The 144179-nt window shown below is 43.9% G+C and overlaps 1 protein-coding gene across 2 annotated transcripts; it reads right to left on the bottom strand.

The window, feature by feature from the left end:
* Positions 1–42370: 42370 nt before the first annotated feature.
* On the bottom strand, positions 42371–118895 carry LOC126295204 (ankyrin repeat domain-containing protein 65-like). 2 transcript variants are annotated; one of them, XM_049987519.1, is made up of 3 exons: positions 118818–118895; positions 60359–60788; positions 42371–43700 (listed from the first exon to the last, which is right to left on the bottom strand). In XM_049987519.1, exons 2-3 carry the CDS (start codon positions 60784–60786, stop codon positions 42527–42529), a joined length of 1602 nt encoding a protein of 533 aa, XP_049843476.1. In that variant the 5' UTR covers positions 60787–60788; positions 118818–118895; the 3' UTR covers positions 42371–42526. The 2 variants fall into 2 exon arrangements, with proteins under 2 accessions (XP_049843476.1, XP_049843477.1); XM_049987520.1 differs by having other exon boundaries at positions 60359–60688; positions 118818–118883.
* Positions 118896–144179: the final 25284 nt, after the last annotated feature.

Here is a 144179-nt window from a genome sequence, read left to right as displayed (position 1 = left end):
TGGAAAAAAGAACACATTGACACCGGTGTGTCAGACCCACCATACTTGCTCCGGACACTGCGAGAGGGCTGTACAAGCAATGATCACGCGCACGGCACAGCGGACACACCAGGAACAGCGGTGTTGGCCGTCGAATGGCGCTAGCTGCGCAGCATTTGTGCACCGCCGCCGTCAGTGTCAGCCAGTTTGCCGTGGCATACGGAGCTCCATCGCAGTCTTTAACACTGGTAGCATGCCGCGACAGCGTGGACGTGAACCGTATGTGCAGTTGACGGACTTTGAGCGAGGGCGTATAGTGGGCATGCGGGAGGCCGGGTGGACGTACCGCCGAATTGCTCAACACGTGAGGCGTGAGGTCTCCACAGTACATCGATGTTGTCGCCAGTGGTCGGCGGAAGGTGCACGTGCCCGTCGACCTGGGACCGGACCGCAGCGACGCACGGATGCACGCCAAGACCGTAGGATCCTACGCAGTGCCGCAGGGGACCGCACCGCCACTTCCCAGCAAATTAGGGTCACTGTTGCTCCTGGGGTATCGGCGAGGACCGTTCGCAACCGTCTCCATGAAGCTGGGCTACGGTCCCGCACACCGTTAGGCCGTTTTCCGCTCACGCCCCAACATCGTGCAGCCCGCCTGCAGTGGTGTCGCGACAGGCGTGAATGGAGGGACGAATGGAGATGTGTCGTCTTCAGCGATGAGAGTCGCTTCTGCCTTGGTGCCAATGATGGTCGTATGCGTGTTTGGCGCCGTGCAGGTGAGCGACACAATCAGGACTGCATACGACCGAGGCACACAGGGCCAACACCCGGCATCATGGTGTGGGGAGCGATCTCCTACACTGGCCGTACACCTCTGGTGATCCTCGAGGGGACACCGAATAGTGCACGGTACATCCAAACCGTCATCGAACCCATCGTTCTACCATTCCTAGACCGGCAAGGGAACTTGCTGTTCCAACAGGACAATGCACGTCCGCATGTATCCCGTGCCACCCAACGTGCTCTAGAAGGTGTAAGTCAACTACCCTGGCCAGCAAGATCTCCGGATCTGTCCCCCATTGAGCATGTTTGGGACTGGACGAGGCGTCGTCTCACGCGGTCTGCACGTTCAGCACGAACGCTGGTCCAACTGAGGCGCCAGGTGGAAATGGCATGGCAAGCCGTTCCACAGGACTGCATCCAGCATCTCCACGATCGTCTCCATGGGAGAATAGCAGCCTGCATTGCTTCGAAAGGTGGATATACACTGTACTAGTGCCGACATTGTGCATGCTCTGTTGCCTGTGTCTATGTGCCTGTGGTTCTGTCAGTGTGATCATGTGATGTATCTGACCCCAGGAATGTGTCAATAAAGTTTCCCCTTCCTGGGACAATGAATTCACGGTGTTCTTATTTCAATTTCCAGGAGTGTAGTTGCGGAGGTATGGCGGGGAGACACCTTCTTGTCTAGGGATCGCGGCTATCGCTGAAACAACCGGTTTTCGGTTATATCGTTTTCTTCTAGTGACTGTTAAAACCGCTCAAAATAACCAGTTTCTGAAATAATAGATGTTCAGTATCTCTTTTTAGTCTCACCTGCAAAACGTAGAAATCGAATAAATACTGAAAAAATTTGACTCTTATCGTTTGAAGGTACATGGACTCAAATTATTAAACAGACAAATTAAAGAAAACTTAGTCCGTCTGTCTTTTGCTGCTTTTCTCGAAAAGTGATAAGTGCTCATATACTACAAAAAAAACCGATTCCTCTACTGATTCTAATGTTTTGAAACTGTGCTCAAAATTATCTTTTAATACGGGATAATACCACTATTTGGACATTATGTATAGTAAACTATTGGCCATTAAAATTGCTACACCACGACGTGCTACAGACGCAAAACTTAACCGACAGGAAAAAGATGCTGGGATATGCAAATGATTAGCTTTTCAGAGCATTCAAACAAGGCTGGCGCCGCTGGCGACACCAACAACGTACTGACATGAGGAAAGCTTACAACTAAATTTCTCATACACAAACAGCAGTTAACCGGCGTTGCCTGGTGAAAAGTTGTTGTGATGCCTCGTGTAAGGAGGAGAAATGCGTAGCATCACGTTTCCGACTTTGAGAAAGGTCGTATTGTAGCCTATCGCGATTGCGTTTATCGTATCGCGACATTGCTCCTCGCGTTGGTCGAGATCCGATGACTGTTAGCAGAATACGCTATCAACGGGTTTAGGAGGGTAATACGAAACGCCGTGGTGGATCCCAACGGCCTCGTATCACTAGCAGTCAAGATATGGATCTTATCCGCATGGCTGTAAAGGATCGTGCGGCCACATCTCGATCCCTGAGTCAACAGATGGGGACGTTTGCAAGACAACAAAAATCTGCACGAACAGTTCGACGACGTTTGCAGCAGCATGGACTATCAAATCGGAGACCACGGCTGCGGTTACCCTTGACGCTGCATCACAGACAGGAGCGCCTGCGATGGTGTACTCAACGACGAACCTGGGTGCACAAATGGCAAAGCGTCATTTTTTCGGATGAATCCAGGTTCTGTTTGCAGCATCACGATGGTCGCATCCGTGTTTGGCGACATCGCGGTTAACGCACATTGGAAGCTTGTATTCGTCATCGCCATACTGGCGTATCACCCGGCGTGATGGTACGGGCTGCCATTGGTTACACGTCTCGGTCACCTCTTTATCGCATTGACGGCACTTTGAACAGTGGACGTTACGTTTCACATATGTTACGATCCGTGGCTCTACCCTTCATTCGATCCCTGCGAAACCCTACATTTCAGCAGGATAATGCACGACCGCATGTTGCAGGTCCTGTACGGGCTTTTCTGGATACAGAAAATGCTCGACTGCTGCCCTGTCCAACACATTCGCCAGATCTCTCACCAACTGAAAACGTCTGGTCAATGGTGGCCGAGCAACTGGCTCGGCACAATACACCAGTCACTACTCTTTTGATGAACTGTGGTATCGTGTTGAATTTTGCACGGGCAGGTGTACCTGTACACGACATCCAAGCTCTGTTTGACTCAATGCCCAGGCGTATGAAGGCCAGAGGTGGTTGTTCTGGGTACTGATTTCTCAGGATCTATGCACCCAAATTGCGTGAAAATGTAATCACATACCAGTTCTAGTATAATATATGTGTCCAATGAATACCCGTTTATCATCTGCACTTCTCCTTGGTGTAGCAATTTTAATGGCGAGTAGTGTATTTGGGCATTATGTATAGTCAGTGGTAAAGGGTCGCAACTGTGATTGATGATTATTTGTGCGATTTTAAGGGTTACCAGAAGATAAAGGCATGTTAAGTAGACACAGGCAGCAGATGAGCTCGGTTTTATTTTATTCATGTCAGGGTATGAAATGTTGTTAAGTTTCTGATATATTGGGCAACGGCCTTGCCACAGTTGATACACCGGTTGAGATCACCGAAGTTAAGCGCTGTCGGGCGTGGCTGGCACTTGGATGGGTCCCCATCCAGGCCGCCATGTGCTGTTGCCATTTTTCGGGGTGCACTCATAGTTGTGATGCCAATTGAGTGGAATCTATTAGTAAGATTGTTGATCAAAGCTTCTTCTACCACCCAGTCCACAGCTCTTCGTGGCTGTGATCGTATTGGCAACGTTCCAGTATCTATCACTCCTCACTTACCGCTGAATGTGGTCCAGGGACCTCACCCTGGAAACTGATGAGGAACTCCAGGCTAATTTGGAGCCTCATGGCGTTCATTTTGTTCGATGTGTGCAAAAGGGTCACAGACAACCACACCATACTGGCACCTTCATCCTGGCTTTTGAGGGGGTTACCCTCCCAGAGAAGGTCCAGGTTATGTGCTACAGATGTGACATGAAGCAGTAGATCCCTTCTCCTATGCGGTGATATTGGTGCTTGCGTTTTGGGCATATGTCTTCCTGCTGTATGGTGGACTCTTTGTGTGGTGACTTTGGCCACCCCATCCATGAGGGAAGCCCTTGTGTTCCACTGCCCGCATGTGTGTTAATTGTGCTGACCACCAATCTCCTCACTCACCATACTGCCCTGCTTACAAGAGAGAAAATAACATACAAGTCCCTGGATTGCCTGTCTTATACTTAGGCTTGCCAAAAGTACAAGAGACTCCATCTGGTGTCACTATCCTCAACTTTTGCTTCTGCTAGTTCCTTTCCTGTTCCTCCTCCCTCGTCCTTACCCCAGCCACACCCCTCTCTCCCCTCCACCTCCCCTGCTGGTCCCACGACGTCCCCTCATGGAGTCGCCTTCCACCCCAGCCTCCCCATCCGACGAAGTGTCCCCCTTCTTTGGCATCTGCTGGTCATTGGCCTCCCTCACGGGAACCCGCTCCCCAGCATCTCTCAGGCCAGAAGACTGTTACCACCACTCAGCCACAAGGTGCACCATCTGTGGGCACCAAAGTCGCCCACTCGGTGGTTTCCGATCTTGCGATGCCTGTACTCCCCTGTGTCTTGCCCTCCTCCACCTCAGAAGGAGAAAAAAGAAGAAGAAGAAGACATTTAAATCCCAAGACAAGGCGTCCCTAGTGCACCAGGAGGTGCCAACTCCCCTCTTGCAACATGAGTCTTTCTTATTTATGGATGTCATCCCATCCTTGTTGGTAACAACTACTGACAAAGTGACCTGACCTCCTCCTCAGCTCCTTCATGCCTACCTTGGACTCATGCCACATGATCATCCAGTGGAACTGAAATGGTTAGTATCGTCACCTACGAGAAAAGCAATGTCTTGTCTCCTGCTATTCTGCATTCTGTCTTTTTCTCCAAGAAATGCATTTCCGTGACGACCACTCTGACTTTATGTGGTTATCGGGCATTCTGTCAGAACCGTGCTGACACTGGGATAGCGTCTGGTGGGGTCTGCACTTTGGTTTGCTCCAATGTCCTTCGTGACTGGATACCTGTATGTACCACTTTGAAAGTGATAGTGGTTAGAGTGCAAGTGACTCTGACAATGGTTAGAGTGCAAGCGACTCTGACAATCACCATTTGCGATGTCTACCTCCCTCCAGGTAGGCCACTTGCTTATGTTGCAGTATTGACCTTAATTCAGCAACTCCCACCCCATTTCTAACACTTTGGGGATTTCAATACCCACCATCCACTGTGGAGGAGTGTCACGTCATTGGGTCGGGGTATCCTAAACGACCAACTTGTCATGGACTTCGATTTGTGTCTCCACAATGATGGATCTCCTACCCACTTCAGTGCCACTCGTGGCACCTTCTCTGCTATCGATCTCGCGATCTCCCCTTCTGGCTTCCCTACATTGGGCATCCCATGATGACCTTTGTGACAGTGACCACTTCACAGTGACACTATCGTTCCCCTGCTGCCACCAGGCAGACAGGCCCCCACATTGGACATTCCAGAAAGCCAATTGGCTGACCACTTTCACACCTCCCTCTCGAGTTCCATTGATGTAGTCGTTCAAGGCATCTCTGCCGGTCTTATTCATGCTGCTGGCACTGCTTCCCCCTATCCACAGGCCCCCTCGTCATCGGCTGGTACCATGGTGGACCAAGGACATCACAGTCGCTGTCCAGGACCGCCGCTGGGCGCTGCAGCAATTTAAGTGACACCTGTCCCAGACCAACCTCCTCACTTTTAACCATCTTCGTGCTAAGGCTCGTTACATTATTAAGCAGAATAAAAAGCAATGGTGGGAGCGCTATGTTTCCTCCCTGGGGACATATGCCTCTCTATTGCAGGTTTGGTAGAAGGTCTGTAGCGTTCTGGGCCGCCAGCACCAGTCAATTGTCCAGGGTCTGAACGTCCGAGTTCTGTGCACTGACCCATTGGTTCTCAGAGAATGCCACTTTGTGATGGCATCGTCATCCAGTTCCTACCCTCCTGCCTTTCTCCAGCAGAAATGCAGAGTTCAACAGACCCAACGTCTCTCGACAGATACCTTCCCATTAGCCTTACAAATGTGCTTTGTAAACTGCTTGAAACAATGGTCAACTGTAGATTATGTTGGGTACTCGAATCTTGGGGCCTTTTGTCACCATATCAGTGTGGATTACGGGCAGGGTGATCTCCAACTGACCATTTACTCTGATTGGCATCAACCATCCGACAGGCATTTACTCACCACTGGCACCTTGTCACAGTGTTCTTTGACCTACATAAGGCATAGGACATGGCTTGGCACCACCACATTTTAGTTACCCTCCATGACTGGGGCTTCCGTGGTGGCCCCTTCCGATTTTTATCTACAAGTTTTTATCTTTCCGGCTCTTCCAGGTTCAAGTTGGCACTTCACTCAGTGCCCTGCAGATTCAGGAGAATGGTGCCCTGCACGGTTCTGTGCTAAATATCACTTTCTTCCTCATTGCCATAAATGGGTTTGTGGCCTGTTGGGCCTCTGGTTGTCCCGACGTTTTACACTGACGATATCTGCATGTGGTGCAGCTCCCACTCGATGGCGTCTCCTGATCGCCAGTTCCAAGGCACCTACACATAGGCCACCACCCACGGCTTCCAGTTTTCCTCCTCCAAAATGCGGGTTATGCATATTTTTCATCGACCCACAATACACCCTTATCCCGAACATTATTTAGGCAACCAGCTCCTTGATGTAACACAATCCCGTTTCTTGGACCTTATTTTTGATAACAAGCTGACATGGCTGCCCCACATTCGCCACCTAGAGACTAAATACATGCGGAAGTCTAATTAATGCTCTCCACCTCCTAGCCCACACATCTTGGGGGTCAACTGTTCCATTCTTCTCCATCTTTACTGTTTTTGTCCAGACTCGATTATGTTAGGTTTTCCACTTTGAAACACCTTGACCGTGTCCATCATTGTGGGGTGCACCTGGCTATTGGTGCCTTTCGCACTAGTCCTGTTGATAGTCTCCTCACAGAGGCAGGGATTCCCCCACTACACATCCGATGGAGCCAACTCGTTGTCTCTTACACAGTCGCCATTCGTCAATTCCCTGACCATCCAGTATATCTCTCCCACCTAACACCCGCCCATGGATGGGATTGCCGGTTGGCATGCGTCTCACTACCCTCTGCCAGGATCTCCATGTGCACTCACTGGACTGCGCCCCCTGTCTTTCCTTTCATACCCCCACCCCCCTTGGATGGTGCCTAGGCGACGATTAGGACCACTCTCTTCCAGAGTCCTAAGGTCTCTGTTACTGCTATGGTTTACCAGCATCTGGTATGTGCCATCCTTGCAGAGGTCCAGGGTGCCGCTATCTTTTACACTGGTGGTTCTAAGACTACTGATAAGGTGGGAGACGGTTTCTTGTCTCCCACCAGCTTCGGGCACCATTTGTTGCCAGGATCATGTAGTGTATTTACAGCAGAGCTTGTGGCCATTTGCAGGGCCCTCCTTTCTGTTTCGCAGGCCTCCCTCCATAGTGTTTTAATTTGTTCTGACTCCATGTGTAGCCTTCAGGCTATCCATCGATGCTACTCTCGTCCCCCCTTGGTCTCTGTCATCCATGACCTCCTGCTCTTCAGTCGTCTTTCTCTGGGTCCCGAGTGGGAATCCCAGGCAATAAATTGGCGGACCGTTTGGCTACAGAAGCAAGCCCCCCTCCCCCTCTTCCTTTCACGATTCCATCTGCAGCTATGTGCATCTGCGTCAAGTCTCTCTTTGCCCAACAGTGGAATGCTATCTGGAGCACTACTGCTCACAGTAATAAACTCCACACAGTCAAGGAGTCTACTGCAGTTTGGGGCTCTTCTTTCCACCCTTCTTGGAAGGTGTCCACTATTTTATGTCATTTACACATTGGCCATACCTGGGTCACCCATTGTTTCCTCCTACGTAACGAACCACCCCACAATGTGGTTGTGGCGCCAGACTGGCGATATCTCACACATTGGTGGGATGTCCCCTTCTTTCGGCGCTTCGTGCTAAGTGTAGTCGCCCTGCTTCCTTAACTTCAGTATCAGCGGACGGTCCACGGATGGTTGACCTGGTCCTCGGTTTCCTCCGTGAAAGTGGTTTTTATTTCCAGATATACGGTTCTCCTTTACCCTTGGAGCAGGGGTGGGTTGGTGGCGATTGGGACTCCTTTTGCAGTCTTCAAGGTCTGTGACCCCATGACCGCTCCCGCCCTCCGTTTGCCAGTTTTTAGATTTGGTCTCACCTTTTACGCTTATGCTGTGTGTGTATCAGTCCACCTAATTTTCAACATTCGTCTATAGCACCACATCTCAAATGCTTCAATTCTCTTCAGTTCCGATTTTCCCACAGTCCATGCTTCACTACCATACAATGCTGTACTCCAGACGTACATCCTCAGAAATTTCTTCCTCAAATTAAGGCCGGTATTTGATATTAGTAGACTTCTCTTGGCCAGAAATGCCTTTTTTGCCATACCGAGTCTGCTTTTGATGTCCTCCTTGCTCCGTCCGTCATTGGTTATTTTAATGCCTAGGTAGAAGAATTCCTTAACTTCATTGACTTCGTAACAATCAAGTTTCTCGCTGTTCTCATTTCTACTACTTCTCATTACCTTCATCTTTCTCCTATTTACTCTCACACCATACTGTGTACTCATTAGACTGTTCATTCCGTTCAGCAGACCATTTAATTCTTCTTCACTTTCACTCAGGATAGCTATGTCATCAGCGAATCGTATCATTGATATCCTTTCACCTTGTATTTTAATTCCACTCCTGAACCTTTCTTTTATTTCCATCTTTGCTTCCTCGATGTACAGATTGAAGAGTAGGGGCGAAAGGCTACAGCTTTGTCTTACACCCTTCTTAATAAGAGCACTTCGTTCTTGATCGTCCACTCTTATTATTCCCTCTTGGTTGTTGTACATATTGTATATGACCCGTCTCTCCCTATAGCTTACCCCTACTTTTTTCAGAATCTTGAACAGCTTGCACCATTTTATATTGTCGAACGCTTTTTCCAGGTCGACAAATCCTATGAACGTGTCTTGATTTTTCTTTAGCCTTGTTTCCATTATTAGCTGTAACGTCAGAATTGCCTCTCTTGTGCCTTTACTTTTCCTAAAGCCGAACTGATCGTCACCTAGCGCATTCTCAATTTTCTTCTCCATTCTTCTGTATATTATTCTTGTAAGCAGCTTCGATGCATGAGCTGTTAAGCTGATTGTGCGATAATTCTCGCACTTGTCAGCTCTTGCCGCCTTCGAAATTGTGTGGATGATGCTTTTCCGAAAGTCAGATGGTACGTCGCCAGACTCATATATTCTACACAAGAACGTGAATAGTCGTTTTGTTGCCACTTCCCCTAATGATTTTAGAAATTCTGATGGAATGTTATCTATCCCTTCTGCCTTATTTGACCGTAAGTCCTCCAAAGCTCTTTTAAATTCCGATTCTAATACTGGATCCCCTATCTCTTCTAAATCGACTCCTGTTTCTTCTTCTATCACATCAGACAAATCTTCACCCTCACAGAGGCTTTCAATGTATTCTTTCCACCTATCTGCTCTCTCCTCTGCATCTAACAGTGGAATTCCCGTTGCACTCTTAATGTTACCACCGTTGCTTTTAATGTCACCAAAGGTTGTTTTGACTTTCCTGTATGCTGAGTCTGTCCTTCCGACAATCATATCTTTTTCGATGTCTTCACATTTTTCCTGCAGCCGTTTCGTCTTAGCTTCCCTGCACTTCATACTTATTTCATTCCTCAGAGACTTGTATTTTTCTAGAACTTAGAACTAGTTAAACCTAACTAACCTAAGGACATCCATGCCCGAGGCAGGTTTCGAACCTGGGACCGTAGCGGTCGCTCGGCTCCAGACAGCTCTTTCAATAGTTGAATGTGGAATGTTAGTGATTGTGTGGATTGCTACAAATAATAAACGTTTTATGGACGTCTCATTAATAATTGTCTACTTCTGCTCCATTTTCGTGTTTCTTTTATCGATGCATATAGGCAGTTTGGAGTTTCTTATGTTGAAGCAGTTATTGCAGGAGCTGTCTAAACTACCGAAATTTGTTACGTGAAAGTGTGATCGCAAATAATTTGTATACAATCACATTTTTGTGCGATGAGAGACAAATGACATATGTTGTGTAGGCGGCACTTCTTCCGTTTCTCCTATTACAGCACATTGCCGTTTCTGTTATTCGTGCATATAGTACTTTCTTCGGTGAAATATTATTAATTAACTGTGGGATGTGCAATGTGTAGTTGGTGGCGGACTGCTACGAGTAATTCACGTTTTATGGACGGCGCATTCATAATTGACTACTTCTGCTGCATTTTGGCGTTTGTATTATCGATGAATGTACGCCGTTTGCCGTTTTTTATGTAAACGTTATTACGACATAGTCTAAAGTACGGAAGTTTTAGTTTTTTGACTTTCTCACCGGAAGTAAATTGTATACAAATCTGCACTTGTGTTGCGATGAGAGATGAACTACATGCGTTGCATAGCTGACCCTTCCTTTAGTTTCTACTGTTACGGCATATTGGTGCTGAGCGATGTCTAGACTAGGTGAGAGTGTGACAGTCTGATTGTGGGTTGGCGAAACCAAGAAACGAGAAAGAGGGAGTCCTGCTGGTGGTGACGGGCAGAGCTGTAGCGTATCTGGAAGCCCTAGGGTAGGTTGGGGGGCAACAGTTTTGTTGTGATTTGCTGAAGCCATCGAATGTGAATTGCAGAAAAACTGATTGTGATGACTCACTGATTTGTAGCGTAGCTAGGAGACTAGGTTTCGTTGGAAGGAAAGAGTTTGGTTGTGAGTTGACGAAGCCAGCAAATGCGAAAGCAGAAAAATTGGTTACGTTGTCAGACTGATAGGCACTGTAGAGCAAGGACTATGTACAAGTGATGTCTCTCAGCCCGTAACATTATTGGCATTGATAAAGAGACACTAATGATTATTCCATTAATATTTTTTGTTAAGTTGCACAGATTCTTCTGATTGGACCACATCGAAATGGGGTAAGTGTGCATAATGCGTTTTTTTTATATATTTATTGATTTACTCGAATTGGCCAGTTAAGGACCGCGTTACAAATTCTATTTCATGTTCACTTTTTTCTTTCTCTTTTCTCGGGCTGGTCTTCTGCCTGCCGCCATTTTTGGTAGATTCCGAGCTGTTGGTTTCCTTTTGGTCTTCGGTTATGGATCCCCCAGAAAAACCTCGAATCCAGTTATTGCCTTTCTGTACTTGTCGCTGTTCATTGCGTCGGTTTCTGCAAGCCCAAGTTCACCGAGGTCTTTCTTTACTCCTTGCAAACTGAGAGTGGGTGTTTTCTTCGGTTGAATTATGTTACAGATTTTCTTCGTTAATCTGCCATCATCCATTATCACCAGATGATCAAAGAACATCGGCCTTCTCTTTCTCATTTACGTTGTGGTACATCTTCTCACTGCTTATGTTTACCCATTTTTCACCAGTTTTTTGAGTCCACCAAGAATCTTCCTCAGAATTACTCTTTCCTGCATCTCGAGCTCATCCTTTGTTCTTTTGGGAGAGCGTTTATGCTGCATATTGAACCTGTTCTCGTCACTGTATCGTAGTGTTATAGCTTCGTATTGCGAGACAGGAGTATGTTGTTGTACAGCTTCTGTGTTAAATTGTGCGCCCTCCTAACTTAGGCTACTGGAATTTAATTCACCCACATTTTAAAAAATTCACTAGCGTTTTTATTTCCAGTGATATTACCTTTTAATTTTCTTACCTATGGTTGTTTGCCTCAAATTACGTGAAGGCGGCGGCAGATGTAACTGTATGTTTGGCAAGAGCGCTTGCGCGAGCGTGTTCGCCCAAGCATGCTTCTGAGTGTGTAGGATAAACTTGTACTAGCATCAGGACAGAACAAGCAACTTCTTCTTGATAGAATTTAGATTGTGCATGCTTGCGCAAGCATTCAAGCGTGCGTACGCTTCAACGTGCTTGCCAATAATAGGGAGAGCTGTGCAAGCATTTGTCAGTTACCTGGTTTTGTTTCATTTTTATATGGTCCTGTTTACTTACATTCTGTACAAGGGTTGTGCTGTACTCTAGTTCAAGTCAAAGAACACAATATTACTTGGGGAAATAGAGAAGAAAAATCTACAGTATTGTGTGATAGTTTGCATAGGACGTCTACCACAAATAGTTAATACGGCAATGTTGTTTTCGTTAATTTTACTATTCCTTATTCGACATACCACGTTTTATATTTTACTTTTTTGCGCATCTCAAGCAAAAGTAATGGCAAAGCAAGCGCATCTGAGACGAACATTTTCCGGTAAACAAACTAATGCATCCAGAATGAGATTTTCACTCTGTAGCCAAGTGTGCGCTGATGTGAAACTTCCTGGCAGATTAAAACTGTGTGCCCGACCGAATCCCGAGTCTCGGTCCGGCATACAGTTTTAATCTGCCAGCAAGTTTCAAACTAATGCATGTATAAGCATGCTTGACCGTGTATAGGCGCGAGGAATTTGTGCTCGCTTGCTCAAGCACGGTTACACAAGCTTGTTTTGTCAGGCATGCAGTTACGTGTGTGGCAGCCTTTATGAGACAACCATAGATAATAATGCTGTATTTGGTGTTTTCTTGAGCAGCCTTTGAGAAATACCGAAAGAGATGGCCGCATCCTCTTCTGGGCGGACAGTCCGATTTGACTCCATTGCGTTTTCAAGCTATGGCCTCGGATCGCGTTCGCCACAAGGACCTTGTCCTTATGGAAGACGAAGGCAATCTAGTTAAGTGGTGTATGTCGAGCGCTTTTATAGCCAGCCGCAGAAAGTGTCCTAAGTGTGGTGGGGATCTGAGGCTTAGTAACGTAGCAAGTTATTACGAGAGGACATTCGTTGCAGCCGTTTGGTACGGCAGCTGCAGGATGGCTGTGTTATTTTTTTCGCATTGCTCCCAGCTTAGGTGACGCCGCTTGCCGAGAGAACTGCATGTCGTAACAGTCAGTCGATACGAAGATTCATATTATTATACGATTTTGTTTAAATTTGGTACACAGTCTTTTGTTATTAATGGAACGATGCTGCCAAAATTTCAGATTTTTATTTATTGTAGTTCCGGACGTAGAGAAAATTACCTAACAGTCCTAAAACCGACGCTTGTTTTTTTTAAAAAGAACCAAGTTAGGAATAAATGCAGATTGACTTTCATTACCATCTGAAGCCATTACATAGTTACCATTGCATAAAATCAATTAATTAGAATTTTCGTTTTTTTAGCACTTCGGTCACTGTACATTACGTAATACAGAAATCGGTCAAACTTATTATTTGATTATATTTAGTTGTGTTTGTGCGTGAGAATGATTGGGAGGGAGTATGTGGGACGTACGTTAAAACTTAATATATGTCACTTTTCATAAAACCTTGTACAAATAGACGGTGGGAAAATTATGGTGCAACCATGATTCAGGTGACGTATGGCGGAGTGAGCTTGCTTTTGTGCACAAGCAGCCAGAATGGAAGTTACAGACGGAATAATTTTATTTATCAATTTGCAAAATAATCCGTACTTCGCTTATTTCGATTAAACAGTATTCTAGAAATTGAGGTTTTAATGACGTTCATTACTACCAGATTATTCCAGAATGAGATTTTCACTCTGCAGTGGAGTGTGCGCTGATACGAAACTTCCTGGGAGATTAAAACTGTCTGCCCGATCGAGACTCGAACTCTGTCCGGCACACAGTTTTGATCTGCCAGGAAGTTTTGTATCAAATTATTGATTGGATAAGACAAGTTTTGCCGCGAGAATGATCTGGGAGGAACATTCTGATTGGTCGTTTAGATCAACAGCCAATCAGAATTAAGCTGTTCCCGCGAGTGGCTTGCTAACCTTCCTACGGATAACACCATGTTTGATAACTCCGTAAAAATACTCAGAAAAATGAAGGAATAGTGAGTTACGTCTGGTTCGAATACCTCGTGAATGAAGCGACTAGAGTCACAAACATTTTAATGAAAGTTTGGCGTTACTAAAATTAAATAGTTTCAGAGCTATGAGCGTGTGAACTTTCTGGTCGTAGTAAGAATTCCGCGCGGCATGTTTCGTGCTGTGTAGAGAATACGACCGCATGTTTTACTCGCGGACTGTTGCGGATCGCTACCTGGTAGAACGTGAAATTTAGTCTGGTCGGACTTGCAAAAATTCTGCTGCTATTCGAGTGAGGCTATGTAGTGCAGACTGTGAACTTTGAATGATAAAGCATTATCATATAAAATACGGACTTGATAGCCATTTCATGTGTTTCCATACGAATAAAAAAGAGATTCAATCTAATTTTAAATGCGTTCTGCTAGTAGACTGCATCCTCTATACGCCCGATTTTTTTGTAAATAGGAGCTTTCAGGAACTGACTTTCTACTCGAGTTACGCGGCCTGTGTGTGGTAGGTATTAGGTGTTGGTTTCATCGACGCTGCTTTACACTGCCTGGCACGTGTCTCCTACTACAGAGTGAAGGGACGTTGGAAAGAAGCATATCCAGGTAGGTGGACTTTCGATAAGTGAGAGAGAGAATGCAGCGCCGCAGCTTATTGGTTCAAATGGCTCTGAGCACTATGGGACTTAACATCTGTGGTCATCAGTCCCCTAGAACTTAGAACTACTTAAACCTAACTAAGCTAAGGACATCACACACATCCATGCCCGAGGCAGGATTCGAACCTGCGACCGTAGCGGTCGCAAGGTTCCGGACTGAGCGCGTAGAACCGCGAGACCACCGCGGCCGGCCCACAGCTTGTTTCCCATACAAAAGGTAGACGTGGGTGCGGTTGAGTTGCTAAAAAAGACTAATCACAGCATTATAAATAATCCGTTGCTTGAGGCACGCAAGTTAAGCATCGCAAAAATTCTGCAATTAACTGATCTCTGGGTCAAAAGGTGCAGAAACGTTTTTCATTACCGATGTTTTACAGCTATCCATGAACCATGGACCTTTCCGTTGGTGGGGAGGCTTGCGTGCCTCAACGATACAGATAGCCGTACCGTAGGTGCAACCAAGGAACATAGAATAAAAAAGGTATGCCAGATTGGCTTAGTGCGCTCTCATTGGTCGGCGACATGTTACGTCACCCGGCAGCCAGACGGCAGCAGTCTCCGTTTGTAGAATATGAGAGATTGCAAAATAACTGTTTTCACGTCTCTTCTCATATAACTTAAAGTTCGGCGCCCACAGGGTTGAACACACTTCATGTTAATATTATATACAAGGTTTCCGAAAGAAATGAGTTAAATATTAGTAGCAATGATGATATATCGCCACGCAAAACTAGTGGCCGATGTTCGCATCCGCATTCATGCTCGTGTTTTAGGCATCTGACTACGGTAAATGTTTTCCAGTTGGGTACTGCCTATTTTACACATGTTTTTGTAAATAAAAAGATAGTAATCTTCGAAGTTAGCTGACAAAGCTGATGCACAAGCTCTGTCGAAGATGCTGAAGGCGACGCTGACCAGAGCCGAACCTTCCTTGCCGAATTCCGTTTCATTGCATCAGTTTTAGCTCTTGTTTAAATATGTAATCCGTATAAAAGTTCTTGTTTTGACATATAACTGAACTATTTTGCTATTAAGTTCGGGAAATTTCGCACTTACATGATCTGCTAAGGTTGCCATCACTCTATTACAATGAGAAATATTTGATCCATGAAAAGCAGCAAATATAATTTCTAACTCACATATTTTAGGAAACCAGTCAGTAGAGGGAGAAATGAGGCCCCCTTTTGAAATAATAGTAATCCGGTCTTGCTTCAGACTTAATTCTGTATCAACAACACACTGCCCTGCTCTATTTCCCAAAGAACTGTCAACGTTTTTGCACTTGAATGCTATATATCCTGCTACATATTTTAAAGCATCATCATTCACGTCTTCACTGGTACACACTGAATCACTGAGCTCGAAATCTAAGAGCAAGTTTTCGTCATCTGTGGCGACGTCAAATGATTACCAGCTACTCTTATACATTATTCACTCGAGAGAAAACGTCCAAAATCTTCCTCAGTTTCATCATACTGGTGTCGGGTAGTTTTCAGAAGCAGAATTCTCATTTCTGTCCTCTGAAGTCGAAGCACCAGAAGACGAAGGTTTTTCACTTGCACTTTCAGTCGGTATCAATAAACGAATTCTGTTTTTGACCTCGAAAGGAGTGGGATTGTTGTAGAAGACACCAAGGCCACGTATTCTGGAAAGGAAGTTTTCCAGACAATCTTGAAGTCGGGCTGTCAATATATAAGTAGCAATATATAAGTAAAGTCCAAAAAGTGAATTTATTGATATATTGAATCCCTTCTTAAAACTCGCATATTAGAACACATTTCAAGAAATCTTTTTAGAGAGTTTTCCTGACTTCTGATATTATTTATTTATTTATTTATGCATTTATTTTACCTGGCCAGATCAGGGCCTTTAGGCCCTCTCTTACACCTAACCAGACATACTCAGCTTTAACGAGTTACAGTTTCTACAGAACATTAAGGACATATAACGTATTATACAGTATTGATGTTAAAGAAAAAAAATAGAGATTATAACAGTAGTACAATAATAATTATAACAATCAAAAAAATAATTATAACAATCAAGAATAATAATGATGATAATAATAATAATGACTATGTACATGAAAGTAAACATACTTTTCTTTTGTGAATGTCAGTCCTATTGTTAGTTGGGAATTTTCTCGTTATGTTCTTACAGCTTGTGAGTTATTCTCATTGAGCAGAGACATAGGACGATAGAATGGGGTGAAAGAGATATATAAGAGGTAGATAGGTTAGAGGAAGAGAAGTAGAATGGGTTAGAGGAAGAGAAATAGAATGGTAAAATTCGAAGCTGTGATGGAAAGGAGAAAGAAAGAGATGAGAGGGGCACAACAATGGTGGCTATACCATCCCTAATATGTAAGTTTTGAGTTCCCTCTTGAATGTTGAGTGGTTCTGGATAAGACGCAGATCACAGGGGAGTGCATTCCATAGTCGTATGGCTGAGATGGAGAATGACACGGAGAAAGATTTTGTGTTATGTAAAGGTACAGCCAAGATGCTAGACGTATCCGATCTGGTGTTGCGATTGTGGAATGATGATAGGTGTTTAATGTGAGAAGATAAGTATTGGTGGCACCAGTGGCTAAGAAATCGATGAAGTAAGCACATCGTGTGGAGATCGCGTGCTTTATGTGGGCGTATCCAACCTAGCTGGGAGTATGAAGGACTGATATGAGCATACAACCGAATATTGCACACGTATCTAACGCAAGCATTCATCACTAGCTCGAGGCATCTAGAATTTTCACTGTTTGTGCCGTGTTGAACTACATCGCAGTAGTAAAGATTTGGCAAGACTAGTGTTTGGACTAATTTTTGTTTAACATGGGTTGGAAATATTTTTCTAAATTTTTGAATTGCATGTAGGGAGGAGAGCGGTTTCCGGCAAGCTGTGACTGTTTGTTCTTCCCAGTTTAGGTGTTCATCCAAGATTATTCCAAGGTCTTTTACTGTTTTTTGGTATGGTAGTTGGGTACCATTGAGGAGTATTTTAGGGACCGTTTCGCGAAAGTACCGGCTGATTAACTTTGGATGAGATATAAGTATGACCTGGGATTTCTTGGGGTTTAGTCTCAGACCTAGGTTCTGTGCCCATCGAGAAACAGAGCAAAGATCTGCGTTCATACTCGCTACTGCGTCAGCAATGTTCTTGGGGCTTGTACTTAAGTACAGTTTGATGTCGTCGGCATATAGATGGTGGTTGCAGGAGTGAATCACTGAAGAAATATCATTAACGTACAGTGAGAAGAGTAAAGCCTTGGGAAACTCCAGAGCGCACGTTTTTCCATGACGACTTTTCCGACCCACAAATGACTTGTTGACTTCTGTTTTTGAGGTAGCTGTCGAACCAGTGTATTGCGCTGTTTGAGATATTCAGCTGTTTCATTTTAATTAGTAATATATCGAAGTCAACTGTGTCAAAAGCCTTGCTAAAGTCAAGCAGTGTTAGGATAGTAGCTTCACGTCTGGCCATAGCATGTTTAATGTCATCAGTTACTTTGACTAATGCAGTTGCTGTACTATGGTGCTGATATTCGTCATGGATGTTATGAGTTTTGAGGTAATCCGTCAGCTGTTCATGGACGATGTATTCTAGGGCTTTAGATATTGCAGGTAGTATGCTGATAGGCCTGTAGGCACCTGGCGACTTAGGGTTGTCAGTCTTGGCTATAGGCTGAATTAAACTTTGCTTCCACTAAGTGGGATATGTACTACTGACAAGAGATAGGCTGAAGATGTCTGTGATAATCATGCCAATGCTCACTCCATCATTTCCTACTGCCTTGGAAGAGATTCTCATAATTCCCTTGTGTACTGTGCCGGTAGTGACATGTTGTAGGAAAAACTTGTCTCTCGAGAGATTGATATCTTGGGGCTGGTAATTTGTAGCTGTGTGGCAGTTTACAGCTGTTGAGAAGAAATCGTTTAATTCTTCTGCAGACGCTTGATAAACAGCGTCAGATCTTCGCTTCCCTATACCGAAACTGCGCAGCTTTTTCCACAGTGCAGTAGGTTTTGATATGCCGCATACGACAGAGCGGGCATGTCTGATTTTGGCATTCCTCACGTTTTGCTTGGTTCTGTTTCGGAGTATCCTATAAGCTTCGTACGCCTCGGGAGTTGGGTTACGCTTGAAGGCCCTATGTGCAGCATCACGTTTAGTCATTCACTGGCGTAATGCAGTGGTGAGCCACGGAGCGGGAGCTCTCTTTACCTTGACAGTGCGTTGAGGAGCATGTTTATCATACAGTGCAATAATTTTGCGACATAATTGGCGAATTTTTCCGTCTAAATTCGGTTCATTGCTTATATCATGCCAAGGGATGTGTGAGCAATTCTTTTGAAGAGCGTCATGGTTAACATTTTTTAAGTTTCTGTAGGTTACCAGGTGAGTTTTTTCTTTGGTAGTATGCATTGAGTAATTTAAGAATATCACGTCATGAGCAGAGAGTCCCGGAGCGGATGTCAGATTGGCGCGGATTGTTTTATCTGGTCGCCTTGTTGCTATTATATCTATGAGTATGTGGCTGAGCGGCGTGTGATGAGTTAGGTTGAGCGGTGTTAAACTCATATCATTCGAGTGGAACAGTCGCCTTAGTTTTCTGCAGAGGGAGATTTTAACTGTAAGTCGATGTTTGTGTCGCCCATAATGATTATGTGTTCCTACTGCGTCACGAGTGAGGACAGGGCACACTGAAAGGAGGACATGGCACCGACGTTTGGGGGTTTATACACTCCTGGAAATGGAAAAAAGAACACATTGACACCGGTGTGTCAGACCCACCATACTTGCTCCGGACACTGCGAGAGGGCTGTACAAGCAATGATCACACGCACGGCACAGCGGACACACCAGGAACCGCGGTGTTGGCCGTCGAATGGCGCTAGCTGCGCAGCATTTGTGCACCGCCGCCGTCAGTGTCAGCCAGTTTGTTGTGGCATACGGAGCTCCATCGCAGTCTTTAACACTGGTAGCATGCCGCGACAGCGTGGACGTTAACCGTATGTGCAGTTGACGGACTTTGAGCGAGGGCGTATAGTGGGCATGCGGGAGGCCGGGTGGACGTACCGCCGAATTGCTCAACACGTGGGGCGTGAGGTCTCCACAGTACATCGATGTTGTCGCCAGTGGTCGGCGGAAGGTGCACGTGGCCGTCGACCTGGGACCGGACCGCAGCAACGCACGGATGCACGCCAAGACCGTAGGATCCTACGCAGTGCCGTAGGGGACCGCACCGCCACTTCCCAGCAAATTAGGGACACTGTTTGCTCCTGGGGTATCGGCGAGGACCATTCGCAACCGTCTCCATGAAGCTGGGCTACGGTCCCACACACCGTTAGGCCGTCTTCCGCTCACGCCCCAACATCGTGCAGCCCGCCTCCAGTGGTGTCGCGACAGGCTTGAATGGAGGGACGAATGGAGACGTGTCGTCTTCCGCGATGAGAGTCGCTTCTGCCTCGGTGCCAATGATGGTCGTATGCGTGTTTGGCGCCGTGCAGGTGAGCGCCACAATCAGGACTGCATACGACCGAGGCACACAGGGCCAACACCCGGCATCATGGTGTGGGGAGCGATGTCCTACACTGACCGTACACCTCTGGTGATCGTCGAGGGGACACTGAATAGTGCACGGTACATCCAAACCGTCATCGAACCCATCGTTCTACCATTCCTAGACCGGCAAGGTAACTTGCTGTTCCAACAGGACAATGCACGTCCGCATGTATCCCGTGCCACTCAACGTGCTCTAGAAGGTGTAAGTCAACTACCCTGGCCAGCATCTCCGGATCTGTCCCCCATTGAGCATGTTTGGGACTGGATGAAGCGTCGTCTCACGCGGTCTGCGCGTCCAGCACGAACGCTGGTCCAGCTGAGGCGCCAGGTGGAAATGGCATGGCAAGCCGTTCCACAGGACTACATCCAGCATCTCTACGATCGTCTCCATGGGAGAATAGCAGCCTGCATTGCTGCGAAAGGTGGATATACAATGTACTAGTGCCGACATTGTGCATGCTCTGTTGCCTGTGTCTATGTGCCTGTGGTTCTGTCAGTGTGATCATGTGATGTATCTGACCCCAGGAATGTGTCAATAAAGTTTCCCCTTCCTGGGACAATGAATTCACGGTGTTCTTATTTCAATTTCCTGGAGTGTAGATTACTCCAATTAGCAGCTTCTGATTTGATGTATTTATTTCGAAAAACAAGAACTCTGCTTTTTCTTCTCCCTTTGCATCCGATGTGCATAGCACAGTAGGTGTCAGATCAGAGGCAACATAGGCACCCACACTACCCCCGCGGTGTGTTACACGATCTGCCCTTAGGAGAGAGTAACCAGTGATCCGGGGAGCTTTCTCATCTTGAGGGTATCTCGAATTCAGCTCATCGAAACATCGTTCACGAACTCAATGAAGTTCCTTCGGGATCTTTATGCAGAATATATCTCACAGCTTGGGCAGAGCAAAATGTAAATATCTGTGCAGCCCTTCGGACATTCTGACGATCACGTCCACTAACGTTAAGATGAATCTCCGATATGTGGCGATTGATCGAAAGATCGCCTTGATGTCGAAGAAGATCTTCTATAACCATTTTTGTAATAACAGTACCACCAGGCAAAGTGATTCCGTCATCAAGAAAATGATTTCTTAATAACTTACGCAAATGTGGAACATCAAAAATAACCCAGACTTTTCTGCTATGATCGACAGGGTTTGAAAAGAATGTCTTGGATGTAGACACACCAAGGTGCTTCAACACATCCATATTTTTTGGTCCCATGTCACACGTAGCAGCTATGATACGGATTCCTGCTGTTTCAACTACTTTTATGACATTCTGCAACAAATCACTAGACATTGCAACATCAAAGTCATAAACCTACGTTTCTAGCATTTGTAGACTTAGAGAAAGCTTTTGACAATGTTGATTGGAATACTCTCTTTCAAATTCTGAAGGTGGCCGGGGTAAAATACAGGGAGCGAAAGTCTATTTACAATTTGTACCGAAACCAGATGGCAGTTACAAAAGTCGAGGGGTATGAAAGGGAAGCAGTGGTTGGGAAGGGAGTGAGACAGGGTTGTAGCCTCTCCCCGATGTTATTCAATCTGTATATTGAGCAAGCAGTAAAGGAAACAAAAGAAAAATTCGGAGTAGGTATTAAAATCCACGGAGAAGAAATAAAAATTTGAGGTTCACTGATGACATTGTTATTCTGTCAGAAACAGCAAAGGACTTGGAAGAGCAGTTGAACGGATTGGACAGTATCTTGAAAAGAGGGTATAAGATGTACATCAACAAAAGCGAAACGAGGATAATGGAATGTATTCCAATTAAGTCGGGTGAAGCTAAGGGAATTAGATTAGGAAATGAGACACTTAAAGTAGTAAAGGAGTTTTTCTATTTGGGGAGCAAAATAACTGATCGAAGTAGAGAGGATATAAAATGTAGGCTGGCAATGGCAAGGAAATCGTTTCTGAAGAAGAGAAATTTGTTAACATCGTGTATAGATTTAAGTGTCAGGAAGTCGTTTCTGAAAGTATTTGCATGGAGTGTAGCCACGTATGGAAGTGAAACATGGACGATAAATAGTTTGGACAAGAAGAGAATAGAACCCTTCGCAATGTGGTGTTACAGAAGAATGCTGAAGATTAGATGGGTAGATCACATAACTAATGATGAATAAAATTGGGGAGGGGTTTGTTGCACAACTTGACTAAAAGAAGGGACCGGTTAGTAGGACATGTTCTGACGCATCAAGGGATCACCAATTTAGTACTGGAGGGCAGCGTGGAGGGTAAAAATCGTAGAGGGAGACCAAGAGATGAATACACTAAGCAGATTCAGATGGATGTAGGGTGCAGTAGGTACTGGGAGATGAAGAAGCTTGCACAGGGTAGAGTAGCGTGGAGAGCTGCATCAAACCAGTCTCAGGACTGAAGACCACAACAACAACAAACAAGGACTATTTCTACGTCAAAGGTGAGAACTCTGATTAAATCAACGATGACGTAGAATTCAAAATGTAATTAATCGGAATGGTAAATTATATTACAGGCATATTTCACACAGCACTGAATTTGTCAGCTTTCAAGCCGGTCAATACAGTCCGTAAAAAAGGCCTTTCAAAAATTCTGAAGTTACAATTCCATGTCCGTAATTTTTCCTCTTTTCAAAAAATCTATAAATTTAATTTTTTTTATTTATTTCGCCACACTGGCGACCGCTTACAGGGACAGTGCTGGTGGAACGAAGATAAGTACTTGATTGTTGTACTACAAATGTACTTGTACTAATTACTATTTCTCAGTTACATGACGCACATGGAAAATGACGAATAAGGTGAAGCAATATTAACTGTATAAACGGAAGGCACAATAACCAGAAGGACAAGGATTTACAAAACTAACGTAATCGTGAGTGACGCAGCTCAGCCGGCATTAAGGTAGGAAAGCGAAAACGCATGCAGCGGCTGCACCTTGGCTTAGCTCCACTTAAAGCAGAACCTTTTCCTTTCCGTATTAAAATCCTGGTAGTGTTTGTGGCAACACACAATTACACTTTGATAATTGCGTTTTTATGTTCAACAATCGTAGAATTAGAAGACGTAGTGCGCCATCTTTTAAATTTCCGACGCGCAACAAATAACGATAGCGATATATTTTTATCAATTCAACTGCTAGAGAATTTAAAGATTTAGATTAACAGTAAAGTACAGATAAAAATTATATCTTCACAATGGAATCGGAGAATTTTAATTTGACAAATGTTCATGAACACGTCACCGATTCTGACAATAGCGACGTAAATGATGAAACAATTAGTTTTTCAGCACAACATAAAGTAGAAGTAAATACAATTCAATTGTACTCCACAGGGATTAACAATAACGGACCAATTGCAAATGAAACCTTGTACATAGTCGATGAAGCATCGATTACCAGATCTGATGAAAATATTTCGCGTGAAATCAGTGAACCTAGACCGGTTTTGATTCAGTCAGACCGTGGTAGAGAAACAATGGTTACAAATAATGGCATAAATACAAACACACAAGCTTCGTCAGTTACATTTGAGGCATTATACAGTCTGATGTCAAACGTGAGCGAACAATTATTTGATTTAAAGATCAGTCACAACACAACGAACACAAAGCTGGCGAATCTAGAAATCAGCCACAACACAACGAACACAAAACTGTCGAATCTAGAAATCAGCCACAACATGACAAACACAAAATTGTCAAACTTGGAAATTGGGTTCGAACACCAGTTTTCAAGTGTAAACACGCAATTTGAAAACATGCGCAAACATTTTGATCAACGCTTAAATAAACTCACCAATGAAATCGATCAAAAGATCGAAGACAAAGTCATCAGAACAGTCAATAATGTATACAATGTATTGGCAAATGATTTAGAAAAGAAATTGTCAGATCTTACAAACAAACAGGAACAGGAACTGTCAGAAATCGTAGAAACACACAATCAAACACAAACGGTACAAAAAGAAATACATGAAAACGTACAGGCTATTCAATTAAATTTAACCAGAGTACAGTCCGCATGTGAAGAAATACCTGACCAAGTTAATGAAGTTACCGAAGAAGTCTGTTTTCTGAAACAGGAGACTCGACGTATGAACGCGGACATCATCAAAATAAATGAAACTTTAGAAACCGGTAATGTAAATGAATCAATAACTGACCGGGAAGCAAAACTTGTTGAAAAATTAGGTAATGAAATCAAAGTAGCCGAAGACAGAATACGCAAGGATGTTGCTGGTAGACTGAGTGTTTCAAATGACTTGCCTACGTCAAGCAACAGGCAGCCTGACACTTACTCGCCCGTGCCAGATTACGACGTCAAAACGCAGAACATGACTCGCCCAGTCCGGTGCATGTGCACGCACCGGCGCAGGCAAGCCATGGCTATTCGCCAAACGCGGTGCTGCAGCAGGCAGTAGGCGCGTCGCCTTGCATCTCGACGGTTCTAGTCGATGAGAGCCTATTGAAACATAGACAGTTTCCAGTTTTCGCCACAGAATCCAGAAAAACTCGTCCAGTCGTATTCGTAAGAGCATTTAAAAGTGTCTTGCCAAGAAACTGGACTGAGGCACAGAAGATTCAATGACGTTTGATTTCATGGTTCGCACGCTGACACTTGTTGATGGCCCAGCACGGAAACGTGCTGCAATCTGTGGAAGGGCTGCACTTGTGTCACGTCGAACGTTTCTCTGCAGTCGTCGTTGGTCCAGTTCTTGCAGGATCTTTTTCCGGCCACAGCAATATCGAAGAATTGATATTTTACCAGATTCCTGATATTCACAGTACATTCATGGAGTGGTCGTACACGAAAATCCCCTCTTCATCGCTACCTTGGAGATGCTGCGTCCCATTCCTTGTGCACCCACTGTAAGACCAAACTCACATAAATCTCGATAATCTGTCATCGTAGCAGCAGTAACCGATCTAACAACTGCGTAACACACTTGTTGTCTTACAGGGTGTTTCAAAAATGACCGGTATATTTGAAACGGCAATACAAACTAAACGAGCAGAGATAGAAATACACCGTTTGTTGCAATATGCTTGGGACAACAGTACATTTTCAGGCAGACAAACTCTCGAAATTACAGTAGTTACAATTGTCAACAACAGATGGCGCTGCGGTCTGGGAAACTCTATAGTACGATATTTTCCACATATCCACCATGCTTAGCAATAATATGGCGTAGTCTCTGAATGAAATTACCCGAAACCTTTGACAACGTGTCTGGCGGAATGGCTTCACATGCAGATGAGATGTACTGCTTCAGTTGTTCAATTGCTTCTGAATTCTGGCGGTACACCTGGTCTTTCAAGTGTCCCCACAGAAAGAAGTCACAGGGGTTCATGTCTGGCGAATAGGGAGGCCAATCCACGCCGCCTCCTGTATGTTTCGGATAGCCCAAAGCAATCACACAATCATCGAAATATTCATTCAGGAAATTAAAGACGTCGGCCGTGCGATGTGGCCGGGCACCATCTTGCATAAACCACGAGGTGTTCGCAGTGTCGTCTAAGGCAGTTTGTACCGCCACAAATTCATGAAGAATGTCCAGATAGCGTGATGCAGTAATCGTTTCGGATCTGAAAAATGGGCCAATGATTCCTTTGGAAGAAATGGCGGCCCAGACCAGTACTTTTTGAGGATGCAGGGACGATGGGACTGCAACATGCGGCTTTTCGGTTCCCCATATGCGGCAGTTCTGTTTATTGACGAAGCCGTCCAGGTAAAAATAAGCTTCGTCAGTAAACCAAATGCTGCCCACATGCATATCGCCGACATCAATCCTGTGCACTATATCGTTAGCGAATGTCTCTCGTGCAGCAATGGTAGCGGCGCTGAGGGATTGCCGCGTTTGAATTTTGTATGGATAGAGGTGTAAACTCTGGCGCATGAGACGATACGTGGACGTTGGCGTCATTTGGACCGCAGCTGCAACACGGCGAACGGAAACCCGAGGCTGCTGTCGGATCACCTGCTGCACTAGCTGCGCGTTGCCCTCTGTGGTTGCCGTACGTGGTCGCCCTACCTTTCCAGCACGTTCATCCGTCACGTTCCCAGTCCTTTGAAATTTTTCAAACAGATCCTTTATTGTATCGCTTTTCGGTCCTTTGGTTACATTAAACCTCTGTTGAAAACTTCGTCTTGTTCCAACAACAATGTGTTCTAGGCGGTGGAATTCCTACACCAGAAAAATCCTCTGTTCTAAGGAATAAACCATGTTGTCCACAGCACACTTGCACGTTGTGAACAGCACACACTTACAGCAGAAAGACGACGTACAGAATGGCGGACCCACAGACTGCGTTGTCTTCTATATCTTTCACATCACTTGCAGCGCCATCTGTTGTTGAAAATTGTAAATACTGTAATTTCGAAAGTTTGTCCGCCTGAAAATGTACTGTTGTCCCAAGCATATTGCAATAAATGGTGTGTTTCTATCGCTGCTCGTTTAGTTTTTATTGCCGTTTCAAATATACCGCTCATTTTTGAAACACCCTGTATGTAGTAGGCTTCACACAAGGCGACGCACTTTTGTGGGCCACAGACATGGCTGAACAGTGCGTCACCTACGAACAATTTGAACGGGCTTTCTTGGAAAAATATTGGTCTACTGGGGCCCAAGAAAGACTGCGATGTGAGGTATTCAACCCACAACCGTTCAACCTAAAAAACGGCGGGTTGAGAAAGTATTTCGAAAAGTATTTGAATAAGACGCGCTATTGGAACAATCCAATACCGCACGTAGATGTTCTCAAAATTCTGAAAAACAGACTACCCGCGAACTTACGCGAAAAATTAGTAACCATACCGGAGAACGACCTTAAATACTTTCTTTCCGTGCTTCACTCAATTGATGTAACATATGAAGTAGAGCCGAGCACAAGTAATCGGAATGAACACTCCGTAACCAATAAACACAACGGTACCGGGAATGATTTTAATGGCAATGCACAAAAACAACACAGTTGGCATCCGTATGCCACAAGGCCAAATAATGGAAACTGGAATTACTGAAATCGGAGGAATTCGGCGCCACAGAGACGTAAAGACCGAAGATATAGCACAGATTACGGTCCACGCCGGTGTGGAAATGATAGAAATCACGTGAATGATTGTTCAGGTCCGCGTTATGAAGGGCGGCACACAAATGAAAATTACAATAGGAATAGGAATAGTAATAGGAGTGACCGACCAAGGAGAAACAGCGACGACCGGCCGAAGGAAATGTTGCACGCAGCGATCCGTAAACTAATTGGCGACAGAATAACCACTCAGTGCACTTCGTAGAAATGGTTCAAATGGCTCTGAGCACTATGGGACTCAACTGCTGTGGTCATTAGTCCCCTAGAACTTAGAACTACTTAAACCTAACTAACCTAAGGACATCACACACATCCATGCCCGAGGCAGGATTCGAACCTGCGACCGTAGCAGTCGCACGGTTCCGGACTGCGCGCCTAGAACCGCGAGACCACCGCGGCCGGCGCACTTCGTAGAGGCAACGGACAGTAATGAAGCAACGCCGTTGTCTCCCCCGGTAAACAACAATCTGTCGCAATGACCCCCCACCGGCCAACCGATTTGACAACACGGGGCACAAACTAACACACATTACATCTTAAACAATTATTTTTAAGATATCATCAGGATGCTACCGTAGAAGAAGATCTATGTGAAGAAGAGATGAAAGCGCTGAACAAGGTAAGTGACCTCGTGCAGGCTGTAGTAATAGCAAAGTTAGGAACTATAATTACCAACGTAATTTTAGATACAGGCGCATCTACGAATATTATTTCTAACAGTTTATTTAAAGAAGTTTCGAAAGCATTAAAAGTACCAGTGTTGCCAACAGAAAATTGTAAAATCTTGACAGCTGTAGGTAACAAGTCAAAAAGTATTAAGTGGCAGACTCGAATACCTGTTACCATTAGCGATGTCACGATAAACTGTACATTGTTAATCGTTGACAAATTAATCGTCAATTGTATTTGAGGTATGGACGTTTTCCGGCAGTATAAAGTAAATATCGACGTAGGCAGTGGATTTCGCTATTTCCGAGTGGGCAGTCGGAGTGTCAAGGTGAATCTTATAAAGTCAACAATAGAGCGTGATGGCCAACCACAGACGCAAGCTGAAGTAAAATTAGTTCACCCAAAAGTGCTATTGATAGATACTCCTTTCCCCGAACAGTTAGACACGGAAATAATTAACGAACAGGCCGCCCACGAGAAGGTAAGAAAATCCACTTGTCTTTCAGAAACTCAACAAAATAAACTAGCAGATCTTATTTATGAATACCGAGACATTTTCAGAAAACAGCCGACAATAATCAAAAATTATGAATACAAAATGGAAGTCTACCCCCATGAAACGTACTGCCATAAATCATATGCGATACCATGGGCAAAGAAGGAAGCGGTTCGCAAAGAAATAGATAGAATGGTTCTGTGGAAGGTGACGGAACCTTCGCATTCACCGTACTGCAGTCCCATCCTGTCAGCAAACCTGACGGGTCAGTCACATTAGTACTTGATGCGCGGGAAATTAATAAGATCATCGTACCAATACGCACTAGGCCGGAGAACTTAGATGAGCAATTGCTTAAATTTCATGGAGTAAAGTATTTAACATTCGTTGACATGAAGGCTTCGTATTGGCAAATAGCCCTACATAGTGATAACAGAAAATATACTGCGTTCATTCATGCTGGCAGAAGCTGTTCCAAGTACTGCCATTTGCACTCAACGTGAGTGCTGGGGTGTTTATAGAGGCTTTAGACAGAGTATTGGGTCCAGAACTGACGTTGTATGTAGACGATCTCTTGATAGCCACGGAGACCTGGCAAGAGCATGTAGAATTGGTACACAAGGTGTTCCAAAAATTACGAGAATATGACGTCACAGCAAATTTGATGAAGTCCGAATTCGGAAGGGATCGAATAAAATTTTTAGGCCACATTATTTCAGCAGGCGGAATTTTACCAGATCCAAAAAAGCGTGATGCCATAAAATATTTCCCCTCACCACAAACACGTAAACAATTGAAAGCTTTTCTGGGGCTCACGTCATTTTTTCGAAAATTCGTGCCCAAACAGTTATTGATTAGTGAATCCCTACTCAATCTTTTAAGGAAAAACCACACACGGTTGTGGACAGAAAAATGTGAGGAAGATTTCGTAAAAATCAAACAGGCACTCATAAACGCACACATTTTGAAGCATCCTAGCATGAACCACAACTTTTGTTTGAGCACGGACGCGTCATGTCAGGGATTAGGCTCTTGTCTGTTCCAATTAGTAAATGATAATGGAGAACAGAAAGTAAACATAATTAGTTTTGCCAGTAGAACGTTAACGGAATGTGAAAGAGCCTATTCGGCAACTGAACTTGAAGCGTTAGCTGTAGTGTTGGCTTTCCGCAAGTTCCAATACTATCTCTGAGGAAGGCATACAGTAGTGTTTTGTGACCATCAAGCATTATCGTTTTTACTCACATGTAAATTGTTGCACAAACGGATTGCACGTTGGTGTTTATTCCTCCAGGAATTTGATTTCGAGATAGTTTATATCAAGGGTGAACAGAATGTAATTGCTGACGCATTATCGCGTTTGCCAAAAGGCTTGAGCGAGTTCAATGAATTGATCGAACAGACCCGATTTTAGAGTTTTTCTGATGCATGATGGCACATTTCAACCATATTACAGAAAGATGTGTAAAGACATGAGCAAACTACAAAAGGAAGACAATAGATGGAGACAAGTTATGCAAAAACTGCAGGCAGATGACATTGAAACAATATTACACAATGTCAAACTATGTTCTTTTCTACAGGCGCAATCCACAATCCCAACACCTGGTGTGTCTGCATCCCGGAAGAATACATAGACAATTTGATAATACACACACATAGACTATGGGGACACTATGGGGTATCAAAATGTACAGCGAAAATATCAACGTATTGTTACTTCCCGAATCTCAGACGCAGGATTGAACAAATAGTAAAAAAGTGTACAATACGTCAGGCGGTTAAACATCTTAATAGATGAAACTTCCTGGTAGATTAAAACTGTGTGCCCGACCGAGACTCGAACTCGGGACCTTTGCCTTTCGCGGGCAAGTGCTCTCCCATCTGAGCTACCGAAGCACGACTCACGCCCGGTACTCACAGCTTTACTTCTGCCAGTATCCGTCTCCTACCTTCCAAACTTTACAGAAGCTCTCCTGCGAACAGAGCACACAGTTTTAATCTGCCAGGAAGTTTCATATCAGCGCACACTCCGCTGCAGAGTGAAAATCTCATTCTGGAATCTTAATAGATCTTGTTCGGACGTATTACACCGTATCATTCCAACTAGACCAAGAGAACTATTGCCGTGGACGCAGCAGGACCATATCCACGAGCTAGGGGAGGAGTTAGATATGAGATCGCATTTTTACGATGTCTTCACAAAGTACTTAGAAATGTATGCTATAAAAGTGCTGTCGGGATCAATAATCAAACGCATGATAAAAGACTACATACCACTAGTGGGAAAACCGAAAATTATATTAACTGATATGCAACAAACTTCACTAGTAATAAATGGAAAACATTTCTCGAATCTCAAAACATATATTGGTATCCAAATTTCATCCAGAATCGAGCCCAATTGAGAGAAATTTCAAAGAATTTAATCGCTTTATAAGAACTTATATACCAAATAAGCAGACAAAATGGGTAGAATACATAGCCCCATTTCTGCATATTGTAAATAATTTAATTCATACTTCAACAGGCTTTACACCTACAGAGTTAATGTTTCAAGGCACAGAACTTGACGGATAGGCTAAACCTTTACCTAAATTAGCCACAAAGGAAATAACACTAGACGAAAAGGTACGTCAAGCATTACTACAGATGGAAGAACAAGCAGAAATAAGGAGAAAACAGTTCAACAAAAAGATAAGAAAGGTTACAGAATTTAACATTGGACAGCAAGTACTATTACGTACCCACCCAAAATCCTCTAAAATTAAGGCATTAAACAAAAAGCGGCAGTTGTTGTATGATGGCCCTTTCGTTACAATAGACAAACCTCACCCAGGATGTTATCTGTTAGGTAACACACGAACGGGCAAGGTGAAAGGGTTACACCCCCACAAGGATATCAAGGAATTTTTTCATTAAAGGTTATATGTTATTTTAGCAAAATTGAAATTATACAACCTTGGATCACATGGTAAAATTGCTGTGATTAACCTAAGAAACTTGCGAATACGAAAACAAAAGACAGTCAGTTAGTGAAAAATATGCATTAAACTAGAAAACATAACTGAAATTTCTGTTAAACATCGAAACTAGTAATCAACTGGGGACATATGCCAGCTAAAAAAAAAAAAAAAAACAACGCATAGTTAACCACACCTAACGAAACATGTGTTACTGTTGAGTCTTAACACTATAAAATAAACCATACGGTACTTTAGTAGTCTAACTCGGTTATTTAAGAGAGACAAATTAGCGCGAAGGTCAGAGTTAGTTCGTTTGAGACGAGCAACAAAGCACGCGTCAAAGTTGCAATACAGCGCTCAGCTGGCGAGCACGCGACAGCGGGATGGCAAGACGAGGCCATTGGCCGCGCTGGAGGCAGCCAGCCGGGGAGAAACCTTCCCCCCTTCGCTGTCCGATCAGCTGAGTGTATACAAAGCGCGAGTCCAGACGACACGTGACTCGGCGGCTGTCAATGTTCACCAACTATGCAGTTTTCTCCGCGCATGGAGTCCAGTCATGGTACATAAGTGCGCATGCGCGCAACGTTCGAAAGTTTTGAGACCACGCTTACTATGAGACACAGTGACGAGAGCCATTCAGAAACAAGAAAGAAAGGGGTACACACGTCTTGTAAATAGTAGCTTAGAAAATTTAATTATAACCTGGTATTACGTAATAAAAGTGAACATACAAGTACATACTGGTCATGGACGGTATTGTCATATTTTATTATATTGAGTAACATCTTAGCTTGTACGGAAGGAGAAAGAAAATAGCACAATAGAAAATAAATAAATAATGCAGATATATAACCTGAAGAAAGGCTATGTACACGAGAACAACACACAATTACATATAGGGAAAAAGCAGCAAAGAGGAAAGCAAAGAGATAACGCATACATTCACGTTACACAGTAGCTAGCGATTTTCAGAACGAACAACAAGGTAAACGCGTAAATTTTTGTGACTACGGAAAAGAATGACACAAGCTATAAAATAGGAAAATAATAAACAGATCTATGCAGCGTGAGTAATGAACTGAATCGCTCTCAAAACAAATACCTAGGATTTATAGAGAGAGAAACACATTAACGTTAGGAAACGCGTAAAGCACTCAGCAAACAACTTTATAGAATATATAAGCTATACACGAGGTTACATGTACGAAAGCTAAAGTGTAAAGGAGGAAAATATGGAATGATTGCGCATTAATGCGCCTTAAGGCAGTTATGTATGTAAGAAGAAATATTTAGTTGTAAGTGTTGTTAGTATGAGGGGATGATGCTCAGCACACCCTGAATTATTTTGGAATATTGAGGGAATGGTGCAGGGTACCGAAAAGGGGCCGCACCAGCAAAGTGTATGTTATAGTGGTAGGTGTTTTTTGTGTGTATAAACGTATGTATGAATGTGTGGAAAGCGAAAGAAGTTCTGTACATGTACGGAACCTAAACGACATAGAAGTGCATAAGGAAAATCAAACTCTAACACAACCTCGTATAAACATGTATACCTAACGTCAAGAAATAACTCAACGAGTTTACGAGAAAATACGAAAAACCTGATACAAAGTGCTACATTAGCGATGCTTCACTCATGTATGCAGAAGGAAGGTATAAATTACTTTACACTCTTGAAACACGAAACGATAAATCATGTCAAAATTATATCTTTCATAGATATAACGGTTTACAGTCACAAAGGATGAAAATGGTATCGCCGCTATACGAGAAACAGCTGTGATGGCCGACCTGTAAGCAAAGGAACCGTCTATAAAGTGAATTATCAACAAAAACGTCGTACAGAATTTTATGCTGCACTGAAGCTATGAAAGAGGGATTATTCGTGTACATAGATTTTCATGACAACCGATGCATTAAATGTCTGTACTTTTCCTCCCGTGATAACACGAAGGCGCCTATAAGCGCACTTTAATTGAAGACGATTCACGCACACAAGGGCGTGCCGCTCTTATCAAACACAGTACATAGTAATAGTAGTCACACAATGAACTTCAAAATTTTATGTTTATATGTCCATGTTAATGTAGGAATTTTTATTAGAGGTAATGATTTACAAGCACACCAGAACGTGCTTAAGCACAAAACACTGTACATATTAGGGTTATGCTGCATATAAATAATTATTTCGTGCATTTTCAGATATTATACGTAAAAACCGTAGCACACACGTAGTCGTTGCTACTACCCTAAGTAGAAGGTAGAAAATTCCCTTCCCAAGCTGCAGTGGAGCGGCTACAGGTGTGTTCTCTGCATGCTGATGCATGTCGTTGCGTATGAAGAACACGTAACGGAGGCAAACCTTAACTTGAGTTCAAGAAGGAAAACAAAGGACTTGTTCCTTCAAACAGAATAATGGAAAAATGTGGCGTGTGTCAGTAAAACCCAAGACGAAGAAGCCACTATGAGTGGTCAAAAATTTTTCAATTTTTTTCGGTAGTTTTTTCCTGTAATTAATGTAACCAATGTATTGTATGTGTTATATGTTATTCCATTGTATGTGATGTATTTTGTATTTCATGCCAAGTCCCGTGACATACAAACTTATGAATACTTATGTACATTGAGCAGAAGTACTGAGGGGAATGAATCTAGGTACAATAGGTAAAAGGGGTTAATGCGAAGAATAAAGTGTAGTCATGAAGGAAGTTTCGATCGCAGCACTCCCAGTTAAAGAGGTGTGTGTAGAAATTAAAATTGTGCAAAGTAGTGCTACGTTGCAAGTGTCAGCGAGCCTAAACAAGTGACATCGAAAATTGAAGCTTGTACCCATGGCGTCGCAATAGGGAAGGACAATGCCAAACAAGTTTGACATGGTACGCTTCTTACCTGGAGCTGCAACGACGGGATCGTCCACCGCCTCGCTCATAGTGTGGTGTGTTCTTCGGGGCACATATTCCAATGTACCTCGTCGTGTCCAGTCTAAGTACTGGAAGGAACTACAAAAAGCACACGCTTACTGAGTGTCGGAAGTCTCGACGGTACCCGCACGCCTGTCTATATTAAGTGCACTCGCTCGTCGCCCGAGAGTAAATACAGAAAGCAATACAAGGACTTAATTTTCACCTCTGATGAGGAAGGAAACATTCGTAAATAACGTTGTATTCATTGCATATTTTATTGTACAAACTTGACTACATGATGTCGTTTTCTCGGTATTAACCAGAACTTTGTATATTAGGATTAAGGTTTGTAAATATTAGCATAAGTATAAAAAAAACTGACGCACACTCAGTAATACCAAGGAATTCACAGTGCCTTGAAAATGAGACAATAAGAATGAAGTTTGTGAATAAAAGACCCAAACCTATCAATTGCAAGGTCGACTACTGTATCCTGTCAACCAAATAAAATTTTGTAGTGACTGTATACAGTAGGGGGACAGCAGCAGTGACACATTCCGACGCAGAGACATACAATACCTTAAGGGCTGCGCCAAAGATTAAACTGAGAGGCATGCAGATTATAGTCTTTGTAATGTTCACGTTGGATTCTCTTTTGATTCATACTCCAAGAAGGACCTAAGAGACACTTTCGATTGTTGCCTCGTGGAGGATGGACGTAATTTTTGGTGTGTGCGGAAAGGTAGCCACACTGTTAGTAATTATGGTTTGTGCGACTAGCAGAGCAAGTCTTATTGCCTTGTGAATAAAAAATAGTGAGAAGTACCGAAGTGTTACGAAAATTATTTAAAGAGCCGTAGCATTGTATTCCTTGGTTTCCACCGTCTTAGGAAGATACACACGGTCCGACTTAGGAAGATACACACGGTCAACAAGGAGAAGAACATCGATGGCGACTAATGAATTAATATTGTGGCAGAAGGGCTAATTCTGAGGCATCAAGTCATCACCAGTTTAATACTGGAGGGCGGCGTGGAGGGTAAAAATCGTAGAGGGAGACCAAGAGATGAATACACTAAGCAGATTCAGATGGACGTGGGTTGCAGTAGGCACTGAGAGATGAAGATGCTTGCACACAAGAGAGTGGCATGGAGAGCTGCGTCAAACCAGTCTCAGGACTGAAGACCACAACAACAACAAACAAGGACTAATTCTACGTCAAAGGTAAGAAATCTGATTAAATCAACAATGACGTAGAATTCAAAATGTAATTAATCGGAATGGTAAATTATATTACAGGCATATTTCACACAGCACTGAATTTGTCAGCTTTCAAGCCGGTCAATACAGTCCGTAAAAAAGGCCTTTCAAAAATTCTGAAGTTACAATTCCATGTCCATAATTTTTCCTCTTTTCAAAAAACCCAACAAATTTAATTTTTTTATTTATTTCGCCACACACTGAAGACATTTGTTGTTGTTGTGGTCTTCAGTCCTCAGACTGGTTTGATGCAGCTCTCCATGCTTCCCTATCCTGTGCAAGCTTCTTCATCTCCCAGTACTTACTGCAACCCACATCCTTCTGAATCTGCTTAGTGGATTCATCTCCTGGTCTCCCTCTACTATTTTTACCCTCCACATTGCCCTCCAATACTAAACTGGTGATCCCTTGATGCCTCAGGACATGTCCCACCAACCGATCCCTTCTTCTAGTCAAGTTGTGCCACAAACTTCTCTTCTCCCCAATACTATTCAATACTTCCTCATTAGTTACGTGATCTACCCATCTAATCTTCAGCATTCTTCTGTAGCACCATATTTCGAAAGCTTCTATTCTCTCCTTGTCCAAACTATTTATCGTCCGTGTTTCACTTCCATACATGGCTACACTCCATACAAATACTTTCAGAAACGACTTCCTGAAACTTAAATCTATACTCGATGTTAACAAATTTCTCTTCTTCAGAAACGCTTTCCTTGCCACTGCCAGTCTACATTTTATAACCTCTCTACTTCGATCAATTATTTTGCTCCCCAAATAGAAAAACTCCTTTACTACTTTAAGTGTCTCATTTCCTAATCTAATTCCCTCAGCATCACCTGACTTAATTGGAATACATTCCATTATTCTCGTTTCGCTTTTGTTGATGTTCATCTTATACCCTCCTTTCAAGATACTGTCCATTCCGTTCAACTGCTCTTCCAAATCCTTTGCTGTCTCTGACAGAATTACAATGTCATCAGTGAACCTAAAAGTTTTTATTTCTTCTCCCTGGATTTTAATACCTACTCCGAATTTTTCTTTTGTTTCCTTTACTGCTTGCGCAATATACAGATGGAATAACATCGGGGAGAGGCTACAACCCTGTCTCACTCCCTTCCCAACAACTGCTTCCCTTTCATGTCCCTCGACTCTTATGACTGCCATCTGGTTTCTGTACAAATTGTAAATAGCCTTTAGCTCCCTGTATTTTACCCCTGCTATCTTAAGAATTTGAAAGAGATTATTTCAGTCAACATTGTCAAAAGCTTTTTCCAAGTCTACAAATGCTAGAAACGTAGGTTTGCCTTTTCTTAATCTAGCTTCTAAGATAAGTCGTAAGGTCAGTATTGCCTCACGTGCTCCAATATTTCTACGGAATCGAAACTGATCTTCCACGAGGTCGGTTTCTACTAGTTTTTCCATTCATCTGTAAAGAATTTGCGTTAGTATTTTGCAGCTGTGACTTATTAAACTGATAGTTCGGTAATTTTCACATCTGTCAACACCTGCTTTCTTTGGGATTGGAATTATTACATTCTTCTTGAAGTCTGAGGGTATTTCGCCTGTCTAATACATCTTGCTCACCAGATGGTAGAGTTTTGTCAGGACTGGCTCTCCCAAGGCCATCAGTAGTTCCAATGGAATGTTGTCTACTCCAGGGGCATTGTTTCGACTCAGGTCTTTCAGTGCTCTGTCAAACTCTTCATGCAGTATCGTACCTCCCATTTCGTCTTAATCTACATCCTCTTCTATTTCCATAACATTGTCCTCAAGTACATCGCCCTTGTATGGACCCTCTATATACTCCTTCCACCTTTCTGCTTTCCCTTCTTTGCTTAGAACTGTGTTTCCATCTGAGCTCTTGATATTCATACAAGTGCTTCTCTTTTCTCCAAAGGTCTCTTTAATTTTCCTATAGGCAGTATCTATCTTACCCCTAGTGAGATAAGCCTCTACATCCTTACATTGTCCTCTAGCCATCCCTGCTTAGCCTTATTGCACTTCCTGTGGATCTCATTTTTGAGACGTCTGTATTCCTTTTTGCCTGCTTGATTTACTGCATTTTTATATTTTCTCCTTTTGTCAATTAAGTTCAATATTTCTTGTGTTACCCAAGGGGTTCCGCTAGCCCCCGTCTTTTTACCTACTTGATCCTCTGCTGCCTTCACTAGTTCATCCCTCAGAGCTACCCATTCTTCTTGTACTGCACCTTTTTCTCCCATTCCTGTCAATTGTTCCCTTATGCTCTCCTTGAAACTCTGTACAACCTCTGGTTCTTTCAGTTTATCCAGGTCCGATCTCGTCAGATTCCCACCTTTTTTAAGTTTTTTCAGTTTTAATCTACAGGTCATAAGCAATATATTGTGGTCAGTCCACATCTGGCCCTGGAAATGTTTTACAATTTAAAACCTGGTTATTAAATCTCTGTCTTACCATTATATAATCTATCTGATAGCTTCTAGACATAGGGCAAATTTAAATTGCATCATTTGACTAGATCTATATTAAGAGCCAGAGACACTGATACACCTGCCTAATATCGTGTAGGGCCCCCGTGGGCGCCTCACCTACCGCAACGCGACGTCGCGTGGACTCGACTGATGTGTGAGGCAGTGCTGGAGGGAAAGTGACTCCACGAATCCTGCAGCGCTGTCCGTAAATCCGTAACACTAGGGCGGGGTGGAGATTTCTTCTGAACAGCATGTCGCAAGGTGTGCCAGACATGTTCAATAATAGTTCGTATCTATGGAGCTTGATGGTCAGCCGAAGTGTTTAAACTCAGAAGAGTGTTCCTGGAGCCCCTCTGCCTCAATTCTGGATGTGTGTCGTGTCGTATTGCCCAGCTTGAAATGCCAAAGTCCGGCGGAATGCACAATGGACATGAATGCATGCAGGTTATCAGACAGGATGCTTATGTACAGGTGTCTAGATGTATCAGAGGTCCCATTCATCAAACTGCACATGGCCCACACCATTACAAAACCTTCACTAGCGTACCGGCCGCTACGGTCGCAGGTTCGAATCCTGTCTCGGGCATGGATGTGTGTGATGTCCTTACGTTAGTTAGGTTTAAGTAGTTTAAGTTCTAGGGGACTGATGACCTCAGATGTTAAGTCCCATAGTGCTCAGAGCCTTCACTAGCTTGGACAGTGAATGGATTACCTGTACACATCCATCCGCTCGATACAATGTGAAACGAGACTCGCCCGACCAGGTGACACGTTTCGTCACCAGCAGTTGAACGTCGGTGGTAACGGGTCCAGGTGAGGCATAAAGCTCACTGTCGTGCACTCATCAAGGCTACACGAGTGGGTCTTCACTTCCTAAGGCCAGTACCGGTGCTGAATCATTGGACGGTTCGCAAGCTGACATTTGCTGATGGCTCAACATTGAAATCTGCAGCAGTTTGCGGAAGGGCTGCACTTGTCACGTTGAACGGTTCTCTTCAATCATCGTTGGTCCTGTTCTTGCAGTATATTTTTCCGGCCGCAGCGATGTCGGAGATTTGATGTTTTACCAGACTCCTGATATTGACAGTATACTCGTGAAGTGGTCGTATGTACCTCGCAGATGATGTGTCCCATCCCTCATGCGCCCACTATACCACCTCGTTCTAACTCAAACTTGATAACCAGCCATTGTAGCAGCAGTAACTAAATTATCAACTGCGCCAGACACTTGGTGTCTTATACAGGGTGTTACCAACCGCAGCGCCGTATTCTGCCTGTATGCATATTTCTGTATTTGAATACACTTCCCTGCACCAGTTTCTTTGGCACTTGTGTGTGTGTGTGTGTGTGTGTGTGTGTGTGTGCGCGTGTGTGTGTGCGTGTGTGTGTGTGTGGGTGTGGGTGTGTGTGTGTGTGTGTGTGTGTGTGTGTGTGTGTGTGTGTGTGTGTGTGTGTGCGGGCGCGCGCGCGCGTGCGTGCGTGTATACACGCACACACACACACACACAAACACACACACACACACACACACACACACACACACACACACACACACACACACAAACACACACTGAAGTGCCAAAGAAACTGGTGTATGCATGTCTATTCAAATACAGAAATATGTATACAGGCAGAATACGGCGCTGCAGTCCGCAACAGATATGTAGAGTCAAATGAAAAGCAATTTTCGATGTTTCTACATCTACATACATACTCCGGAATCCACCATACGGTGCGTGGCTGAGGATACCCTATACCACTACTAATCATTTCCTTACCTGTTCCACTCACCAACAGAGTGAGGGAAAAACGCCTGCCTATATGCCGCCGTACCAGCCGTGATTTCTTTCGAACACATCATCTTAGGTACAAAAATCATATTATGAGTGGGTTACATGACCACAGAGCAGGGTTACCGGGCAATGTTCAAAGAGACTGCTGAAGTTAATGGAACAACATTCCTATATAGAGCAGTGTTGTTCTATTAACTTCAGCACTCTGTTTAAACATTACCTGATAACCTTGCTCCATGACCACGCAACTGACTTTTAAAGAGCTAATCACAGAGGTCACTGAAATGCTGAGAGCTGCTCCCGCATTGTGGAGCTGTGAATGCTGGGATAGAAACGTGAAAACTGATGAAGCATGGAAAATTGCTTTGCAGTTGACAACAAATGTTGATGATATAACCAGGAATATTAAGTTCATAAAAACGTAACGTGGCAGGGAATGTAACAAAACGCAGGAGACATGTAAAACTGAAGACGAAATTTCCGAATTCAGTTTGTGGTCTGGATACACTTCTATGATCTTCCTCGTAGAAAACTGTCTCTCAGATGGAAGTCGCAGCACTATTACGGCACATGTTTGTTTCTGTACGTTTTTGGCTTGGGTTTTAAAAATAAGTAATATCACAACAGAGTAGACGACCACTGAAAACCGTAATCCCTTGGATGGCTACTTTCATTTATAATGTAAAATATAATAACGTAAAGGAAAGCATACTTATGCAAATTTATTTGCCACGGTAATTCCCTTTCTTCTGAAATAAAAATCAGGCTGCTGTTGTTGTGATCTCTCTTACGTCCTGAGAAGCATTGCTGGGGATGCGGTAATTCCAGTAAACCTCTCTGACCTCCTGACCTCCAACAACCAGGCGTCACTGTACCAGTGTCCAAATGTTCATTGTCTGCTTTTGAAACTGTTCTGTTGGACTTGTCCATTTGTGACATTTACTATCTGGACTTCTGTCTACCTTGTAACGGACTGTGAAAATCTTTGAGTCAGTCCGTTATGCAGTTCAGGCATTTATTACAGGTTTACGCATTAGATCAACATGATAGAAAATACTGGCAAAAAAAAAGAGAAAGTAAACTATAATTTTAAAACATAGATAATCTCAGAATAACATTGATCACACAAAAAGTCCAATTACATAACAGCTGCCTTCACGAAAGGTCTGGTTCATTGACGTTGTCAGAAACTCCTTCCTAATCCACATGCTCACTCTTTTCTGCTTTCAGTTCATGTTCACAAGTTGTTAGTACAGCAGGGTTTACCATGTGACTCCTTTCTTCTTTCTTTGTAATTATGTCCTCAAGTCTTACATGATTTGTTTAAAATTCATCGTCCCTTGTCCTTCTGATGAAAGAGATCTTACAGTTTGCAATTCTGAAGGAATGTCGTGAGTCTTACTTTCAGCTTTCCAGTCATATGCTATGCAGTCATGCCGCATGATCTTCACAGTTCCATGGCTGGAGAACACATTACGATACTCAGCTGGCTGATGTCCGGTGTCTGTTCTCTTCAGCTCCTTCTGTAATTGTGCAAAAACTCTGTCGGGAGACAGAAATTAATGGCCAGTTATTGGAAAGTAAATCTCGTAAGAGGAGCACAGCAAACAACATTGGCAGTGGGGTTCCGTCAGCGAAAGTCTTATTAAATTTGTGCCTTGCAGATCTCGCATTTGGAGCACATTGTAAACAGCAGATATCACCTTATTGCAAGTCTTAGTGCATTGATTCTACATCTACATCTACATACATACTCCGCAATTCACCATACGGTGCGTGGCGGAGGGTACCTCGTACGGCAACTACCATCTTCTCTCCCCGTTCCACTCCCAAACAGAACGAGGGAAAAATGACTGCCTAAGTGCCTCTGTACGTGCCCTAATCTCTCTTATCTTCGTGGTCTCTCCGCGAAATGTAAGTTGGCGGCAGTAAAATTGTACTGCAGTCAGCCTTAAATGCTGGTTCTGTAAATTTCCTCAGTAGCGATTCACGAAAAGAACGCCTCCTTTCCTCTAGAGACTCACACCCTAGTTCCTGTCTCTCTCTGTCCAAGTGTACAAGTATGGAGAAGTATAGAGACGTATTGAGAAGTATCGAGAAACCCAGCCTCTAGAACGCATCTGCAAACAACATCATTGAGGGGATGAGTGTGGCTTTTGTGAAGGTTTGATACACACCATGCCCCACATCTGATCTAGATAAAATATTGTTTCTGCTTGTTCCTGAGAAGAGTGGTATAACTTTACTTTTTCAAAATATGGATATCTTTGGCACACCGGTAAGGTAGCTAATGTGGACAGTAGCTGGAGAGGAGATGGCGACTTTTTTGACTACTGATGACTACACTGACAGGTCCTGTATCCCTACTAGCCTTACGATACGTAGCACTGGGAAGTCTGCTGGGTATGAGTACACTCTTGACACTATTCTTGCTCTCAATCACCAGCATTCTTTGGTTCGACAGGTACTCAGTACGTCAGGTTCATAGTAAGCCAGTAATGTGGTTTCAGTAATTCCTCTGGTGTCACATATCGGTGCTTATGGAGAACAGTATTTAGTATTCACTAAGAACTAAAGACTAAAGATGTCTGCCATATCATTTCTACATGTAGATTCAAAGCACCATGTAAGCTGGGGGGGGGGGGGGGACGGGGTTCTATGATAAAATATTGTAGAGGTTTCTTTTGCTAATCATGTATTTGGGAATGTTACACAGTTTTGCAAAGTGTGTATGAGAAATGTAATCACATTATTTTCTCAAAACAAATTTTATGTGCTGCAGTTTACATTAGTTAGCGTGTATCTCCCTTTGATTTATCTTTCCTGCACCATTAGTAGATCAGTTACATGCACCACAGATTTATCTTAGCAATTCCACCAACTCTAGGCGAACCCACCGTTTAGCGATGTCCAGGGGCGTATTCCCGTAGTCAGTCCTGAGCGACTTGTCTGCCCCTGCCTCGAGCAGCACAGCCGCCACCTCCGCATAGCCTTTTCTTGCTGCCCAGTGCAGTGGCGTCGCGCCCTGCCACCCCACCATGTTGGGCTGAGAGGCGGACGCCAGCAGCCGCTTCAGTACGCCGACCTTGCCGTTCTGTGCAGCCAAGTGCAGAGGTGTGTACCCTCTGTTATCCCTGAGCTCACTGTCTGCCCCTGCCTCGAGCAGCACGGCCGCCACCTTTGAGCGACCATTTTCCGCCGCCCAGTGCAGTGGCGTCCACCCGCGCTGCCCCCTCACGTTGGGGTGGGATGAGGACGCCAAGAGCAGCTGCACGACCGCCACGTGGCCCTTCCGCGCAGCCCAGTGCAGGGGTACAGTCTTCCACCTGTCCGTGGCGTCCAACCGCGCCCCACCTCCTAGCAGACACCTCACCACTCTGAGGTGTCCCCTGCCTGCTGCCCAGTGCATTGCAGTCCTCTTATGGTCGTCCTTCACTTTTACATTTGCTCCCGCCTGCAGCAGCACAGTCGCGACCTGTGCACAGCCATTTGCTGCCGCACAGTGCAGTGGCGTCCACCCGCGCTGCCCCCTCACGTTGGGGTGGGGTGAGGACGCCAAGAGCAGCTGCACGACAGCCACGTGGCCCTTCCGCGCAGCGCAGTGCAGGGGCATGTCCCCATCGTCATCCCTGAGTTCCATGTCTGCCCCTGCCTCGAGCAGCACGGCCGCCACCCTGCTGCAACCATTTTCCGCCGCCCAGTGCAGTGGCGTCCACCCGTCCTCGCCTCTCACATTGGGCTGAGGTGAGGACGCCAGCAGAAGCCGCACAACAGATGCGTGGCTCTGCTGCGCAGCCCAGTGCAGAGCCACGTTTTTCCACCTGTCTGTGGCGTCCGGCTGTGCCCCACCGTCCAGCAGACATTTCACCATCTTGAGGTGACCCCTGCCTGCTGCCCAGTGCAAAGCAGTCCTCTTCTGCCTGTCCGTCACACTCAGGTCCGCACCCGCTGCGAGTAGTGTTCGTAGTTGATCCAGTTGTCCCTTCTGAGCTGCCTCTATCAGCGCACAGCCCTTTTCGTATGCAGACCAGCTCCTGCACAGAACAACGAAATTCTGACATGGTACTGAAAACACAAACATCTCATAGAAAAGAAAACCGTTCTAGAAGTGAAACTGAGAGTAGTTACACTATGTGATCAAAAGTATCTGGACACCTGACTGAAAATTCCACTCCGGCAGGCATACGTTCAATCAGGTGCAAGAAGGTGGGAAAAGGCAGCACATTCTTCACAGAGTGGTATCGATGTCAGCCAGTGAGGTGTTCTATAGGACTCAGGTCAGAACTCTGTGCAGGCCAGTCCATTACACGGATGTTATTGTCGTGTAACCACACTGCCAGACGCTGTGTATTACGAACAGGTGCTCATTCGTGTTGAAAGATGCAAACACCATCCTCGAATTGCTGTTCAAGAGTGGGAAGCAAGAACGTGCTCAAAACATCAATGTAGGCTTGTGCTGTGATAGTGCCACGCAAAACAAGGGGTGCTAGCCCCCTCAAAGAAAACACGACCACGCCATAACACCACCGCCTCCGCATTTTACTGTCACCACTACACACGCTGGCAGATGACGTTCACCAGGCATTCGCCATATGGCACCCTGCCATCCACACAATTGTTTTCCACCGTTCAATCGTCCAATGTTTATGCTCCTTACACCGAGCGAGGCGTCGTTTGGTATTTACCAACATGGTGTGTGGCTTATGAGCAGCGACTCGACCATCAAATCTAAGTTTTCTGACCTTCCACCTGTCATAGTACTTGCACTGGATCTGGATGCAGTCTGGAATTCCTTTGTGGTGGTCGGGATAGATGTCTCCCTCTTACACGTTACGATTCTCTTCAACAGCCGGCGGTCTCTGTCGGCCAGCAGACGAGGTCGGCCTACACGCTTTTGTGCTGTACGTGTCCCTTCACGTTTCCACATGACTATCACATCGGAAACAGTGGACCTAAGGATGTTTACGAGTGTGGAAATGTCGCGTACACACGTATGACACAAGTGACACCTAGTCACCTGACCACATACGAAGTATGTGAGTTCCGCAGAGCGCTCCATTCTGCTCTCTCACGATGTCTGATGACTACTGAGGTCGCTGATATGGAGTACCTGGCAGTAGGTGGCAGCACGATGCACCTAATATGAAAAAGGTCTGTTTTGTGGGATGTTCGAATACTTTTGATAACATAGTGTATAAAATCATAGATCTGCGAATATTGTGCTCTGTTACTGAATGGTCTGTGGGTACAGAGCATACAATCAATAGTGACCCAAATGTCTCCAATTTCTTTCATATAAGGAAAATATGGCGGTTAAGACAACAAAGTCAGTTTATTATCATTCTCCTAGTAGTGAAGTGTCATTCTGGCCATGATAAATGGAGAGTTATCCTACTACAGAATGGCATGACTGTCAGGGAAGATGCAGAGCAAGAGTGTATGCAAACAGTCTGCCATTATGTTCACATATGCCACAACTGCCACTGTAACTTCAATTGCTACCATAGGTCAGAAGGAAGCCCAGGTGAATGTCTGCCGCAACACAACACTACCTCATCAGCCAGAATCCGCAGTTTGGTGCATGTTTTGATCAGATCTTTGCCTGGATGATGGCATATCCAGACACCATCGACCTACTGTAACGATAAATGGGTAGCCATGCTCTGATATTGATGATCCCATGCCTATTGCATTTATAACCAAGTACATCACTGAATCACCTCCCCCTGTGAAACAAGGACCTTGCTGTTGGTGTGGAGGTTTGGGTGCTTCAGCAATACAGATAGCTGTAGAAGTTGAACTGTATGTTTAAGAGATGATGTCATCCTCTTTGGTAAAATGCTCCAAAGGTAAAATAGTCCCCCACTTGAATCTCTGGTTGGAGACTACTCTAGAGGATGTAGTTATCAGCAGAAACAAAACTGGATCAGAAGGGGGAATGAACTTCCCTTCAAAATTGGGCAGGTAATTTAAAAAAATTAAAAAGGGGAACCGACTGGTTAAAGATAGAGTGGCAAACAGTGAAATTCAGTGGCGGGAGGAACAGGACTTTTGATTAGGTGAATACAGGGTAATAAATACAAAATTAAATATGGGTAGTGAAGGAGTAGATTTAATAATGGCCAAGGAAACAGCAATGTGGGTAAGCTACTATTAACAGCATAGTGGATGTCAAGATAGACACAAAGGACATATTCACTACAGTAGTAAAGCTTAAATGCCAACAAGCTCCGCAGATGATGAAGAGGTTGAAGAAATGAGATAACAGAAAGTATTTAGATATTAAGGCAGACAAAACCATAAATGTAAGAGGAGACTGGTAACAATGAGAGCAGGAAACAATGTAGGTAATATGGACTGGGGGAAAGGAACGAAAGAGGAAAAATGCCTGGCAGAATTTGAACCAGCCCACAATTTCATCATCGTTAACACTTTTAATAATGATGAAAAAAATGTTGTAAGCATGGCAGATACCTAGCGTCACCACAAGATTTCAGAGTGATTACATAAAACTGAGACAGAGCCTTGAGAAGCAGATTTCAAACTGTTTCCAGGGGCAAATGTGAACTCTGATCACTATTTACTTGGTGTAAACTGTAGATTAAAACTGATGAAACTGCAAAATAGAAGAAAGCTACAACTTATCCAGATACGTTTGCGTTGGATAATACAGAAGATATTTAATTTAATTGACAAAAAAAGAAAATAAACAACTGCAAGTAATGAAGTGTGTGAAAAGGAATGCAATGCTTAAAAATGAGATTGACAGGAAGTATAAAATGGCTAAGCAGGAATGACCAGAGGACGAAAGTAAGGACTTAGAAGTATGTTTAACTGGGGGAAAGATGGTCATGATCTACAGGAAAATTAAGCAGATCTTTGGATAAAAGAGAAGCAGATGTACACTCCTGAAAACTGAAATAAGAACACCGTGAATTCATTGTCCCAGGAAGGGGAAACTTTATTGACACATTCCTGGGGACAGATACATCACATGATCACACTGACAAATTCACAGGCACGTAGACACAGGCAACAGAGCATGCACAATGTCGGCACTAGTACAGTGTATATCCACCTTTCGCAGCAATGCAGGCTGCTATTCTCCCATGGAGACGATCGTAGAGATGCTGGATGTAGTCCTGTGGAACGGCTTGCCATGCCATTTCCACCTGGCGCCTCAGCTGGACCAGCGTTCGTGCTGGACGTGCAGACCGCGTGAGACGCCGCTTCATCCAGTCCCAAACATGCTCAATGGGGGACAGATCCGGAGATCTTGCTGGCCAGGGTAGTTGACTTACACCTTCTAGAGCATGTTGGGTGGCACGGGATACATGCGGACGTGCATTGTCCTGTTGGAACAGCAAGTTCCCTTGCCGGTCTAGGAATGGTAGAACGATGGGTTTGATGACGGTTTGGATGTACCGTGCACTATTCAGTGTCCCCTCGAAGATCACCAGAGGTGTACGGCCAGTGTAGGAGATCACTCCCCACACCATGATGCCGGGTGTTGGCCCTGTGTGCCTCGATCGTATGCAGTCCTGATTGTGGCGCTCACTTGCACGGCGCCAAACACGCATACGACCATCATTGGCACCAAGGCAGAAGCGACTCTCATCGCTGAAGACGACACGTCTCCATTCGTCCCTCCATTCACGCCTGTCGCGACACCACTGGAGGCGGGCTGCACGATGTTGGGGCGTGAGCGGAAGACGGCCTAACAGTGTGCGGGACCGTAGCGCAGCTTCATGGAGACGGTTGCGAATGGTCCTCGCCGATACCCCAGGAGCAACAGTGTCCGTAATTTGCTGGGAAGTGGCGGTGCGGTCCCCTACGGCACTGCGTAGGATCCTACGGTCTTGGCGTGCATCCGTGCGTCGCTGCGGTCCGGTCCCAGGTCGACGGGCACGTGCACCTTCCGCCGACCACTGGCGACAACATCGATGTACTGTGGAGACCTCACGCCCCACGTGTTGAGCAATTCGGCGGTACGTCCACCCGGCCTCCTGCATGCCCACTATACGCCCTCGCTCAAAGTCCGTCAACTGCACATACGGTTCACGTCCACGCTGTCGCGGCGTGCTACCAGTGTTAAAGACTGCGATGGAGCTCCGTATGCCACGGCAAACTGGCTGACACTGACGGCGGCGGTGCACAAATGCTGCGCAGCTAGCGCCATTCGACGGCCAACACCGCGGTTCCTGGTGTGTCCGCTGTGCCGTGCGTGTGATCATTGCTGGTACAGCCCTCTCGCAGTGTCAGGAGCAAGTATGGTGGGTCTGACACACCGGTGTCAATGTGTTCTTTTTTCCATTTCCAGGAGTGTATGAGTATCAAGAGCTAGGATGGAAAACTAGTCCTAAGGAAAGAAGAAAAAGGTGAAAGGTCGAAGGAGTGTATTGAGGGTCTATACAATGGCGATATAGATGAAGGTGGCAGTATTATACAAACGTAAAAGGAAGTAGTTGAAGATGAGGTCGGAGATGTGATAGGAAATATGATACTGCGACAAGAATTTGACAGAACACTGTAAGACGTACGTCAAAATAAGGCCCAGAGAGCAGACCACATTCTGTCAGAACTACTGATTGTATTTGGTGTGCAAGATGTATGAGAGATGCGAAATACCCCCAGACTTTAAGGCGGATATAATAATTCCAATTCCAAGGAAAGCAGATGCTGACATGTGTGAATATTAGCAAACTATCACTTTAATAGGTCATGACTGCAACATACAAACACACATTCTTTATAGAAGAATGAGAAAATTTGTAGAAACCGACCTCAGGGGTGATCAGTTTGGATTCTGGAGAAATGTAGGAACATGCAAGGCAATACTGACCTTACGACTTCTCTTAGAAGACAGTTATGGAAAAGCAAACATATGTTTATAGTGTTTGGATACATAGAGATATCTTCTCACAACGGTAACTGGAATACTCTCTTTGAAATTGTTCAGGTGGCAGTGGTGAAATACGTGGAGGGAACGGCTCTTCACAACTTGAACAGAAAGTAGATGGCTGTGGCAAGAGTTGAGAGTACAGGCGCGTGAGCGGCAGACTGTTAGCCCACCGTAGTCTGCTAGGGGTGTGCTGTCTGCTTGCAGACTACCAGCCCGCCTCACATGGAGAGATCCACAGGGACGCAACTGAGTTTTTGAAACTATCTATACAATGGTGTAAGTTAAGACCCCAGGTATCACACATTGCAGCCATTCACCATGGTGGGCCCTCATTTCCAGGTAACTGCCAAGAAAAAAATGTGTATTTTTGTGTTATACTCAATAAGCTTAAAAAGTTATATTATTTAGTATAGTTGTGTGCTGCAATGGGTAGGATAACAACTTTACACGAGGAGGTCCTGTGTTCCAATTTTTTCAGGAGCAGTAACTTTTTCTGTTTTTAAATCTTTATCAAAATGACTATGATCATCATTTTTATTCAATTAATTGACGTAAATGTAATTTTTTAATTTCATTACTTTGTCACATAATTTTAATCATAATACCAACTTCTTGATTTGCTCTCATTTTTCTCACTATCATTCTTTCCCCACTTGAAATCTTTGTTCCTGTGTTTTTATTTCATGTCTTAATTTTTATTTAATTTCTTGTGTTTATCACTGTTTTTGCATCCACATTATTACATTATATATATATATATATATATATATATTTCTCATTTTGCTTGAAATTCTTTTTGCTTGTAAACCCGTCTTTCATTTAAATTTTTATCTATGGTATTTTGTCCACAGTGCAGTAGGTATTTAGGTTATAATTCAAACTTTTTTTGTTTTATCACCTTGTTTTTTCGTCAACATTATTGCATTACTTATGTCTATTTCTCATTTTGCTTGAATTTCTTTTTGCTTGTAAACCCATCTTTCATTTAAATTTTCATCTGTGTTATTTTGTTCGTAGTGTAATAGGTATTTAGTTTATGTTCTACATGTTTGTATGGTGGTTACCATGAAAAAATTCCAGTTCTGCTAACAAAAATAAATTTTTCACAATATTGCACAGATATAAATGGATTATGTCATGTCACCTTTTTTAACTGATAGATCGGAATTTTCAAATAATTGAATATTATAACAGATAAATAAAATTAAATTTATGTACACGAAAATTCCGACTGGGAAAGAACACCTAACGAGGGTCTAACCCACAATCTGCTGTGTGCGTGGGGCTGATATGTTATCCACTAAGTAAAATTACATTTTAACCAATTAATGGAGTAAAAATTATGCTAAAAGTAACTTCGATTAAGATTTAAAAATAGAAAAAAAATTGTGTACCTGATGATATTCGAACCCGCAGTCTCCTGCGTGAGGGACTGTTATCATATCCATTATACGACGCAACCAATCTGTATAAAGTACCTTTTTTAATGCTATTGCGTGTCATACAGAATTCGGAATTTTCAAATAACTTCCGGGAATTAAGCCAGGTAATACTTCCAGCGAACGCCGATATTTCGGCGGGAGAACACCCCGCCATTTTCTAGGCAACTGCATCGGACAGGCGGCGTACATGCAAATTTAAAACCTCGGTTCTCGGGCTGAAGCAGGAAAGATAACACACACACTGAACACTGGTGCCACCAAAGATGACCAAAGTCAGAGCTATCCATAGTGAGACTATGAATTCGCAGGTGAGGTAGCACTGACCCTGTCCCTCTGTTTCTTGACAAGGGAGAGAGCCGGATTCCAAACAGAGTTTAAACAGAAACCTCCATCCCTGTTAACGAGGTTGCTTGCTAATTTAATCTCAACTGCCTCCCTAATAACGCTGTCCCAATAGCTGGACGTGCATGCCAATATCTCGGTGTTGTCACGTAACATGGGGTGACCAGAGTCCAAGCACTGTTGGGCAGTAGCAGATCTACTTGGTCGCTGTGATCGTGTGTGCCGTTCATGCTCAGTACGTCGGCCCTCCACGGTCCTGATAGTTTGAGCAATATATGCCATGCCGCAGCTGCAAGGAATGCGATATTCACCCGCCTTACGCAGACCAAGATCATCCTTAACAGGAGTCTTTGACTTTAGATGGAGATCGGAAAACACATTTCACACGTATTTCCGTAAAATTCGACCGATCTTGTTGGAAGTGTTTCCTACGTAAGGCAAAAACGCAGTAGACTTAGTTGTCGACTCAGAATTATCATCAATCACTCGATGTACAGTTGGTCGAGAGGGCAACGCAGGTTCAATCTGTCTGTCTCTATAACCATTTTGACGAAATGTAACTTCAAGATGGCACTGCTCAGCTGGAAAAGTCTCAGCGTCAGAAACGGCATGTGCCCTGTGTACCAAGGTACGAAGTACCCCTTCCCGCTGAGCTGGATGGTAACAACTATTAGCTGTAAGTACAAGTCGGTGTGAGTACGTTTCCTGTAGACTGCATGTCCCAATGATCCATCATCCTTCCTCCTAAACAAAACATCAAGAAAGGGAAGGCAACCATCCTCTTCCACGTCCGTTGTAAAACGTTCGGGTGCATCGAGTTCAGATGTTCTAGAAAGGCATTCAAACTCTCCCTACCATGAGGCCAAACAACGGAGGTATCGTCAACGTATCTAAAGAAACAGGCGGGTTTCAAAGGCGCCGACTCCAATGCACGTTCCTCGAAGTCTGCCATAAACAAATTTGCGATCGCAGGAGACAACGGACCAGCCATCGCAATTCCATCTGTCTGCTCGTAATACTGGCCATTGGATAAAAAGTAATTGGATGTCAACACATGCCGAGAGAGATTAGTTAATTCAGCACCAAACCTGGCCTCAATTAACCGCAACGAATCAGACAGAGGAACACGAGTGAAGAGAGGCCACATTGAAGCTCACTAAAATATGAGACATTCAACCGCAGTCCATCCAAACGACGTAAAAAATCAACTGAGCTCCTCATACGATGTTCACACCGTCCTACTTGTGGACTCAACAGAGAAGCAAGATGCTTGGCTACACGATATGTCGGAGCGCCGATGTTACTCACTATACGACGGAAAGGAACCCCTTCCTTGTCAACCTTCAGAAGGTCCTATAACCTAGGGGATACAGTACTATAGTTGTTAAGACTCTTGATGGTGCCCTGCGACAAACCGCTTTTCTTCAGCAGGCTGTTGGTCTTTCTCTCAACACTTTTTGTGGGGTCAACATCGATTCTGCGATACGCTGAATCAGATAGTAAACGTTGCATATTTTGTACATAATTCTGTTTATTTAAAACAACGGCGGCATTGCCCTTGTCCGCAGATAAAATAGCAGTATCAGGATCAACTTTGAGAGAGCGTGAAGCAGCCCTCTCCGCTGCTGTTACATTACTCTTGGGTGGACGAGCCCTAGTCAACACACGGCACCTCTCCTTCCTAAACTCCTCTGCAGCGTCAGGGGGTAGTTTGCAAACTGCCTGTTCAATTGAACTAATAAAATCAACTACTGGCAAACTCTTCGAAGTGGGTGCAAAATTTAAACCCTTACCAAGCACGGATAAGGTATAGTCGTCAAAAGATTTCTCTGTGAGATTTATGACAGAACGTCGAGAAATAACATCAGATTCCGCGCATTGAAACGTCCAAACTTTGCCAAATGACAGGCAGTAACGGAATTGTATTTCCAGTCAGCTTCAGTCCATGCGGCAACATCCAACCAATCCCAAGTGAAATCAGACATTTCCGATGCAACCATTAAATGAAAACTAAACAATTCTTAGGAAACAGTTTCCAAACGTCGACGAGTAAAAGGAATTCTTTCACGAACAAGAGCCAAGCCAGCACGTTGCTTGATGCTACTGGTGGCAGGAGAATTAATATGGTGCACAACCTTGGCAAAAGTTGGGACATCATTTTCATCACGACACCTCAATAAAAACGACAAAGCATATTGCAGTCTAACTCGACAGCTACAAACTTTATCCAACTTACATAAACACTGATACATTTCCTCCCTGTAGAGGTAAACAAAGTAGGACCTGAGTTTCTCCAGGAATTCAGCGACGTAACACTTTCAGCGACCGCCGCTTTGTCGATTTTATTGAGGTGTCGTGATGAAAATCATGTCCCAACATGACGAGCATTGGGAGAAGGGGGACACAGCCCCAAAGTACCATCATCCAAGATGGCGGCCGTGACATCACACGTTAGATCTGTGATATCACAGAGACACCCTCAAGATGGTGGCGATGACGTCATTCAAGATGGCGGCGTGAAGACGTGGCAACAGCATATGACGTCATCCACGATGGCGGCTGTGACGTCACTTATCACTTATGATGCAAGTGCCACACCCCGTGCCGCCACCCCCCCCCCCCCCCTCCGCGGCGTGAAGTTTGAATTTTGGCGTGAAAATAGGTCAATTGGGCTACTAACCTAACCCCCCTCCCCCAGAAGAATGGTGGGAAGTTCAAATTCCAACAGGATAATGCTCACACCTAAGAAAATGGTGGGAAAGTAAGGGCAATTGGGCTGCCTGCACTAACCCAAGTCACCTGACTGCCCTCTCTTACTATGAAATGGCACCAAGTTTGAATTTTGGTGGCGAAGAGAGGTCAATTCACGTATCTCTACTAAGCTAAGAAAATGGCGCGAAAGACAGGACATTTGGACTAGATCCACTAACCTAAATCACCTGTCCATCACCACGTGGTGACAAAAGGACTCAGTCTGCACTGGGCTAGTGCAGAGAGGATGTAGTGTACTTCATTTATTTTGGAGCAAATTATTTATGGATGGAGAATATTATTACTCTGATACAAAACACAGGCTCTGACAAGCTTGGCGTCATGCCACACAGACTACAGACATGTGAACCACTAAAATACTCTCCAAAGATGTTTGCTAATAATCAATTGACAAAATCATGCACCAGTCTAATCATCAATTGTCAAAATCATGCACCAGTCTTTACTTAAACTATTTGAGCCACTACTGCCACCCGTTGAGTTTGCCACGAGGACCAAAGCCCAACTGCCTTAGTACTCAGTACCACCACCAGAGAAAACTATCATACAGTTGTTCGACCGCTTTCAATCTCTTGCAATTCCAATGGGACACGTCTGACGTGCCTAGCCTGAACGCAGATAGTGACGTCACATCCTATAGTTGCACGAGCACATGGACGTAGCATCTCTATCTAAATAAGCACCAAGTCGTCCTCTGGGCATCGCATGTGTGTGTTCACCACCGCTGACGTAATTCCCATCCCTCTCTGCATTCCTACGAAGAGCGACTCGCCCTCGCAGACGCTATAGAAAAACTGTTCTACCGCTCACCACGTGCGTGTGTGATGCGCACGCTGACATTGCAGAGTATGGTATAGAAATCTGCTCGCGATTGTAACGGTACTTGTGTGATATGTGTAGCCAGTGCCAACATACACTCCAGGAAATGGAAAAAAGAACACATTGACACCGGTGTGTCAGACACACCATACTTGCTCCGGACACTGCGAGAGGGCTGTACAAGCAATGATAACACGCACGGCACAGCGGACACACCAGGAACCGTGGTGTTGGCCGTCGAATGGCGCTAGCTGCGCAGCATTTGTGCACCGCCGCCGTCAGTGTCAGCCAGTATGCCATGGCACACGGAGCTCCATCGCAGTCTTTAACACTGGTAGTATGCCGCGACAGCGTGGACGTGAACCGTATGTGCAGTTGACGGACTTTGAGCGAGGGCGTATAGTGGGCATGCGGGAGGCCGGGTGGACGTACCGCCGAATTGCTCAACACGTGAGGCGTGAGGTCTCCACAGTACATCGATGTTGTCGCCAGTGGTCGGCGGAAGGTGCACGTGCCCGTCGACCTGGGACCGGACCGCAGCGACGCACGGATGCACGCCAAGACCGTAGGATCCTACGCAGTGCCGTAGGGGACCGCACCGCCACTTCCCAGCAAATTAGGGACACTGTTGCTCCTGGTGTATCGGCGAGGATCATTCGCAACCGTCTCCATGAAGCTGCGCTACGGTCCCGCACACCGTTAGGCCGTCTTCCGCTCACGCCCCAACATCGTGCAGCCCACCTCCAGTGGTGTCGCGACAGGCGTGAATGGAGGGACGAATGGAGACGTGTCGTCTTCAGCGATGAGAGTCGCTTCTGCCTTGGTGCCAATGATGGTCGTATTCGTGTTTGGCGCCGTGCAGGTGAGCGCCACAATCAGGACTGCATACGACCGAGACACACAGGGCCAACACCCGGCATCATGGTGTGGGGAGCGATCTCCTACACTGACCGTACACCTCTGGTGATCGTCGAGGGGACACTGAATAGTGCACGGTACATCCAAACCGTCATCGAACCCATCGTTCTACCATTCCTAGACCGGCAAGGGAACTTGCTGTTCCAACAAGACAATGCACGTCCGCATGTATCCCGTGCACCCAACGTGCTCTAGAAGGTGTAAGTCAACTACCCTGGCCAGCAAGATCTCCGGATCTGTCCCCCATTGAGGATGTTTGGGACTGGATGAAACGTCGTCTCACGCGGTCTGCACGTCCAGCACGAACGCTGGTCCAACTGAGGCGCCAGGTGGAAATGGCATGGCAAGCCGTTCCACAGGACTACATCCAGCATCTCTACGGTCGTCTCCATGGGAGAATAGCAGCCCGCATTGCTGCGAAAGGTGGGTATACACTGTACTAGTGCCGACATTGTGCATGCTCTGTTGCCTGTGTCTATGTGCCTGTGGTTCTGTCAGTGTGGTCATGTGATGTATCTGACCCCAGGAATGTGTCAATAAAGTTTCCCCTTCCTGGGACAATGAATTCACGGTGTTCTTATTTCAGTTTCCAGGAGTGGAGTTGCAGCATATAGCCCGCATGTGTATACAGATGTGGCAGATCGTGCACTAGAAATCTGGCCACTATTCAAGTGGAACAGGTGTGCACTGCTGCCCCTGGCCCCGACGCCATCGTGGCCGTGGCCGCCAGAGGCATGCATGCACACAGACATACAGAAAACAGCAAACGCTCTCCGAATGTGGAGAACAGTGCTATATTACACCTTCCAGTCAGTGCATCTGGGCTGGGTGCTGGCAGCTGTGCTACATTCAAAAGCAATTTTAGAACACAAAACGAGAAATTATGTCATGATCGCATGGATAGATCTGACATAAAATTGATAGAACTGCGAAAAATGACGAGGGAACAGGCATAAATTGACCGAACAGTAATGCAAGGAAATTAGCAAGTACTTGTGTATCTTCTAGTCCGCGCCGAACAATTTCTACATGGGAACAACTATGCCGCAACAAGACGAATCCGAGAAAACGTCGACATCGAAACGGATCGAATCAGGGAGGCAGTCAATTTTTTTCTGTCGAGGCAGTATTATACTGCATGTCTATTGAGGTACCAGTGTTACACTCGAGTTGACTACTGTATTTGTTGCCTTTTTGGAGGACAGAGAACCATTCACTTCTGAACTTACTCGCATCTGCGTTAAAGGTTAACAGAGAGCGGATGGGGTGATAGATTGAGATAGAGTTGTAACTAGATGCGATTTAATGGATGACTGATTCATTCTAGAGTAGGAGAAGTTGCTGCAGGTCAATTTTTTCCCGTTGTTCTGTCCGGATGCATCAGTCACGTGAGACAGCTTGTGTTCTACTCGTATACAGCTACGTGTTCTGTATGTGCTTTAAATGACTGTCTACTTGCGATCGTTAACGGCAAACCTGCCAGTCATCTTGACACTTCCATCTCATGTGTGAAGAAACCTGACACACTCCTCTAAACTAACTTTGATTTATGCGATTCCCACCCTGTCACATACTGGGCGTAAAATAGAAACTTCAGCCGTGTAGTATTTAAATGCTATTAAGGGACTGGCCCACTCTGATAGGAACTTTACTGTTAGTTGTAAGCTATGTTTTCTAGTTCTTTCTGAACTATTTTTACGTCATTTTATGGTTATACTTGTTTTGTTTCTATAAGAACTTATACTACGTAACTGCTGCTGGTAGTGAAAATTGTGGGGAATGATCTAGGAGGCTTATGTTAATAAATTAAGTATGTGTAAATCAAACCATGATTCGCAATCCCATTTCCAATCCTGATAATACTTGTGGTATGGATTGTACAAGGTTGTATTAAAGGGGCCACGTACCAAGTTTGATTCCATCAAATATGACAATTTTCTTGCCTCAATGAAAGGAGGCATATTAATAATTTACTCTGTTTTTCCTGGTGTTTTAATGAAACTATTTTTGTAGGGCAAATATAATAGTCACTCAACCTTTCTGTAATACCATTTTATCTTGTACCATTAATAACCTTGGTGTGTTACTGACTGGTTTTAATGTGGCAATGCTGGCGAGTCTGACTGTATGAAGGACAATAATCGGTTTGGGCGTTGTATGTTTAGCCACCATTGTGGCTGTCCCACTGAGATCTCTCTGGAGTGTAGTAGTTATTTATGACCTGTTTGTTATTCAATTTAAAATGTGCGATTTGCTAGTGAGAACAAAGTTCGTGCACTTGACATATTCGAATCTGACATGGTTTCGAAAATAAGAAAGCATGCCAGTTATTGCAAATATTTCCTGAAAACTGAGATTTTCTATATATCGTCAATTTAACTCTCCAGAAGAGTTATGCAACTGTCTGTAGTTGTAAGAGCTTTGTTGTTTGTGTTTGTATGATTAATGTTGTTGCAATGATTGCCACCAGGATGCTGGTTATAATCTGTGAGTCTAAAAGGCATTTATGTTGCCACATATTGTCATTGTTAACATGTATTTGTTGGAATTTTCTATATCAATTAGCAGCTCTTTCAGTCCTATGGATACAGCCACCTTTTCCATTCCTACAGATACTGTGGGCTTCTGATCTACTGTTTTATCTTTGCTTTACATCTACACTCGCCTCTGTAGCCGAGATCGCTAATGCTCGCTTGTGTACTTGCGTCCAACTCTGATCTAGCCAGTTCAAATCCTGGTTGTGAAGGAAATTTTCGCCACCGGCGGAAGTCTTCCGGCATAAGTTCAAGTATACGTGCCAACGGCCTTGACAAAGAGGGTGGAGGGGCAGACAGATGTTCAGGGCACTCTCTTGTCCGTGGGTCAGTAGACTGCTCCTAAAGCCAGAAGAATCAGCAATGATCAACTGCGTGAGGACGCAGAAGGCAATGGAAACCACTGCATGAAAGTCATGTAACGTGTACCCACAGGACATGTGGCGTGTAATTGGAAAAGTCTCATGATAATCTCTCCATTAACAAAATATTCCAGAATAGTCCCCCATCTGGATCTCCAGAAAGGAAGTGCCAAGGGAGAGGTGACCATGAGATTGAGTAATCAATGGAAGGATAACATTCTACAAATCAGGGCGTGGAATGTCAGAATGTTGAGAACGTGGTAGGAAAGTCAGAAAATCTGAAAAGGGAAATGTAAAGGCTCAATCTAGATGTAGTATGGATCAGCGAAGTGAAATAGGAATGAGACAAGGATTTCAGGTCAGATGAGTCTGGGGTAATATCAACAGCATCAGAAAATGGTGTAACAGGAGGAGGATTCGTTATGAGTGTGTTAATGTGAGCAGTTCAGTGATAGGGTTGTTCTTATCATAACGTACAGGAAACCAACAGCAACAACGATAGTTCAGATATACATGCCGAGGTCGGAAGCTGAAGATGAAGAGATAGAGAAAATATATGAGGATATTCAAAGGGTAATACATTACATAAAGGATTACAAAAATCTAATGGTTGTGGTGGACTGGAATGCAGTTATAGGGGAAAGAGTAGAAGAAAAGATTAGATCAGAATGTGGGCTTGGGACAAGGAATGGTAACTAATTGAGTTCTGTAACAAATTTCAGCTCTTAAGAGCAAATACGCTGTTCAAGAATTACAAGGGCAGGAGGTATACTAGGAAAAAAGCTGGCTGATATGGGAAGATTTCAGTTAGATTATTCACAGACAGAGGTCCCGAAATCAGATACTGGAATGTAAGGCGTAAGGAGGAGCAGATATAGACTCAGTACTAATAGTGATGAAGACTAGGCAGAAGTTTAAGAGGTTAATCAGGAAGAATCAATACTCAAAGAAGTGGAGCATGGAAATACTAAGGAATGATGAGATACACGTGAAGTTCTCTAGGGCTATAGATACAACAATAAGGAATAGGTCATTAGACAGTACATATGAAAAGGAATAGATATATCTAAAAAGGGTAATCACAGAAGTTGGAAAGAAAAACATAAGTACAAAGAAGGTAACTGTGAAGAAACCATGGGCAACTGAAGAAACACTTCAGTTGATAGATGAAAGAAGGAGCTACAAAAATGGTCAAAGAAATTCCTGAATCAAACATTCAAGTCGCTGAGGAACGAAATAAAAAGGAAGTGTGAGGAAGCTAAAACGAAATGGCTGCATGAAAAATGAGAAGAAATTGTAAAAGAACTGATTGTCAGAAGGACAGGCTATCAATGATACGATTTGCCAATGACATTGCTATCCAGAGTCAAAGTGAAGAAGAATTACATGATCTGTTGGATGGAATGAACAATCTAATGAGTATATGGATTGAGAGTAAATCGAAGAAAGACGAAAGTAATGAGAAGTAGGAGAAATAGGAACAGCGAGAAACTTGACACCAGGATTGATGGTCACAAAGCAGATGCAGTTAAGAATTTCTACTACATAGGTAACAAAATAATCATTGATGGACAGAGGAAGAAGGACATCAAAAGGAGACTAGCACTGGCCAAAAGGGCATTAATGGCCAAGGGAAGACTACCAGTATCAAATGTAGGTCTTAATTTGAGGAAGAAATTTCTTATAATGTACTTTTTGAGCACAGAATTGTAGTGAAACATGAAATGTGGGAAAACCGGAACAGAAGAGAAACGAAGCATTTGAGATGTGGTGCTACAAATGAATGTTGAAAATTAGGTGCACTAATGAGGTAAGGAGTGAAGAGGCTGCACACCAAATCAGAGAGGAATGAAACATGTGAAAAACAATGACAAACAGAAGGGACAGGATGATAGGATATCTGTTAACACATCAGGGAATTACTTCCATGATATTGGAGGGAGCTGTAGAGAGCAAAACTGTAGAGGAAAACAGAGATTGGAATACATGAAGCAAATAATTGGGGAAGTAGGTTACAAGTGCTACTCTGAGAAGAAGAGATTGGCAAAGGGGAGTAATTCGTGGTGGGCCACATAAACCAGTCATGGCTGATGACTCAAAAAAAAAGGGAGAAGCGATAGTAGTGAAAGTTCCTGATAACCAAACTTTGCACCAGTGATCTGGACTGAATTGCAAACTTCTTCACAATGTTTTATGGACTGATAGAACATGGCAGTGGTCTGTTTGATGGACAAATACTCGCATCTACCTCCAGAAGGGTACAGTGGGATTCTCGCGTCTGAATCCAATATTAAGTTCCAGAGTGTGGGACTGTCTGACTTTTGACGTTTTCGCCATTCATATGTGCCCTGGTGAGCTTCCCTGGTTTTTGTATTTTAAAGAAGTTGGGAACTTGGTGTTGTAAATATATTGTTGAAGCAGGCAAACACTTAACCTACAGAGGTGGGCTGTGATTTTGTGTTGTAGTTGTGACATCACTGGGACTGGCAGCGATGCCTCCCTATGAGGATGAGCTCCCACACTGAGCAGCCCAGTGGAATGTCTTGTAATGGTACGTGTCATGCTATGGGTCTAGAAAATCTGACTCTGTAGTAAACTCACTGGATGCTGGAGATGGCGGCGTCATCATATGGGGCAGTTTGGCGAAATGCCATGGGTGGCGCTGCTGTGGAGTGAGTCCTGTCATGATCCTTGCGGCGCCAAGAGCCGAAGGTTATGTTGCTGTTTGTGGAGGGTGTCATCCCTTGGCCCCTGTGGCGCCAAGAACCGGAGGTTATGTTGCCGTCTGCAGAGGAGGTCGTACCGTGGTCCCTGTGGTGCCAGAACCCAGAGGATATCTTGCTGTCTGTGGATGGAGTCATGCCATGTTCCCTGCGGCGCCAGGAGCCAGATGTTGCGTTGCTGTCTGTGGAGGGAGCCGTGCCACGGTCCCTGTAGCGCCAGGAGCCAGAAGTTATCTTACTGTCTGCAGAGGGAGTCATGCCCTGGTCCCTGCGGCGGCAGGAGCCAGAGGTTATCTTGCTCTCCATACCTGCCAAAAATAAAAAAATAAAAGAAAATGGGTTGAGTCACACCTATGACTTATCTCAATGAAACTGTTGGTGCAGTGCAAAGTACAGAAAAAATGTCGGTACGAAAGTGAATATTAGTATTTAGCAAATGATCCTTTGACGATATTAACTTTTCCACAGCCTCAGTCTGCAGATGGGTAAGTCAAACTGCACTAAAACAGCGAAGGAAACAGACAACGTTCTATTTTAGTGTCAGGTCACTGGCACTTAACCAGAGTTGCAAGTTGGATCTTTGAAGTACCAATGACTTGTGAGGCATGATCAGCACAATATTGCCATAATGCAGGAAGCAGTTGTTTGATTGGATCAACTAGTGTGGAGCTTAACATTAAACCCAGAGAAACACAGATTGCTACATGCTTATATCTTACACACGTTTCCAACCTTTGGAGAGAGGAGACAAGCACTGGTGTAGAGGTGGGAAACAATGCCTGCACTGGACTGCTTTCCCAGCTGTCTTACCTGCTGAGTTAGAGTTGGCCTGCCATCAGCTGCATGTGGCTCTGAACCAAAGGCTCGGTGCAGAAACGGGAAAAGGCTCGAGCCATTAACAGAAGGGAGGGGAGGTTATCACGAAGCAGGAGGAGGACTTCGCCTTCATCACTTGATGAAGAAGATGCCAGCTGCTACAGCTGCCCCAGTGAGAGTGGTACTAACGCTGGTCAACGTCGTACAAAAGCAGCAGAGAGAGGTGGACATGATCTGGCACACTGAAGAGTCACCCAAGGTGCCATCTTGCAGGGAGGCTGAAACACCACTCGGCTGCCACTAGGGAAGGAGGATGAGCACAGCTCGCAATGCAGCCCAGAGAGACAATGAAGAAAGAAGGAACTCCAGCTTACATGGGGCCACTGCTACATTACTGATGGTCTGTGGCAGTACAGAGCAGTGGGGGGGGGGGGGGGGCCTTCACAACAGCACATTCAGCTGCCATGTTCATTTGAACTGACATAGTTTGACAAAGTGATGGCAGTGACGCTGGTGTCAAGCTTCATGGTACACACCACTAACATGTCCTCACTGGGATGACCTCTCACATCCATCAAACCACTCCACCACTACTTGTCCTGACTGTCATGGAGGTTTTTTACCCATAACACCTGCCAGGGCATTTTCCCCTCTTCTTTTAATCTACTATTTTTTCATGCGTTTCTGTCCACTACCATCTCCAGATGGACCTGTAATAATAGGGAACCTTACCCAAATATACAGACAACATCACAGTCTTGCATCCTCTTATTTCTTCAATTTGAAAAATTAACCAGTGCAGAGGTGACACTAGAATTTTTCCTGGCGGTCACTGTGCTAATATTGGTGGGGAGAGTCTCCCTTCATTGTATTCTTTGGAGACCACATTTTGCTGTTAGTCCCTGTACTATTGGCTGAGCAAATCAGGTCAGAGGTCGTAGGAGGACAAAGGAAAGCACACTGTTTTGAGCAATACACTCCTTTACTAGGCATGGTACGACTGGATGCAATCTTTGTGTCGATGGCAGTATTGTAGTAATAACTGTTTTATGTGAGTCCACTAAGAAAGTGTCACACATCTGTCAGTGGAACGCAAAATTCTGGAATCTGTCAGTGGGTTTAGGCAAAAGGGAGCTGTTTCATTTATGACACAAGCTTATAACAAGACTCCTAGGTGCATGCTATATTATGACAACCCATCTCTCTCTCTCTCTCTCTCTCTCTCTTTCACTTCCATAGGTTAAGAGACAGCTATGAAATGAAATGCCGTGTGGCCAGGGCCTCACATCGGGTAGACCATTCGCCTGGTGCAGGTCTTTCAAGTTGACGCCACTTCAGAGACCTGCGCGTCGACGGGGATGAAATGATGAAGAATAGGACAACACAATACCCAGTCCCTGAGCAGAGAAAATGTCCGACCCAGCCGGGAATCGAACCCGGGACCTTAGGATTGACATTCCGTCATGCTAACCACTCAGCTACCGGGGGCCCGACAAGAGATAGCTATGATCCCATAACTGATAACTTTGGGATAAGGATAATGATGGGTACAATGAGAAACAATGTTTGTAGGGAAAACAGGGACAGCATGATTTATTGTCAAAAGCATGACTGATAGCAAACACTTGATTAATTGTGCATACTACAAAGATTCGGCATGCCAGTATAGGATACCGATCTTTTCACTCTGAGACCAGCAAATGGCATAGTGTCCCACAAATAATCATATACAAAACAGATTATTTGCTTCAACCAAATAGTGCCTGTCCACTCATATTCTCAAGCGAACTGCATGGTTCCTAGGGCACAGCTATACCTGCTGACTGCAGCCAACAAAATGCTCCTATGCATTTGCACCCAGCAAGATTAATCAGTCTTTATTTCAAGACATTCTCACTAGACAGCTGTTGGTTTAAAATACCATGTAGGCAAAGTCAGACGTACCCACAACATAGAGACTCCAATTAAGTAATTCAATAAACTGACTCTCAAATTTTATAAATAATAGCAGATATCTCTATATGTGCCGATAAATGCCTCTCACATATAGATGTATCCCACTAACTAAATTTTACATGGATATTTATGGCGACAAAGTTTCAGTGAGAAATTAATCACTCAAGAAGAGAGGGAGAATACAGCGCAAACTTTGAAGTACTCATTCATGACTGGTATAGTCACACAACAATATATTTAAAGTTATAGTGATTGTCACATTACCCACTAATTCTTTATATTATGACCATGAAAATTTTTGTACAGGAAGAAAGAAAATAAAGCTATTCACCATAAGTGTCTTTGACCAACAACAGTAAATGTCAGACAATGAACAGGCACATCTGTAGTGCATACATCCCTATGTTTTCATTCAAACAACCAGTGTCTGGCGCAGTTGTTATATCGATTACTGCTGCTACAATGGGAGGTTATCAAGATTTAAGTAAGTTTGAACATGGTGTTATATTCGTCACACGAGTGATGGAACACATCATCTTTGAGGTAGTGATGAAGTGAGGATTTTCCTGTTTGACCATTTCACCATGAAAATCACTGTCTGATATTGCTGCAGCCAGAAAAAGATCCTGGAACAATGGAACCAATGCCAAATGAAGAGACTCATTCAGCATGACAAAAATGCAACCCTTCCTTAAATTGAAACTTCCTGGCAGAATAAAACTGCGTGCCCGACCGAGACTCGAACTCGGGACCTTTGCCTTTCGTGGGCAAGTGCTCTACCATCTGAGCTACAGAAGTACGACTCACGCCCGGTACTCACAGCTTTACTTCTGTCAGTACCTCGTCTCCTACCTTCCAAACTTTACAGAAGCTCTGCTGCGTACCTTGCAGAACTAGCACTCCTGAAAGAAAGGATATTGCGGAGACATGGCTTAGCCACAGCCTGGGGGATGTTTCCACAATGAGTTTTCACTCTGCAGCGGAGTGTGCGCTGATATGAAACTTCCTGGCAGATTAAAACTGTGTGCCCGACCGAGACTCGAACTCGGGACCTTTGCCTTTCGTGGGCAAGTGCTCTACCATCCCCCCATGTCTCCGCAATATGCTGCATCCACTCATGTCCATTCTGCATTCTGGCGGACTTGGGCAATTCCAGCAGCAGAGTGAGACAGACACCCTACACGTCCAGAATTGTTACAGAGTGGCGGCGGAAGCACCCTTCTGAGCTTAAACACTTCTGCTGGCCACCAGACTTCTCAGACATGAACATTATTGAGCATATCTGGGATACCTTGCAACATGCTGTTCAGAAGAGATCTCGGCCACCTAGTACTCTTATGGAGTTATGGTCTGCCCTGCAGGATTTACGGTATCAGTTCCCTCCAGCAGTACTTAAGACATTAGTCAAGTCCGTGCCATATCATGTTGCGGAACTTCTGCATGCTCACGAGGGCCCTACACTATATTAGGCAGATGTGCCAGTTTCTTTGGCACTTCATTGTATGTTAGACAAGCAGTTATCATACAAGTAACATATGATGTTGATTAATAACATTTTAACTAACAGCAACTAAAAGTATTGTCTCAGAATAACCTATTAGGACATTTCACTCTATTTTGTTCATTATTTTTAAAGGAAACTCCGTAAAGATTAACAAACTTTATCTCAGCTGGAATAAATCTTGACACCTGTGACCCCATGTTATGCGAATATGCTAACATAACGAAAGTGATAGTATAGGTAAGAAAATGAATATACAGGATGTTATAAAAAGGTATGGCCAAACTTTCAGGGAACATTCCTCACACAAAAACAAAGAAAAGATGTTACGTGGACATCTGTCCGGAAACGCTTAATTTCCATGTTAGAGATCATTTTAGTTTCGTCCGTATGTACTGTACTTCCTCGATTCACCGCCAGTTGGCCCAATTGAAGGAAGGTAATGTTGGCATTGGTGCTTGTGTTGACATGCGACTCATTGCTCTACAGTACTAGCATCAAGCTCTTGCACATTTCAGTCGAAGTTTTCGTACGCTTCTTAACAGCAGATTTGGTGACCGATGGATTGGTAGAGGCGGACCAATTCCATGGCCTCCACGCCCTCCTGACCTCAATCCTCTTGACTTTCATTTATAGGTGCATTTGAAAGCTCTTGCCTACGCAACCCCGGTACCAAATGTAGAGACTCTTCGTGCTCGCATTGTGGACGGCTGTGATACAATACGCCACTCTCCAGGGCTGCATCAGCGCATCAGGGATTCCTTGCAACGGAGGGTGGATGCATGCTTCCTGGAAGTTTGGCTGTACCTTTTTGTAACACCCTGTATGCGCAAAAAAATCACATTTCAAATTAAATAGACAGAAGTTAATAATTAACAAGGCAAGAGATGGAAAAAAGGGAAAAGAGGAGAACGTAACTGTACATAACTGGCATGCAGTGCACAGATCCAGATACATAGCATCGCATCTGATATTAGACAGACCAAAAAAACCACGTTTTACATTGTACCTCTTTTATCGCACTGTGTCATTGCGCTTGTGGCTACTCTGCTTTTTGTAATCCTAACTGGCACTATAAACATGTCGCACGCACTTGAAGATTCACGTTGCTGCTGTGTCACAGGATATGAAAACGCCCACCAGGCCGCCTGCTGTGAGGGTGGGTGCAGAGAGAGGGGGGCGGAGGATTGGGGGAAGACGCAACAGGTTCGAGCGGTGCAGTCAGGCCGATCGCCGCTGCGTGCTGAATGACTCAACACAGTGCCGAGCTCCACAGAGAGAGAGCTCGAGAACTGATGTGCTGATCTCGCCTCTCAGAAGCCGCCACCTCCTTCCACGGTCTGGCGCAACAATGCCTTACCGTTGCTGGTGTACACAGCCCAAAAACGAAAAGTAAAGATGTGGCACAATCATTCTAACACAAAATTCGCACTGCTCAACATTCACACGTAAAACAATGTAGTGATGTAACTTTAAATACAGACGCTATCGAAAACGTTAATATATTCCTTTATAGACTAAAGAGCTAAAGAAAGTGGTACCCCTGCCTAACATCATGTAGCCCCCCACACCCGCAGAAGTCAGAAGTGCCACAAACACGACTAATGTCTGAAGTAGTGCTGTACGGAATAGAAATCGTGAATTCTGCAAGGCTGACCATAAATGTGTAAGAGTACGACACAGGGGACTGAACAGAACGTTGCAAGGCTTCGCAGATACGCTCAATAATGTTCATATGTGGGGAGTTTGGTGGTTAGCGGAAGTGTTTAAACTGAGAAGAGTCTTTCTGGAGCCACTCTGTAGCAATACTGGATGTGACGGGTGTCGCATTGTCCTGCTGGAATTGCCCAAGTCTGCCGGAATTCAGAATGGTCATCAATGGATGCAACATAACAGACAGAATGCTTAGATACATGTCACTTGCCAGAGTCTTATCTAGTATCGGGAGTCCCGTATCACTCCAGCTGCACACACCAAACACCATTACAGAGCCTCCACCATCTCGAGCAGTCCCCTGTTAACATCCAGGGTCCATGGATTCATGAGGTTATCTCCATACTCGTACACGTTAATCTGCTCGATAAATTGGAAACGAGAGTAGTCCGACCAGGTAACATGACTTCAGTCAGCAACAGTCCAATGTCGGTGTTGATGGGCCCAGGTCAGGTGTAAAGCTTTGCGTAGTGCAATCATCAAGGCTACATGAGTGGGCCTTCAGCTCAGACCGTTGAATGGTTCGCACACTGACATTCGTTGATGGCCCAGCAATCAGTTCCATTGAAATCTGCGGAATGGTTGAGCTTGTGTGACATTGAACGATTCTCGTCAGTCGTCGTTAGTCCCGTTCTTTCAGGATCTTTTTCCAGCCGTAGCAATGTGGGAGGTTTGATGTTTCACCAGATTTCTGATATTCACAGTGCACTCGTTAAATGCTTATATGGGAAAATCCTCACTTATATGCTACTTCGGAGATGCTCTGTTCCATCGCTTGTGCGCTGACTATCACACCACGGCCAAACTCACTTAAATCTTGATAACTTGCCATTGTGGCAGCACTAACTGTTCTAACAACTGCGCCAGACACGTGTTGTCTTACATCGGCATTGCCGACCGCAGCGCCGTATTCTGATTGTTTATATATCTCTGTACTTGAATATGCATGCCTGTGCCAATTTCTTTGGCGCTTCAATGTGGTTCAAGTTTTGAAAATCATCACTAGTTATTATTACACGAAAGTAAACGAAAAATTTCATCTTCCCTATCGAGTCATGTTTCTTATTTTCGATTCGAAGACAGTGTGCAAGTCTCTTGTCTTTCTTGTTCTTACAGTGTTTTCGAGCCATCATTCACTTGAAATTCTTCTTCACATCTGTAGTAAAGTTCGGACGGCGAGTCTTTACATACTCGCCATTGTCTAGTAAATTACATATTGTTTAGCGCCTATCCTTGGACAAATATTCATTTGAAAATGCTGTTTTGAACTGTGTAAATGCCTTAACATCTTCCACCCGCAACTCTCCCACTATTTAGTCTCGAATATATATTTGCTGTGCACAAAAACCAATATTACTTGCATCATTCGGATTTCGTGAACGTAACAACTCATACCCTCTCTTAGTATAAAGGTGACCATTGATTATGTTCAATTAACAGTCCATATTGTAACTTCCTTGCACCAATTAATCAGTATCATCTCGTGTGTCGAATTGCGATTACTGTCAGCACTGTAATTATGTTCGGTGTTGTTAAATTGATCCAGTTAATTAGCATTTTCTAAAAATTTGGAGAAAATGCTCACACATTAAAATTAACCTCGCTTTTACATTAATTTCGTCACATGAGCGTTGCATGACAACAGTATCGTTCTCGACTGCACTGGGTTCAATAAACTGATGAATTCCTTCTTGCTGTGAGATTAATTGAGATTGAGTTTCAGCCATTTCAGGTTCTTTATCGTTGCATTGTTTACTGTCCAGAACGTCATCAGAATGTTCGATTTTCTTCGGTCCTACAATCCCTTTTTCCACATCTATTCTGAGTTCATCATCATAACCTTTCTCAGTTTTCTATAATGATTATCTATTATTTTCTTCATAACCATACTGGGTTTTTGATTGAAATCATGAAGCTTTTTGATCAAACTCTGACAATCATCATCAAGTGTTTTGAATAAGTCTTTTTCCACCTTTTGTAAAAACTGCATTGTCAGTTCGTCCTTCCACACATTGTCAACCTGAATGTTATCTGCCACTGCCTCTGGCAATTCAGTGTCTGTGACAAAATTTGAACTTTCGTTTTCTCCTGCACCTACATTTTGATTTCTGGTAATTAGTTCAAACTCGTTTGTAAGATTCCTAGCAAAACTGTTCTGATTAACATTGTATGCTCTGTTAATTACGATACCATTCTCATTCCGAGTACAACGGATCTTTCACGTTGGGCGCCATCCATAACTGCTCCACTGTAGCTTCGATGGATTTTTTAAGTTTGTTTTATTTGCCCGACTTCTAATTTCACCCCACAAGTCTCCAGGGTTGACGACACGCAGTACAGTTTGTTAAAGCGGAGTTCGCCGTTATTTATTATGGTTTTAGATTTAATTTTATTACTAGTACAGAGACTCAACGTTCCTTTGTTTAACAGCGCGACTTCAAAATAAGTATGAAATGCTAATGTCTTTGCAATACATAATGTCGACTATTGAGTTAAAGTTCGTACCTATTTTGCCATTTTAGAGAAGAGAAATCTTAAGCACTTCTGCTTCTATAGTTTCAGTATCAAATGTTCACTAATTTCAATTTACTTCCTATCTCAGTTCAGTATTTAACACAAATTATATATCAATGTCATTTCAGAGATATTACGTCGGTTCCACACTAACGGGATAACACGTAATTGTCATTTAACATCACTTTTATTAATAATCCTTTTTCTTATGACGTAAATGTTAATGAATGATCACTATCTAGGAAGAGAGAGGGATGGATCCTAATCATGACATAATAGATTTTAATGAGCCCGCAATCGTTAATTAAAAGAAAAGTCACGTTCAAGGATGATATGCGAACAACTTTCGTTACGTCCGTTTTCACGTATCTGTCAAAACTAATCCTGTCGCCCACAATTCAGATTAACACTGACGTCAACCGCTGTTGTCGGAACATCGAATCGTAACTTTTATGTGAAAGTTTATTCTAGTCCTCGAATTAATTCCTTTCACATACGCGCACGACCGCCCAGCAGAACGGGACACAAACGACTTGTTTTAACAACCGAACAACGCAATGACGATACATTACGACAATGTCCGCCCAATGAACATCTCTTTGACTTTATCTTCTCTACTCGGCTTAATTAAATCATTCCTAATTACAATTTATTCAGATATTTAACGGAAACATCTAACAAAAAATAAAATAAATTTATACCAACGTAAAAGATCCGTTATAGTACCCATTGTTATTCAAATGTATACAGCACAAACTTTCGAGGAATTAGACATGAGCAAACTGAAACATAACTGTTTCGAAACAAATGAGACAGTACAGTATAATGTTTCGAAGCGCTGTTTCGAAACAGTGAAACAGTTCGTGTTTCGTAATTGTATAGACCCACACATTATACCATATTGAGTGTCTACTGTAAAAATATTGCCATATAAACACAAATAAGGTGTGAGATCGCCAATAATATCGCTGAATGTATGAAAATTTCACTTAGGTGTCTTGGCAGTCTCTAATTTCCTACAGCAAATGTGCTGTTTTCGTGTCATGTGACTTACATATTTTCAATTGTATGTTTGACATAACAGATTTTGCCAAACTCGTTTCGCTGTATTCTAGTGCCTAATTTTGGTAGGTTTCATCAGTGATGATCTATATGTGCTCTTCAAAAGGCATATCATACGATATAATTCATTGAGATAGCATTCTGGGAAGCGAGGCACTGAATTAACATTTGAGGCTGCCACTCACGATTTCATTACTCACATTTAAATTTTCCATTGTTTGCGGTATGTTGCCTTGAAGTATAAAATCCAGTCTAAAATTTAACACAATTCATATAGTGTAATGCCTTTGTGAGACCTACATCAATGGCAGATTTACACCACTTAACGATTCTTGTTAAGGAAGTTTGTTTGAAGTACAAGTACGTGGAGTTCCCTCAAGTACTCGGAACAAGCAGATATATTATCATTTTATTACAAACTTCCCCAGAAAATCAGAGATAAAGTTAAGTTGCTGTCGAAATGCAATTTTTATCACAGCATGTGAAAGCCAAAAACAAAAGTATCAAAGTACTGTTGTTGGTTTGCCTGAGAATTACCTATGACACACAAGTATTAAAATGCCTATATTGTAAAATAACCAAACATAGCACATTTACAACCGACAAACATATACACACATAAATCAGATAATTATTCTCGAACACATAAATAAATAAATGTACTAAAAAAATTAAACTCACTGAATGGTGAGCAAATACGGAAGTGTCTTCTGCGTACAACAAATCTGAGAAAAATGTTCTTTTAAGGTAGCTACATCTAAGATTTTGTGGACTAAACAAAATCCAGTCAAACACAAATTCAGTGCGTATTTTCCAGAGAAGAACAAAATCATCTTAAATTTTACTGTTTCATTTCTGTGTAGATCTACTGTACCTATTCTAAGTTGTAGTTTAGAAATATCATTTTTTACACTTTCTAGCTTGAAAGACGGGATCATATGTCTCTTATTGTTTGTCCCTGCTTTGAAAATACGCACTCACATGGAACAGAGGTGGCTATAACACAAAGGCGTCGTTTCATTATTTCAAACATCGTAGGGAACAACACGCAATTTTCTTTCCACCACAGCAATGGATCTTGTTATTCGTGTATCAGTGGCGTCTTCATACATTTATCAAGCTCGACTGTAGTTGCAGCACGTGTACGTTATAAGAAATGTGTAATTTAACCGAATGTTTTTCACACTTTTATTATTTTGAAAGCGAATAATGTGCGTTATTTTATTGTTTGTTGTGGTTTATAAAGCAGATACTACGCCACTTCGGAGTAGGGCAGTCAATTAGAAATGAAGCTTTATTTTCGGAAACGTTAAGCTTTGTGCTGTCGTTTGTCAAAAAGATTCGACACACTTGAAAATATTTCATGAAGTGACATGTTCAATGTGTTTCATTATCTGTACCGTTCTCGAATCTCGTCCGAGAGAAGAGTAGAATGAAATGAAACGTCACTGTTTCGACACAATTAGTCTCTTCCAAGCACAAGTGGACTGAAACAGCGTTATTTTGAAACAGCGATACAGTTTCCGTGTCTGGCTCGAGATCGAAACTGGTCCCGGTGTACGAGACCGAGTGCTATCAAACACCGCTGTTTCGAATCAGAGAAACATAGCCGTTTCGAAACATTGAGACAGTTCCACGTATCGATACACTGTATCGGAACATAGAACCGTGGCCAAGTCTACAAGGAATGTTACTGTTGACTCTCTGTATTTCTTTTCCTGTCCAACGTTTCTTGGAAATCGAGATGACGCTACAAAAATCTCTAGTTCATACGACGACGCTAGCAGCTGAGCTACGGATGGTATGAGGCGACCGCCAGGTGGTTGCTACATCACTACGATCCTGCCGCCTCTCCAAACTCCAGTAATTAAGAGACAGCTACATCCCATTGATTGATAACTGAAGGAATCGGATAATGTTGGGTGCCATGAAGCAGAGTAGGGGCGAGGCGTACTAGTAACTGCTGCAATCGCCCATTACAGTTACAGATAAGACACATTTTGTTCTACATTTAAACTTGCTTGGTATACATTTTTCTACAATTTCACTTCCAAGCTTACTTCATATTTGTAAACCGCACTATTACCCTGGGGGCATTTAACACACACTACAAGTGGGTAAACTTTTAGATGGCAGACCTCTCCCTAGTCCTGAATCGGCAGAACTCGGTAAACGTCGGGAGGCTTCGGTAGGCACGCAATTTCGACTGCTGCCAACATTACGTAGCTGACTGTGTTTTACAAGGTAGCCATTGTCGTGTGCTTCGTTATTGTTTTGCGCTGTACTGTTCTGCGTGTTTTTATAGCGCAGTTGTGCTAAATATTATCAACATGAGTGAAGAGGCAGTTGCTGGCCCATATCGGGAGTCGCCAAAAACCCCTACCGGTAGGCGGTGGTGGTTAGTGTTTAACGTCCCGTCGAAAACGAGGTCATTAGAGACGGAGCGCAAGCTCGGGTTAGAGAAGGATTGGGAAGGAAAGCGGCCGTGCCCTTTCAAAGGAACCATACCGGCATTTGCCTGAAACGATTTAGGGAAATCACGGAAAACCTAAATGAGGATGGCCGGAGACGAGATTGAACCGTCGTCCTCCCAAACGCGAGTCCAGTGTGTAACCACTGCGCCACCTCACTCGGTACCGGTAGGCCTACGGTTAGAAGGGAACCAGTATTACGTAACGATGCTCGCAAAATTATATTTCGTGTTATTAAATGCTGCGAAAGGGAAAGGGAGCAGAAAAAATTGCTTCAACCCATTTGCAATTCTTCAATGAGAGTTGCTAAGTATACAGGACAAAGATTGCGTAGCATTGGAATATTCGAACAGTTTTCCAAGAATCATCCTGGGGTATCACCACAAACGCCTGGCAAGAAAAGGTAAGTTTCCATTTCAGATATTTTGTTTGCGATCACTTTGAAGGAATCACCAAAATTTCATCGCAATCGGATGAATGGTTTGGGAATGCACAGAGGGCAGACATACACACATTCAATTTTTACATATATAGAGATTGACAGTTACGTTATACTATATGACCTGTTTAAGTATATTTAAATTTTATAATTTATAGTTTAACATTGTGGGGAATGAAATAAAATGAAAGAAAAAATTGCGAGTAGTGGGAATCGAACGCGGATCCACTGCATGACAAGCCTTTATCTAATCAATGACGGAACGCACAGAACAGTCAGATAACTGTTGAAACATTATCAATTACTGTTTTCGGGCGTTCGGCGAACAACTCACCAAAGTTTCATTGCAATCGGATGAATGGTTTGTGAGTGCATAGTAGACAAACATACATATATATATATTAATGTACATGACTATTTCAGTTTCGTTTACGAACAACATTTAAAGCAAATTTTACTTCCAAGCTTTCGTGTGAGCATGACGAGCAATTTGTAGTGCCAGCACTGCAACTGGCAGGCGTGCCTTGTCCCCCCCCCCCCCCCCCCACGGCTCCTCTCCCCTCCCCTCGCCAGCCAATGCTTCCTTCCTCCTCTCACAACTCTGCTGACTTACAGTTAACACACTGTACCGGCAGTCAGTGTGGCAGGCGGCAAGCTTTAGTGTGAGCATGACGAGCAATTTGTAGTGCCAGCACTGCAACTGGCAGGCGTGCCTCGTCCCCCCCCCCCCCACGGCTCCTCTCCCCTCCCCTCGCCAGCCAATGCTTCCTTTCTCCTCTCACAACTCTGCTGACTTACAGTTAACACACTGTACCGGCAGTCAGTGTGGCAGGCGGCAAGCTTTCGTGTGAGCATGACGAGCAATTTGTAGTGCCAGCACTGCAACTGGCAGGCGTGCCTCGTCCCCCCCCCCCCCCCCCACGGCTCCTCTCCCCTCCCCTCGCCAGCCAATGCTTCCTTTCTCCTCTCACAACTCTGCTGACTTACAGTTAACACACTGTACCGGCAGTCAGTGTGGCAGGCGGCAATTTGGAAAACCACAGGGGCTGGTCAGATACACACTACACTCCAGCAACATTCCAGCAACAGCGATTAACGGTGCATGCGCATCCCTCTCCAAGGTCAATCCTCTCTCTCCCTCTCTCGCTTCTGCTAGACAAAGAGGAAGTGTGTTTGTGTGGGGGGGAGAGGGGGGCTGTGAAGCTGTTATACTCTGAAGCGCCAAAGAACCTGGATGAGGCATACGAATTCAGATACAGATATGTAAAATGGCAGAATACGGCGTTGTGGTCGGCAACGCCTATATAAAACAAGTGTCTGGTGCAGTTGTTAGATCAGTTGCTGGCGCTACAACGGCAGGTTATCAAGATTAAAGTGAGTTTGAACGTGGGAAGCAAAGAAGTGGGGATTCACCCATATGACCATTTCATGAGTCTACCATGAATACCAGGAATCCAGTAAAACATCAAATCTCCGACATCGCTGCAGCCGGACAAATATCCTGCAAGAACAGGACCAATAACGACTGAAGAGAATCGTTCAACATTACAGAAGTGCAACTCTTCTGCAAATTGCTGCAGAGTTCAATGCTAGCTATCAACAAGTGTCAATGTGCGAACCATTCAACAAAACACCATCAACATTAGCTTTCGGAGCTGAAGGACCACTCCTGTACCCTTGATGAGTGCACGACACATCCATGGGCCCATCAGCTGTGACATTTGATTGCTGGTGATTGGAAACATGTTGCCTGGTCGGACGAGTCTCATTCAAAATTGTATTGAGCAGATGGACATGTAATGGTATGGAGGCAACCTCACGAATCCATGGACCCTCCATGTCAGCAGGGGACTGTTCGAGTTTGTGGAGGCTCTGTAATGGTGTGGGGCGTGTGCAGTTGGAGTCATATAGGACCCCTGATACGTCTAGACACCTCTCTGATAGGTGATAGGTGTTTAAGTGTTGTGTACATAGTTCTGCGTAGTCAGCGCGTACACAACTTCCCCACTAGAGCGCGCCCCGCTAAGCACAACAACGCAGGCGCAGCGCTCGTCTCTCTTCGCACTACGAGATGGCGCTGTCTTAGAGACGGACCAAATTCTGCTTCCGCCGATCCGCGTATTAATATGTAACACAGCCAATGAGATTGCTGCTAACGTAGAACCTTTTCTCCTCGCGGACACACTCGCGCAGTGATACCTGAACGCTCGAGGTATTATAACGAGTGTACAGACCTTCGATTATTCAGTCTGCATTTGTCTATAGTCAAGTTTCAGTCTGCGCCTAGTAAGATTATCATATTCCTGTACATAGCCATGAAGATAAATGTATAGACACTTTTGTCAAGTATCAGAGATATATGTGAGAATAAGATTAACGTACCAATACCAAAGGAACTTCAGATTGTCAATTTAAATAGTATCCAGAAACAAGTTAAGTTATTTTTATGCTTGTTATTATTTTAATAAATGTGTGTGAAAATTAATCAAGTTCTGTTTAAAGTTGGTCACCGTCAATCTGCTACTCTAAGCGTGCAAGTGGCATTTGTATCGTCTGACCTAATGGCAGGAGATAAATACGCCACGATAAGACCACGCGACATATTGCTGACACCCGCCTACTTCGTTAGAGCGACAAGTCAAATAATCTGATGGTGTGTGTACCAAAGGTCTTACAGTATGCACACCACAGTAAGCATCCTGCCTGATCACCTGCATCCATTCGTATCCATTGTAAATTCCGACGAACCTGGGAAATTCCAGCAGGACAGTCCAACATCCCATACGTCCGGAATTGCTACAGAGTGGCTCCAGAAACATTCTTTACAGTTTAAACCCTTCTGCTGGCCACCAAACTCCGCAGACATGAAAATTATTGAACATATCCGGGATGCCTCGCAACGTGCTGTGCAGAAAATACCTCCACCCCCTCGTGCTCTTGCGGATTTGTTGACAGCCCTTCAGGATTCATGGTAGTCAGTTCTCCCCAGTACCACATCAGACGTCAGTCGAGTCCATGCCTCGTCATGTTGCGCCACTCCTGCGTGCTCGGCGGGGCCCTGCACGATATTAGGCAGCTGTACCAGTTTCTTTGGCCCTTTACTGTGTTATTTAGTCACTATAATTTCAGTGAACAGGTTTTTTTTACGGATTTTAAATTAATTTCTGTGTGAATGGAAAGCTGGGTTGCTGAAGCAATATGGACAAAGTAGCGGGGTCCTCAAAAAATGTAAACATGTCAGATACAGATGTGCGTTCGAAAGGCTATAAAAAGTCCATTTCGAGGACTTTTGTTGATACTGTGTAGCGTCGGTTAACTGTCAGATATACTGACTCGGATAATTTGCAGTTTCTTTTACTTACGAGTTATGAAAGGTATAGTCAACTTACACATAACTTACCTGAGACTGGACGTTTTGATACTTCTCGACTAAGGATAGAACTATGTGATATATTCTTCATACGAATTCCGAAACCAGCCAGTATTTCGACAAAAGTCAGTATCTCACATCCTGTGATCTCAGTGAAGTAGTACGGAGGCATCAGAACAAATGAAATTAATTACAACAACTCCTGCACTCATTCTTTCGGCAAAAGACCATTTTCGGCGTTGAAGACACTCAAAAGTTACCTTCGAAATACAAAGTCGGAGACCAGAGCGTCCCACCTAGCTTTATTGTCCATTGAATAACTATTGCTCAAGTCTGTCAAGGAAGAAGTGACAATCGACAACTCTATGACTGAAGTTTTCGACAAGAAGTATGGCAGAATTTATCTTAAATACCCTCCTGGAAATGGAAAAAAGAACACATTGACACCGGTGTGTCAGACCCACCATACTTGCTCTGGACACTGCGAGAGGGCTGTACAAGCAATGATCACACGCACGGCACAGCGGACACACCAGGAACCGCGGTGTTGGCCGTCGAATGGCGCTAGCTGCGCAGCATTTGTGCACCGCCGCCGTCAGTGTCAGCCAGTTTGCTGTGGCATACGGAGCTCCATCGCAGTCTTTAACACTGGTAGTATGCCGCGACAGCGTGGACGTGAACCGTATGTGCAGTTGACGGACTTTGAGCGAGGGCGTATAGTGGGCATGCGGGAGGCCGGGTGGACGTACCGCCGAATTGCTCAACACGTGGGGCGTGAGGTCTCCACAGTACATCGATGTTGTCGCCAGTGGTCGGCGGAAGGTGCACGTGCCCGTCGACCTGGGACCGGACCGCAGCGACGCACGGATGCACGCCAAGACCGTAGGATCCTACGCAGTGCCGTAGGGGACCGCACCGCCACTTCCCAGCAAATTAGGGACACTGTTGCTCCTGGGGTATCGGCGAGGACCATTCGCAACCGTCTCCATGAAGCTGGGCTACGGTCCCGCACACCGTTAGGCCGTCTTCCGCTCACGCCCCAACATCGTGCAGCCCGCCTCCAGTGGTGTCGCGACAACCGTGAATGGAGGGACGAATGGAGACGTGTCGTCTTCAGCGACGAGAGTCGCTTCTGCCTTGGTGCCAATGATGGTCGTATGCGTGTTTGGCGCCGTGCAGGTAAGCGCCACAATCAGGACTGCATACGACCGAGGCACACAGGGCCAACACCCGGCATCATGGTGTGGGGAGCGATCTCCTACACTGGCCGTACACCTCTGGTGATCATCGAGGGGACATTGAATAGTGCACAGTACATCCAAACCGTCATCGAACCCATCGTTCTACCATTCCTAGACCGGCAAGGGAACTTGCTGTTCCAACAGGACAATGCACGTCCGCATGTTTCCCGTGCCACCCAACGTGCTCTAGAAGGTGTAAGTCAACTACCCTGGCCAGCAAGATCTCCGGATCTGTCCCCCATTGAGCATGTTTGGGACTGGATGAAGCGTCGTCTCACGCGGTCTGCACGTCCAGCACGAACGCTGGTCCAACTGAGGCGCCAGGTGGAAATGGCATGGCAAGCCGTTCCACAGGACTACATCCAGCATCTCTACGATCGTCTCCATGGGAGAATAGCAGCCTGCATTGTTGCGAAAGGTAGATATACACTGTACTAGTGCCGACATTGTGCATGCTCTGTTGTCTGTGTCTATGTGCCTGTGGTTCTGTCAGTGTGATCATGTGATGTATCTGATCCAAGGAATGTGTCAATGAAGTTTCCCCTTCCTGGGACAATGAATTCACGGTGTTCTTATTTCAATTTCCAGGAGTGTATATATGAAACTATGATTGAAACTTCCTGGCAGATTAAAACTGTGTGCCGGACCGAGACTCGAACTCTGGACCTTTGCCTTGCAGAGACACGGCTAAGCCCATGTCTCCGCAATATCCTTTCTTTCAGGAGTGCTATTTCTACAAGGTTAACAGGAGAACTTCTGTGAAGTTTGGAAGATAGGAGGAGAGGTACTGGCGGAAGTAAAGCTGTGAGGACGGGGCGTGGGTCGTGCGTGGGTAGCTCAGATGGTAGAGCACTTGCCCGCGAAAGGCAAAGGTCCCGAGTTCAAGTCTCGGTCCGGCACACAGTTTTAATCTGCCAGGAAGTTTCATATCAGCGCACACTCCGCTGCGGAGTAAAAATCTCATTCTGGAAACTATGATTAATAGAACTTATAATAACATCCTTGTTCATGCAGATACAATAACAGGTAGGGTCTTGGTATCCAATATAGCTCAGTTGGTCTAATCTTTAGACGTTGGGCTTTGTACACTACTGACAATTAAAATTGCTACACCACGAAGATGACGTGCTACAGACGCCATATTTAACCAACAGGACGAAGATGCTCTGATATGCAAATGAGTAGCTTTTCAGAGCATTCACACAAGGTTGGCGCCGGTGGCGACACCTACAACGTGCTGACATGAGGAAAGTTTCCAACCGATTTCTCATACACAAACAGCAGTTGTCCGGCGTTGCCTGGTGAAACGTTGTTGTGATGCCTCGTGTAAGGAGGAGAAATGCGTACCATCACGTTTCCGACTTTGATAAAGGTCGGATTGTAGCCTATCGCGATTGCGGTTTATCGCATCGACACATTGCTGCTAGCGTTGGTCAAGATCCAATGACTTTGCAGAACATGGAATCAGTGGGTTCAGGAGGGTAATACGGAACGCCGTGCTGGATCCCAACGGCCTCGTCGAGATGACAGGTATCTTATTTGCATCGCTGTAACGGATCGTGCAGCCATTTCTCGATCCCTGGGTCAACAGATGGGGACGTTTGCAAGAACAACGATCTGCACGAGCAGTTCGACGACGTTTGCAGCAACATGGACTATCAACTTGGAGACGGTGGCTGCGGCTACCCTTGACGCTGCATCACAGACAGGAGCGCCTGCTATGGTGAACCTGGGTGCACGAATGGCAAAACGGAATTTTTTCGGATGAATCCAGGTTCTGTCTACAGCATCGTGATGGTCGCATCCGTATTTGGCGACATTGCGGTGAACGCACATTGTAAGCTTGTATTCGTCATCGCCATATTGGCGTATCACCCGGCGTGATGGTATGGGGTTCCATTGGTTACACGTCTCGGTCACATCTTGTTCGCATTGACGACACTTTGAACAGTGGACGTAACATTTCAGATGTGTTACGACCCGTGGCTGTAGCCTTAATTCGATCCCTGCGAAACGCTACATTTCAGCAGGATAATGCACGATCGCATGTTGCAGGTCCTGTAGGGGCCTTTCTGGATACAGAAAATGTTCGTCTGCTGCCCTGGCCAGCACATTCTCCATATACCTCACCAATTGGAAACGTCCGGTCAATGGTGGCCGAGTAACTGGCTCGCCACAATATGCCAGTCACTTCTCTTGATGAACTGTGGTATCGTGTTGAATCTGCAAGGGCAGCTGTACCTGTACACGCCATCCAAGCTCTTTTTGACAATGCCCAGGCGTATCAAGGCCGCTATTACGGCCACAGTTGGTGGTTCTGGGTACTGATTTCTCAGAGTGTATGCACCCAAATTGCGTGAAAATGTGATCACATGTCAGTTCTAGTATAATATATTTGTCCAATGAATACCGTTTATCATCTGCATCTCTTCTTTGTGTAGCAATTTTAATGACCAGTAGTGTACATAAATTGTCCAGCCTTGCAGCAAACAATAGAAAAAGGCAATTAAAATTCTATGGTCACGGCTCTTGGCTTCCCAAAACAAGACTTACGCAGAAGATTGTTAAGTACATAGAATTACTTAAAGCTATACCATGGATACAAGAGGTCAAAAAGGATCTACAAAATGCTGAGATGAATAATTCACATATTTCGGACAGAAAGATACTTAAGCAGAAAGTTGGCAGATGGGAAGCTAAGTCAGAAAACGAAGCTCCCAAGAAAGCAGGACAAAATGGTCAGAGGAAAGGAAGAGCGCCCATACAGAAAAAAAATGCGAGTATTGTGGGGGGAAAAAGGAAAAAGAATCAAGAAGCTTTGCGTGAATGAGCAGGGTCTAATCGCCCATTGTAATATAATAATAACAATAATAATAATAATAATGGCAATGACAATAATAATTACAACGAAAATACTGTTACTTGGATAATCGTAAACAATTAGATAACAGTAACAATGACAAGGTTAAGATTAGTTACAAAGACACTGTTATCATAAAAAAAATTTTAAAAAGTGATTACATTTACAAATACCTCACGCCACGCCACCAAAGAAGAGTATTGTTAAGCAAAATAGTGCTATTTATCGTCGAAATCATGACTTACAGTAAACACTTTGAAACACATACAGTTACTTAATATTCCATGTGCTACTATACACCACTGACCACAGACCACTGACCCTGAAACTCTCAAATCAAATAACTTGCCTCGAATAATCATACACCAAACAGGTTAGCATCAGACTTTATTTCAAAGTACTGCCAACGGGCAGCGATTACCACAAAATTCTGCCTCGGCGAATGACTATCAAAAGTTGTGAACAGCAGCAAATATCTCTATGTGTTCCGCGCTACACTATTTGATCAAAAGTATCCGGACACCCCCAAAAACGTACGTCTTTCATATTATGTGCATTGTGCTGCCACCTACTACAAGGTACTCCATATAAGCGACCTCGGTAGTCATCAGACATCGTGAGAGAGGAGAATGGGGCGCTCTACAGAACTCAAGAACTTCGAACGTGGTCAGGTGATTGGGGGCCACTTGTGTCATACGTCTGTACGCGAGATTTCCACACTCCTAAGCATCCCTAGGTTCACTGTTTCCAATGTGTGAAGTGGAAACGTGAAGGGACACGTACAGCTCAAAGGCGTTCACGCCGACCTCGTCTGTTGACTGCCAGAGACCGCTGACAGTTGAAGAATGTCGTAATGTGTAATAGGCAGACGTCTATCCAGACCATCGCACAGGAATTCCATTCTGCATCAGGGTCCACTGCAAGTACTGTGACAGTTAGGCGGGAGGTGAGGAAACTTGGATTTCATGGTCGAGCAGCAGCTTATAAGCCACACATCACATCAGTATATGCCAAACGACGCCTCGCTTCGTGTAAGGAGCGTAAACATTGGACGATTGAACAGTGGAAAAACGTTGTGTGGAGTGACGAATGACGGTACACATGTGGCTATCCGATGGGAGGGTGTGGGTATGGTGAATGCCCAGTGAACGTAATCTACCAGCGGGTGTAGTGCCAACAGTAAAATTCAGAGGCAGTGCTGTTATGGTGTGGTCGTGTTTTCCATGGAGGGGGCTTGTTTCGCGTGGCACTATCACAGCACAGGCCTACATCGATGTTTTAATCACCTTCTTTCTGCCCACTGTGGAAGAGGAATTCGGGGATGGCGACTGCATCTTTCAACACGATCGAGCACCTGTTCCTAATGCACGGCCTGTAGCGGAGTGGTTACACGGCAGTAACATCCGTGTAATGGACTGGCCTGCACAGAGTCCTGATCTGAATCCTGCAGAACACGTTTGGGATGTTTTGGACATCATGCCAGGTCTCACCGAACGGCATCGATACCTCTCCTCAGTGCAGCACTCCATGAAGAATGGGCTCCCATTCCCCAAGAAAGAGTCCAGCACCTGACTGAACGTATGCCTGCGAGAGTGGAATTCGTCATCAAGGGTGAGGGTGGGCCAACACGTATTCAATTCCAGAATTACCGGTGGAGGGCGCCACGAATTTGTAAGTCATTTTCAGCCAGGTGTTCGGATACTTTTGATCATGAAGTGTAGGATCTTCACAAGGTATTACACTGTTTAGTTGCGTTGTGTGTCTCTTGAAAATATTGGATGTACATAATGATCTTGCTTTACTGATGATATGTGTGATTGATATTTATTATAAATTTCTGTAACTTATCGAGCAATTTAGGTTTGGAAATGGTGAATGTAATCAATTTGCTGTTTTTTTGCAGAATTTATAAACTACTTCTCCATCAACATATGTAAGATTATTCAGCGTGGTGTCTGTTCTTTTGGGCATGTCCAGAAGTAGAGAAATTGTGCTGGCAGAAGATGTCGGTAGGACTCCGATCGGCAAAGAGACTGCAAGAAGGTAGATAGTAGAACCAGCGCAAGTGAGCCTGTCGCAGAGAGGCCAAAGACAAACTCTGTAGAAAAGCGCCGTCAACGTTCTCTCGGCGCACAACACCACCTGGACTATCTTAAGTAGCTCTCTGTTTCTGTTAATAAATAACCCTGTTAATATCTGCACACAGCTGTGTTATAGAAAGAGGGAGCCTACAGTTACAGTGAGACGACACAAAAGAAACCACACGGAATCCAAAGCTGTGACACATATTAAGTAAATCGAAGGACGAGGGAGGAGAAAGGAAAGGAAGGGGAACGAATCGAAAGCTGCAGTACACATTAAGTAAGTTGAAGGAGGAGGGAGGAGGAAGGAAAGGACGTGGAGCGAATTACTGATACCAGCTGCAGCGAGACGGGTGAAAACGTGTGCCGGTCCAGGGCTGGATCCCGAGGTCAGCCGCCTACCAGGGGGCCGCGCTGACCTCTGCGCCACCCACGCACTGTGCTTATCGCAGCTGCGCGGACTGCCTCCGCACTCCTCCCGGCTGACCCGCACTCCCGTCCAGGGCCACCTAGCGGCAGTTCGTGTCCTCCACACTCACTGCTTTGACTTTCCCACTCAGTGGGAGTGTGGTTTAGGCGGGAGGTGTGCCAAGATAGCCCGGACAGTTGCGGTAAGTCCCTCGCGCAGATGGTGCAGTGCTTAACGCGACTGCCTGCTAAGCAGGGGACCTCGGGTCGAGTCCTAGTTCCGCACACATTTTCACCTGTCGCTGCTGGTCCTGCATCAAGTACTGATGCAGCAAACATTAATAATTTGTTTCCTTCTCCTTTCTTTTCGAACGCCATGTGCTCTGCCTTGCCTTCCGTATCCGCTTTCCTTCCCCCACACGGCTCCTGTATGAACTAATCCCCTTCCCCCACCTCCTCCTGTTGCTCCAAAATCTCCGCATCCTTTACATTGTCCGCGGGCTTGATCCCCCCCCCCACCCTCAGGTTTCCTCCTTCCTCTCCACACCCCCGCCCATTGCAGCGCCTCTATTGCTGCATCCCTCCCACTGTCCACCTCCACACCCACCATCTCCTTCATCAGGGCAATTTCCAGCGCCTCCCCCTGCAGTATGCTGAACTTCGCCGTGACATCTACCCTTCATTCCAACTATAACTTGGCCTTGTTCCCCTCCTCCCCAGGGCCCCCCTTTTCCTCTCCCCTCCTTTTCCCAGAGCGGATTTTCCACCCCACCCTCCCTGAGACCCTGCACCCCATCCTTGCCTCCTTCCTTCCTACATCCCTCCCTACCTGGCCCTCTTCAACGCGCCCCCCACCCATCTCCCCCCTCTCTTCCCCTCCCCCCTCCCTCCCTTCTTTCGGTCTCCCTCATCTCCTTGCACCTGGCAGATTCTCCATTTTGATTATCCTCAGTGTGCCACATCAGTGTTGTATTTAGTGCTGCTTCTCCTGTGCATCAAGAGGTGTGGTTTTAATTGTGTACTGCCTTGAGGTTTGCTGCCAGTGTTTGTTACGTGCTATGCCATCTGTCATACTTTTATACTCCGCTCATACTGTGCCTTGTGTTCTTTTAATTGTGGAAGTGTGTGGCTTTTTGCGTGCGCTACTTTTTTACAGTTCTTTATCTCCATTTTACAGCCGCCCCTTTTTTTTGTCTATTGCCTTCCATGATGTACCCTCTTTTCTATCCTTCGTATATTTTTCACTGTCCTCTATTGTTTGTTCTATGTCTTTCGGCTGAAGAGCAGCGCATATGCTGCTGCCACCCCTCTCCGTTGGGTAATTGAAATACAATAAAGAAAAAAAAATCCTTTCTTTTCGCCTCCCTCCAATCTCAGTCTATACAATATGTATCACAGCTGCGATCCTGCTTGTTGTGTGAAAGAACAAGCTGCGCGGGATTAGCCGAGCGGTCGGAGGCGCTGCAGTCATGGACTGTGCGGCTGGTACCGGCGGAGGTTAGAGTCCTCTCTCGGGCATGGGTGTGTGTGTTTGTCCTTAGGTTAATTTAGGTTAAGTAGTGTGTAAGCTTAGGGACTGATGACCTTAGCTGTTAAATCCCATAAGATTTCACACACATCTGAACATTTGAACTCTGAAAGAACAAACACAACACTTAAATGTAACTAATTCACCTCGATGGGCCATTAATCCACCGCCTTCAGTGTGGATGCAGAATTTCGACCTCATGTGAGAATCTCGAAGTAGCGAGCATGCAGGACATCGGCAGACTTAAAAAAGCAGACAATTTCACGCTAAGCCTCTCATATTGTCGTGGACAACCAACATTAAAGAAAATACATAATGCGACACCAATGTCAAAATTCGCAGGCTCCTGAACAGGCATCGACATAGGTTCGAAAACTCACTCCGCATTGTTGCCCGAAATAACGTATCTAAAACAAAAACACCCCTACTAAATGGGAAGAGCTAGCGCAGAATATAGTCCCATACATCACTATTTTCGTGTTATACAGTCATTCATGGCAGAAACTGTCCTAATAATAAATATAGAAGCATTCAGTTTTTGAACAAGATCCTGTACATGAGCTTTTTATGACACCTTATCATCTATCTCAGAAGCTAGGAATTTGTATTGTTCCGCTTCACCAACCATATGGCGGTTCTGTGTAATCTAAATGTCAGTTTTATTTCGACTGTTTGTTACAAACTGTAACAACTGAGCCTCACTGAAAATTAACGTAACACAATTTCCAAAAATTCAACTTTCATTTTGATACCCAGTCTACAATATATTTGACAGCCTCCACTACCAAGCTAGTGTCATCAGAGAACAGAAATACTTTTGCAATCATCTGTCATAATAGAATATAAACTGAAGAGCCAAAGAAATTGGTACACCTGTCTAATTTATGGTGCAGGGCCCCCGCTAGAACGCGTAAGTGCCAAGACAGGATGTGCCATGGACTCGAATATTATCTGAAGTAGCGCTGGAGGGAACTGACACCATGAAACCTGCAGGCCTTTCCATAAATGCGTAAGAGTACAAGGGGGTGAAGATCTCATCTGAACAGCGCGTTGCAAGGCATCCCAGATATGCTCAATAATGTTCATGTCTCGGGAGGATGGTGGCCAGTGGAAGTGTTTAAATTCAGAACAGTGACCTTGGAGCCACTTTATAGCAATTCTGGACGTGTTAGGTGTCGCATTGTCCTGATGGAATCGCCCTACTCAGCCGGAATGCACAGTGGACATTGATGGATGTAGGAGATCAGACAGGATGCTTACGTATGTGCCACCTGTCATAGTCATGTGTAGACATATCAAGAGTCCCAAGTTTCATATCAGCGCACAATCCGCTGCAGAGTGAAAATCTCAATCTGGAAACATCCCCCAGGCTGTGTGGCTAAGCCATGTCTCCGCAATATCCTTACTTTCAGGAGTGCTAGTTCTGCAAGGTTCGCAGGAGAGCTTCTGTAAAGTTTGGAAGGTAGGAGACGAGATACTGGCAAAAGTAAAGCTGCGAAGACCGGGCGTGAGTCGTGCTTCGGTTGCTCAGATGGTACAGCACTTGGCAGCGAAAGGTAAAGGTCCCGAGTTCGAGTCTCGGTCGGGCACACAGTTTTCATCTGTCAGGAAGTTTCATATCAGCGCACACTCCGCTGCAGAGTGAAAATCTCATTCTAGTCCCATATCACTTCAACTGCAAACGCCCCACACCACTCACCAAGCGAGGTGGTGCAATGGCTAGCACACTGGACTCGGATTCTCGATGATGACGGTTCAATCCTGTGACCGGCTATCCTGGTTAAGCTTTTCCGTGGTTTTCCTAAATTGCACCAGACAAATGCCAGGATGGTTCCTTCGAAAGCGCACGGCCGTCTTCCTTCCCTACTCCAATGAGACTTGTGACCTTGCTGTCTGGTCTCGTCCCCCAAAACAACCCAAGCAACCCACACCATTACAGAGTTTCTACCAGCTTGAACAGTCCCCTACTGAAATGCAAGGTCCGTGGATTTATGTGCCTGTCTTCATACCTCCACAAGTGCATCTCCCCGATACAATTTCAAACGCGAGTCGTCCTACCAGGCAACATGTTTCCAGTCATCAACAGTCTAATGACGGTGTCGTGTAGTCAACGAGGGTACAAGAGTGGACCTACGGCTCCAAAAGCCCATATCAATGACGTTTTTATTTCATGGTTCGCACGCTGACACTTGTTGATGGCCCAGCATGGAAACGTGCAGCAATCTGTGGAAGGACTGCACTTGTGTCACATCGAACGTTTCTCTGCAGTCGTCGTTGGTCCCGTTCTTGCAGGATCTTTTTCTGGCCACAGCAATATCGAAGAATTGATATTTTACCAGATTCCTGATATTCACAGTACATTCATGGAGTGGTCGTACACGAAAATCCCCTCTTCATCGCTACCTTGGAGATGCTGCGTCCCATTCCTTGTGCACCCACTGTAAGACCAAACTCACATAAATCTCGATAATCTGTCACCGCAGCAGTAACCGATCTAACAACTGCGTAACACACTTGTTGTCTTACAGGGTGTTTCAAAAATGACCGGTATATTTGGAACGGCAATACAAACTAAACGAGCAGAGATAGAAATACACCGTTTGTTGCAATATGCTTGGGACAACAGTACATTTTCACGCAGAAAAACTTTCGAAATTACAGTAGTTACAATTGTCAACAACAGATGGCGCTGCGGTCTGGGAAACACTATAGTACGATATTTTCCACATATCCACCATGCGTAGCAATAATATGGCGTAGTCTCTGAATGAAATTACCCGAAACCTTTGACAACGTGTCTGGCGGAATGGCTTCACATGCAGATGAGATGTACTGCTTCAGTTGTTCAATTGCTTCTGGATTCTGGTGGTACACCTGGTCTTTCAAGTGTCCCCACAGAAAGAAGTCACAGGGGTTCATGTCTGGCGAATAGGGAGGCCAATCCACGCCGCCTCCTGTATGTTGCGGATAGCCCAAAGCAATCACACGATCATCGAAATATTCATTCAGGAAATTAAAGACGTCGGCCGTGCGATGTGGCCGGGCACCATCTTGCATAAACCACGAGGTGTTCGCAGTGTCGTCTAAGGCAGTTTGTACCGCCACAAATTCATGAAGAATGTCCAGATAGCGTGATGCAGTAATCGTTTCGGATCTGAAAAATGGGCCAATGATTCCTTTGGAAGAAATGGCGGCCCAGACCAGTACTTTTTGAGGATGCAGGGACGATGGGACTGCAACATGGGGCTTTTCGGTTCCCCATATGCGCCAGTTCTGTTTATTGACGAAGCCGTCCAGGTAAAAATAAGCTTCGTCAGTAAACCAAATGCTGCCCACATGCATATCGCCGTCATCAATCCTGTGCACTATATCGTTAGCAAATGTCTCTTGTGCAGCAATGGTAGCAGCGCTGAGGGGTTGCCGCGTTTGAATTTTGTATGGATAGAGGTGTAAACTCTGGCGCATGAGACGATACGTGGACGTTGGCGTCATTTGGACCGCAGCTGCCACATGGCGAACTGAAACCCGAGGCCGCTGTCGGATCACCTGCTGCACTAGCTGCACATTGCCCTCTGTGGTTGCCGTACGCGGTCGCCCTACCTTTCCAGCACGTTCATCCGTCACGTTCTCAGTCCGTTGAAATTTTTCAAACAGATCCTTTAATGTATCGCTTTTCGGTCCTTTGGTTACATTAAACCTCTGTTGAAAACTTCGTCTTGTTGCAACAACACTGTGTTCTAGGCGGTGGAATTCCAACACCAGAAAAATCCTCTGTTCTAAGGAATAAACCATGTTGTCCACAGCACACTTGCACGTTGTGAACAGCACACGCTTACAGCAGAAAGACGACGTACAGAATGGCGCACCCACAGACTGCGTTGTCTTCTATATCTTTCACATCACTTGCAGCGCCATCTGTTATTGAAAATTGTAACCACTGCAATTTCGAAAGTTTGTCCGCCTGAAAATGTACTGTTGTCCCAAGCATATTGCAACAAACGGTGTATTTCTATCGCTGTTCGTTTAGTTTTTATTGCCGGTCATTTTTGAAACACCCTGTATATCGGCGTTGCCGATGCAGCACTATATACTGCCTGCTTGCATATCTCTGTATTTGAATACGCATGGCTATACCAGTTTCTTTGGCCCTTCAATGTAGAAATGGTTGTGGTTCCGTGACCGGCCGCTGGCAGAACCCATCCCACTTGACTGTGCCGCCTCGACAGTGAGAGGAACCCGTTGTGAGGTACACCTATTTTGCATAATGAGAACTCTTTTCTAATTAACACAAGGAAATGTTTTAGCTAAATCAACGTAGTTGCAAAAGTTAAAGTAGCATTTCCTTTGTTACAATACTTCGAAAACCAAATTATATGCAGCCTTACCAACATGTTTGCCAACAATGATAGCATAGCAATAGGTCTAAAGTTGTTAACATTATCCTTTTCTGATTTTTTTATAAAGCGTTTTCACTATTGAGCGCTTTAATCGTTCTGGAAACAGACCATTTCTGAAAGAAAAATTACAGTTGTGGACAGGTACACCGCTAACATATGCAGCACAGTGATTTAGTATCCTGTTAGATGCCCCATCATATTCAGTGAGAGTCATTGCTCTTCAGTTATTTAATTACTGACACAGCTTCCTCTTTTTCAGCACAGTATTATGGTTATGTAGCTCAGATACCAGTCTCTAAGAGCATTATACTATTCTCTGTAGGTACCAACCTTTTATTTACTTCATCTGCTACGTAAAGAAAGATTCTAAGCATCTACACGACCTACCAGTAACAGAAAGATTCTTAGCGTGCATCGAGATTATATCGTCAGCTTTATGCCGCTGGCCAGGCACTTCCTTCACGACCCACCATATCGTTTCAGTGTTATCCTGGCAATTAGCTACTCTGTTGCATGCCACATCCTTTTTGCTTTCCTTATGACATTTGGAACACCTTACAGTACTGTTTGTAATAGGCTACAGCAGTTCGAGTGTGATCATTCAGAACGTTTTGATACAATTCTCATTTTGTTCTGCAGATATTCTTATAACATTTCTTAGTTTCCTACGCCACCTGTTAGTGCTAGTTTCGTGTTTTAAATGTTTTAATACAAACTAACTTTCAAATATCGTGAGCAATGATCATGAGAAATGAGAAGACGAGGTACTGGCAAAAGTAAAGCTGTGAGGACGGGGCGTGAGTAGTGCTTGGGTAGCTTAGACGGCAGAGCACTTGCCCTCGAAAGCCAACGGTCCCGAGTTCGAGTCTCGGTCCGGCACACAGTTGCAATCTGCCAGGAAGTTCCATCTGTTCAGCACTATACTTACCATGCAACTTTTGTTTTTGAATGTTGTTGAAATATGCCACTATTTCCACCGGATTTATGTTCTAAATGCTCTGTAATTATATTCAACATGTGTATATGCACAAATTCCTTTTAGTGTTAAAATTGGTCCCAAAGGCTATTTACTGTTTCTCTGTTGTAATTCCCGTCTAGTAATGAAGAATGAATAAAAATATTGGCTATAGTTCTCGTACTGTTCCCTTGTGCTGTGGTAGGAAAGAATATGGTCCATATCAGATGCTACGAATTAGATGTTCCACCATTTACATTCACTTTTAACAAAAATATTAATGTTATCAGGAGCAGCTAACTTTGGGTAGTTTCTATGAAGTGTACCAAGCATTTTCTCTGGTATCAGCATATTTCCGTTCAAGCCATAGTGAGGAGATGTGTCGATAACTGAAATTAAAAGTTTAGATTTTCTAAATTCAAGTAAACCTGCACAACATTCAGTGACGCGTTCAATTTCATTCCTTAACAGCGGACACAAATACAGTAATTTTACCCGCTGACAAGTGCAGCGCAACTCGTATTCCGTCTGCGACTTCCTAATTCGACAAGAAGAGGGATTTATTGCAGGATTCACCGTATCGTCGTCACCAGAGGAACCGTACGGCTGTAGTACTGCAGAAGAAGTTACCGCTGACTGTCTGGAAAAGCAAAAGCGTCAGATCTACAAGACTTCAGTAGAAATGAAACATACTAGTGCATCAAGAAGTGTTCCACTTCGCCACACTGACACAATATTGGACATCCAAGGCATTGCCTAGAAAACATCTGGATCCAGTTTTGAAGCATTTGATGAGGTAATGTGAACGCCACATTCGAAATCTTGGAGACTTTATACGTCGACTCATTTATTACCGCCTCGAACCTACGGACGTACGAAAAAGTTTTGATGTAATCTGTTTGTTCACAGGAATGCCTTTTGTGGCTTCATGCAGTAACTAAGCTGGAATACGTCACCTCAAACATGAACTCGACAATTGTGTATATAATGAGCAACATTTTAAACAAACTAAACACGATGTTAAGAGGAGACTTGTGTCACCATAGTAGCTAACGTTTTTATGTTACACAGTTTTGAATGAACAGCTCTCAAACCTGATTTTTGTTGGAGATACGCAGACTTCAACTTTGTATTATACCCACGTGCGGCCGCGATGTTTCCTTCGTTTGTGGAACTTCTAAATTCTCTCTGTCTAGTGTTGGTTTCACAAAACTATATGTGAAAAATGAAGACGTCCCTTTTTTTGGGTGTAATGGTTTCCAAAAACGATGAGAGCAACTTGGGTGACAGTGAGTTTCGCAAATCAACACCCATCAACCTGCATCTACGAGCGTATACAATGAAGAGCCAAAGAAAGTGGTATAAGGATGCGTATTCAATTACACAGATATGTAAACAGGCAGAGTATGGCGCTGCGATCCGCAACGTTTATAGAAGACAACAAAGGTCTGGCGCAGTTGGTAGATCTGTTACTGCTGCTACAATGGCGGGTCATCGAGGTTTAACTGAGTTTCAACGTGGTGTTACAGTCAGCGCACGAGCGATGGGACACAGCATCTCCGAAGCAGTGATGAACTGGCGATTATTCCGTACGACCAGTTCACGATTGTACCGTGAATATCAGGAATCCGGTAAAAGATCAAATGTCGGACATCGCTGCGGCCGGAAAAGATCACGCAAGAACGCTTCCAACGACGACTGAAGGGAATCGTTCAACGTGACAGAAGTGCAGCCCTTCCGCAAGCTGCTGCAGATATCAGTGCCTGGCCATGTACCAGTGAGGGTGACAACATGCGACGAAGGTCCACTCGTGAACGCTCGATGGCTGCATAACACAATGCTTTATGCCTCTTCTTGGACCGTCAACACCAACATTGGACTATTAAAGACTGGAAACATGTTGCTTTGCCGCATGCGTCTCGTTTAAAATTGTATCGAGTGGATGGACGTGAGACAACCTCACAAATCCGTGGACCCTGCATATTAGGAGCACACTATTCAAGCTGGTGGATTCTCTGTAATTGTGTGGGGCATGAGCATTTGGAATGATATGGGACCCCTGATACGTCTAGATACGACTCTGACAGGTGACACGCACCTAAGCATCCTGTCTGATCAGCTGCATCCGTTAGTGTCCACTGTGCATTCCGACGGACTGGGGCAGTTCCAGCAGGACAGTGCGACACCCTACACGTCCAGAATTGCTTCAGAGTGGCTCCAGGAACACTCTTCTGAGTTTAAACGCTTCCGCTGGCCTCCAAACTCTCCAGACATTAGCATTATTGAGTATATCTGGGATCCGTTGCAACGTGCTGTTCAGAAGAGATCTTCACCCCTTCGTACTCTTACGGATTTATGGACAGCCCTGCAGAATCCAAGGTGTCAGTTCCCTCTAGCACTACTTCAGACATTAGCCCAGTAAATACCGTATGGTGTTTCGGCACTTCTGCGTGTTCATGGGGGCCCCACACGATACTAGACAAGGTACCAGTTTCTTTAGATCTTCAGTGCATCTGTAGTGAGCATCTTCCATCCCAACACAGCGATGTATTACAGACACACTTACACAGAGCGCGACCGTATTAGATTTTGGGAGCTTGTCAAGAGAAGTTAGCCATCTGTGCTCTGTGTTTCCCCAGGCACACTTTCGGCGAAGCAGGTTCGCCAAGCGTTTCGACTGGCACACACATTAAACCTCGTGAGCAGCTGTAAGACACAGATAACTCGCCTAGGAGGGTTTCCATGACGAATGTTGGCGGTGTGTCCTTTGAGATCAGCAGTTCTTCAAGAAACGCCAGATACAAGGCATCTTCCGTCCTCTGGCGCGTCACGTGAACGATTCTGAGTTCGAAACTTCTTGGCAGATTAAAACAGTGTGCCAAACCGAGACTCGAACTCGGGACCCTTGCCATTCGCGGGCACGTGTTCTACCAACTGAGCTAGCCAAGCACGACTCACGCCCAGTCCTCACAGCTTTACTTCTGCCAGTACCTCGTCTCCTAGCTTCCAAACTTCACAGAAGCTCTCCTGCGAATCTTGGAGAACTAGCACTCCTGAAAGGAAGCATATTGCGGAGACATGGCTTAGCCACAGCCTGGGGGATGTTTCCAGAATGAGATTTTCACTCTGCAGCGGAGTGTGCGCTGATATGAAACTTCCTGGCAGATTAAAACTGTCTGCCCGACCGAGACTCGAACTCGGGACCTTTGCCTTGCGTAGGCACGGCTAAGCCATGTCTCCGCAATACTCTTCCTTTCAGGAGTGCTACTTCTGCAACGTTCGCAGGAGACCTTCTGTGAAGTTTGGAAGGTAGGAGACGAGGTACTGGCAGAAGTACAGCTGTGAGGACGGGGCCTGAGTCGTGCTTGGGTAGCTCAGTTGGTAGAGCACTTGCCCGCGAAAGGCAAAGGTCCCGAGTTTTTGTCTCGGTCGGGCACACAGTTTTAATCTGCCAGGAAGTTTCATATCAGCGCTCACTCCGCTGCAGAGTGAAAACCTCATTCTGGATTCTGAGTTCCGTAAGAGATGGTTTGTGTGTAACTACGCCAGGGTGACTGCCTCGTGTGATGTACAGTGGGGACTACGTGTACCCCGTGAGGATTGTGGAAGGTAAAAAATTCTTTCAAATGGCTCTGAGCGCTATGGGACTCAACATCTGTGGTCATCAGTCCCCTAGAACTTAGAACTACATAAACCTAACTAACCTAAGGACACCGCACACATCCATGCCCGAGGCAGGATTCGAACCTGCGACCGTAGCGGTCACGCGGTTCCAGAGTGAAGCGCCTAGAAGCGCTCGGCCACACCGGCCGGCTATATGGAAGACCCTAGGTCAGTGCAGGGAGCTGTACATTAGCCTCACGTGTCCCACTGTTTAATACACGTGCCATGAACGCACACGTCAGAACCACCTAGACCAGCTCGGACAACCTGCTGCGCTTGACCACTGTTTGGATAACGAGCACGGCGTGAATTACGGAGTGGCCAACGCCCTGCAGCTAGTGGCTCCACCTCATTACTGACGCACTGTGCCCTGAGACAGTGGCTTTGTGTGACAGATCAGCCATTCTTGTTACGTAGTGTGGTGCAGCGAGCGTGTGAGAAAGGAATGGACGCCACGGTGTTTATTTAATTATTTCATAATATACATGCTTTCTCTTATCCTTATTGTGCTGCAATAAATTATACAGTACAAGAGCCAAAGAAACTGGTACCCCTTCCTGATATCGTGTACGGTATAAACGTACACTTGCATCCGGAGCTTTTCTTGGAAGAGAACGTAATTATAAGTAATAAGAAAAAAGAAATAATTTGAGCCATAGATATAGTCCACTGATGTATAAATATTGTAACAGCCGCTGACAATACACTACTGGCCATTAAAGTTGCTGCATCAAGAAGAGATGCAGATGATAAACGGGTATTCATAGGACAAATATATTATACTAGAACTGACATGTGATTACCTTTTCACGCAATTTGGGTGCATAGATCCTGAGAAATAAGTACCCAGGACAATCATTTCTGGCGGCAATAACGGACTTGATACTCCTGGGCATTGAGTCAAACAGAGCTTGGATGGCGTGTACAGCTGCCCATATAGGTTCAACGCGATACCACAGTACATCAAAAGTAGTGATTGGCTTATTGTGAGGAGCCAGTTGCTCGGCCACCATTGACATCTGGTGAATGTGCTGGCCAGGGCAGCAGTCGAACATTTTCTGTATCCAGAAAGGCCTGTACAGGACCTGCAACATGTGGTAGTGCATTATCCTGCTGAAATGTAGTGTTTCGCAGGAATCGAATGAAGAGTAGAGCCACGGGTTGTAAGATTTCTGAAATGTAACGTCCACTGTTCAAAGTGCCGTCAGTGCGAACAAGAGGTGACCGAGACGTGTAACCAATGGCAACTCATACCATCACGCCGGGTGATACGCCAGTATGGCGATGACGAATACACACTTCCAATGTGCGTTCACCGCGACGTCACCAAACATGGATGCGACCATCAGGATGCTGTAAACAGAACCTGGATTGATCCGAAAAAATGACGTTTTGCTATTCGTGCAACCAGGTTCGTCGTCGAGTACACCATCGCGGGCGCACCTGTCTGTGATGCAGCGTCAAGGGTAACCGCAGCCACGGTCTCCGAGCTGATAGTCCGTGCTGCTGCAAACGTCGTCGAACTGTTCGTGCAGACGGTTGTTGTCTTGCAAACTTCCCCATCTGTTGACACAGGGATCGAGACGTGGCTGCACGATCCGTTACAGCCATGCGGATAAGATGCCTGTCATCTCGACTGCTAGTGATACGAGGCCGTTGGGATCCAGCACGGCACGAGTATTACCCTCCTGAAGCCACCGATTCCATTTTCTGCTAACAGTCATTGGATTTCGACCAACACGAGCAGCAATGTCACGATACGATAAAAGCAATCGCGATAGGGTACAGTCCGACCTTTATCAAAGTCGGAAACGTGATGGTACGCATTTCTCCTCCTTACACGAGGCATCACAACAACGCTTCACCAGGCAACACCTGTCAACTGCTGTTTGTGTATGAGAAATCGGTTGGAAAGTTTCCTCATGTCAGCACGTTATAGATGTCGCCAGCGCACCAACCTTGTGTGAATGCTCTGGAAAGCTAATCATTTGCATATAGCACCATCTTCTTCCTGTCGGTTAAATTTGGCGTCTGTAACACGTCATCTTCGTGGTGTAGAAATTTTAATGTTCAGTAGTGTATTTGTCGGTTTCTGATCCTCAGATGATTAAGAGGCACCTTTTGTTTTCTAGGTCTTGTCCAGATCGGACACACTCAGGCGCACCGCCATTAATAGTTTATTATTTCATTATTTTATTCACGAGTTGCAACCAAACGGCACTCGTAATTGCATAGTGTAAGTGTACTTTAAATTGTTTTTTTTTACTTCAGAATATACTGTTATTATTGGTCTATGTATATTTTATTTTGTATCTTTAGTCATTGTAAGATTGTTGGGTGACTTGCCACGGCAAAAGGTTCCGTACCTCTAAGCAAAAAGTTGTCCAACTCGATCCACCGTCGTCTTCGGGAGCTGATTCTTTCACCAAGTCTGATTCACCAGAGAGAAAAGAAATACGGTTAAAGATACATGAACGGATCTTTGACAGGAAAATGCCATGTTCATGCGCCCAGAGTTTGAATGAAACATATTTTACCAATCCGTAAACTTAATTGATCTCTATTTAATATTCATTATCATAATTCATGGTATGGATCCAGGACCGAATGACCCAAGAAAAAAATTGAAAGGACTGGCATGGGCTCAACTAATATCTGAAGTGGTGCTGGAAGGAATTGACGCCATGAACAGTGCACGGCTCTCCATAAATCCGTAAGAGTGCCAGGGAGCGGAGGTCTCTTCTGAACGGCACGTTGCACGTCGTCCCAGATGTGCTCAGATATGTCAACTTCTGGATAGTCTGGATAGTTCCAGACTCAGGAGAGCACCCCTGGGGACACTTTGTAGCAATTCTGGACTTGTTGGGTGTCACTTTGACCTGCTGGAATCGCCCAGCTGAGCCGGAATGCACAATGGACATTGATGGATGCAGGAAACCGGACAGGATGTTTACGTACATGTCACCGGTCAGACTCGCGTGTAGACACATCAGGAGTCCCATATAACTTCAACTGCACACCATTAGAGAGCCTTGAACAGGGCCCTGCTGACATGCGGGGTCCATGGATTCATGAGCTTGTCTCCATTCCTGTACACGTCCATCCGCTAGCCACAATTTTAAACGAGACTTGTCCAACATGTTTCCCGTCATCAACAGTCCAGTGTCAGTGTTGACTATGTGGGCCTTCGGCTCCGGAAGCCTACATAGACGTGCTGACACTTGATGGCCCAGCATTGAAATCTGCAGCAGTTTGACGGAGGACTGCACTTCTGTGGACGTTGAACGATTCTCTTCAGTCGTCGTTGGTCCCGTTCTTGCAGGATCCAGGCGTAACGATGTCGGAAATTTGATGTTTTACGGGATCCATGATATTCAAGGTACACTAGTGAAATGGTCGTACAGGAAAATCCTCACTTAATCGCTGCCTCGCAGATGCTTTGCCCGATCATTCGTCCGCCGACTATAACACCACATTCAAACTCACTCAACCCTTGATAACCTGCTGTAACAGATGTAACCGATCCAATGACTGCGCCAGGCACTTGATGTTTTATATAGGCGTTGCCGACCGCAGCACCGTATTCCACCTGTGTAGACATCTCTGTTTTTGAATTTGCATGCTTATACCAGTTTCTTTCGCGTTTGAAAAGAAACTAAAAAAGTTGTAATTTAATCTCAAAGATAGAAGAAGAAAATTTGTTCGATTATCATACCAGAGGAATACTCTGATAAACTGTTTTATCCTTGATAGACATCGAGATTCTTTTATTATTTCTAATATTAACTACCTATTGTTCTGACGTGCTGGCATAAAGACGTACTGTATAATTTCATTTCTATGTGTGTGTTAAATGAAGGTGTTAAATGGTGAAAAATGTATTTTATAATTTCTGTCAAGATCAAGCCTACCTCCCATATCAATGGAGTACAAATTATTCTGTTAATTCGAGAAGGCGAATTTTAGATGGAGGCGACGATCTTTACGACGGCGCTCCTCAACAATAGAGGTACGTGATTGTGTTCACTACTTTCCTTTGCTGGCCGCTGAGATTAATTTCCATGTGTTTCTGCCGAGACATTCGGAGCCTGCAATCTTCCTTTCCGTATAAAAATAGGAGTCCGATAGAAAAAGAAATATTCTTAAATTTAAATAATTGTAGTTCCTTTACCCAGGCCACGGGGAATGATAGAACGTACGTGCCTCTACCCTGATTGTACGTTCGCAATCTCCGAGTGTGTTACGACGTAATTATTTTACAAAAAAAAAAAAAAAACTAAGATAGATCTTTCTCATCAGATCGCAGTCACTCGTACGCGAATGTACGGACCCTCTGAATGTGTCTAGTCAGTCGTACACAGTGTTCTGAAGCTTTTCTGTTAATATTCTGTGTATTGCATCTCCGCAATTAATCTATGTTTATGCCGCAAATCGCACTTCAAAATGCTTCAAATGGCTCTGAGCACTATGGGACTTAACCCCGAAGGTGATCAGTCCCCTAGAACTTAGAACTACCTAAACCTAACTAACCTAAGGACATCACACACATCCATGCCCGAGGCAGGATTCGAACCTGCGACAGTAGCGGTCGCGCGGCTCCGGACTGAGCGCCTAGAACCGCTCGGCCACCACGGCCGGCAATCGCACTTATTATGCAAGTTTCAGGCTCCATTTAATATCAAAAAAATTCCGAAGTACGGCTAACTAAGCAAACCGCTACAATAATTTCACATCTCTACAATTACAATAACACTAAACAACAATAACATAACAGAGAGGGTACGTTACACGCTTCAGTGCATTATGTTACTGAAGTCTTGAGTCGGATGACTTCGCGTTCGTGTTTAACCTCGGTTGATTACACACCTTTGTCCACGAACGTAAAGTCCTGTTACGTGGCAGTAGGTTGCATACTGCAGTCAGGCAACAAAGCGTTAAATAAGATATTGCCGTGCCCGAGTTGTTAAACAGAACGATGCAATGTACAGCCATCCATGCATGCAGGTGGTCCGGTGGCTTTAGCTGTTACAAAATACATGAAAAGCGTTCGCCGTACAAGCATCAGCTGTACAATGGAGTGATCACAATGAAAATTTGTGCCGCACCGGTACTCGAACCCGATCTCCCGCTCATCTGGAGCGGTCGCCTCGACTACCTTGACTATCCGTGCCCCGCTCACGAACAGACCCAAACCCCCACATATTGTTCCTGCAGCCCAACGTTTACTCGAACACAAATTATGTACTTCCCGTACAGCGGAGGACATTTTAATTGAAAGCCGCTGCACGTTGTCTGCACAAATTTTCATTGCCGTCATTCCATTGAACACTTGATGGTTGTTCGTATTCGCAAGTGCACCGGGTGATCAAAAAGTCAGTATAAATTTGAACACTGAATAAATCACGGAATAATGTAGATAGAGAGGTACAAATTGACACACATGCTTGGAATGACATGAGGTTTTATTAGAACCAAAAAATACAAAAGTTCAAAAAATGTCCGACGGATGGCGCTTCATCTGATCAGAATAGCAATAATTAGCATGACAAAGTAAGACAAAGCAAAGATGATGTTCTTCACAGGAATGTCTCCACCATCATTCCTCAACAATAGCTGTAGTCGAGGAATAGTGTTGTGAACAGCAGTGTAAGGCATGTCCGGAGTTATGGTGAGGCATTGGCGTCGGATGTTGTCTTTGAGCATCCCTAGAGATGTCGGTCGATCACGATACACTTGCGACTTCAGGTAACCCCAAAGCCAATAATCGCACGGGAGGCCAAGCATCACGAAAGTGGTCGCTGAGCACACGATCATCACCAAACGACGTTCGCAAGAGATCTTTCAGGCGTTTAGCAACATGGGGTGGAACGCCATCCTACATAAACATCGTACGTTTCAGCAGGTGTTTATCAGCCAGGCTGGGGATGATGCGATTCTGTAACATATCGGCGTACCTCTCACCCGTCACGGTAGCAGTTACAAAACCAGAATCACGCATTTCTTCGAAGAAAAAAGTCCGATAACGGTAGATGTGATAAATCCAACCCATACCGTGACTTTCTTGTCGTGCAATGAAGTTTCCACGACAGTTCTAGGATTTTCGGTGGCCCAAATTGTGCAGTTATGGGCCTTGACAGACCCTCAGAGCGTGAAATGAGCTTCGTTGATCCACAACGCGTTACTCAACCAGTCGTCATCCTCCGATATCTTTTGAAACGCCCACACTGCAAATGCCCTCCGCTTCACTAAATCGCCAGGTAACAGTTGATGATGCCGATGGATTTTGTACGGGTAGCATCGGAGGGTACGCCTCCGTGCCAACCAAACAGTAGTGTATGGAATGCCGGTGCTGACTTCCCCGTGCATACACGAATCCGCTACAGTCTCCATTTCTTCCTGAACTGTCTCAGCAGCACTACGCCCTGTGCTCGCCCGGCCACTACGGGGTCTATCGTCTAAACAACCTTCCTGTGGCTAAGGGATCGTAACGCTGAACTAGCATATTCCCCATTCTGATAATACAGCTTCACTAAAAACGCCTTTTCACGTAACGTCAACATGCTGCGACTGTTGGCGCATCTGATTCTCTCTCTCATTACAGCTCCTTTTATACACGATTGTCATGCGCAGTCACTGACGTTTTGCTGTCCAGCGCCATCTGTCGGAAATTTTGCGAATTTTTTTTTCTTGTTCTAATAAAACCCCATGACATTCCAAGCATGTGTGTCAATTTTTACCTATCTACATTATTCCGTGGTTTTAATAAGCCATTTTATACTGACTTTTTGATCACCCGTTATTTCGTAATGGCTAAAGTTACCGGACTGCCTGCATGCATGTTTGGAGGAAGACTGCATCGTTCTCTTTCACAACACAGCCTCTAGCGATTTCGTATTTCAAAATCTTAAACACGGCAGCAATTCAGCAAGTGACTAAATTTGAAGAGCTTGAAAAAAAAACCAAAAAAAAAACAGCTAACCAGTTGCAATGAAAGGTTTATTTAGCCCTCGATCTACCTAAGCTAATGGTATTTATCACTATGGGATGTAAAAGGGTCCATCCTTTCTGAAGAAGATATTTTTTTAAATATCTAAACGTAGGTCAAGGGCTAAATAACCTTTGGTTGGTACTGGTTGGCTGATTTTGCCAACCTCTTCAATACCATATTTATCAGCCAATGCCGGGCAGCATCTTTCAATTGAAATGTCCTCCGCTGTACGGAATTTAAGATGTGTGTACGAGTACAGGCAACTGTGAGTACATTTCATGAAATGTGAAATACTATTCAATGATTTTCTACTGAAGTGGTATTGAACACTTGTTTTTGTATGAACCGATTGACAGTTACCTGATGAAAAAGATACTCGAGTTTCAATAGATTGAAATTAAAATTGAAGTTAGAATAAGAAGGCGAAATGTTACTTTAATTGAAGCTTTGCTATTATAAACTCACGACAATAAATTTTTTTAACGAATAATTAAACGTTCTCTAAAGAACTACGTATGTTTGCGTTACAAGAGATACGATGTTCAGATGTTAGTAATTAACCTAAGGAGGTGCGCAACTGAAAATGAAGACATTAAGTAAATTCATACGAGGATCACTCCAAAAGAAATTCACAGTATTCTTTTTAATCCATCTTTTATTTTACTTGTTTGAAAGTTTTACAGTGTGCAGATACATCCTTTACGAACAATATTTTCATTTCTCCACATAATTTCCATCCCTCTCAACTGCCTTACGCCATCTTGGAACCAGCGCCTGTATACCCGCACGGTAAAATTCTGGGCCAACCTGTTGGAGCCGCTGTTTGGCAGCGTGCACAAGGGAGTCATCATCTTCACAAATTGTTCCACAAAGAGAGTCTTTCAGTTTCCCAAAGAAATGATAGTCACATGGAGCCAGATTAGGACTTTAAGGCGGGTGTTTGAGTGGTGTCCATCCGAGTTTTGTGATCGCTTCCATGGTTTTTTGGCTGACTTGTGGCCGTGCATCGTCGTGCAACAGCAAAACATCCTGCTTTTGCCGATGTGGTCGAACACGACTCAGTCGAACTCGGAAGTTTCTTCAGCGTCGTCACATATGCATCAGAATTTATGGTGGTTCCACTTGCCACGATGTCCTTTGGAGTCGAAAAACACCGTAGCTGTAACTTTTCCAGCAGAAGATGTGGTTTCGAATTTTTTTTTCTTGGGTGAATTTGCATGATGCCACTCCATTGATTGCCTCTTCGTCTCTGGTGAAAAATGATGGAGCCATTTTTCATCACCTGCCACAATTCTTCCAAGAAATACATCTCCACAATTCTCGTACTGTTCCAAAAGTTCGCTGCATACCGTTTTTGTTTGTTTGTGAGCCACTGTCAACATCCTGGGAACCCACCTGGCATAAACCATTTTTAACGCCAACACTTCCAGTATTCTGCAAACACTTGCTTCCCCTATCCGAACGTAGCGTGACAATTCGTTCACTGTGATGCGTCTGTCAGCAGTCACCAATTCGTTAACTCTCTGCACATTGTCTGGAGTGTGTGCAGCACGAGGCCTGCCGCTGCCAGGACGATCCTCAATATTGCCGTGCCCGCTTTCATCACGTAACCTGCTTCCCCACCGACTAACTGTACTGCAATCGACAGCAGCATCTCCACACAGCTTTTTCAACCTCTTGTGGATATTTCCCACTGTCTCGTTTTCACAGCACGGGAATTCTATGACAGCACATTGCTTCTGACGAACGTCAAGTGTAGTAGCCATCTTGATGACACGCTATGATGGCGCCACTCGCGGAAACAAGTTGAACTAAGTTTGAAAACAAGCGGGAAGGATGTATGTACACACTGTAAAACTTTCACACATGCAGAATGAAAACTGTATTTTTACAAAAATAGTGTGCATTTCTTTTGGAGTGACCCTTGTAAGGGACAATTTCGAGTGTCAGAGATTACTGTATACTATGACCACAGACACGCATCACTAGACTGGCAGTACTGAGTGTGTACAGTATCAGTGGTGTCACTGAAGCGAGCCGGCTAGAACAGCAATATGGCGTGGAGCACAAAGGACGTGTAAACAGCTGTTTATTCACTGATTAAACACTCGTAAGAAATCGAAATAAACTGATATAACTACGTTATCTTTTAGAGTTTTGACATAATGGTCAGTACATTCGTTGTGTTTGGCTGCAACTTTTCGTACAACAGACGGAATAGGAACATACATCAGTTCAAGCATAACTAGAAATATCTTACGCATTATTGCTTATGTATTGTTTATAGGCCTAAATTGTTACATTAAAGTTTGTCTCATCAGAAACAAATATTTTCTACACATTTTAGGGGGCTTAGTAATCTAGTATTAACAGACATAGCTTAACGATAAGTTTTTAACCAGTTTTGAGCAGCTTTTCGCTTTTCTTCGAATGGTATGGCCGATATGAAAGTGCTCCTATAAGTAGAGCGTGTTATTTGTCGTTGGTAACAAATATCTTTATTCAACTGAGTGCTCTTACGAAAACTACAGTCTACTTTAAGCGTGTATGTGTTATAGTGTAAATACAAACATCGGCACGCCGATCGGGAACGAAAGAGCAGAGAGGGCTGTGATAAGCAGAGCTCATTAATTCGCTTATATTAGCATTGTTGTACTGAAGAAGCTTATATTTTCTTCCGCCCTTCGCTTCCGACACATCTATGTGGTTCTCAAAGTTAGGTATTGTCATGTACTTTTCTTAATAAAACTCATTTATAAGATTTACTTGAGAGCACGTTTCCTGGACACCGCATCTTTGATGAGTGGGCATGATTCAACAATATGCAACAATATGTATGTAACTTGGTGCTCTTCTCGTAACACGACTCTACACTAGGGTGACCAAATTATTTACGGTGAAAAACCGGGACGCATTCACCCGGATGCCAATGGACACCTCATTCCACATGTACCCAGGTGTCTTAATTTTAAATATTAATGTTTTGTTGATACATTTTGTTAACCCGATTATTATAACTAATAAGAGGATACAAAAGATTGATATAATGTAGATTATCTGTGTAATTAATGACATTTAATAAACGTATACAGTAATAAAGAAATGTATTACGATTTTACAAAATTTTACAGCCCTTCAACTTTTAATCAATTAATATTAACATGAGCTTTCATATTACTGAGCACTTGTAGATGGAATTGACTGTCCTTGGAGAAAAGGGTATTTTTCACTGCCTCCAGCCTCCTTTGTTCTTTGAGACACAGTGATAAAACTCGGAACAATCCGTTTTGTAGTTGTACAGGATCTGCACGATTGCTTCAAGAGAGTCCACCTCCATTCTGTTTCTTTCATCAGTCCACTGGATATTCATGAACGAAAAATTTCTTTCCACATTGGCATTATGGCCTGGAATTGCAAATAAATACCTTGCAATTATTACCAATTCAGAGTAATGCTGAAGACAGTCACAGCTTTTAAAAAAACTCACACACTTCTCATGACATTCCAGTGGTGGTTTTTTTTTCATCATTCCACTTGTGAAGACTTTCTTCAACAAAATTTGTCAGTATGCCGAGCTGATCAAAGAGAATGGAATCATCGATTGCAATCTCCTAACTCTTCAACACTTTCCCATTTTGGCACTCTCTTCAATAACACCCAATCAGGCACCGGCGATGAGGGTAAATATGAGGCGCTCCACTTGCTGAGATATTCTACACAAGTGTCATAAAACTTGTTGACTTTTTCTCTAAAACTTCTTTCCGCTGATTCTGATACTTCTGCTCTTTGAAGGACAGATTTAACATCAAAAGAAAAGAACTGCTGTTCTCCCCTCTTAGTAACAGTTTCCAGAGTATTTTTCAAAACATCATTTACTTCTCCTCCCCCCATGAACCATGGACCTTGCCGTTGGTGGGGAGGCTTGCGTGCCTCAGCGATACAGATGGCCGTACCGTAGGTGCAACCACAACGGAGGGGTATCTGTTGAGAGGCCAGACAAACGTGTGGTTCCTGAAGAGGGGCAGCAGCCTTTTCAGTAGTTGCAGGGGCAACAGTCTGGGTGATTGACTGATCTGGCCTTGCAACATTAACCAAAACGGCCTTGCTGTGCTGGTACTGCGAACGGCTGAAAGCAAGGGGAAACTACAGCCGTAATTTTTCCCGAGGACATGCAGCTTTACTGTATGATTAAATGATGATGGCATCCTCTTGGGTAAAATATTCCGGAGGTAAAATAGTCCCCCATTCGGATCTCCGGGCGGGGACTACTCAGGAGGATGTCGTTATCAGGAGAAAGAAAACTGGCGTTCTACGGATCGGAGCGTGGAATGTCAGATCACTTAATCGGGCAGGTAGGTTAGAAAATTTAAAAAGGGAAATGGATAGGTTAAAGTTAGATATAGTGGGAATTAGTGAAGTTCGGTGGCAGGAGGAACAAGACTTCTGGTCAGGTGACTACAGGGTTATAAACACAAAATCAAATAGGGGTAATGCAGGAGTAGGTTTAATAATGAATAGGAAAATAGGAATGCGGGTAAGCTACTACAAACAGCATAGTGAACGCATTATTGTGGCCAAGATAGATACGAAGCCCACACCTACTACAGTAGTACAAGTTTATATGCCAACTAGCTCTGCAGATGATGAAGAAATTGAAGAAATGTACGATGAAATAAAAGAAATTATTCAGATAGTGAAGGGAGACGAAAATTTAATAGTAATGGGTGACTGGAATTCGAGTGTAGGAAAAGGGAGAGAAGGAAACGTAGTAGGTGAATATGGATTGGGGCTAAGAAATGAAAGAGGAAGCCGCCTAGTAGAATTTTGCACAGAGCACAACTTAATCATAGCTAACACTTGGTTTAAGAATCATGAAAGAAGGTTGTATACGTGGAAGAACCCTGGAGATACTAAAAGGTATCAGATAGATTATATAATGGTAAGACAGAGATTTAGGAACCAGGTTTTAAATTGTAAGACATTTCCAGGGGCAGATGTGGACTCTGACCACAATCTATTGGTTATGACCTGTAGATTAAAACTGAAGAAACTGCAAAAATGTGGGAAATTAAGGAGATGGGACCTGGATAAACTGAAAGAACCAGAGGTTGTACAGAGGTTCAGAGAGAGCATAAGGGAACAATTGACAGGAATAGGGGAAAGAAATACAGTAGAAGAAGAATGGGTAGCTCTGAGGGATGTAGTAGTGAAGGCAGCAGAGGATAAAGTAGGTACAAAGATGAGGGCTGCTAGAAATCCTTGGGTAACAGAAGAAATATTGAATTTAATTGATGAAAGGAGAAAATATAAAAATGCAGTAAATGAAGCAGGCAAAAAGGAATACAAACGTCTCAAAAATGAGATCGACAGGAAGTGCAAAATGGCTAAACAGGGATGGCTAGAGGACAAATGTAAGGATGTAGAAGCTTATCTCACTAGGGGTAAGATAGATACTGCCTACAGGAAAATTAAAGAGACCTTTGGAGAGAAGACAACCACGTGTATGAATATCAAGAGCTCAGATGGCAGCCCAGTTCTAAGCAAAGAAGGGAAGGCAGAAAGGTGGAAGGAGTATATAGAAGGTTTATACAAGGGCGATGAACTTGAGGACAATATTATGGAAATGGAAGAGGATGTAGATGAAGACGGAATGGGAGATACGATACTGCGTGAAGAGTTTGACAGAGCACTGAAAGACCTGAGTCGAAACAAGGCCCCCGGAGTAGACAACATTCCATTAGAACTACTGACGGCCTTGGGACAACCAGTCCTGACAAAACTCTACCAGCTGGTGAGCAAGATGTATGAGACAGGCGAAATACCCTCAGACTTCAAGAAGAATATAATAATTCCAATCCCAAAGAAAGCAGGTGCTGACAGATGTGAAAATTACCGAACTATCAGTTTAATAAGCCACGGCTGCAAAATACTAACGCGAATTCTTTACAGACGAATGGAGAAACTGGTAGATGCAGACCTCGGGGAGGATCAGTTTGGATTCCGTCGAAATGTTGGAACACGTGAGGCAATACTGACCTTACGACTCATCTTAGAAGAAAGATTAAGAAAAGGCAAACCTACGTTTCTAGCATTTGTAGACTTAGAGAAAGCTTTTGACAATGTTGACTGGAATACCCTTTTTCAAATTCTAAAGGTGGCAGGGGTAAAATACACGGAGCGAAAGGCTATTTATAATTTGTACAGAAACCAGATGGCAGTCATAAGAGTCGAGGGGCATGAAAGGGAAGCAGTGGTTGGGAAAGGAGTGAGACAGGGTTGTTGCCTCTCCCCGATGTTATTCAATCTGTATATTGAGCAAGCAGTAAAGGAAACAAAAGAAAAATTTGGAGTAGGTATTAAAATTCATGGAGATGAAGTAAAAACTTTGAGGTTCGCCGATGACATTGTAATTCTGTCAGAGACGGCAAAGGACTTGGAAGAGCAGTTGAACGGAATGGACAGTGTCTTGAAAGGAGGATATAAGATGAACATTAACAAAAGCAAAACGAGGATAATGGAATGTAGTCAAATTAAATCGGGTGATGCTGAGGGAATTAGATTAGGAAATGAGACACTTAAAGTAGTAAAGGAGTTTTGCTATTTAGGAAGTAAAATAACTGATGATGGTCGAAGTAGAGAGGATATAAAATGTAGACTGGCAATGGCAAGGAAAGCGTTTCTGAAGAAGAGAAATTTGTTAACATCGAATATAGATTTATGTATCAGGAAGTCGTTTCTGAAAGTATTTGTTTGGAGTGTAGCCATGTATGGAAGTGAAACATGGACGATAACTAGTTTGGACAAGAAGAGAATAGAAGCTTTCGAAATGTGGTGCTACAGAAGAATACTGAAGATAAGGTGGATAGATCACGTAACTAATGAGGAGGTATTGAATAGGATTGGGGAGAAGAGAAGTTTGTGGCACAACTTGACTAGAAGAAGGGATCGGTTGGTAGGACATGTTTTGAGGCATCAAGGGATCACAAATTTAGCATTGGAGGGCAGCGTGGAGGGTAAAAATCGTAGAGGGAGACCGAGAGATGAGTACACTAAGCAGATTCAGAAGGATGTAGGTTGCAGTAGGTACTGGGAGATGAAGCAGCTTGCACAGGATAGAGTAGCATGGAGAGCTGCATCAAACCAGTCTCAGGACTGAAGACAACAACAACAACAACATTTACTTCTATTACACTTTTCGTGCTTCCCTCAATTTCCTTTACCCCATGCTGCAAAGTGCTAATCTGACTGTGAATGAACCATAAGTAGGCTTCACTTAAAGGGTCACTGAAAAACTGAACCAATATTTTGGGGGCTTTGCTTCATTTAGGAAAAATCTTTTGACGGTTCAAACAGGCGGATTACTCTTTCAACTGCTGGAAACAGTGATAACCAGCGAGTTTTCGAGTGACACATTACATTCATATATTCAGTTCCCACACAATCACAGAACTCCTTAAGCCTCTCTGTTCTAACAGTACATATGTAAACGTGTGAGTATACCTTCATGACGATAGTTTCAACATCACAGCTTAAACTGTCAGCAGATGTCTGCACGCTATTGCCTTCAATGTTTTCACGCGGTGTTGCCTTTAATTTGGTAAATACGTTCCATTTGCCTTGTCGTTTTAAACCACCAAACTTTGTGCTGGTGTTGTCTCCACAAAATGCCACTCATTTGTTTTCCTCAAGATCAAACATTTTGATAGTATTCATACAAAATCTGGAAATTTCGTCACATGTTTCATTAGGTAGGAAACTCACCTTCAAAAGTTTGGTCTCAATTCCCTGATTAATATCGAAAAACTGTACAACAAACGGAAATATTTTAGTGGCCTTATGATTGCTGGAATCAGTGGATATCCCGCAGAAAGAAGACTTTTTGATGTATTCAAGGTTTTCCTTTACTCTATGGGGAGCAATAACTCCTTTCACAAAGGCTGACACTTTAGTTCTTGCTGAACTAAACCTTTTTACAATGGAAGAACCATCAAACATAATGCTGTTAAGCTTGTTAGTACAATCACTACATCTATAAGTTTGGTGATGTTTTACCGTGTGGTAGGCTAATGTAAGGTCGGCTGCTCGAACTTCCGTCTCTTCACTTGACTGATGTTTCACAAAATAATTTTGTAGAGTTTTACTGCAGCTCGGTGCACTGTATCTGTTAATGTGTTTCTTTGAACTGATGTGATCAGCTATGTCGGAATGTGCACCATGAATTATACTAATGAAACAATTACATACGGAACACTCTGCTTCGTAATCAAAACGACCTCTCTTAATGAAATTCCATTCCTTGGAATAACAGTCACTGAACTTGCAGACACGTTTCGGCATTGCGTTTCACAGTACTGTAGCAATAATATCACTGATATCAGAAAAAAAACTATTGCAGTTTGTCTGACAAAACATCAACTACTACACTGTTCTGACAATGAGTGTGTAAGTGGCGGGATAATCGGACGGTTTCATAGCTCTGTTGCAATAATACAACTTACTACTTGTTGGCCAAAGTACCGCTCAAACTAAATTATTGCCTGAGTGTACCAATACTGATACTGTGATTACTAGTATGGGACAATGGAAGTTTTAGACAAATAAGCTAAAATATATTAATTTCCTGTGTTGTATTTCCTTTAATATAACGAAATCCCAAAGATTTGAGAAAGTTTCACGGAATGTATTTAAAAACTGAATTCCGGGACTTTTGGCGTCTCGAAACAAATTTTAGAGACACCGGAACACAGGGATGAAAACCGGGTCAATCCCGGTTTTCCGGGACGTTTGGTCACCGTATTCTATACTGTATGTGTTAAAGCAAGTTAGAACGCAAATATTTACTTAAGTGTAGAAATTCTTTAAACCATCTCGTAAACGTTTCGTTTAAGAAAATCGTGCTAGTACCACAAACAAACTTCCTGACGCCACCATATTACCTCACTTAACGTCAGCTACGTCTTTGCCAGTCGAGTAATACATGCCTTTAATTGCAACGCACCAGTTGACATTATCTCTGAATAACTTAACAAAGCAACAACTGAAAAAAAAACCTTGAACGACACCGTCGAAGATTGTAATTATCCGATATCGACATTTGTAATTCCCCTTGTGTGAAAAAGTCTTATCAGGAGGCTGCTACAGTAGCGTAAACTGGAAAATCGCTGATCCACTCTTCCACGGAAGAGATGCGTAATAAATTACGAAACTAGATTTACGTGCACATTCAACATGAACCATCCTAGGTCATGTAGCATCGTTCAGTTTAAACTGGGTGTCGCTATTTTCTAGCAAATGGTTCAAATCCTGTCTGGAGGCTGCTACAGTAGCGTAAACTGGAAAATCGCTGATCCACTCTTCCACGGAAGAGATGCGTAATAAATTACGAAACTAGATTTAAGTGCACATTCAACATGAACCATCCTAGGTCATGTAGCATCGTTCAGTTTAAACTGGGTGTCGCTATTTTCTAGCAAATGGTTCAAATCCTGTCTGCCTAGGCTCACAAAACTCACCCATCGACCCGACACGCTTTTATTACGCACTTTCTCCGGGCGCCTTTGAGAAGTACACAGATGCCACGCGTGTATTACTCAGATCAATTGCTGATGGCCTAAATAAGTTTCAGAGGCAACGAAAACTCGGACATTCATTATTTCATGTAATCCTTGACTGAGCCATAAAATTTAAAATGGTGCAATAACCTGCTCGTCAAGAGGTATAATCTTGTGTTACAGGTTGAACACAACAAGACAAGTATTGGAGTTAGAAACTGCCTATGCATCTTGTAGAGAAGTGACTAAGAGCGCGCAAATTCGTGGACTTTGTCCATACAGGCTATAGTTCAGTTCTTTTATCTTAGCGGTTCGCGCATGCCCGCCCACACGCGGGAGATTGCTGCGATGCCAAGTTGCATACGACGCACGAGCCAAGAGAAGCAGCGCCACAGTACAGTACAGTTCGCAATCTTACGTTTAGCGGGGAGCGCGCAGTTTATGAAGTAAAGCCACCACGGCCGCATTAACCCTTTCGCTGCCACAGAGACGTCCTCCCCACATTCCGCGCTGTGCGCGATTTTGTCATCGTTGCACTGCTCGCCTGTGCTGACACACCGTGTTCCGACTGCTTTGACACTTATCATTCGATTTCTCAAGAACTATTTTGCCCAAAACTTTGATTTTTACACATCTTCTTGAGTGATACCTTACCCCCATAAATGACTTAATTTTGTTTCGATGTTCAACGCAGACATTGTGCAGCATTAAATGTAGTAAACCTTTGCACGAAATTTTGAAGAGTTTGCAGAGGTAAAAAAGTCCATAGCGTATCCTTTCAGTATGGTCGATTTTAGTTGGCGCAATGTTGAGAATGAAATGTGGACAAGGTACCTAAATTTCATATACAATTTTCTGTATAACAATATCTCATTTGATTTAAGTGCCAGATAGGCGTTGTATGTAATATTGAGAAATATTCCGTCTTTCGCGACTGTAATAAAAGTTTTATTTATACCAGAGTCATTTCGCTTTTTTCTAAAAAGTTCTGATTAAAACAAAGTTGGCGAAGTACACAAAACTGAATTGTGGACGTAATAAAACATAGAAAGAAAATAAAATATATTGTCAGTGAGGCACAGTGCGCAAACAATTCGTGTTTGTCACAACGGACAGCAAACACTTGCCAAAACATAGGTCAGTCGACGAAAACATTGGATATGATGCAAAGCATTGCGTCCGACAATCAAGTAGCTCGGCAACGTACAAGCCGAAATTCTACTCTAAATAACACTTTTAATACTGTCGCAAAAGAATATATCTCAATATGAATAGTAAAACAGCGACTGCAGAAGAAAAGATATACAAACAAAACAGATAACATGAATATTGTATGTGTGCCTTTTCATTGCTGTAAAAAGAAATATTGGAGGAAAAAATTAGAATAACTTATTATGATTATAACGAAGAGACAGAGCACTAGAAATTTCAAAAAATTACATTCAAACGAATAAAATTTATGAAGTAAGACACTTCGATATTGTTTTTAAATAAAGAAAATACAAAGTACCTAAGGAGGTTTGAATCCAAATCCTCTCACTTGGCATCGAAACACTTAAACCATTACACTAACACAACTCGGTGTTGAACAGAACTCATGGAGGATTGTAAAAAGAACGCAAAATACCGACGAACACTGTTGGTATGACTCATGAATTGCTCAAATTTCGTCGAAGTACAATAGGAAATAAACAATCACCGCTGTTCTTTATTGCGAAAAAGTTCGTGAGAATGATACAAACACCTTTCCTTGCTATCGCCTGAATTAGGAGGCTTATTGCTTGTTGGGTTTAATTAATTAATACAATATGAAGCAATTTGTATAAAGAATACATTTTCCAAACTTTCTATAAAAGAAAGTCTGCTATCAAGACATTGCTTTTGTTGAACTACATTATTTATGACTGAACGTTTCTAAAACTGAAGACACTCGTCTGTGCTCTATACTGCAGGCGAGCTCTGGCAACGTCGTTCTCTGTTCATTGGCTGACTGTGTTTTGTGACCTCAGATGCGCAGACCTAACCTAAACTCCGTCGCCGTCATAAATGACGCGCACTTTAAGAGCACATAACGACACGCAATGAACTTACACTATATGATCAAAAGTTTCCGGACAGCCCCATAAACATACTTTTTTCACATTGGGTGCATTGTGCAGCCACCTACTGCCAGGTACTCCATATCAGCGACCTCAGTAGTCATTAGACACCGTGAGAGAGTGGAATGGGTCGTTCTGCGGAACTCACGAATGGGGTCAGGTGATTGGGTGTCATACGTTTGTACAGGACATTTCCACACTCCTACACACCCCCAGGTCCATTATTAGCTGTATGATAGTGAAGTGGAAACGTGAAGGGACACGTACAGCACTAAAGCGTACAGGCCGACTTCCTCTGTTGACTGACAGAGACCGCCGACGGTCGTAATGTGCAATAGGCAGACGTCTATCCAGACCATCACACAGGAATTCCAAACTGCATCAGGTTCCACTGCCAGTGCTATGACGCTCAGGTGGGACGTGAGAAAACTTGGGTTTCATGGTGAAGCGGCTGCTCAAAAGCCACACATCACGCCGGTAAGAGCCAAACGACGTCTCACTCGGTGTAAGGAGCGTAAACATTGGACGATTGAACAGTGGAAACATATTGTGTGGAGTGACGAATCACGGTACACAATGTGGCGATCCGATGGCAGGGTGTGGGTTTGGCGAATACCCGGTGACGTCATCTGCCAGCGTGTGTAGTGCCGACAGTAAAATGCGGAGGCGGTGGTGTTATGGTGTGGTCGTGTTTTTCATGGATTGCGCTTACACCCCTTGCTGTTTTGCGTGGCATTATAACAGCACAGGCCTACATTGATGTTTTAAGTCCCTTCTTGCTTCCCACTGTCGAAGAGCACGCCGGGGATGGCGACTGCATCTTTCAACACGATCCAGCACCTGTTCATAATGCAGGGCCTGTGACGGACTGGTTTCATGACAATAATATCCCTGTAATGGACTGGCCTGCACACAGTCCGTACCTGAATCCTGTAGAACACCTTTGGGATGTTTTGGAACGCCGACTTCGTGCCAGGCCTCACCGACCGACATTGATACCTCTTCTGAATGCAGTACTCCGTGAAGAATGGGCTGCAGTACCCCAAGAAACCTTCCAGCACCTGACTGAACGAATGCCTGCGAGAGTGGAAGCTGTCATCAAGGCTAAGGATGGGCCAACACCACACTGAATTCCAGCATTACCTATGGAGGGCGCCACGAACTTGTAAGTCATTTTCAACCAGGTGTCCGGATACTTTTGATGACATAGTGTACAAGGGAAACTCCCCAGCACACGCCGTTCTTATTTAGCGGTAATAATGCCCAGTAAACAGCCCGTAAAAAACTGAACATAGACCACGCACAAAACAGGAAGAACGTGTACTAAACTGTGAAATCGATCCCTGCGAAACCCTACACTTCAGCAGGATAATGCACGACCGCATGTTGCGGGTGGTGTACGGGCCTTTCCGGATACAGAAAATGTTCGACTGCTGCCCTGGCCAGCACATTCTCCTAATCTCTCACCAGTTGAAAACGTCTGGTCAATGGTGGCCGAGCAACTGGCTCGCCACAATACGCCAGTGACTACTCTTGATGAACTGTGGTATCGTGTTGAAGCTGCATGGGCAGCTGTAACTGTACACGCCATCCAAGCTCTGTGTGACTCAATAGCCAGGCGTATCAAGGCCGTTATTACGCCCAGAGCTGGTTGTTCTGGGTACTGATTTCTCAGGATGTATGCACCCAAATTGTGTGAAAATGTAATCACATGTCACTTCTAATATAATATATTTGTCCGATGAATACACGTTTCTCATCTGCGTTTCTCCTTGCCAGTAGTGTACCTCGTCTCATACATTCCAAACTTCACAGAAGCTCTTCTGCGAACCTTGCATAACTAGCACTCCAGGAAGTTCCTCTCTGCTCTGTCAAAACAAATGTTTTTAACGTTTTGAAGTTACGTTCCGCTTTGGAAGTCTTGACTCTCGAATTCCTTTGTTGTAGCATAGCTTACGCCCGTCAATTTGTTGTTTTCGTTTCTGTCAGACGTTTACGTCCTATCCCGCCTTCTCTCACTATTCGTCACATTTACTTGCGACGGAAATGTATTCTCACTACATGACCCATGTGTATAGGTTGACAACTGCCTAGACTACAGAAAGAGAACAAACTTTGCAGTGAGCGGACAGACAGTTTATAATATTGTAAAAAAAATTAAAAATAAGTCGTAATAGCGAGTTTTGAACGTAGCTGTGCCTGCTTTGCTCTCCGTCACCATGAGTAGTTTCTCTACTTTGCACGACGTTGCACTTCTTCTTTTTGTACAGGTCACTGTTTTTATTTTGCTTTTCTGCGCACCACCTCCCTGTTTTCACGCTTGATCCGTGTTCAGTTGTTGGCGTGCTCTGTACTGGACCCTCTTCGTCTTACCACTAAATCTTGTTAGCACATAATTCTGAACCTGTACAATACTTTACCGCCGACACAGAACAGAAAAAAAGTTGATCAGTTACTACATCTCCAGTTTTCAAGCAGTGCAGTTTTAGCGTCGGGCATGGCGTTTTAACTTCCTGCTGCTTTTACTAACTCTACTAGCAATACATTTGGCGGAGGCTATCCACTGACACATAGTTCAGCAGATTTGACGTAATAATAACTCGGATGTGTCGAAAACTAGCTTTTGTGCTCATCCAGTGTTTGATTACGAAAGCACTTGGCGATTCCCAGCAAACTTTAAAAATAATTTCACACTTTTTCTATTTTTTTTTTCTGCCTTACCCCGCTCAATGTCAAATATTTAACACATTAACTCTTTTGACAGAGTCTATTTTGAAAGAAACTTACTCCAAAATCTTTAATTCTAAGAAGGAAAGAAAACATTCTACAGGTACATGGAATGTAAAAGGACGGGCTTTCTAATGTTTAAAGAACAGAAAAGAAATGCGTGTTTTACCATTACTCCTACTGCTAAGATTTGCAGTCTCCTTGAAAAGAGTAAGTGCAAAATCTTGGAATGCGGTCCTTTCCTTAAGAAAGTAATTCATGTACATAGTCGAGTTACGTCTTTAGTAGTGTTTCAAGGTACTTCTTTGTTTACTCATACGTTTCCACAGTACTGTATCTCTAATCAAAGTACATAGACGACGATTTCATCAGCAGGAGCAGTAGCGTAACATAAAAAAAAAAAAAAAAAACGGTTCAAATGGCTCTGAGCACTATGGGACGTAACTTTTGAGCTCATCAGTCCCCTAGAACTTAGAACTACTTAAACCTAACTAACCTAAGGACATCACACACATCCATGGCCGAGGCAGGATCGGAACCTGCGTGACCGTAGCGTTCGCGCGTTTCCAGACTGTAGCGCCTAGAACCACTCGGCCACAAAGGACGGCTGTAACATGCAGAACATGTCATCAAGTCATCCTAGAAATATCTATATGCATGCGGAATATAATCAAGCAAACGTTGAATGTCTTGCATTTTGTTCTTGTTAATAGCCACTTGTCCAGTGTAAGCCTTTTCAAAATTAAAAACAACAAACACTTCCTCAAATAAGAGACAGATTGTATGCTTCTATAGTTCTCCTATGCGCTCAGAAGCCACAACACCTGACTGGTTGCGTTTTAAATGCAAAAAGGGACGTGGCTGGAAACTGACTTTCAGAAACAACAACACTTTAACTGCGAGAAGCAAAACGTAACGCATAGGGCATTAGGTACTCGATAGGTGACATGCCAAAATGATCGCCATTCAAAGGGCGATATTACAGGAGTAAAGCCCTTTCAAAAATGACGTCGCTCCAGCAAATCCGCAAAAACACATTTACAACATGTAAAATATAGAGCAGACGGACGTCATTTCCGTCCAAATGTATTGTTGACGTTAATTTGATCAATAAATGTTACCATATGTATAGAATTAATGTATATCATTTGACGAATTAAGTTGCAATCTGTGATCTCTGTGTTGACGAAGTTGGCGTTATTGATATAATGGACAGTATACGAAAGAATCGGCAAAGAGATTGTTAGTGTTTCCTGGCTTGTAAAACGATTGGTATTAAAGTATTAAACTTCTGCAACAATAGGGAAATCAGTCACTTGTAAAAATTCTCGAATGAAACACATCGTTGATACTATTCAGCATTCTGTACGTGGACTTTCAGTAATTTGTCTAGATAGCAGTTTGCATGAAATACTGATGTAAAAATTTTCACTGTCATTTCAGGTCTTGATCTACAGTTTTTGTAACATGCCGATTTCAATTTTTTTTTTGTTCGAGGGCATGAAACAAAAACCTCTACTGCACAGTTGCGAATTGTCAGAGATGTGAGTGGTAAAGGGCATAGGCTGAAAACTGTAGCATTAAAATTTTATTAATGCTATAGTATGTGGACTGAAGGAATCAATATTTGATTATAAATGGAATTTTTAAAGTTTTTTAATGGTAGTTCCATGAACAACTGGTTTCTGTAATCCAGGAAATTGTTCAGAAATCAGTTGTAATATTATCACTGTATTTTTAATACCAGTACCTTAAAATCTGATGCTGAAACATGTATATTTATCTTGTGAGTATAATACTAGTATTTATATTTTTAGGTAACATTTCACCACAAAATATTTCTCACGTACCCATTTCGCATTACAATAGCAAAGGATGTGCAACTGTCTATTCATGTGCCTTTTAAATAAAATACTCATCTATATACACTATGCATAGTCACAGTTTATTCTTCAAACTGGTGTTTCTTATATCTACAATAGTAGTCATTTCATGGCTATAAATGTTTTTAGTGTTTAACTGCAAATAAAATTTACTTTATATTGACTAGTGTACACTCTGTATTGATGTAAGTTATATTGATTGTTACTGGCGTAAATGCCCTGGAATTTCGCAAGTAACAATCAATGCGTTACAGTATTTCCGATTTTATGATCATTTTTAATATTTTGTCTCGTAGTACATTGCTTACATTGATGAACAGTCTGCTAGTCACATCATATATTATCATTACAATCAGGACAGGGTTGTTGGGTGTTCAAAATTTACACATTTTTTTACGGGCTTGTTCGTAGAAGTATCAAAAAAGTATTTGTTTCCTCTGTTAATTAAAGCATAGCACTAACACAAAAAGTTATTTATTGGACTAATAAATTGTTGAGTTTTGATATTATTGCCTCTGCTCCTCAAAAAGTGGATTCTAAATTAGACGTCTGTCTTTTCCAGACAATCTCGACAATCTGCATTTGTGGAAAGGAAAGTAAAAATTCTATGTATTCTGTAAACAACCCAGTGCCTGTTACAAGGCTAGTGTATGCGACTGGCTACACATGTAAAAACTCTTTTGAAACTGCAAATTGTGTACACACATTAATCTGTTTGGATCCCCTTAACTTAGAACTACTTATACCTACATCTACATCTGCATGACTACTCTGCAATTCACATTTAAGTGCTTGGCAGAGGGTTCATCGGACCACAATCATACTATGTCTCTACCATTCCACTCCCGAACAGCGCGCAAGAAAAACGAACACCTAAACCTTTCTGTTCGAGCTCTGATTTCTCTCTCTCTCTCTCTCTTTTTTTTTGTCATTCCTACCTATGTAGGTTGGGCTCAACAAAATATTTTCGCATTCGGAAGAGAAAGTTGGTGACTGAAATTTCGTAAATAGAGCTCACCGCGACGAAAAACGTCTTTGCTTTAATGACTTCCATCCCAACTCGCGTATCATATCTGCCACACTCTCTCCCCTATTACGTGAGAATACAAAACGAGCTGTCCTTTCTTGCACCCTTTCGATGTCCTCCGTCAATCCCACCTGTTAAGGATCCCACATCGCGCAGCAATATTCTAACAAAGGACGAACGAGTGTAGTGTAAGCTGTCTCTTTAGTGGACTTGTTGCATCTTCCAAGTGTCCTGCCAATGAAACGCAACCTTTCGCTCACCTCCCCCACAATATTATCTATGTGGTCATTCCAACTGAAGTTGTTCGTAATTTTAATACCCAGGTACATAGTTGAATTTACAGCCTTGAGAATTTTACTATTTATCGAGTAATCGAATTCCAACGAATTTCTTTTGCATCACCTCACACTTTTCGTTATTTAGCGTCAACTGCCACCTGCCACACCATACAGTAATCTTTTCTAAATCGCTTTGCAACTGATACTGGTCTTCGGATGACCTCACTAGACGGTAAATTACAGCATCATCTGCGAACAACCTAAGAGAACTGCTCAGATTGTCACCCAGGTGATTTATACAGTTCAGGAACAGCAGAGGTCCCAGGACGCTTCCCTGGGGAACACCTGATGATTTGCCGTCTATTACTACGAACTGCGACCTTCCTGACAGGAAATCACGAATCCAGTCGCACAACTGAGACGATACCCCGTAGGCCAGCTTGATTAGAAGTCGCTTGTAACGAACGGTGCCAAAAGCTTTCCGGAAATCTAGAAATACGGAATAAACTTGAGATCCCCTGTCGATAGCGGCCATCGATGTAGATGTGGATGTATCTATGTGCGTAGAATCTCGTACCGTTCTCAACTCGTTTTCTCAAAACCTGGAGAAAGGCCTTTTTATCATCCGCAGAGTAACCCGAAGTTTGAAGCTGCTTTATACACAGGAGTTGGATCTCGCCAAGAATCGGGGGCTGTACTGCTGAAGGCCTAACTGTGTGGCGGATAGAAAACGGCAGCTGCTCGGTGTGTGAGAAAAGCGCGAGAGGAGACACGAGGAGCAGGTCGCATTCCGAGTAGGCGCCACTCACCTCAGGGAGATTGCAGCCCGGTGTCGCCAGAACGGGACGGCTCAGCAGGTTACTTCCAGCAGCCCGCCTGACAAATCCGCTGTGCTTTGGCGGTGCAGGTAGCCTGACCACTGTACCCGCCCTCCCCCCCCCCCCCTCCCAGATAATCTGATCACTGTACTTCCCCGCCCTCCCTCATACACCTGCCAGAGATTAAATTACATTAAATCAGATTAGAGGTACTTTTCATTCCAACTGATCCACAGTGAAGAGATCGTCTGGGATGAGTAACATGTCAGAAAACAAGAATACGCAATAAACATTTACAAAATGAGGACAGATATGCTAATGAACCATCCACAAATCCCAACTGAAATAGCCCTTGTGGAAGTTGTTGTTGTGGCCTTCAGCCCTAAGACTGGTTTGATGCAGCTCTCCATGCTACTCTATCGTGTGCAAGCCTCTTTACCTCGTAATAACTACTGCACCCCAAATCCTTCTGAATCTGCTTTGTGTATACATCTCTTGGTCTCCCTCTACGATTTTTACTCTCTGCGCTCCCCTCCAGTACTCAACTAGTGATGCCTTGATGCCTCAGAACGTGTTCTACCAACCGATCCCTTCTTCTAGCCAGGTTTTGGCACAAAAACTCTTCTCCCCAATTCTGTTCAGAACCTCCTCATTAGTTACGTGATCTACTCATCCTCTGTAGCACCACATTTGAAAAGCTTCTATTTTCTTCTTGTCTAAACAATTTACCGCCCATGTTTCACTTCCGTACATCCTCCTTACAAACACTTTCAGGGAGGATTTCCTAACGCTTAAATCTATACTCGATGTTTACAAATTTCTCTTGTTCAGAAACGCTTTCCTTGCGATTGCTAGTCTACATTTAATATCCCCTCTACTTTTACCATCATCAATTATTTTTCTCCCCATATAGCAAAACTACTTTAAGTGTCCCATTTCATAATCTAATTCCCTCAGCATCACCTGATTTAATTCCACTACATTCCATTTTCCTCGGGTTGCTTTTGTCGATGTTCATCTTAAATCCTTCTCTCAAGTCACTGTCCATTCCGTTCAGCTGCTCTTCCAGGTCCTTTGCTGTCTCTGACAGAATCACGATGTCATCAGCGAACCTCAAAGTATTGATTTCTTCCCCGTGGCTTTTAATTCCAACTGCAAACTCTTATTTTGTTTCCTTTACTGCATGCTCAGTATACAGATTGAATGACATCGGGGAGAGGCTACAGCCCTGTCTCACGCCCTTCTCAACCACTGCTTCCCCTTTGTGCCCCTCTGTTCTTATAACTGCCATATGGTACCTGTACAAGTAGTAAATAGCCTTTAACTCCCTGTATTTGACCTCCGCCATCTTCAGAATTTCAAATAGAGTATTCCAGTCGACATTGTCAAAAGTCTACAAATTCCAGAAACGTGGGTTTGAAGTTCCTTAACACATTTTCGAAGGTAAGTCGTAGGGCCAGTATTGCCTCACGTATTCCAACATTTCTATGGAATCCAAACTGATCTTCCCCGAGGTCAGCTTGTACCGGTTTTTCCGTTCGTCTGTAAAGAGTTCGTATTAGTATTTTGCAACCATGACCTATTATACTCACAGTTCGGTAATTTTCACACCTGTCAGCACCTGCTTTATTTGGAATTGGGATTTTTATAGTCTTCTTTAAGCCTGAAGGCATGTTTCCTGTCTGATACATCTTGCTCACCAGATGGAAGACTTCTGTCATAGATGGCTCTCCCAAGTCTATCAGTTGTTCTAATGGAATGTTGTCTACTCCTGGGGCCATGTTTTGACTTCGGTCTTTCTGTGTTGTGTCATATTCTTCACGCAATATCACATCTTCCATTTCATCTACGGGCTCTTGACATTTCCGAAATATGGCCCTCAGGCCCATTGCCCTTGTATAGACCCTGTATGTGGATGTGGTGTCGCTAAAAAAGGAAAAATTAAAAGATTATAAAACTTATCCCCAAACATTAATTGTTCAGTAAGCTTTCGAGCATAACGTAATTCTTAGGCTATTTTAGCTAAGCATCATCAAATAAAAAATAGAAATAAAGTTTAAAAAATGTTTTAAAGTGCTTATTAACAGTGATCATATTACTGCACAAAATCTGTACGGGAAGTCAGAGTGTATGCAATCATCACATTGTGTGATGTTACTAATAGCAGACACACATCAATCGATTCTATTGAGAAACTGATCAATGGAGTAAAAGAAGTCCTTTAGACTCTTCTCAAATCGTGCTTTATTATTAGTTAAGCGTTTTATTGCTGCTGGCATGTTATTGAAAATGTGTTTTGCTGAATAGTGGACACCTTCCTGAACCAAAGTAAGCGATATTCAATCTCCATGAAGGCTATTCTTATTTCTAATATTGATTCCGTGAGCTGAGCTGATATATATATATATATATATATATATATATATATATATATATATATATATATATATATATATATAATGAAAATTTTTACTAAGGACTAAATGTATTGCGAAGCAGTTGTTAGTGTCCCCAGTGGCTAAAACATATTTCTGCGGGCTATTCTTGAGTTCACACCACAAATAATTTGTGTTGAATGTTTTTGTGTTTAGAAAACCTTAGTCTGGCTTTATGAACTACCCCAGAAAATAATCCCATACGACATTATAAAATGAAAGTAAGCGTACCACGCAAGATTTTTTACTTTTATATTACTGATGTCTAACGACATTCGCATAGCAATGGAGATTTGTTTAGACCCTTGAGCAGTTCTTTGGTATGCACCACCCAGTTAAATTTGGGATCAAGCTGTAATCTGAGGAATTTAGCAATTTCAACTTCTTTTAGCTGCTTCTCGTCTTATTTTGGGCATATATTTTAGGAAACCTTTTACAAGTTCTGAGCTGAATCAATGATTAATATCAATGGAAATTTCACTAGTCGATATTTCTAAGTCTCTAGTTGATTTACTATTTATTGCAATATTTGTGTCATCAGCAAACGAAATAAAATTGGCATGTGGTAATGTTGTTGATGAGAAACTATTGATATGCACAAGAAAAAATAAGGGACGCAAGATAGAACCTTGTGGGACGTGGTTTCTCTGATAGCTAATGCCTGACGGATTAATACACGTCTCTTTCCTACTGATGTCCTTCGTTTTCTGTCAGAGATATATGATTAGAATCATTTTGTAGCATTTCCTGTTACATCCTAATTTCCTAGTTTACTTAAAAATATATTACGATTCACGCAGTCAAATGCCTTTGGCAGATCACAGAATTACCAGTAGGCAGTAATTTATTATTTAATGTATTGAGTGTATTCTCACAGTATGTCTAACTTTTTGAGTATCGGCACCTCTCAGAAATCCGAATCGTAACTTGGATAATATTTTATCTGTGGTCAGATGATTAAGAAGACCGCTGTATATTACCTTTTCCAAAGCTTTTAAGAATGCAGACAGAGGCGAAATTGGACACAAGTTTTATGGTATTTCTTTGTCTCCTTTCTTATACAAAGGCTTAACATTAGCATCTTTCAACGACTGCGGAAAGTTTCCATTGATAGAAGACTGGTTACACAAATAATTTAAAATGTCGCTAAACTCTGAGGTACACTGTTTAATCAACATTGTTGACATATTATCGTGGCCACTAGGATTTTTCGATTTTAGGGAATTCGTGGTGCACACTACTTCTAATGATGTTGTGAGGGCTATTCTCGCATTACTGTGGTTAGTTGCAGTAAGTGGTCTGAGAGATTCCGTGGCAGCATCTACTGAACCTGAGAACCTCGTCTTATGAAGCGCTGAGTGAAACGTTCAGCAGTACTGCACACATTTGTTCCCCGTGTACCATTTATTCTTAATGCTAAGTGTTCCTTTTCATGTCTGGTTGTACCAGTCTTCCTTCACTGTATGCTCTACTATGTTTATTTTGTTATCCGATATCAGATAATGCGTTCGCTTTGGTGCCTGTATTGCTGCCTTAAGTATTTTGCAATACTGTTGTCAGACGACGACCTCGGCCAGTGATACGTTCTGCGACACACGTGACAACACGGCTGCGACAGCTACCAGCTCACCGCTTATCACAAGTGTTTTCCTTCCGATACGACCGTATCAGTCGGCCTCCACGCTCATTTGGTACCCGTGGACAGGTTTCCTCTTGTTCCTTGGTATAACCACGCTGGCAAAGAAAACTGCAGCACCAAAAAATAATTAATGAAGAGAAATGAAATTTGAATAACACATCTGTCTAGGATTCATACCTAAATGATTAAAGTTGCAAGACTATAGGCTAATGTACACTACTTACCATTAAAATTGCAACACCAAGAAGAATTGCAGATGATAAACGGGTATTCATTGGACAAATATATTATACTAGAACTGACATGTGATTACATTTTCACGCAAATGGGGTGCATAGATCCTGAGAAATCAGTACCCAGAACAACCACCTCTGGCCTTGATGCGCCTGGACATTGAGTCAAACAGAGCTTGGATGTCGTGTACAGGTACAGCTGCCCATGCAGCTTCAACACGATAACACAGTTCATCAAGAGTAGTGACTGGCGTATTGTGACGAGCCAGTTGCTCGGCCACCATTGACCAGACGTTTTCAGTTGGTCAGACATCTACAGAATGTGCTGGCCAGGGCAGCAGTCGAACATTTTCTGTATCCAGAAAGGCCTGTACAGGACCTGCAACATGTGGTCGTGGATTATCCTGCTCAAATGTAGGGTTTCGCAGGGATCGAATGAAGGGTGGAGCCACGGGTCGAAACACATCTGAAATGTAAAGTCCACTGTTCAAAGTGCCGTCAATGCGAACAAGACGTGACCGAGACGTGTAACCAATGGCACCCCATACCATCACGCCGGGTGATACGCCACTATGGCGATGATGAATACACGCTTCCAATACGCGTTCACCGCGATGTCGCCAAACACGGATGCGACAATCACGATGCTATAAACAGAACCTGGATTAATCCGAAAAATGACGTTTTGCCATTCGTGCACCCAGGTTCGTCGTTGAGTACACCATCGCAGGCGCTCCTGCCTGTGATTCAGTGTCAAGGGTAACCGCAGCCACGGTCTCCGAGCTAGTGATACGAGTCCGTTGGGACCCAGCACGGCATTCCGTATTACCCTCCTGAACCTACCGATTCCATGTTCTGCTAACAGTCATTAGATCTCGACCAACTCGAGCAGCAATGACGCGATACGATAAACCACAATCGCAATAGGGTACCTTTATCACAGTCGGAAACGCGATGGTACGCATTTCTTTTCCTTACACAAGGCATCACAACAACGTTTCACCAGGCAACGCCGGTCAGCTGCTGTTTGTGTTATCTCTACTAAGCAAACAAAATAGCGGTGAAAAAGCACTTGTCTTTATTATTTAACCAATTTCCGGCAGATGTGTTCGCCCCTAGGTCTGGACTCCAACTGGCTTAGTTCATATCGCCGCCACCAGAGAGTGCCACGAAGACGTCAGATCATGACGCAAGTGTGATTGTTCAAGACAGTTGCACCTAGTGTATCCACGACGATCTCCAGAGCCCAACTGGCTTAGTTCATACCGTCGCCACCAGAGGACGCTACCGTGATGTAGGGCGATGACACAAGATTGTCTGCTCTCTCTCTCGTGGGTACTACCACCGGACACACACCACTTCAGTGGACGAGTGGCTCCTGACGTCACAGCTCCGCCTAGACATTTATACTTGCGCCAGACTTAGTCCTCTGTAAATATGCTAACGAATTTAACTGGGCACATGTGACACCATCATCGCTCATCTAACTATTAATTACCTAAGTACTTAATTCCATTTCAATTTTAATCATATTCAATAACTCAATTTACAGTTTCAATACTCAATGACCAAACGAAAAGTTCCACATTTTCCCACTATGAGCGCAGTGTTCATTCATGACCTAGCATCCCCCACCCCTAGAATGCTGCACTCCTATCGGCTACTGCATTAGTCATGTGATTAAACTTCGTAGAACCTAGGACATGGAATCAATTTTCGCGAATGCCACACCCACCTGGACTTGGATTTAAATAGTTAAAATCTCCACCACTATCCTCAACCGACCGTCACACGCCCCTACAAGTCCATGTTGCTGGGCAAACGCCCACTAACGTGTGCTAACGTGCGTAGTGCACGACGTAATCCAAGATGGTGGGGCGAAATGGCGGGGAAACAAATCTGAACACAAGTTATTATTTTGGAATCAATGTCTCCACCACAAAATCTGGAGTCCAACTGACCTACAACACACTACTGCTGCCAGAAGATACTGCGCCATACCTCCTATGAACTAATCCCAGATAGAGGTCTGTAGGGGAGGGGGGGGGGGGGGGGGATGGCGCGCTTGGCTGCTGGGGAGAGTAAGGAAGGGGTCCACTCTATTTATTTTCGAACATTTTGTTTAGGGATGGAGTATTTTATCCCACTGACGCAAAACACTCGTCATGTTATGCCTGGGGTCACAATACACAGTACTCAGACATGCAAACAACTCCTGATATCAATACAGACCTGCAAACTGCTATTAAACAATGCTTCACAGTGATGTGCAGACATGCCCAGTACTCGTAAACTACCCAAATAGTGCACAGCAGAGCCGACAGACCTGCTCGTGGAATAATGCAACCAGTGCACCCAGGCAGCCCAGCCAGGTGACACACCTGTCAGCTGTCAAACCACACACAGCTGCCCACAGGCATGAGGTGGATACGTCCCCTCTCAAACTTGACGCTAGAGAAATTCCTATCGCAATACGTGTTCACCTAGACGCTGATGATGCCGTGATCGGACGGGAGCGAAGACATATTTACAGAGCGCAAATGCTAGAAGCTGGTGAACGCGCGCGTGCGGTTGATGCAGCCGTCAGCTGTCAAAGCACACACAGATGTCTGTTCAGAACTCCGCTCCGTCACAGCCCCGAGCCACCGCCGCCGAACGCACGTGAATGTTGGATCTACAGGGTGTTACAAAAAGGTACGGCCAAACTTGCAGGAAACATTTCTCACACACAGAGAAAGAAAATATGTTATGTGGACATGTGTCCGGAAACGCTTACTTTCCATGTTAGAGCTCATTTTATTACTTCTCTTCAAATCACATCAATCTTGGAATGGAAACACACAGCAACAGAACGTACCAGCGTGACTTGAAACACTTTGTTACAGGAAATGTTCAAAATGTCCGTTAGCGAGGATACATGCATCCACCCTCCGTCGCATGGAATCCCTGATGCGCTGATGCAGCCCTGGAGAATCGCGTATTCTATTACAGCCGTCCACAATACGAGCACGAAGAGTCTCTGCATTTGCGGGGTTGCGCAGACGAGAGCTTTCAAATGCCCCCATAAATGAAAGTCAAGAGGGTTGACGTCAGGAGAGCGTGGAGGCCACGGAATTGTTCCGCCTCTACCAATCCATCGGTCACCGAATCTGTTGTTGAGAAGCGTACGAACACTTCCATTGAAATGTGCAGGAGCTCCATAGTGTATGAATTATATGTTGTGTCTTACTTCTGAAGGCACATGTTCTAGCAGCACAGGTAGAGTATCCCGTATGAAATCATGATAGCGTGCTCCATTGAGCATAGGTGGAAGAACATGGGGGCCAATCAAGACATCACCAACAATGCCTGCCCAAACGTTCACAGAAAATCTGTGTCGATGACGTGATTGCACAATTGCGGGTGGATTCTCGTCAGCCCACACATGTTGATTGTGAAAATTTACAATTTGATCAAGTTGGAATGAAGCCTCATCCGAAAGAGAACAATTGCGCTGAAATGAGGATTGACACATTGTCGGATGAACCATTCGCAGAAGTGTACCCGTGGAGGCCAATCAGCTGCTGACAGTGCCTGCACACGCTGTACATGGTACGGAAACAACTGGTTCTCCCGTAGCACTCTCCATACAGTGGCGTGGTGTACGTTGCCTTGTACAGAAGCAACTTCTCTGACGCTGACATTAGGGTTATCGTCAACTGCACGAAAAGTTGCCTCGTCCATTGCAGGTGTCCTCGTCGTTCTAGGTCTTCCCCAGTCGCGAGTCATAGGCTGGAATATTCCGTGCTCCCTAAGACGCCGATCAATTGCTTCGAACGTCTTCCTGTCGGGACACCTTCGTTCTGGAAATTTGTCTCGATACGAACGTACCGCGCCACGGCTATTGCCCCCTGGTAATCCGTACATCAAATGGGCATCTGCCAACTCCGCATTTGTAAACATTGCACAGATTGCAAAACCACGTTCGTGTTGAACACTAACCTGTTGATGCTACGTACTGATGTGCTTGATGCCAGTACTGTAGAGCAATGAGTCGCATGTCAACACAAGCACCGAAGTCAACATTGCCTTCCTTCAATTGAGCCAACTGGCGGTGAATCGAGGAAGTACACTACATACTGACGAAACAAAAATGAGCTGTAACATGGAAATGAAGCGTTTCCGGACACATGTCCACATAACATCTTTTCTTTACTTGTGTGTGAGGAATGTTTCCTGAAACTTTGGCCGTACATTTTTGTAACACCCTGTATACAGTCACCGTTATACTGGCGTCGCAGAATTCCAAGGCGCACTCACGACAGCCTCATACGCGAGACATCTCCAGGAACCGCTGGTCTTTACCGTTGCTGTCAGAACAGCACGGGCCGCATTGCTTCTAGCGCCACACGGCACGCCCACCCAACCATACCTAACTATCCAGCGTGACTGATGCAACACCGCCAGTGCGCACACATAGTTACAGGCGTGCCTAACAGTGTTCCCAATGTTTTTCTTAAACCACATGTTTTTGTAGAAAATAACAACCAAGTCAACCTCTCGGGAATTGTGTACTGTTCCAGAAATAGGTAACCCTCGCTTTCTAGATGCCTCAGCTTCTGTGCGAGGAAATTATTACCCTAACAGAACCTGTTTACGAAAATAACATCGAATGCACTGTCTTCAGCGATCCTAACGTGCTACCCTTCTTGCTCTCAACATACGCAAATGCTCCCTACGCTATGTAGAGGCTCCTATATCTCAGCACAAACGACGTGGCATTTTGATTCGGTCTTATAGCGTTTACCTGACAAATTACTGATGCCGCCGGTATCGAAGCACCATCCACCTATTCTTCATGGAATTTTCAGAAGTAAAATTATTTTCAAGACATCGCTAAATTGCATTGTCAGTTAGACCCAGAAAGTTGTCTACAGGTACAGTGGAGTACAGTGCTATGTCATTACTCCCGATCAGTGCATCTGCACTAGGTGTTGGCGGCTGTGCTACATTTACAGGCTAATTTAGAGCACAGAACGAGGTTATTATGTCGTGATCGCTTGGACAGATCTGACATAAAATATGTATAACTGCGAAAAATGACGACGGAATAGGTATAAATTGACAGAATATATTCCGAAGCGCTGTGAAATTGAATATGTGCTTGGGTAACCTCCTGTTCGCGCCGTACAATTTGCACATGGGAGCAAGTAATCGGCAACAGGAGTAATCGGGAAAACGTCGACGTCGAAATGAATGGAATCACGGAGATAGTCAGTCTTTTTACGTCGAGGCAGTATTATAATGCATGCCAACTGAGGTACCAGTGGTACACTCGAGGTGACTACTGTATCTGATGCTTTTCAGGAGGACAGAAAACGATTCACGTCTGAGATACAGCTGTAACGAGATACGCGTTAATGGTTGACCGATTCATTCTAGAGAAGGAGAAGTTGCTGCAGGTCAATTTTTTCCACTGTTCTGTCCAGATGCATCAGTTATGTTACATAGCCTACGTTCTACTCAAATACAGCCACGTGTTCTGTATGTGGTTTAAAGAACTGTGTACTTGCGTTCGTTAACGGTAAACATGTCGGTCAAAAGAGGACTTCCATCTCATGTGTGGTTAAACTTGCCACATTGCTCTAAAGGAACTTTGATTTATGCGATCCTCTCTGTCGCATACTGGGTGAAAAATTGAGACTTCAGCGTCATAACTAAGTTAGTCATAGGACCTTGTGAGGCGCTACAATCCCTACGTACACTATTGCCGGACACACGTGCGGTTTACGTAGTTAGTGACGTAATGACTTGTAGTTTTCACATGTTGGGCGCTGCTGCTATGCGTTTATCTGTTTCCTTGTAGGATGCAAACATCCCTCATAAGCATCATTTTATATAGGCCTGATGCAGGCACAGTATAATTTCTGAGACATGATGAGATAGTGGACACTATACGTATCAGGGAAGCTCTATTGTGTTCGTATCACACAGAGCAAGTGTTTTACGGAATTAGTTTGTTTTTCGTTTTAGGGTTCGATGAGATAATTTATGGTAGAAATATCGGGAAGAAGAAAGTATGTCATGAGCTTTCAATCTATTTCTCAAATTATAATATTAACAACGCTCCAATTCCATACCTCTGATAGGTCGCAAACGCATGCGATCTAACATTATAGACCTGTTTTAAGTGCAGAACGTTGTATCCTTAGGTGTACGTGTGTTTATGTTCTCTCTCTTACAAATACCTTCCAGGTGCCGATCCTAGATTCCAGAAGAATACTCTAGAGTTGATAGCTTGATTGATTTACGTAAAAATGCGTAGAACACCATCCGTCCGGGGTTTCATCGCGTATAAAAATCAGTCGTTTGTTGTTCTTCTTAACTGTCAGCTATTATATGACGGCACTTTGAAATCTGCTACTATACATCGATAAGGAGTGCTAAGCTTCTCGACATAGTCGCATCTCGAGAAATCTCGTGCACCTGGACGGATTACGACCCGGAAAGCTCAACTGATTCCAGAGACGTGGAGTGTAGCGGTCCTCTTCTGGTTGGTTGCTGATTAACTCGCTAACTGTGCTGCAGTATTGGTCTTTCACTCTCTAATTTTACCCTAAGACAGCGAGAATGCTCTGTGACTCCCATACGCAGAGAGGTAGATCGTAAATTAAACACCAATCTTGAGGTGATTTATGTGTTAGAGAACTAGGACTGAATGGACGTACTGTTCAGTCATCTATCCATGGCCGCAATGATACTCGCAACGTGGAGAGGGCCTGGTTTAGCTATGATACTGAAATTGGGGAAACATGCTGTCACATCATTGTCCGGTGTTGAACTTAGTGTAAAATTCTTCGCGCTTTCAAGTGTGATGTTTATTATTAGAGTACATGGATGGTGTCTCTTCCATCCCATCACTGCATTGGTTAGCAGATAATGATTGACTGATGTGGCTTGTTTGTGTTGGGGAAAAAGGTTTGGTGGATGGTCAGCAACTTCTGGGGGTTGCTAGCAGCGAAACAGTGGTCGCGTACATGAGTGCGATATGAGAAATGAGTCGAAAGGGAACGCATTGTCGCCAGCTATTCCGTCAGTGTGAGAGACGAGTCTGAATGCAGAGCTCGTGAATCACCTTCGGACTATAGTTTGGAGACCTACGCCGACACCGTGAAGGTCTTCCAGTCTGCCTATGTTGTAAGTGTCTTTTATGTCAAATCAGCAGATGTGTGGCGTGTTATGGTTTCTGCAGTAAGACACAAGAGGCAGTAGCAGCAGCAGTTTGAGGTGAAAATTCGCAGACTGAATGTAATTTGGGGACGTACAACATTGTGCGAATTTCCGCCGAATGCTCAAAACACTGTCCTGTTGCACTAACTAAGGTAGTTCTGTTTCTACATAGGTTGCAGAAGGTGGTGGATATGTCTTTCTCCGCCGGCCTTTGGTGGCCGAGCGGTTCTAGGCGCTTCAGTCTGGAACCGCGCGACCGCTACGGTCGCAGGTTCGAATCCTGCCTCGTGCATGGATATGTGTGATGTCCTTAGGTTAGTTAGGTTTACGTAGTTCTAAGTTCTAGGGGACTGATGACCTGAGATGTTAAGTCCCATAGTGCTCAGAGCCATTTGAACCATTTGTCTTTCTCCAACTTTTGCTCAGTTCCGGTTTACATTGGAACGATCACAGGGAAACTAGTGTACATTTTCTTACGATCTGAATCAGCACATCATCTTCTACTACTACTGCTATTGTTTGTGTTCCGTCTCCATCAGTCATCGCCTATAGCTCAGTGGATATATAGCTCTACGTCTGATATGGTCTCGAGACAGAATGCACTAGAAATACTACAGAGTTATTTACCTTGGGAGGAGGGAGTCGCAAATACCGCTTACATACCACTTTTCTTAGCCGATTGACTTTCAAAGTGGTAATTTTATCACTAGGTTACATCGTGGGCTGACACATTCCTACGACCATGGTCACGGTATTTGTCCGGAAAAAAGAAAATAACCTAATTCAGTGGTAATGTCGTACCACAATTTGTAAAGCGGGTATAGCTTTTAGCATGGATACTCGTGTACACCTGTAGAACCAGGAGCGCTTGCGAGTATAACATGCAGTAGTTGTTGGTATCGGTTTTTTTGTTTAACATCTGGTCGATTATGTCTCTCTTTCTATGACATGGTGAAAGGTCTCTCAAGAAGAACATAAGGGACATGATCACTCATCGTTGATTTTCGGTCGTAGGCAATGATTTACTGACGAAATATTATAATTAGTAGTAGCGGTGGGTGCGTTATATGTAGGTATTTGAGCATCAGGTTTATAAAGTATGTGTTTGTGGAAAGGAGACTATGCCCTGTTGTAGGGAAGTTACGGATTTGACTTGGAGTACTGTGATAGCAAAGGGAAGAGTATGTCCAGTCATAAGGCAGGTACAGATATTTCCATTCCCAGAGCCACCGCCTTAGGTAGGGTGTATTTCTGATACTTCGTTCATTGTCAAGTGTTGTTCAATTGAGACCGTGATCGTAAGATGGGCAGCTTTCGTCATCAAGTGGAAATTTGAGAAGATTGTGTGTGGAGATGCATTTATGCTACACCTTTATTGCCTTCTATGTAAATTGTTCGGTTGACTGCTTCTGCACATTTTGCGCCCTTATTTAGTTGAGAGGAGATAGATTGTGGTGTGTGCATCTGACATGTGGAAGACACGTTTACCTATTCTCTAGAAATGGGAAAAACTTGGCGTGTAAATTATAGGGATGATTTGGAATTTGTTAGATCAGTGAGATCAGTATTTGCGCGTGGAAATATCATTTTTCATCTGTTTGTTTCTAGTTACTCAGTGGTCTAGAGCACACTCGACGTAGCTAAAGTTTGTAGGGAAATAATTTCTCGTCTGTATCTTCGGAATTATTTTGCGTGAGCGGTCGGGTGTCTACTGCCGTGGGCTTTATATCGAGAAGTAAGGCGAAAATGATATAATATTATGGCGAAAATAGGTGTGTTCTTGTAATCCCTGAGTCTGGAGATGTGTGTAGAGAAGCAAGCAAGTAGGCAGGTGTGGACCAGAAACAGTAGCGCTTTTGTACCAAGGGGAAACGAGCCAGTCTCTGCACATAAGTTCTGAGAGTGACATGGTGGCGCCCTCTGTTGGTGATGATATGAACTAAGCCAGTTGGAGTCCAGAGCTAGTGGAGAACACTTCTGCTTGATATTGGTTAAATAATGAAGACAAGTGCTTTTTACCCGCCAATTTTTTTTTTTGCTTAGTAGAGATAAGAGTGGTGTGGTGCATTATCCTGTTGGAATTTGAACTTCGTACCATTTTTCTGGGGTGGGGAGCGTGGCACTTTTCTTCGAAAACTCAAACTTCCCACCAAAATCCGCCATCTTTATTGACCTCGCAGCCGCCAATTTGGATTACGTAATCGCCGCCATCTTGGATGACGTCATGGCCGCCATCTTGGATAACGGTACTTTGGACTGGCACGCAGGTTGTTCCAGTTCTGGTGTGCCATTTATTGGCCGAATTTCGTACTTCTTCCTGTGAACCTCTTGTCTAGCTGCAATTTCAGCGACAGGTGGCAACTAGAATTTAGAAGTAGCAACTAAAAAGTGCAATTAATATTAGGCACTGTATACCATCCATTGATGTATATCTGTACTTGGTTCTAAGGACCTTGTGTCTCACGATATGGATCTATTACACGCTTATGGTCGAGGAAATAAATGAAGAAGCTAATTTGCCCTGAGAAAAATTTTATACTTGGTTGAGAATTTGTCCAGCCAAGGAATGTGAAGGTCCAGTAAAGGTTGTGCTAATAGATAGACATAGTTGTCTGGAATTTTCGTGACATATTTAAAAACACCTTTAATCATAAAAGCTAAAACTGCGGGGTAATTTCAGAAAACAGATAATGGATAAGGCTCTGATTAGTACTTAGTTCATGTACAATAAGTTGTGTGTGTGTGTGTGTGTGTGTGTGTGTGTGTTTGTGTGTGTAATAGGCATCAATTAAAAATAAAATCTGGCATCTACTATTTACTTTTTGCTAATGTTTAACAACTGTATTCACAAGACAAATATTTTTTCTGACAGTACAAATCGCAGTTAAACTTTTCTCTGTATTTTTAAATATTGCACTAATACTATTCCGAATGTCAACTTTTAACGGTAAGATCAGTACTTTGCGTGTTTTAAGGTTGATGATGTGCAGGGGAAAACTGTAGAGCCTTCCACCCTAACATAGACCTTGGGCTACGCTAATCATCACAACCAACATTTCAAAGCGGAAGGGATGGAAGATTAATATTACACTCTAGCAAGTCTTTTTTACTAAATACACTGCAAAAAAATTTGAAGGATGGGATGGCTTACACAAGGTAAGAATTCAATTTTCATTTTTGACTTATAGTGTACTACACATTCATTTAACGTCCCTTTCAAATCACATAATGACTTCAGTGACACAGTGTACATTTTGCACACTTGTGTTATCTTTTTTTTCCTTTATTGTATTTCATGCCTTTATACAAGGTGGGCTTGCAGCGGCTAACATATACCGCTCTTCGGGCAATAGAAAAACATACATTAAACATGAAGACATAGGAACAGATATAGGGGAAGGCGGGGCAAGACAGGGAGGTGGGGTAAGACGGGGAAGGGCTATGAGCTGCAGTTAGAGTGCTGCCATCTGTGGATAGCAACGTCAACATCATCAGTACACAGGTCCCAGTGTGGTGACTTGCTGAACCTTAGTTTCAAGGCGGTTTCGGTGAGCTTTGCAAGGTACGTACAATTCTTATACTTATTTGCAATGTTTTACACCTTTCGAGGTCCTGAAACATGTGTTTCGTGATCATTTGTCCAGACTGTGTATACAACACTGAATACTACGTCTTATTAACAGTTAACTGCTGTGTCAGTAGTCAGTGTTCACTACATGGTGTTCCCGTAGGCGTAACATAACCTGACAGCATGGTAGGGGGCAAGACGGGGTGCGGCAAGATGGGGAGCTTCCCTGTGTTGGCCCTACTATTTGTCGAAGCATTACGTTCTTATCGTCTCGCTGCGGGTTTTGAACACGTACAGTATACGTTGACTACAATTGTAAATACACTCCTGGAAATTGAAATAAGAACACCGTGAATTCATTGTCCCAGGAAGGGGAAACTTTATTGACACATTCCTGGGGTCACATACATCACATGATCACACTGACAGAACCACAGGCACATAGACACAGGCAACAGAGCATGCACAATGTCGGCACTAGTACAATGTATATCCACCTTTCGCAGTAATGCAGGCTGCTATTCTCCCATGGAGACGATCGTAGAGATGCTGGATGTAGTCCTGTGGAACGGCTTGCCATGCCATTTCCACCTGGCGCCTCAGTTGGACCAGCGTTCGTGCTGGACGTGCAGAACGCGTGAGACGACGCTTCATCCAGTCCCAAACATGCTCAATGGGGGACAGATCCGGAGATCTTGCTGGCCAGGGTAGTTGACTTAACCCTTCTAGAGCACGTTGGGTGGCACGGGATACATGCGGACGTGCATTGTCCTGTTGGAACAGCAAGTTCCCTCGCCGGTCTAGGAATAGTAGAACGATGGGTTCGCTGACGGTTTGGATGTACCGTGCACTATTCAGTGTCCCCTCGACGATCACCAGAGGTGTACGGCCAGTGTAGGAGATCGCTCCCCACACGATGATGCCGGGTGTTGGCCCTGTGTGCCTCGGTCGTATGCAGTCCTGATTGTGGCGCTCACCTGCACCGCGCCAAACACGCATACGACCATCATTGGCACCAAGGCAGAAGCGACTCTCATCGCTGAAGACGACACGTCTCCATTCGTCCCTCCATTTACGCCTGTCACGACACCACTGGAGGCGGGGTGCACGATGTTGGGGCGTGAGCGGAAGACGGCCTAACGGTGTGCGAGACCGTAGCCCAGCTTCATAGAGACGGTTGCGAATGGTCCTCGCCGATACCCCAGGAGCAACAGTGTCCCTAATTTGCTGGGAAGTGGCGGTGCGGTCCCCTACGGCACTGCGTAGGATCCTACGGTCTTGGCGTGCATCCGTGCGTCGCTGCGGTCCGGTCCCAGGTCGACGGGCACGTGCACCTTCGTCCGACCACTGGCGACAACATCGATGTACTGTGGAGACCTCACGCCCCACGTGTTGAGCAATTCGGCGGTACGTCCACCCGGCCTCCCGCATGCCCACTATACGCCCTCGCTCAAAGTCCGTCAACTGCACATACGGTTCACGTCCACGCTGTCGCGGCATGCTACCAGTGTTAAAGACTGCGATGGAGCTCCGTATGCCACGGCAAACTGGCTGACACTGACGGCGGCGGTGCACAAATGCTGCGCAGCTAGCGCCATTCGACGGCCAACACAGCGGTTTCTGGTGTGTCCGCTGTGCCGTGCGTGTGATAATTGCTTGTACAGCCCTCTCGCAGTGTCCGGAGCAAGTATCGTGCGTCTGACACACCGGTGTCAATGAGTTCTTTTTTCCAATTCGAGGAGTATAGAATGATGTTCGTTATTCCAGCGTTTCCTAATTAATTACAAAGTATGCCTGAGGATACATGGCGCATAAGAGTCAGTATTCTTGGTATGCTTTAACGACTGACTATTGGTAACATGGTATTTACTATATAGTATAGATTACCAGGAATGATCTGACTCAATAGTACGTTCCACATGTTTTATTTCAGATGGTTCGCAAGCATCGGCGACAAACGTCTAGGTAAGATTGGTCATTGGAGTCAATGGATGTGAATGCAGTTACAGAAGGTCATATGGGTTCTTTCAGGGCTGCTCGACAGTTCGACGTTCCACAGAAATCCGTGTTTCAGCGTCGGGGTGCCCACGACACTCGTGCGGGGGCAGAAAGTGATGATGACGAGGCTGTCCACACTTGTGTACTACGTGAATGTAAGAGGCCTGGTAAAACGTAATACCTGATTCTACAATCTGATGAAATAAAAGAAATTATTCAGATAGTGAAGGGAGACGAAAATTTAATAGTCATGGGTGACTGGAATTCGAGTGTAGGAAAAGGGAGAGAAGGAAACGTAGTAGGTGAATATGGATTGGGGCTAAGAAATGAAAGAGGAAGACGCCTGGTAGAATTTTGCACAGAGCACAACTTAATCATAGCTAACACTTGGTTTAAGAACCATGAAAGAAGGTTGTATACATGGAAGAACCCTGGAGATACTAAATGCTATCAGATAGATCATATAAGGGTAAATCAGAGATTTAGGAACCAGGTTTTAAATTGTAAGACATTTCCAGGGGCATGTGTGAACTCTGACCACAATCTATTGGTTATGACCTGTAGATTAAAACTGAAGAAACTGCAAAAAGGTGGGAAATTAAAGAGATGGGACCTGGATAAACTGAAAGAACCAGTGGTTGTACAGAGTTTCAGGGAGAGCATAAGGGAACAATTGACAGGAATGGGGGAAAGAAATACAGTAGAAGAAGAATGGGTAACTTTGAGGGATGAAGTAGTGAAGGCAGCAGAGGATCAAGTAGGTAAAATGACGAGGGCTAGTAGAAATCCTTGGGTAACAGAAGAAATACTGAATTTAATTGATGAAAGGAGAAAATATAAAAATGCAGTGAATGAAGCAGGTAAAAGGAATACAAAGGTCTCAAAAATGAGATCGATAGGAAGTGCAAAATGGCTAAGCAGGGATGGCTAGAGGACAATTGTAAGGATGTAGAGGCTTATCTCACTAGGGGTAAGATAGATACTGCCTACAGGAAAATTAAAGAGACCTTTGGAGAAAAGAGAACCACTTGTATGAATATCAAGAGCTCAGATGGAAACCCAGCTATAACCAAAGAAGGGAAAGCAGAAAGGTGGAAGGAGTATATAGAGGGTCTATACAGGGGCAATGTTCTTGAGGACAATATTATGGAAATGGAAGAGGATGTAGATGAAGATGAAATGGGAGACACGATACTGCGTGAAGAGTTTGACAGAGCACTGAAAGACCTGAGTCGAAACAAGGCCCCCGGAGTAGACAACATTCCATTGGAACTACTGACGGCCTTGGGAAAGCCAGTCCTGACAAAACTCTACCATCTGGTGAGCAAGATGTATGAGACAGTCGAAATACCCTCAGACTTCAAGAAGAATATAATAATTCCAATCCCAAAGAAAGCAGGTGTTGACAGATGTGAAAATTACCGAACAATCAGTTTAATAAGCCACAGCTGCAAAATACTAACGTGAATTCTTTACAGACGAATGGAAAAACTAGTAGAAGCCGACCTCGGGGAAGATCAGTTTGGATGCCGTAGAAATACTGGAACACGTGAGGCAATACTGACCTTATGACTTATCTTAGAAGCTAGATTAAGGAAAGGCAAACCTACGTTTCTAGACTTAGAGAAAGCTTTTTACAATGTTGACTGAAATACCCTCTTTCAAATTCTGAAGGTGGCAGGGGTAAAACACAGGGAGCGAAAGTCTATTTACAATGTGTACAGAAACCAGATGGCAGTTATAAGAGTCGAGGGGTATGAAAGATAAGCAGTGGTTGGGAAGGGAGTGAGACAGGGTTGTAGCCTCTCCCCGATGTTATTCAATCTGTATATTGAGCAAGCGGTAAAGGAAACAACAGAAAAAATCGGAGTAGGTATTAAAATCCATGGAGAAGAAATAAAAACTTTTAGGTTCGCCTATGACATTGTAATTCTGTCAGAGACAGCATAGGACTTGGAAGAGCAATTGAATGGAATGGACAGTGTCTTGAAAGGAGAATATAAGATTAACATCAACAAAAGCAAAACGAGGATAATGGAATGTAGTCGAATTAAGTCGGGTGATGCTGACGGTATTAGATTAGGAAATGAGACACTTAAAGTAGTAAAGGAGTTTTGCTATTTGTGGAGCAAAATAACTGGTGATGGTCGAAGTAGAGAGGATATAAAATGTAGACTGGCAATGGCAAGAAAAGCGTTTCTGAAGAAGAGAAATTTGTTAACATCGAGTATAGATTTAGGTGTCAGGAAGTCATTTCTGAAAGTATTTGTATGGAGTGTAGCCATGTATGGAAGTGAAACATGGACGATAAATAGTTTAGACAAGAAGAGAATAGAAGCTTTCGAAATGTGGTGCTACAGAAGAATGCTGAAGATTAGATGGGTAGATCACATAACTAATGAGGAAGTATTGAATAGGATTGGGGAGAAGAGAAGTTTGTGGCACATCTGGACCAGAAGAAGGGATCGGTTGGTAGGACATGTTCTGTGGCATCAAGGGATCACCAGTTTAGTATTGGAGGGCAGTGTGGAGGGTAAAAATCGAAGAGGGAGACCAAGAGATGAATACACTAAGCAGATTCAGAAGGATGTAGGTTGCAGTAAGTACTGGGAGATGAAGAAGCTTGCACAGGATAGAGTAGCATGGAGAGCTGCATCAAACCAGTCTCAGGACTGATGACCACAACAACAACAACGATTCTACAATTCGCAGAACCAAGTTACGAAACCTTATCGTCACGTGATTTTTTTATTCCAGTCCTTATTTAAGCTTTAGAGATGAATTCATGCTAGTTCCCCACCTTACCCCGCATATGGGGAGAGACGGGGAAATGGTAGTTTATGTTTCAATTCGAGATATTTCTAACTAAATGTAACATGTTTGCAGGTTTCTTTGCATTCTATTGTAATTCAATGGTTAAGTAAACAAATTATAATCAAACCTACTTGAATTTGTTTATTTTTGTCCCTTTTGTAAGGGTTTAAAGTTAGCTTCCCTATCTTACCCCGCCTTCTACTATATGAATGTTGGGAACAGATGATACACAGGAAAATGTAAAAACAGGCGTTTGCCGGAAGGCGCTGGTTTCACAGGCGAGGTCAACAGTGCACACAACTGAAGACAAACAGTTGTACATGCGAACGAAGGAGCACACTGAAGAGAACACTAACGCACAGAAACGGAAAAAACAGTGTTGCATTATACACTCGTGACGATCTTCGGCATGGAAAACACTGAACACACCAATGGTGTGTGTGTGGGGGGGGGGGGGGGGGGGGAGGGGGCGCCTGCCACTGAGTGTAGGGAAGAAGGGGGAGGGGTGGGGGGTGTTATCAATTATGCCTCTTTTAAGCTGCGAGCTCTTCAAGAGTCATCTTTAATCTTCCCAATTATATCTTCCAGGTGTCTGGAAAATTACGACCATTAATAAACTTGTATATTGCTACTAACTACTACCAATATAATTCACTTTATGTAAATGCTAATACCTCTCCTAACAAAAGCAGTTGAGTAGGGGGAGGTTTCAGACTTTGCATTAACGATGTAGCTACGTTCACTCACAAACTTAGAAACTAACCTTAATTCTGACGAAGGCGGTGTAAAGACGCTGAGGCGACTTCTCCACGTCTTCTGTGAATGATATTCTGAATTATCGCTGTATCGAATGACTAGAATACAACTTCTAACCACGTCGTTACATTCGGAGGTATCTGAGCCACATTTTCAAACATAAACTCTTATGGTACTGTGTGGTAATTTGTGTTACGAATCTCAACATCACGTTATCAATATTTTCACTTTGTTCTGTTAAAACAAAATTAGAGACAAAGGAAGAACAAAAGTAAATCATATCTACTACTGACTCTTTTCTTGTATTTTATCTGCACATAAATATATTTCGTATATCATGTAACAACCGAGAAAGAATCGTTGGAAATATTATTAATACCATTTCACGTAGCTTTTTATCAGTTGGTTTACTGAAACGTCAACCTTAGGACCTGACAAGTAATCGACTATACAGGCGGGAACAGATATCTTGATTGTATTGGCACACTTAGTTTCTTACTTGAGGCTGACAGTGTAACATCTGTGGTGATAAGCCACAGAAATCACAGAAGTAGCAGAAATAGCATTAGTGGACTGCATACAGTAAATATCTCTGGAGTGAGCTTTCACATGCGCAGAACACATTTTGTGTTGTCAACATGCATTGCCGGCCTGGTCACGTGTTCTCGGGACGTCGTGTGTTTGTCCGTATAGCGCCCTGTATATTTCGAATGTCACTACATACCTAGTACAGACGGATTCTTTTCGTACGTGTCGTGGATAATTTATATATTTTGCGCAGACATTTTAACAGTATCCATTTGATACCTGGAATAAACCAGCTACGTAACTTTCAAGGGCAAGTGATATTACATCCTGCTTCTTTGCGATAGATGTCACAGTTCAGATGCACCCGATTTTTGGTAGTTTTCGGTATGATACGGCACTTTATAGTATTACAGAGTCTGACGTACATTTTTGCAGTGGTAGTCTTGCAAAACGACTTGACAGTACGCTAGTACTTTTGCAAGTGTCCAAAAAACACCGAATTTGCCTCACATTAGCGATTTTATCCCTGCTAATTCGTCCTTTTTTCTGATATTTCTGCCTATTTATTTTCTCGTTTTTGCGACCTGAAGCACAATTTTTCTTACTGATGATAGGTTTATTTAACGCATTTTACGTATTTTCTCCCAGTTTATTAAATAAATAGAGTAACAAAGGGGGAAGAAGGCGATCGGAGAATAAATGTACTGTAAAGCAAATACGGTTGGTCATATAACAGTCAACCCATATAACACCATTAAGGGACATGGAAAGTGACATAAACGAAAGAGTTTGGGGACATGTTTACTAATATTTTGCGCTTCTTAATCAAATGGTGAAGAAAATAAATTGAAGGCAAGATACACCAAAGATGAATGTGTACTTTGATGAGCTGCACTACTGTGTTTTTTTATTGGATTTGTGCAGAAAATGTATTTAAGCTGAATGCAGAAATTGGTAGTAGGTGCTGTGAAAATTAAAAATAGTTGGGATAGCATCTACCTTCAGCCACACACGTCCAAATTTTTCTCTTTCTAAACATTCCTCTCCAAAGTGTTTTGAACATACTTTGGAATATTTTGTGGGGACAAAATTACTCCCCCTTATTTTCTGGAGCCACTTCTTTACTCATTGTTCATCCTTCGGGAAACTAAAATATAAAACGCACATAATCATTCTCCATGTCCTAGACACACTTAACATGGTCTCCTACTGTAACTTTACAGTAAAAAAAGGTTTAGACACACATATTATACGAAGACAATTACAGACTCCCACTTTGTTGAATTTATCTGTCTACCGTCTATCAAATCTATATACATAATCGACAAGTCACTGATAAATTCATGGAGGATAGTATTTGCTGAAACAACTAACCATTCCCTTTCCTGTCCCACTAGCAAATTTACGAGAGGAAGCGATGGTTTGTAAGCTTTTGTACGAGCCGTTATATCTATTATATAGTCAAAAATCGTAGAAAAATAGGTCTACAAAATCAAGCCTTAATTAACATGCGTCTCGAAATTTTTAAACATAATACCCATGAAAAGTTACTATCCCTCCTTTCGCATATTTTTCTTTGCATCCGTAGCGACAACAGTAATTCACCATCGCTATTACACTATCAACAAACGGTGAAACACAACAAAAACTCTTGATATTATAAACTTCAAACTCTGAGGAAAGCACACACGCACAGCGAAGTCCCGAAAACACGTGACAATCTTGGTTTAATGTTGACAACATGCGCAAAACGCAATGCTCACTCCAGAGATATTTACTCTATGGTGGACTGCACAGGGATAGAAGTTGTTAATTCGTTAACTGCAATGCTTAACTCCGACAAATCGCATTTAAGAATTACAGTTACCAAACAGTAGCATTTACCGAAATCACTGATGTCGTAAAATCACAGATTAGCCCATCCCGACAAGAAGGGGGCGTATAGCCGACCCATCCAGCATGTCTCATACCGTCAGCGTACCCGTGCAGTGGTCGGGGCCCCGGCTCAGAGGTTGGTGCTCTTACTGTGACGGGTATGTAGTGGATACGGCAGCGTCTCTTGCATTATGTGATCAAAAGTATCCGGACAGCGCCAACAATATAGATGTTTTTCATATTGGGTGTATTGTGCTGCCGCCTACTGCCAATTACTCCATATGAGCCACCTCGGCAGCCATTAGACATCGTACGAGAGCAGAATGGGCCGGTCCGCAGAACTCACGGACTTCGAACGTGGTCAGGTGACAGGGTGTCACTTGTGTTGAGCGTCTGTACGCGAGATTTCCACAGTACTGTACATCCCTAGGTCCGCTGTTTCCGATGTGATAGTGAAGTGGAAACGTGAAGCGACACGTACACCACAAAAGCGCACAGGCCGACCTGGTCTGTTGACGGACAGAGATCGCCCACAGTTGAAGAGCATCGTAATGTGTAACAGGCAGACATCTATCCAGACCAACACACAGGAATTCCAAACTGCATCGGGATCCACTGCAAGTACTGTGACAGTTAAGCGGGAGGTGAGAAAACTTGTATTTCATGGCCGAGCCATAAGGCAAGCAGCACGCCGGTAAATGCCAAACGACGCCTCGCTTAGTGTAAGGAGCGTAAACATTGGACGACTGAACGGTGGAAAAACGTTGTGTGGAGTGACGAATCACGGTACACAATGTGGCGATCCGATGGCAGGGTTTCGGTATGGCGAATGCCCGGTGAACAACGTTGTGTGGAGTGACGAATCACGGTACACAATGTGGCGATCCGATGGCAGGGTTTGGGTATGGCGAATGCCCGGTGAACGTTATCTGCCAGCGTGTGTAGTGCCGACAGTAAAATTCGGAGGCGGTGGTGTTATGGTGTGGTGGTGTTTTTCGTGGAAGGGTCTTGCACCCCTTGTTGTTTTGCGTGGCACTATCACAGCACACGCCTACGTGAATGTTTTAAGCACCTTCTTGCTTCCCACTGTAGAAGAGCAATTCAGGGATGGCGATTGCATCTATCAACACGATCGAGCACCTGTTCATAATGCACGGCGTGTGGCGGAGTGGTTACACGACAATAAAATCCCTGTAATGGACTGGCCTGCACAGAGTCCTGACCTGAATCCTATATAACACCTCTGGAACCGCCGTCTTCGCGCCAGGCCTCACCGACCGACATCGACACCCCTCCTCGGTGCAGCGCCCCGTGAAGAATGAGCCCGCATTCGCTACGAATCCTTTAGGCGGCTTATTGAGCGTATGCCTGCGAGAGTGGAAGCTGTCATCAAGGCTAAGGGTGGGCCAACACCGTACTGAATTCCAGCATTACCGATGGAGGGCGCCACGAACTTGTAAGTCATTTTCATCCATGTGTCCGGATACTTGCTATCACATAGTGTATGTCCTCCGGAGACGAGCCGCTACCTGAATAACGGCTGGCTAGCCTCTGCCGATTTCCGCCACCTTGCCGTAATTTTGATCCTGAAAATTCGTCCGCCCCCACGCGTCCCTAGTCCGCTGTTTAAGGAAGCCGCCGTTGGTCTCAGAAAGTCGTGGGAAATTAGTTTGAGGTCGTATAATTAAAGATCAGTTACAGTGATATTTGAGATAATTAATTTATCGGCTGGAGTGGCGCATGAAATGGAAGGCAATTCTACAAACAACCCGAGTCTGACGTCAAAATTATTGACCTTATTTAATTTGTGCCACTGAGCCACTGACTTCTGGGCAGTCCCCGAAAAGCCTGCACCCCACATACCGTATTGTACGAATTAATATAGACTCTGAACTTGCTTTCATGTGCGCTGACAATGCAAGAAATGGAATACCGCGTTTATAGAGAATTCTCAGTTTTTGCGTATCAGTGTCGTAATTTGTGGTTTAACTGTTAGAATTTTACTTTTTCAAGCACTTCATAATACGCACGACACAGGAAAGGATCGGATTACCTTTACCCCTTTGTCCTTCAAAGTACTAAATATAAGAAAAAAGTTTTATCGGAAGTGTTATTTTCATGATTCGTGTGCAATATCGGAAACCAAAAAAATGGCTCTGAGCACTATGGGACTCAACTGCTGTGGTCATCAGTCCTCTAGAACTTAGAACTACTTGAACCTAACTAACCTAAGGACATCACACACATCCATGCCCGAGGCAGGATTCGAACCTGCGACCGTAGCAGTCGCACGGTTCC

Source organism: Schistocerca gregaria, chromosome 11 (genome assembly GCF_023897955.1).
Source record: "Schistocerca gregaria isolate iqSchGreg1 chromosome 11, iqSchGreg1.2, whole genome shotgun sequence".
Classification (NCBI taxonomy): domain Eukaryota; kingdom Metazoa; phylum Arthropoda; class Insecta; order Orthoptera; family Acrididae; genus Schistocerca; species Schistocerca gregaria.
Note: the sequence above shows the minus strand (reverse complement) of the source record. Positions and strands in the feature narration are given on the sequence as shown.

Excerpts from the sequence above, each read along its gene's own strand:
- LOC126295204 (XM_049987519.1), bottom strand. The coding sequence starts at position 60,786 with ATGGAGAGCAAGATAACCTCTGGCTCCTGCCGCCGCAGGGACCAGGGC. Across the intron at positions 43,701-60,358 it reads GCCGCCATCTCCAGCATCCA|GAGCTGGTCTGCATACGAAA; the intron begins GTGAGTTTACTA and ends TGTTCTGTGCAG.